We start from the raw sequence: 144,179 nt of genomic DNA, 5'->3' as shown, positions 1-144,179 counted from the left end.
CCAGTCGATAGCTTAATTTTGATTGATTAATGCTGTAAACAAACGATGACGTAGGCCGGTACAATTTTCGCCCCCGGTACAATTTTAACGTGACAGCGCCTGTCTTGTCTTTCTAGTACTCGTCCATTCTAAAACACTACAATCTTTTGAGAAGCAAATGGTTGCAGCCTCTATAGGCTTACTGTGGCACTGATGTTAGTACTGTATGCATGCAATACTACTACTCATAGTAATAATCGGAGAGGGTTGAGAAACAGTGGGTTGACAATCCATTCTAGCTTGGTACCTCATTTTGAAAATCCCCAAAAAAGAAACTACACATAGGACTGTTCTTTCAATTTTTAATACATTGCTTTGGAGGTTTTCAATCTAACATCCCACTGGTTTGATTTTACCTAAGAGAAAAATGTTTATTTTTTAAAGCATCCACAGCAGCCATAATAATGAGATTATGAGACAATGAGAATGAAGCGGCAACAGTGTGGCTGTGTGTGCAGAGTGAGAGAGATGGCTTCAATGGATGACCAGGGATTGGTGGTGGCGTTACCCAGGAAGGGCGGCTGTAGTTAACTGCAAGCAACAGAACATGAATAGTGAAGTGGAGGAAGGAGTCGAAATGAGACTTCATTAACAGATTCATGTACAGCTCCGATTTATATAGAGATAAGCTTCTTACACAACTTGCCTACAGCATAAGCAAGTAACAGAAACAGTCTGGGAAGATTATTTTTTCATTATTTAAATTAAGCTTCAGTGATCTAAAGCAACACAACGTATTGTAACATTCACAATCACATTCATTGTATCATTCAACACACGCCTGCTTGAGATCAAGAGGCAGAGTTTTAAGAATCAGAAAGAAGAAAAAGAAAGACCTGCACACATTCTTGCAGCTCCCACAAATCCTAACATTTCAATCACTTAGGATCTTCCTTAAAATCACAGAGCGAATGAGATCCTGATGGAAATGTTGTGAAATTAAGATTTGTGGGAGGTTTTTAGAATGTGTGCAGGTCTTTCTTTTGTTTCCCTCTGATTCGTTTTTCTTTACCAGGCAAGCACCTGGGTGTGTGCATCTTGCACTTAACTGTATGGATGGATTAGGCAGAAACACGATGATTGGAAGGCCAAATTGAATTAGCCCGTAAAGCGTCCATCTATCTAGAGCACATTACATGTACATTTTCACCTTTGTACATTTTCACTTACGGTGAGTGTTGTCCTCAAGCGGCCATCAGGGTCATGTTGACCGTCATGGTTCAAAGACGAGGCACCTGGTTAGAAAGACGAGAACAACATGCACTGATCCCTGAGCACTGGTGGTCTAATTTAAAATACTCATTCATTGCACAGACACTTACCATTGACTGTCTTGGTCCAAAAATCCTGTTTGTTGGACCTGTCGTCATTTTTTTTGTTCTCACATGGTCACCTCCGACATCCTCACCAAAATTTCTATTTTGCACAGCTAGTTGTGTATATTTTCTGGGTCAAAAGGTTACCTGACATGGCTCCTCTACCTTTAGAAGTGCTACTATCACAGCATAGACTGTCCGAGTGTCAGCTTCTAAAACAAGAAAATGAAGGTGATTAGATTAGACATAGAATAACAAATATTTAAGAAGGTTTAATAGTATATATATATAATATATATATATATATATATAATAATATATATGTATATATTAGAGCTGTCAAGCGATTAAAATAAAAATTTTAACGCCGTTAAAATTGGTTTGCGTTAACGCCGTTAATAACGCGTTTAACTGACAGCTCTAGTATATATATATAAATGGAGGAGAGGTGCTTACTTTGCTGCTTAATTGTGTTGCATCACAGATGAGCCAGAGAGGAGTGATGAGGGAAGGACAGGAGAGGGCACATTAGGAAGTCCAGACACAGGTCCGAAGCAGGTGAAAGACATCAACTTCCCATCGACCTATTTTGGACTCCAGAAGAGGTCGTTCCAAAAGATCTGGTACGAATCATTCAACTGGCTTGAATATTCTGCAGCCAAAAATGCTGCCCTCTGTTTTTGCTGTCGGGTGTTCAGCAAACCGGAGAAGAGGGCAAATAAAGATGGCCTGGCCACCACTGGCTATTGTAATTGGAAGAGGGCTCTTGATTCTTTTAGGGAACATGAGAAGACGGCTCTTCACAAGGCTTCCATGATGGCCTGGATAGGTTACAAGGCAACCAAGGTCCATGGGGATGTTACCGAGCAAATACTTGCTGCTAGTGCAGCGGAGATCACAGAAAGAAGACTGTATCTCCATCGCGTTGTTTCTGTGATGCTCTTCTTGGCCAAGCAAGGCATTGCATTCAGGGGGCACTGCGAGGGTGAGGGCAGCTCCAACCAAGGAAACTTCCTTGAATGCGTTCAGCTGTTGTCCAAATTTGATCCCTTCCTGCAACAGTATAATGCTCCTGCTAATGCCACCTATCTTTCACCTTCCTCCCAAAATGACTTCATTAAGTGTTCCTCGTCACTGCTCACATCAAGGATAAGGGATGAGGTGAGGGAAGCTAAAATGTTTTCCATCATGGCTGATGAGGCCAAGGATGGAAACACTGAGCAGCTTGCTGTTTGTGTCCGTTACGTCTTTCAGGAACGCATAAGGGAGCGATTCCTTTGTTTGAGAAGACTGGGAGGGTATGACGCGGAGAGCATAACAAATGCCCTTGAGGAGGTCCTGGGATCACATGGCATCGACGGTCTCAAAGTTGTTGCCCAGTCATATGATGGCGCAGCGGTGATGAGCGGGTCAGTGCGAGGCGTGCAAACTCGTTTCCGTGAAAAACACCCTGAGGCCATCTACGTGCACTGCTATGCACATGAGCTGAACTTGGTGCTCTGTCATACTTGCAAGGCTATTCCTGAAGCAAGCTTTTTTTTTGACATGCTGGAAAGCCTGTATTCCTGTTTCAGCACCTCGATCAAAAGCCATGATCAGTTGGTGGCTGTGCAGAAAGAGCTGAACATTGAGCGGCGTGAACTGGTCCAGATATCCTCAACGCGATGGTCATGCCAGGTCAACTCAATAAATGCCCTTTTGAGGAATTTCCCTGCAGTAATTACTAGTCTGCAGATGCTGAATACACCAATAGCAGTGGGGCTTCTCTCTAAATTGTCCAAAAGGACAACAGTATATTTACTGGTGGTTTTCCAAAGGCTTTTGGGTATCACAGAGGGTTTCCACAGGTTCCTGCAGGGGACATCCATTGACCTCGCAAGGGCAGTCCAATTCAAGAGTGCCATCCACGACACCTTGGTCAGTCAAAGAACTGAACAGGTGGCTGAGGAACTCTATGAGGTCACAAAGCAGCTCTGCTCTGATCACAACCTTCCCGAGCCCTCTCCTGCTCCAAGGAGAAAGCAGAGGAGAATGGATGATTTTGTTGTGGAGGCGTCTACTGGGTCGGGCTCTGACCTGCTTAACGACTCGGAGTGTCTGAAGCAGGGGCTTTTCTTCCCGTGCATTGATCGGATGATCAATGAACTGGGCCACCGGTTTTCCACTGTTGCGGGAGAGCTAATGGATGGAATCCAGGCATGCCACCCAGCCTCCAAATCCTTCCTCTGTCTGCAGTCACTGGAGAAACTGGCTACACACTACCACATACAGCTGGTCCCAGAAGAGGTCTTGGTGGCAAAGAGCTTCCTGAGCAGGAAGGATCCAGATTCCATCCCGGACACCCTCAGTGTCTTCAAGCTCCTGGACTCTATGATGTTCCCGTCACTGAGGGCCATCTTGCAGGTGGCACTGACTATCCCTGTCAGCAGTTGCAGCTGTGAGCGGTCCTTTAGTGCTCTACGCCGACTTCATACGTGGCTTAGGTCCACTATGGGCCAGGAGAGGCTCAACGAATTGGCAGTACTGTCAATAGAAAGAGAGTTGGTTGGAGTTATCACTGAGGATGAGGTCATTGACGAATTTGCAAGGCTCAAATCAAGACGGCACACACTGATTCTCCCCCCTACAGCAAAATAGTGGTAAAATGAAATGTTATTTGTTTGTTAAGTTGTAGGGGCAATGATAAAGCAGTTTGTTAATGCTACACTTTTGTATACATTCTTTTTATATATTACGTTCGCATTTCCTAATGCTCCACTAGCTCGTTCTTTTTTCTTACACTGCAATGGTTCAATAAACTGTTCTTCATCATCTTCAATGTAATGTTTAAATGCAAATTAGAGAACCGTTTCTGCTAAGCACTTTGCCATCAATGTGCAAGTTTTAAATAAATGCATATGGAGTTGGCAATCCCATGGTGCCTGTTTTTACTTTCTGGTGACTATTCCACAGTTACAACTACAAGTCTAGTAGCACATGTCTTTACAAAACATTTCAGATGTAAAATGAAGGAATACAGGTCACACAGCTACCAATTCAATATTCAATCCACACATTTAAATAGATGGAATATGTACATTTAGCCTTTCTTCATTTGGTAGCTTTGAATCCGAATACTCACACTTGACTGCTATAAAGTATGCATTTTGTAGTACGCCACAAATATAGCGCGTCCGAATGCGTGCTACCGCCACAGTAAACAACGGGGTTCACTACGCTATCCCACAATGCAACCGGAGTCTGGTAACGAACGAAGAAGAGATGGCTGACCCGACACCACCAGAAAGACGTCGTAGAAAGCGGCGAAAAAAAGACATTAAAAAGAGTAAAATAGTAAAGCAAGTAATTAGGTAAAAAGAGACATTTTTAATTTAATAGCAACGATTACAAGACGGAAAACAGGTAACTTATCAAGGTAATTTTGCCGGCATCTGAGGGGAGATACGTCATCTCCAAACATCCGGTGGAGTTTCGGCGATCTTCGGAAGCGTTCTACGCATAGCTGTAGTACCGTCAAGTAGTAGAAATGCTATCACCATTCTCTGGTTTCACGCGAGTGTTTACCTTCTGGTTACAGGTCGCACGATAGCGCATATGCAAGCGAGTGTTTACTTCCTGGTTGCAGGTCGCGCGATAGCACCTATGCAAGCGAGTGTTTACTTCCTGGTTACAGGTCGCACGATAGCACATATCATCTCATGCGATCTTAAACAGAACATGACGTGAACAGTTTAGGAATGCATATTCCGTGAAAACATTAGAACTCTGAAATGCTGAATAAATATAAAGCATGTTTTTATCTGTAACATAAACGTAAACCTACACTGACAACAAGTAATAACTTAAAAATGAAACATAAAAGCAGATTACTACTTACTTGCCGTTGCCTGGCTGGGGGAGAAAGGTCAGTCGGAGCAGCGATGGCTTCTTGACATCGGGTAGGTGCAGGCATGCAGGCTATATAGGCTATTCTAATGTCTCGTTTTTACTGCTGGCGCTCGGCATAGGCGACCTATGTGTTGGGGGTGCCCTTAATTAATTAATTAAATAATTAATTAATTAATTAATTAAGATACCGTAGCAGGTAGCACGCAGGAGTCAGGACGGTGCTCCCCCCCGGGCTAAAGCCCCGGATGTTTACAATTGCTAACGACGCGCCTGACTTGAGACTTGACTTAGACTTGGGACAGATGACTCGAAATGACTTTTCTAAAGTTAGATTATAGGTTGGATATGTGATTTGCGATACGCCAGCAGATTTTGAAAAGACGCAACTCAAATGGTCCTACCCCCTCTCCTTCAACGCTGACTCTGACTCCACCCATTCCAAGTACATGGATGCGCAATCACACAAGAGCGCGAACACAGATGCGCGAGAGTGGGCCAGGGCAGGCTAGCTAGGTTGGAGTTTAGGGTTGTATTCTAGCGCTAGGTCCAAATGTGGATTAGCTAGTAAACTAGCTCCAGTAGCTACCGCAGGATAACAACAAACAGAAGCTTGCTCTGGGTCACAAGCTTTGAGTACGTGCACGTGCACGAAGAGGTCACGCGCGGGGGGAGGGGAAGTGCAGTACGACCGTTTGATTGACGTACTTACTGTCCAATGCCACTCGGTGTTTCTGAAAATCATTGGCTGGAGTTTTTCGAGCCCTGCCCGTTCCACAGATGATTAACTTGTTTAATTTTCATGTCAGTAGGCTACTTCTAACTCAGTGGTTTTAAGTGTCTTTTTGTTCAAGGTGGAGGTACGAGTTTATAGCAGTCCCTGCATCAAGTGCACCTGTTGAACGTGTGTTCAGCCATGGAGTTGTATCTAGGCAACAAACGGAGAGGACGCTGGCGCTGTCTGTTCGCCGCTTTTCCAAGAAATCTTTGGGCCAATTTTGGCCAATTTTACTTAAAAAGTGATTTTTTGTTGACATATTATCTCTACTTGGTTCCCTGCAAACTACATCAGCGACGAAAAGCAAGCTTATGGACTGTCTTTAGTTGTTCCAGTGTTATTGTGAAGAGCCGTGTAGCTCACTTGTTATTTTGGTTTCCCTAGTAACGGCTAAAAACAACGGCTAAAAACAAGTAGCCGATGTGACATTTTCCTGGTCACTGCTGGCGTTTTTTTTTCCGGCGATCCTGGTGAGGAATATGCCCTGGTCAACCTGCTAAGCTGTCTCTACTGTCTCGTGGATTTTCTGCACTGCCTCCCAGCTCTTCCCCAGATGCGTCGGGTCCGTACCTAGCTGCTAACAGGCAAACATCACTCAACATCAGGTTCGATGTTGACGTACTTCGCCCCACAGCTGCTGAAGTACAACAATCGCTCCATCCCACCCTGTATTTCCACCATTAAGCAGCTAGGACTATTGCGTAGACCTCGATATATCCACAGAGGCTCAGGGAGAAACTTTATTTATGGTCAGCCTGCCGGCTTCATCACATCCATTAGGTCCGCTGAGACGGCTGAGGGCAAAAGACGTAACATCGCGAGATCCCCGCACTCCCGGCTGGATAGATTTCATGGAGTGGATTCCAACCTGCGCGGAGTGGATTTTAAGGCTCTGCGACCTGTACAGAGAATAACTCCACAGTCACTGGTTAAATTTGAACTTTTCAACACTCAATCCTTGAATAATAAATCCAGCTTGATTGAAGAGCATCTCAGGGAAAAAGGACTTGACTTCATGTGTCTAACAGAAACCTGGCACCAGCCAGAGGTTTACTCTGCCCTAAACGAAGCCTGTCCCCCAGGCTACAGTTACTTGGAGGCAGCCCGCAGAACTGGACGCGGTGGTGGCCTAGCTGTCATCCACAAACAGGACCTGGAGTTGTCCCCCATGGTGCTGCCTACAACTTCCTCCTTTGAATGTCTTGCATTCACATTCAAGCCCCCCCATCCCATGACTGTTCTACTCATATACAGGCCCCCTAAACCCAACTCTGCTTTCATCCCGGAAATGTCTGATCTCCTCACAACACTCTGTACTACCTCTGCCAATACCATCATTCTGGGTGATTTAAATATTCATGTTGACACCCCCTCATGCCAGCCCGCTGCTGATTTTCTTCAGCTGCTAGACTCCCTCAACCTACAACAACATGTTGATGCCCCCACACACTCCAGAGGACACACAATTGACCTGGTCATCTCAAACTCCGCCCCCATCAGCAACCTACAGGTCTATGATCTTGGCGTCTCGGATCACAGAGTTGTGTCAATGGAGCTCCCTTTTCCTTCCTCCCACACCAAACCAAAGCGGCAGATCCACTTCAGGAATATGAAAAATATCAACATGGATGCCCTGGCCCTGGACCTTCAACATCTCTCCTCTGGCTCAACTGACTCCCTCTCTGTTGCTGACTCAGTGGACTTATACAACCAGTCCCTGAGCAGTCTCCTGGATCTCCACGCCCCCTTAACATCGAGGTCAGTCTCCTTCTCACGCTCCGCACCCTGGTACACCAGTGAACTACGTACAATGAAGGCTGCTGGGCGTGTCCTTGAGCGGCGACTCAAGGCCTCTGGTCTGACCGTTCACAAACAGGCATACAGGGAACACAGGAGGGCATATGCTGAAGCCCTGAATAATGCACGGTCCAGGTTCTATTCCGCAATAATCAACAATAGCCCTGGTAACTCCAAACAGCTCTTTTCAACTGTCCATCACCTTCTCAAACCCCCTTTACCATCCCAATCTGATGTCACCACGGAGAGGTGCAACATGCACATCAACTTTTTTAAACAAAAAGTGAATAACATCCGCTCACACCTCTCCATCACTACTGCCCTGCCCCTTCAAACTGCTGACCCACCGATTGACTCTGTCCAGACCCTCTGCTCCTTCTCCAGCATCACAAAGGAAGAGGTGGAGGACGTCATCAGGAAAATGAAGCCATCCACCTGTGCACTAGACCCCTTCCCTACAGCTCTGCTGAAGGCCAACATCTCTGCTGTCTCTCCACTCATCACCAATATCATTAACCACTCCCTCCTGGCCGGCCATATCCCATCTGCATTAAAAACTGCTGTCATCAGACCAACATTAAAAAAAACCTACCCTTGATCCAGAAGTCCTCTCCAACTACAGGCCCATCTCAAATCTCCCATTTCTGTCAAAAGTTCTGGAAAAAACAGTTGCAGCACAACTCCAGGATCACCTCATACAACATCACTTGTTTGAAAAATTCCAGTCTGGTTTCCGCTATGGCCACAGTACAGAAACAGCCTTGGTCAGGGTCACAAATGACCTCCTGATGGCAGCAGACACCGGCTCCCCATCTCTCCTCATCCTCCTGGACTTAACAGCTGCTTTTGATACGGTTGACCACAATATTCTCCTTCACCGCCTGCAATACACCATTGGACTATCAGGAAATGTAAAGAACTGGTTCACCTCGTACCTCACTGACAGAACTGAGCACGTTGCCCTGGGCAAAGCAAAATCACACACCAACAACGTCACCTGCGGTGTCCCCCAGGGCTCGGTGTTGGGCCCCACACTGTTCTCACTGTACATGCTCCCCCTGGGTAGTGTCATTAGCAGGCATGGCTTGTCTTACCACTGCTATGCTGATGATACACAGCTCTACATCAGGACAACCCCCACTTCTTCTGCCCCTCTGCCAACATCCACACTGACCACCTGCCTGGAGGAGATAGAGGCGTGGATGAAGCTCAACTTCCTACAACTTAACAGCCATAAAACGGAAGCCATCCTTGTTGGCACGCCACATCAGCTCCGCTCCCCCACCATCACCAATATCACCTTCTCTGGCAAAAACGTCCCCCTTTCCACATCCGTCACCAACCTCGGTGTTAAAATGGACCCACAACTTAATTTTGACACCCACATCAAACACCTCTGTAAGACAGCTTTATACCACCTCAGGAACATCGCCAAACTCCGCCAATCACTCACCCTGGCTGATGCAGAGAAGCTCGTCCATGCCTTTGTCTCCTCCAGGTTGGACTACTGCAATGCACTCCTCATTGGGATCCCTGGCAAGAGCATCCAGAGGCTCCAATACATTCAAAACAGTGCTGCCAGGGTCCTGATGAGGGTGCGCAAGCATGACCACATCACCCCCATCCTGAAATCACTGCACTGGCTCCCTGTCTCACTCAGAATTGAGTACAAGGTCTCCCTCCTCACCCACCAGTGCCTTCACGGACTTGCCCCCCTCTACCTTCAGGAACTCCTCACCCCCCCGACAAACTCACGTACACTCCGTTCAGGATCCACTCACACCCTCCAAACCCGACATACGAAGCTGTGCACCATGGGTGATCGGGCCTTTTCTGCTGCTGCCCCTAGACTATGGAACGCCCTCCCTGACCACCTGAGGGCTCCACAGACTACAGCTCTTTTTAAACGGAACCTCAAAACCCATCTCTTTAAAAGAGCATTCAGCTAAACTTTCTTTGAGGTTCCCCCTTTTTTAATAGTTTTTTGGTATTTTTTTCTCTGAAGCACTTTGAGATTCTTGAATATAAAGTGCAGTATAAATAAAATTTATTATTATTATTATTATTATTATGGTGGGGTGATAATGTGACCGCATCATTCAGAACTCAGTGACAAAGTACTGTCAAATTATTTTTTTTGCAAATGCAATGCATTGTAAGTCGATGTTTGTTGCGAGGCAGCAAGATTGCTACCATCTTTCAGGCTTGTGTATTACCATTTCCCCTTCCTACAGTATGTGTATGTGATATTACTTTTGAAATATTCTTTTTTTTCATGTCTGATGCCATGTGTTGCAAATAATATTCTACAACATGTAGGGAGATTGAGTGATTGACTTGAACTGTCGTATACAGCTACCTAGAGGTTATATTTGATTCTGTTCATAGGTTGGAGGTAATGATCATAAAAAACGTTTTCAAACCATGCACATAATGGTTTTGGAATGTTTTGAATAGTTTGAGTTATTGTTATTGTTAAGACATTGTTATTGTTAATGTTGAAATAAAACTCAACTTATGAACCACTCTCTTTACCGATTTTTAAATGTGGAAACTGGGTTAGATCATCAGATTTTTGTATGACTTGACTTGCTTGACCTGAGCAATGACTTGACTTGTGACTTGCTTGATTCTCACCACAGTGACTTGGGACTTGCTTGAGACTTGAAGGTTATGACTTGAGACTTGCTTGTGACTTGCACATGAATGACTTACCCCCACCTCTGGTAATTAGCTGTCGAAATTGAAGGCCTTAATCAATAATGAGCAGCTATTGATTTGCTTCCCGATAAAAAATTGTGACAAATGACATGTTATTTAGCATCTACACGTTGAGCTGAGTCCAATGACACCAAGCATGACACTCTAGCTAATGGTAACATGTATTTTACATGGTACACCTAGGTCTAGGACATGATCTCGGTGTAGCAAGAGGGCGAGCTTGATCTCATTGGACTCAGCTTAACGTGTAGATGCTAATTAACATGTAATTTGTCAAAAATCTCCATCGGGAAGCAAATCTATAGCTGGTCATTATTGATAAAGGCCTCCAAAATCGACAGCTAATTACTACCCCGAAACATATTCAAATATGATCATGTGTGGTGGCACTGTTGCAATCGTCTCGAAACGTAGATGTCAAAGGACACCTTGTTTGCCCTGTTGCACGACCGGGAAGATATTTTCATACTTCTAATGGATTGATTCATATTTTAAGGTTCTCGGAGTGAGACTTTAAGCGGCTGCAGCAGAAGTGTTGAGACGAAAGATGATATCAAGACATTAATAGAATATTCCCATTCACATTATGATTCTTCGTCATAACATCCGACCAAACATCCTTTACATTCACCGAGCGAAGATTATGAAAGTCCAGGCCCCCCCTTCCTGCACTCGGGGTCCGACCGGGCCAAGTTTCGGTGCGGGGGTCCCAGTTAGGCCCTAGAATATGGTATTCAAATTTCAGGGCGGTAGGACCTTCCTATCTCAAAAACTGTTTTTCCACCACATTCTGAACCATTAGGTCTCGCAGGCAACACTTCTGAAGGGGCTTTGTCCAAATGACAGTCCATTTGGGAAAACTTTTTTTCTCTATGGGCTAGAACTACAAATCTTGGATATGTCGTTCTCGGGGCCCCGGGAAATGTGTGTAAACATTTTAGCATCCCTAGCTATCTCGAAAAGGCCGGAAAAGGGGCGTGACCTCCAACAGTACAGTCAATGTACATAAGACAGAGGTTAGTTTCTAGGCCCCATTTTTTGCGGGATGGAGGTGTACATTTGTGGCTTAATGTGTGTAGACACAGCTGGCCTGTGGCCACGTCTTTGAAGTCTGGGGTCAAAAGGTCAAAAGGAGCCGGCACCACGCCGCTTATGAGATGACAAAAAGTGAATCTGTATTTCTCTCATAACATTTTGTCATTATTGAAGAGAGGCCTGATTCTCAGATATGCATGTTGGACTGTTAGGGTATAGGTCTGGGAAGAACTTCAGGCCAAAATCTTGCAAGCGAGCCGCTGGGTGCAGGTGCAACGAGATGGAGCTGAGTCATTTCCTGTAGGGCTGGAGCCACAGGTTGAAGCGTATGCGTCCTTTGAAACCCCCTTTGATATATAAGAGACCCCAAGGTACAGTTTACTTAAATGTTCTCGCCTCAGTCACCTATTGCATCACTTCCTTTAGGGCTTCGGCCTCCTAATTGATCATTGTAGTATAATTGAATGCCCTCTTTCATATTATATGATACTTCCACCACTGGGACGTGGCAACAACTCTCCAAATCCATATGGGGAGGGGGGGGGATGCTTTTGGACAGTAGCAACCCTGTCTCGTCAAAATTACGTTCCCAGAAAACTATTCGGCATTCTCAATTACGTTTGTCATAAAACGTATTTTGTCCGCGATTACGTTTTATTGAACGTATTGCAAATACGTTCGTCCTCAGCCTATTTTTTGCCATTTATTAACCTCTATGATTATGTTTGGTTGAAACGTATCCCAGATAGGTTAAATGTCAACGTATAGCACATTATTGTCATTAAGGCATATCTCCCTTTCAGAGAACGTTTCATTTAACGTATTTTGTCTGAAAAACGTATCTTGGCTGTGGATACGTGTTATTGAACGTATCGCAAATACGTTCGTTGTCAACCTATTTTTTGCCATTAATTTACCTCTAGGATTATGTTTGGTTGAAACGTATCCCAAATATGTTAAATATCAATGTATAGCACATTATTGTCATTATGGCATATTTCCCTTTCACCGCCGGAAGTCGGGAAGGCCCATGCAAGTGAACGGAGCGTTCCACGGCATTGAGAAGAGCCGTTTAGTAAATAAATAAATAAATAGATTTATTTATTTATTTATTTATTATACGGAGACCACCAGACTTCCTTGAGGTAACAAGAATGGTCGATTAAATTCAAGATGGGAGAATGGCGATAGGGTGGCGTACGGTCCATGGCCTTGCGTCTGAATTTCATTCATAGAATTACCGAGTTGATGGTCAATGGTCAGATACAGATCTTGTTATAACGATAATTTAATAAAAGCTATGGTCAACTTATAATATTTTAACTAAAATAATTATATATAGAGAGAGAGAGAGAGAGAGAGAGAGAGAGAGAGAGAGAATGTATATTTTAATATTTAATGAATTAAATAAAATAAAGGCTTTAAAGGCACCCAGTGCAACTTTATGTAAACATTCAATGAAAAATAAACATTCAATTTCTAGTCTTTTTTACACGTAGTAAGTTTCAATAACTCCATACCATTACATATCGACATTCAAGGAGCAAAGATGAGACGTCGTTGTGTGGTGAGAACTGATAGAAAATCGTAAACAACAACAATCGCCGGTGGGGAGAAGCCATTTTTCCATTGACTGGAAGCCTGCTTTATTTATTGTAGGTTACAAAAAATAAAGAAAATGGCGGCATTGTTGTTGTTATCAATTTTGTATCAGTTCTCACCACACAACGACGTCTCATCTTTGCTGCTTAAATGTCGGTATGTAATGGTATGGAGTTATTGAAACTTACTACGTGTAAAAAAGACTAGAAATTGAATGTTTATTTTTAAGCCTCGAAAGTTGCACTGGGTGCCTTTAAACATGTGACATGCCTACGTTTTTTTGCCACGTGACAAAAAACGCGTCACGTGACTCTTACGTTCGCTAAGGTTGTTCTGCTCGCAACCCTTTCTCATCAAAATTACGTTCCCAGAGAACTATTCGGCATTCTCAATTACGTTTGTCTAAAAAAAGTATTTTGTCCGTGATTACGTTTTATTGAACATATTGTAATGACCTCGCCGGTGACATAACGATGTCGAGTCATTAGTAATTGAAGGAACTTTTAATGAACCAAAACCAGGTCACTGAAACCCGTAACCAATGGCAGAAATCCCACCCAAAACAAACCCTGGTTACCCCGGCAACCCCCAACACGGTCTCACTCATGTGCAGGCCCCCACCCTTGTGTTCTTCCAAGGCCCTCCCCCAGCTGACCTAATGATTCGCCCCCACATTGATTGACAAGAAGAACATTACAATACATGCACACAGAACAACTGGCATAACGGACAACGAAATACAATGCAACACATAACACACAAACTATTTAACTGTCCCAGGGTCGCTACAATATCGTAAATACGAATTCGTTCTCAGCCTATTTTTGCCATTTATTTACCGTGTTACTATGGCAGAATAAAGAATAAATTCATGCATTATCAATCAACTTGAACATGTGTTTTTACGGTTTTTACAGTATAGAGTGGTGGAGAGGGATGACGTATGATGGCAAACCCGGAAGTGAGCGTCGCCCTCGTTTCCCTTGACAAAAAGCCAACGGGTTTTCCATTGGATTTTTGATTATTGCAGAAAAATCCTCAACTCCTCAAAAACGGAAAATAAATAAATAAATAAAAATAACCGTGCTCCAAAGAACGAAGTGTAAACCATGCATTCTGAATGGGAGTGTTTCTCAGATTTTTCCATGCTACACAACAAAATGTAAACCCATGCAAATAAAGACTTCATGGTCATAATAATTTAAATATCATTAAGCTACTACTGAGTGTGTAGGGAAGTATTCTATTTTTTTCAACGGGGCTGAATCCAGTCACTTGACCGTCATGGTTGCTATGGTGGTTGCTATCGACCACCCCCACTAATAGCCTACTCGTGGCTCTAAAAACCACGCGGCAAAGGAGCTGCCGTCAATTGGGTTGTTTTGGTCGTAAACTAGAGTCCGATGGTTGAAAAATAGACAGATATTCCAAGGTATCCTTAAAAGGCAGCTTGGATGTGTTTATTTTCTGCAGTTTAGACTTCTATAACTAATTTTTGAAAGCAAAACACCAAGCTCATTGATTTAACGAGGGAGGGTTATTTGAAACAATTTATTAAATAAATATTTGTGAGAGGTCATTCCTTCTCCTGATTTGACTTCCTATTTATGTCTAGGGTAAACCCCTACTGTCCACAAGCATCCCCCCCCTCCCCATATGGATTTGGAGAATTGTTGCCACGTCCCAGTGGTGGAGGTATCGTATATATATGAAAGAGGGCATTCAATTATAGCCTACTACAATGATCGATTAGGAGGCCGAAGCCATAAAGGAAGTGATGCAATAGGTGACTGAGTCGACAACATTTAAGTGAGCTGTATAGGGTCTCTTATATATCAAAGGGGGTCTCAAAGGACGCATACACTTCAACCTGTGGCTCCAGCACTACAGGAAATGACTCGGCAAGTGCTCCATCTCGTTGCAACTCACCCAGCGGCTCGCTTGCAAGATTTTGGCCTGAAGTTCTTCCCAGACCTAGACCCTAGCCATCCAACATGCATATCTGAGAATCAGGCCTCTCTTTAATAATGACAAAAAGTTATGAGAGAAACACACATTAACTTTTTGTTATCTCATAAGCGGCGTGGTGCCGGCTCCTTTTGACCTTTTGACCCCCGACTTCAAAAACGTGGCCACAGGCCAGCTGTGTCTACACACCTTTAGCCACAAATGTACACCTCCATCCCACAAAAAATGGGGACTAGAAACTAACCTCTGTCTTATGTACATTTACTGTACTGTTGGAGGTCACGCCCCTTTGCCGACCTTTTCGAGAGGGATGCTAAAATGTTTACACACATTTCCCGGGGCCCCGTGAACGACATATCCGAGATTTGGAGTTCTAGCCCTTAGAGAAAAAAAGTTAGTGTAGCCTGCAAGACCTAATGGTTCAGAATGTGGTGGAAAATCAGAAGTGTAGCCTGCAAGACCTAATGGTTCAGAATGTGGTGGAAAAACAGTTTTTGAGATAGGAAGGTCCTACCGCCCTGAAATTTTAATACCTTATTCTAGGGCCTTACTGGGACCTCCGCACCGAAACTTGGCCCGGTCGGACCCCGAGGGCAGGAAGGGGGGGCCCTTCCTGCCCGAAACTTGGCCCGGTCAGACCCCGAGGGCAGGCCCCCCCTTCCTGCCCTCGGGGTCCGACCGGGCCAAGTTTCGGTGCGGAGGTCCCAGTAAGGCCCTAGAATAAGGTATTAAAATGTCAGGGCGGTAGGACCTTCCTATCTCAAAAACTGTTTTTCCACCACTTTCTGAACCATTAGGTCTTGCAGGCTACACTTCTGAGGGGCTTTGTCCAAATGACACTCCATTTGGGAAAACTTTTTTTCTCTAAGGGCTAGAACTCCAAATCTCGGATATGTCGTTCACGGGGCCCCGGGAAATGTGTGTAAACATTTTAGCATCCCTAGCTATCTCGAAAAGGTCGGCAAAGGGGCGTGACCTCCAACAGTACAGTAAATGTACATAAGACAGAGGTTAGTTTCTAGTCCCCATTCTTTGTGGGATGGAGGTGTACATTTGTGGCTAAAGGTGTGTAGACACAGCTGGCCTGTGGCCACGTTTTTGAAGTCGGGGGTCAAAAGGTCAAAAGGAGCCGGCACCACGCCGCTTATGAGATAACAAAAAGTTAATGTGTGTTTCTCTCATAACTTTTTGTCATTATTAAAGAGAGGCCTGATTCTCAGATATGCATGTTGGATGGCTAGGGTGTAGGTCTGGGAAGAACTTCAGGCCAAAATCTTGCAAGCGAGCCGTTGGGTGAGTTGCAACGAGATGGAGCCCTTGCTGAGTCATTTCCTGTAGTGCTGGAGCCACAGGTTGAAGCATATTGAGACCCCCTTTGATATATAAGAGACCCTATACAGCTTACTTAAATGTTGTCGACTCAGTCACCTATTGCATCACTTCCTTTAGGGCTTCGGCCTCCTAATCAATCATTGTAGTAGGCTATAATTGAATGCCCTCTTTCATATATATATGATACCTCCACCACTGGGACGTGGCAACAATTCTCCAAATCCATATGGGGAGGGGGGGGATGCTTGTGGACAGTAGGGGTTTACCCTAGACATGAATAGGAAGTCAAATCAGGAGAAGGAATGACCTCTCACAAATATTTATTTAATAAATTGTTTCAAATAACCCTCCCTCGTTAAATCAATGAGCTTGGTGTTTTGCTTTAAAAAATGAGTTATAGAAGTCTAAACTGCAGAAAATAAACACATCCAAGCTGCCTTTTACGGATACCTTGGAATATCTGTCTATTTTTCAACCATCGGACTCTAGTTCACGACAAAAACAACCCAATTGACGGCAGCTCCTTTGCCGCGTGGTTCTGTGTGCATGTATTGTAATGTTCTTCTTGTCAATCAATGTGGGGGCGAATCATTAGGTCAGCTGGGGGAGGGCCTTGGAAGAACACAAGGGTGGGGGCCTGCACATGAGTGAGACCGTGTTGGGGGTTGCCGGGGTAACCAGGGTTTGTTTTGGGTGGGATTTCTGCCATTGGTTACGGGTTTCAGTGACCTGGTTTTGGTTCATTAAAAGTTCCTTCAATTACTAATGACTCGACATCGTTATGTCACCGGCGAGGTCATTACAATATGTTCAATAAAACGTAATCACGGACAAAATACTTTTTTTAGACAAACGTAATTGAGAATGCCGAATAGTTCTCTGGGAACGTAATTTTGATGAGAAAGGGTTGCGAGCAGAACAACCTTAGCGAACGTAAGAGTCACGTGACGCGTTTTTTGTCACGTGGCAAAAAAACGTAGGCATGTCACATGTTTAAAGCCTTTATTTTATTTAATTCATTAAATATTAAAATATACATTCTCTCTCTCTCTCTCTCTCTCTCTCTCTCTCTCTCTCTCTCTCTCTCTCTCTCTCTCTCTCTCTCTCTCTCTCTCTCTCTCTCTCTCTCTCTCTCTCTCTCTCTCTCTCTCTCTCTCTCTCTCTCTCTCTCTCTCTCTCTCTCTCTCTCTCTCTCTCTCTCTCTATATAATTATTTTAGTTAAAATATTATAAGTTGACCATAGCTTTTATTCAATTATCGTTATAACAAGATCTGTATCTGACCATTGACCATCAGCTCGGTAATTCTACGAATGAAATTCAGACGCAAGGCCATGGACCGTACGCCACCCTATCGCCATTCTCCCATCTTGAATTTAATCGACCATTCTTGTTACCTCGAGGAAGTCTGGTGGTCTCCGTATAATAAATAAATAAATAAATCTATTTATTTATTTATTTACTAAACGGCTCTTCTCAATGCCGTGGAACGCTCCGTTCACTTGCATGGGCCTTCCCGACTTCCGGCGGTGAATTATCTTTTCCTTCCGGGCTTAAAGTTGTTTTAAAGTTGTTAAATTAAATATCGTTACACGGTTACGTAAAATAGCATAATCAGCAAAGAAAAAGGTTTTATAGCCATGATTTAAACGGCATGCGAGCTGCTGTTTTCAGCGTCCATAGCAACCATAGCAACCATGTTTTTCTGTCGAGAGCTAAAATATTCTTCGTCATAATTATCAAACCCAAATACTAAAATATCCTATTGTCCGCCTCCGCCATTTCACGGAAAAATATCCTATTACCTCTCGTTTTGGATAAATTCCAATGGGTCGTAATCTGTGGCGGAACAAACCACCTACTTGGTCGTATTTTCCGAGAGGACAGGCTGATACTGGACATTGATTGGTTTGTAGGTGGGCGTGAGTCTGACGTCACCGTTCACCGGTATAGCCTTCATGAATGAATGAAGAAACATGTGAACATAATTTCCTGCAGCTCAGTTCAGGCAGCCGCCCAGACAACGCACACTTCCCGCTTTGACCACAGCTATAGCCCTAGATAAAGAAATCAACAAAGCAACCCCCGCTCCTAGTTACCCCGTCAGCATCTATAATTTCTCCTCTTGTGACATGTTGATATAACGTTGGACTATTAACATTACAATCAAACGTACGCTTCCCCGAGAGGTAGGCCTATGCCTATATACTGACAATAATGTGTTATCGAAATTTAACGTAGCCTATTAAGGATACGTTTCAATTAAATGTAGCCTATGTAATCCAAGAGGTAGCTTAAATAAAAACAACAAAAATGTTGAGAACGAACCTATTTGCAATATGTTCAATAAGACGTAATCAGGGACAAAATTACGTTAAATGAAACGTTTCCCGAAAGGGAAATATGCCTTCATGACAATAATGTGCTATACATTGACATTTAACATATTTGGGATACGTTTCAACCAGTGTTAATTTCGTTAACGAAAAATATGACGAAAAATGTTCGTCAACAACCTTTTTTCCGTGACTAAGACGAGACGTTGACGAGCTAAAAATAGATCTGTGATAATAAAAACGATGACGAAATGTCATTTTGTTTTCGTTGACGAGACGAGACAGGACGAAAACGTTATTGGTGTGCAATTTGGACATTCAAAATGCATGATATTTTCCAATCAGTACACTCCCGTAAGGTTCTTATGCAACTGTTCACTCCTCCAGTAAATAGGACGGACCTTAGCTACGACTTGGCAACGGGAGGTATGGTCCACTCAGCTATGAGCTAACGTTATGCATTGTACATGATTCGAAATTCTTCCCAGCTTTTATTCCACAGATACTAGGGTCTATAGCATATAACCGTTGTCTGATTACAGTTTAATTCATTTTTCACAATTTACCGGCTCTCGTTTTGAAGAAAATCACCGCGCCATTCGTTTAAATGGGAATCGCCACGGTCTATACTTCAACATAAGGTGGACTTTGACATTCGTCCCAGCCTTTATACCCAAGATACTATAGGGTTTATAGCATATAACCGCGTTTTCTGATTACAGTTTAATGCATTTTTCACAATTTACCAGCTATCGTTTTGAAGGCTGAACAGACAAGAGTACTAAAGTGTGACGTCACGTTTCGAGAGCAACAGATTTTCGGTTCTACACAAACCAAATTAAAAAGGGGAAATCCTATGCCACACAAACCTTTTATAGAAAAGGAACAATCTTTTTGCGAATTGATTTGTGAGTTTGCTTTACCAATGATGTAAGTAATATTGAGAATAGATTGTCTTCATATTAAAAAAAAAACTAAACTAAACTAACGTTTGCAAACTTTTCCTTTTAATACCCCAGGGGAATACATGAACGCCTCGACATTTTTCGATTGGTAGTGATTTTCACCTCTTGAAATTGATTTATTTTAATTTTGAAAGAAACAACACACGGAAGCAATGGAGAACGCCATCTCTCGTTCGGTTGTTTAGAACTGAAAATCCGGTTGCCAGGACAACGTAACGTTTTCACTTTAGTACTCTATTTGAGTGGAACAACTTAGCATATAGCCATATTGCCTATATAGGGTTAGCCTAATTGAACTAGTTTAAAAAGAGAAAACATTTTGACTAAAAGTAATGACTAAAAGTTGACTAAAATGTAAGGACTTTTCGTCGACTAAAACTAGACTAAAACTACAAAGGAAAACAATGAATAAAATGTGACTAAATATACTAAGCATTTTCGTCAAAAGACTAAGACTAAGACTAAATCTAAAATAGCTGACAAAATTAACACTGGTTTCAACCAAACATAATCCTAGAGGTAAATTAATGGCAAAAAATAGGTTGACAACGAACATATTTGCGATACGTTCAATAACACGTATCCACAGCCAAGATACGTTTTTCAGACAAAATACGTTAAATGAAACGTTCTCTGAAAGGGAGATATGCCTTAATGACAATAATGTGCTATACGTTGACATTTAACCTATCTGGGATACGTTTCAACCAAACATAATCATAGAGGTTAATAAATGGCAAAAAATAGGCTGAGGACGAACGTATTTGCAATACGTTCAATAAAACGTAATCGCGGACAAAATACGTTTTATGACAAACGTAATTGAGAATGCCGAATAGTTTTCTGGGAACGTAATTTTGACGAGACAGGGTTGTACTGTGGGTGTACACTAGACATAAATAGGAAGCAAACTCAGGCGAAGGAATGACCTCTCACAAATATTTATTGAATAAATTGTTTCAAATAACCCTGCCTCGTTAAATCAATGAACTTGGTGTTTTGCTTTCAAAAATAGGTTATAGAAGATGTCTAAACTGCAGAAAATAAAAACATCCAAGCTGCCTTTTAAGGATACCTCGGAATATCTGTCTATTTTTTAACCATCGGACCCCAGTTTACGACAAAAACAACACAATTTACGGCAGCTCATTTGCCGCGTGGTTTTTAGAGCCATGCAAGGATTAGAGGGGGCGGTCGATAGCAACCACCATAGCAACCATGACGGTCAAGTGACTGGATGCAGCCCCGTTGAAAAAAATAGAATACCACCCAACACACTCAGGAGATTAATGATATTTAAATTATTATGACCATGAAGTCTTTATTTGCATGGGTTTACATTTCGTTCTGTGTAGCATGGAAAAATCGGAGAAACACTCCCATTCAGAATGCATTGGTTTACATTTCGTTCTTTGGAAAACGGTTCTTTAGTAATAATATTTGAGGGAATATTATTTTGTTGTTGTTTTAGCTGCGAAATGCACCGTGTGTGTGTGTGTGTGTGTGTGTGTGTGTGTGTGTGTGTGTGTGTGTGTGTGTGTGTGTGTGTGTGTGTGTGTGTGTGTGTGTGTGTGTGTGTGTGTGTGTGTGTGTGTGTGTGTGTGTGTGTGTGTGTCTGTGCGTGCGTGTGCGTGTGTGTGCTTGTGTGTGTGTGTGCGTGCGTGCGTGTGTGTGTATAACACGCTATTTTATGTTGAAATGCGACGTAATCCAGTGTTCACGAAACGTACACTGTCAACGTATGCTTTTGGCGACTGGGTTGGCTCTCAGATATACGTGTTTCTAACAAGATGATATCATTAAAAGTTACATAAAGTAACAGTTTAATAACACAAACGCAGGAAGCACGTGAGCTGCTAGTTTAGCGAAACCTGACGTCGTTGAAACATGCGAGCGAGCCGATCAAATCCTAATAACTATAAAACTAAAGATCAGACACAATCACTGACTGAAGATTATGCAAGTAAAAAGTATATTTCTCGCTAGAAATGTTATTAGAAACACGTTTAACGGTGAATCGGTCCTAAAATATTGCATTTCCCATTCAGATAATAAAGATTAATAAAGATCATACACATTCACTGACTGAAGATTATGTAAGGAAAATGTACATTTCTCGCTAGAAATGTCATTAGAAACGCGTTTAATGGTGTATCTGTCCTAAAATATTGCATTTCCCATTCAGATAATAAAGATTAATATAAGCTACGCCATGTTCCGGAGCCGCGGGGGATTCTGGGAATTGGGGTCGTCAGTTGACAAATGGGGCTTTTGTTAACTTGTTTTGTTGTTAGGATTAAGTGGGGTTGATGGGTTCGGGATGTTATGTGGTTGTGTGTTGTTCTATTAACATTGTTCGTGTGTTCATTGTTGTCGACACCGTCACCGAGAGTGACGTGACCATCGTTTCGTGCAGCTGTTCCGTGTTGAAGTCTCGTTCAATAAAAAACAATTCTCGTTGTCGAGCGTTCAATAAAAACCAACTCTCGTTGTCGAGCGTGTCCCCCCCCCCCCCCCTACAATCGTGTCGTCCCCCCCCCCCCTCAACAAACGCGTCTCCCCCCCCCACTCCCCGGTCAACAACAGTCTACCTCCCCCCCCCCCCCCCCTAAACAATCGTGTCCACAATTTGCCGCGAAAGCCGTGAAACCCAAACCCCGAAACCCGCCTCCACAGCGGCACGCGTGGATACTGTAGGTATAACACGCTATTTTTTACGTTGAAATGCAACGTATCCAGTGTTCATGGAAACGTACACCGCCAACGTTTTTTCTTGGCGACTGGGTTGCCTCACATGACCCCGCTCCAGCTGATGCCTCCGGTGGAGGCCCATTTTCAGCTTGCAGGTAGTGCCTAGCCCTTGGATCAAGGGCCCTTGGACCTAACCCTGTGATCAAAGGTCTTATAAAAGACCTAATGAATGAAAAGGTTCTCCCACAACCTTGCTCACAACATTGAAAGTATGTCGCAGAGCTATTGATGTGATGAACGGCACGTAAATGAACAAATAGCTGCATGTCCAGCAATACAACGTTTGCATTTGAAGCAAGTAAGTGTCATCCTGCCTGTATAGCCTGTCCACACAGCAGGACTATATGTAACTTGGAAATTGGGTTCGTTCTAACTGCTCTTTATCTAATAATACTCACAAATTCTCTGAAGCACTTCAGGAACTTGAGCCTGTGCCCAATCCTGGGAATTAGAGCCTGAATCGCCGCCTCGTCTAAAAGTGAGAAACTATCCTGGTCTATCGCCTCATCTGTAAGACAAAACATTCACAAGGACAAAGAAGGTGAAATACTGTTTTTCTCTTTCAGGTCAGTATCACCTACGGCCAGCTCTTGGTTGGTTTGAACGTCCTCTGCCCTGTAATTTACTACAGATAAATAACTGTTTATTGACACTATGTTCCTGTTCAATAAATACATGTTCATTTAATACACTGTTGTGTTCTTCTTCATATGCCATTTTTACATTAGTTAAAATTAATTTACCTCTAAATCTGTCTATGAGCTCTCCCAGCTGCCATGCTTCAAGTTTTTCTGTAACAAAACTATCCATTCAGGAACCGGTAAAAAGCCTGCAAGATCCCCAAACAATGACATGGAAATGTATAGTGTCCACTGAGTTTCCATTAATACAATATACAGGTTTATATATTGTGCCTGGCATGGAGGAAGATGAGACGTGTCTAAAATGATGGTTAATCACATATAGAATTTTAACAGTGTAAACAATCCGTGCATGGTTCGTTCTTTGAATATTCCAATTTAAAACCAAATCTGAAAAAACAATTAACAGTCGTTTTTAGTTTTTTCTGATTTGGTTTTGAAGCAGAAAAAGGGCAAAAGGAATATACAAATAAACTGCATTTTATTTGTGTTTGTGTGTTTTGTGTGTTGGTTTTTTAAACCCGAAACTGAAAAACAAAAATAGATACATTTATAGTTATAGGCTTCACCAGAAGGCAGAACGTAGCGAAGAAAAAAGAGCCAACCACCTAAACCAGCAATAGACTGTCTAATTATATTTAGCCTTAGTTATGGCCGCACTTGAACCTTATGGTGATTTTATTCGTGAACTATTTGACACTGGAAAGACACTAGACGCGATCAGTACCGCTCTAAAGCAATCTGGTGCCCCGAAGTGCTCTGTTATGACGGTGAGGAGGTTCTGTGTGGAACAAAACCTTCGAAGAAGAAATCTAGTTTCCGATTTAGTTTCAGATCGTCCACTCGCAGACACGCCGGCTCCCACGCTGGCCATTGTAGAATGCGTGAGACTCGATGGAACGTTTCAAACGTGATATTAGATTTTTTTTTTAAACCAAGTGCCCTTTTCCGGGCATTCATTGCGGTTTTTTTATCTAAATATCACGCAAACAAAACAAGCAACTGGATTATTCTGTTTTCCCGTTTTGATTTAGAAAACAGAAAAATGCAGTTTATTTGTTTATTCATTTTGCCCTTTTTCAATTTCAAAAACCAAATCAGAAAAAAACAAAAAACGACTGTTAATTGTTTTTTCAGATTTTTTTTTTAAATCGGAATATTCAAAGAACGAACCATACACGGATTATCCTACCTCCCTTATTCTATCACTTTACTGACACACACAATGTGTGGCAGTAAAGTGACAGGATCATTCCATAGACAAAAATCTTTCCATATAACTAATTTAATTTAGGGGGATAGTCATTGCACATCTGTAACCAATCTCATTATAGCCTAGTTATATCCTAGTTTTGCATATTTATACATTGTATCCTATTTTCATATTTAATGTGGCATCTGTATTTTTATGTAGGCTACAGCATCTGTATTTTAAATGTAGTTTATATCTTCTTTTTACATTTTACCTTTTGCTGAGGTGGTCGCTGTATTAGCCTACTGTATAGCTGTCTGTATTTGTGTAAGATTTATTTGTATTGTGTAACCTGCTGGATTATGAAAGTTAGTTTGGGGTAAATAAAGTGTCTATCTGTCTGTCTGTCTGTCTGTCTGTCTGTCTGTCTGTCTGTCTGTCTGTCTGGGGGGAAATGCCGTGAAAAATGTACGCACGGTGCGTTCAGGATTAGGGCTGATATAGCATATGTCGGCCTAGGCCTAATCAATCTTGTTTTAACATTTGAAGCATTCATATTAGTCTATTCTTTTCGAAGGCTACTCTGCTGTTAGCCTTGATGGGGAGATATTTTTTTGCTGCCATGCACAAATAGTTGAATCCAACAACATTCCTGAGCCCATTTAAGCACAGTGTCAGTAGACAGTTACAAGCCTCTGAACGTTGTTAAAGCAGTGCACGCGCGTTCATGTTAAGAGGAGTTTTGGGAAAAACTGACATTTTTTACGAAGGTTCGAAAGAATGATGGGCTCCCCAGTTCATCAGTGTCTCTCTCTATGGATCCCTCCCACTCCTTTCCACTGTGTATTTATATCGATTGAACAAGAGAGGATGTAATGATAACTCCACGAAAATAAAGGCTCCATGTCTATAATAATTTAAATATAATTAACTTATAAAGCGTGTAACAAGACAACGAGATGATCTGGCTGGCTGAATAAAAAGGCACTGAATTTGGAACTTATAACACAGGAGGTCTGGCTTTCGGACTAAAAAGCGTTGCGATCATAAAAGCGTGACCATCTGACAAAAGCACAAATCTGACAATAAATAGATTCGATCCGACTACCTCTTGCCTACAGAGAAAGCGTCTCGATTGGGCCACGGTGACCACACTATTGTAGCTGCATTTACTAATATATATATCTATATATCGCTACAACTAACAACAAATGAGAGGAGAATTCCTCAAAGCAGATCTGTGCTGAACTGATTTGGTCTGCTTGTCTTGTTCAGAGATCGGGCGCTTTTTTACATTTTACGGCGTTTTTTATGGCGTAATGAAGGTGATAGGCTACGTGACTGAATGAGGTCGTTTTCTGTCGGGGTCGGCTTGCCATAAGGGGCGAGTTTTGACGGGGCCATCACCGAGGCCGAAGCGCACCGGTGCGCTTCAAAACCTCTATGGAGAAAATGGGATTTTACTTCCTAAACCCCACTGTTGCGCTCTATTTAGAGTTAAGGAAGTGCAGGGGGTTAGGGCGTGGCCAAAGCTGTTTATAGCCCCGTCCCGTGTGAAGACTTTCTACATTTGTCTTTCATTCCTCCGCCTGCCGGGACACTCAGGTCTCACCGCACCGCCAAGAGAACACCCAGTCAGCCACAGACCGCGCACCAGTCAGCCACCAGTCAGCCCAGCAGCTCTCAGCAACGTAGGAAGTCCGCCTCCTCCTACCACCGTACCTACTCCGGGAAGAAGCTCGACTTCAACCTGTCGGACGCCATGAACCAGGACCTCCCGGAGACGCGCGCCGAAGAGCAGGCGCAGCTGCAGGAACTCAACAACCGCTTCTTCAACTTCATCAAAAATGTGTGCTCCCATGAGCAGCAGAACATGGAGCTCCGCAAGGAGGTGGATCGCCTGAAGGGCTGCGAGGGCACCAGCCGCGTGGCCGAGAGGTTCAAGGAGGAGATGAGGAAGCTCCGTCAGCAGATGGAGGACGTCAACACCCAGCGCTCCAACGTGGAGGTGGAGAGGATCAACCTCGCCGAAGCCCTCCAGAAGCTCGAGCTGAGGTATGGGACCGGGGGGAGGGAGGATGGAGGGAGGATGGGTGGACGGGTGGAGGCGGGATAGATGGGTGGAGGGACGGTAGATGGACGGGTGGAGGGATGGAAGGGTGAAGGGATTATGGATGGATGGTTGGAGTAGTGGTACCGGTCGAAGGGATGGTAGATGCGTGGATGAAATAGGTGATCTGTTTGAATTCGATAGAGACAATACAGTTCAAATTCAACTCAAGTGACATTATAACTGCTTGCCTTTTAAACATATTACATAGGCTACATTACATACATAACTATATTTGATATTTGATACTTTTCAAGTGTTTGGCAGAAATTCGATGTGGGGCATATTCTGACCACGCTTTGAAAGGCCATAGTGGAGTGTGCCAGAGAGACGCATCCATAAAAAGCTCTGAATAGACGACGTCTGACAGGCAGAGGACCAGTATGTGTCAGGGAAACAACACAGGATAAAAAAAAAGTGGATTCTAAAACATTGTTGAGGAAGGTCTGTTGGGTGCTGGGTCTGGGTCGATTTGGCCCAAAAATAGAATCTCAGATTGTTTCAAACCAATCCCGATTATCGATTTATTTATTTATTTTTCTTAAAGGTCCCATGACATGCTGCTTTTTCGGTGCTTTTATATTGTTTTCGGTTGTCCCCTAATACTGCATCAGAAATCTCTTTCCCCAAATTCAGCCTTGGTGCAGAATTACAGCCACAACGAGCCAGTCGCACAATGAGCTTTCCACAAACGTGCCGTTTCTGTGTCTGTAGCTTTAATTGGAGGAGGCAGGTGGAGGGTGGGGGTGTGGAACCTGAGCAGCTTGCGGCCTTGGTACCATGCACTAATGTTTACAGTGGATGTATCGCAATGGCACGGATTCATAATATCATCCGGAGGCGCACACAGCTTTTGGCCGTGTTCTGTAAGAAATTCTAGAATACTACGGGAGCTCCGGCAGGAATCCTGGAGCTCTATATCTAAATAATATAATATAATATAATATAATATATAGATATCTATATAATGTAATTTATAAAATCATGGCCAAAAGATGTGCACCTCCGGATGATATTATGAATCTTAAACGACTGCGTCGGGTTTTCCAACGTCTCTGGTTCTTCCACTTCCGCATCAATCTCAAGTTCCCCCAATTCATTCTCCACCATGGCCGAGATAACCCCCACTACGAGTCTTTACTTGTTGTGGAAGTACAAGAGACGTCGGAGAACCTGAACATCACTTTTTCAGTGCATGCTGCTATGTTGATATTTTACTTTTCTGAAGAAGAGGGGGCTTGTTACTTTGAACTATGAGACCTTATGGCGCATTTCCACTGCAGGGTGCGGAACGGATCGGATCGCAAAGGTGCGGGTCGGATCGCGTTTCCACCGCCAAAAGTGGGCGTGACCCGGACTTTGCCGTACCCGTTCCGACCCCATTCTAGGGACTCCTCCGTTGCGGTACCCAAAACGAGACCAGACGCCTGAAAGGGTACCCTGGAATTCTAGCTACAACCCCCCTCCGTTGATTGGTCGACAGAATCGTCACTTCCGGGTGACGCGGGGATAAAAACAAACAAACAGTAGCCTCGAGGTATTATTCTTTACAATTAACATGTCGCGTAAAAAGCTTGCTTGGGCGAACAAGGAGGTGGAGACGTTCGTCTGCATTCTTGCGGAGGAAGACGTTGTTTACGATGTTTACGTAGCTGCCGCGGCGATTGACATCCGGCCTACCACCAAGGGTACTGTCGGCAGTGGAAACGCGACCTCGGAACTGAGCTGGGCTATACTGCCCCCTCCCTACCGCCCCTTTGCGATCCGATCCGTTCCGCACCCTGCAGTGGAAACGCGGCAATAGAGAAGGGGAAGTGGTGGTGCTAACTTTCAGATTAAAATCGATTTTCATTTTTAAACATTGTCCTAAACAATAAATTCGGGTTACGATAAAAAAAATGATTAATGGCCCAGCTCTGAATGAACGGCTCAAAGTGACTCAGTGTGTCAATTACTGAAGTTTGTCGGGTGGGAATCATTTGGAAGACAGAAACAAGGAGAAATTTTATTTCACTCGATTGTAAATAGGGCTACAACAACGAATCGATAAACTGTTTACAGCCAGCCGCCGACAGGTTGGTTCATGGTTCATGCACGCCCACAGCGAGCTTTAGTGTGAGCGACCACAGCTTGTATTTTGGTCATATCTTAACACTGGACTGTAGGCCTATATAAAAGTGTTGTACCTTCACTGTCTTCGGGTTAAAAAAACTCCTTCAACTCAGTATCCGTCTAGTCCAAGTCCAACTGAAAACTGTCAGCTGCTGCTGCTGCTGCAGACGGTGTGCAGACGGGCTCGGAGTCGGCACCGCGTGCGTTAACACTCTTTCAAAGCAGCGGTAGGAATCACTCAACTAGAGCTGAAACCATTCATCGATTGATTCGAATAATTCGATTACAAAAAATGATCGATGAATTTTTCTTGCCTCGATTCATCGTTTATTTAATTTTACAGCTGAGGTCACAGTTTTCCGCACGGACCATTTTTAGTGTGACACAACCGTCGCATACGCCACCCACAGAACATGATAGAATGGACACCGGATTCCAAAATAGCGCCTATTCATTCCTATGTAAACTGCTCAGTGGCGCAGGGCAACACAAGGAGTGATATGCTTCTGCATCATGGGTCTATGTCTACGCCCTATTTCATGACGTACCGGATGCAGAAATATAGAACGCATGCGTGCCCATCCCCCCACTCCGGTCCAACAACAATATAAAATGATACCGTAATGCACCTGTTCTTTGTCTTTGGATCTTTTGAATAAATGGATCAATACATGATGAATCACAATGATCACAAGCAGAGGAGATGAACCAGTCCAAAAATCGGACAGGTTTACGGAGCACTGAACTAGGCCCTCTCGGATGCCATTTGTTTCACTACGACTCCTTTCAGCTGCACACCCCTCTTCCCCAGCGAGATAATGAAACGCTTGAGGTGGCGTTTTGAAAAAAAAAAAACTTACATTTTTTTAGGACATGGCATGAAGGTAATTATGAGCCTTTGATTGATATCCAGACATTTTTTGCGGAGACACATTCCTGTTCCCCACTAGTATTGGAGTGAACGGAGATATCTACTTCTGGGTCCCATGATTTGAGGGACCCGTCCACAGCCCGCTTAAACACTGGTGGATTGCGGAAGTATGCAGTGTTCCTGGGGGCTTGCCACAGAACGGACAGACGCGGCATGTTTTGACTTGTTTAGGGGCTAACATTAGCACTTGCTAAAATGGAAGACATGAGCGAAAATAGTGAGGAGAGCCAAACGGGCAGGAGAAAGCGACAGCGAATGTCCAAGGTTTGGGATCATTTCACGTTGAACATTAATGAGAAGACTGTGGTGTGTCCCCACTGCAAGACCGAGCTGGCGTACCACAGCAGCACGACTTCCATGCTGCGGCATCTCAACAGAAAACACCCATTCTACTCGGCAGACTAATAAGTACAGACTAATAAACAATGGGAAAGTAACTAAATTGGTACTTTTGGTAGAAAATATGGTTTGCTACTCCATGCATTTTTGAAATAAAAATTTTTGATTTTTCAAAAAAAAGGAAACAAATTGGTTGTTCATTATTAATTGACATGTGTTATTTTCTCATGTTTATTTATAATTACTTTTCAATTAAGCAATGTATGTTTTATCCGATTACTCGATTAATCGATGGAATAATCGGTAGAATAATCGATTACTAAAATATTCGATAGCTGCAGCCCTACACTCAACCGGACGGTGTAGAAAGTCCCGTCAGTTAAAAATAGTAATCATGTTTTTAAATCCATGTTAAAATCGGCAGGATATAGAGCTAGTTAGCTTAAAAAAAAAATCGCAAACAGTCGGCTCAGTAATATGATTGATGTGTTCAAATGCAACACAAAAAAACGATCTGTCATCTGAGAGAAATTAGGATGATTTAATTTATTTTTAACCGTTAGTATTTACCGGTTAAAGATCTTATCGGTTAACCATGGACATCCCTTATACTGTATATTTTTTGAATGTATATCATACATTGTATGTTTTTTTTGTGCTATCCCATTTAGGCCTTTGTTTTTTATTTTTTTTCTTATCAGTTAATATTACTTTTAATAGTTCCGGGACGTTGGAGCAATAACCTGGTGTTTTTACACTTCAGCCTGCACTGTGAATTCGAAGTACTGTTCAGTTTTTGAATAAAGATGCGGCAATTACAATTACAAATTCTTAGTTGCAGCCCTAATTGTAAATAGAAAGAAAGAAAGAGAATGAACAACGTGAAAGCAGAGAAGGAAATAAGCAAGCAGATGTGATTCTCCTCTTCATGCTCCCTTCACAACTCTTTCCATCTGCAGTGTTGGTCTAGAGAACCGAAATGAGTTTCACTGCTGTATTTCACTAGACTGGATACACCCAGCCGGTTCTGCCGGCGATTTGAATTCGTCCTGCAGAAGGGTCTGGAGAAGAGCAACACATTTCTTTCTGCTTCCGATACGTTTTTTTAGGGAGCCAATCACCAACCTGTCTTCCCCCCTGGCGTGCTATTGGCTGGTTTATCACAATGACAACAGGGAAGCGACGGCAAGCAGCAAATTGCCTACAGAGTCAGTTGAACTAGGCCCGTTGATCACGCTTCTTGCGCTGGAGAAAAAACAGCCTCTCAAGACCAACATGCAATCTACGAATGATCTTGGCCTGGCAATTGCCAGGCTACTATTTCACCAGATGTGGAGTCTATGTATCTTTTGTTTTGTATTGATATCAACTTCTCTATTCCCATACTGTGCTATAGGTCAATACCTATTGATTGATACAAATAAAGATCTCTCTCTCTCTCTCTCTCTCTCTCTCTCTCTCTCTCTCTCTCTCTCCCCTCTCCCCTCTCCCCTCTCCCCTCCCCCCCCCCCCCCCCCCCCCCCCCCCCCCCCCAGGCTCGAAAAGGAGGTCGAGCAGAAGGAGATGGCTGAGAAAAACCTGTCTGCCTTCAGAGGGGTAGGTTCTGCTCCAGTCTGTCTCTGTTCCCTTGTTTTACTACATTGTTTACTCACATCATTTTGTTCTATAATCCATTTTTCTTCGTAATATTTTCATCAAACACTGTCAATGTCAGTTTCCCCATTTCAGATCTCATAAAAACTTCTTTATATCCAAGGATAACTAAGGGGCCACTCACACTAGGGCCACGGCCCGTGCCCGAGCTTATTTGCATACTAAAGTCTAGAACGTTTGGCTAGTGTGACCACGCCATCCGTATTCCAGCACGGAACAGCACCTTGGCCACGGCACACTTGGGAGAGGTGTGCCGTGGCCAAAGTACAGATGCTAATGAGATGACGCGCGCGGATACGCAACGTGAGCTGGATGACATAGTCCCTTCTTTCTTTATAGGTCCATGCCCTTCTTCCCCACAACAATCATTTTAAACAATGGCGGCAAGCGGTTCACGAGTGGGTTTACGTTGGTGCGATAGTGAAGTCGAGTGTTTACATGAAATTTGGGCCAACGACAGCATTCACGTTGTTGTTCTCCATTGTTGTTATGGCGACGAGGACGCTTGGTGATGACGTGTTTATCGTATTACGACGTGATGACGTATGTATGAAGGAGCAATTGTGCCCAGGCCACGGCCTTTGGGAGCAGTGTGACCACGGGCCAGCGGGGGGAGTGGGGAGGGAGGGAATCGTGCTGAATCTTCCTGCAGCACGGAACAGGCAAACGGCCCTAGTGTGAGTGGCCCCTAAATCATTTAGTCCGATTGTAGACAACTCCCTTGTAAATGTTACTTAGAATGTTTTCATTGAATGTCATTTATATACTATAATTAGGGCTGTCCAACGATAAAAAAATTGAATCGCGATTGATCGCATAGTATTGGTGCATTTACTCACGATTAATCGCACTTTTAAAATTCTATTTTAATCCACTCCAATTTAAGTAAAATGAGATTATCAAATGGAATGAAACATTATCATTCAAACCAAATGTACTTAATAAGCAATAACTAGACCAAGTGATCTTGAGGGAGTTTTTTTGACCCACTCAGTGTGGGTTGAATATGAAACTTGGAACACCACAGATTTGGTAAAATTGTAAACAGGCAGTTAATTAGCACAATTGCAAACCAACAGTAACTACAAGTCTAGTTCAATTCAAATAAGTAGCACCACAGATTTGGGAATTGTAAACAGGCTGTCACTTATTGCAATTGCAATCAGGCAGTCACTTACTGCAAGTGTAATTGAATGTAAAGTAAGTTGAACTAAAAACAAAAAGGAATTCTGATATGAATGTTGACATGTGTGGGCAAAACCTTTTAAAATCACAGTGAAAAAAAAAGTGTGTGTGTGTGTGTGTGTGTGTGTGTGTGTGTGTGTGTGTGTGTGTGTGTGTGTGTGTGTGTGTGTGTAGGATGTGATCAGGCTGGACCTGGAGAGACGCATCAAAAGGCAGCAGGCGGAGATCATCTTCCTGAAGAAGATCCACGAAGATGTATATCTGTCTGTCTGTCTGTCTGTCTGTCCCTACTGACTGCTCTGGCTGTTTGTCTGTCTATCCTTCACTCTCTACTGACTGCTATATGTATGTCTGTCCGTCTGTCTGTTTGTCTACTCTTTCCGTCCGTCCTGTTAGTCCGTCTGACAGGCAGCCAAACTATCATCAAATAGCTATCACAATGTAACAGTTAAAATGTATCACATATAACCTAAGGATTATCATCAGAGAACAGTGGGGCAGTGAGCAATACTGTTGGGTATGGGATTTGCGAAACGCCAGCAGATTTTGAAAAAACACAACTCAAATGGTCCTACCCCCTCTCCTTCAACGCCGACTCTGACTCCACCCATTCCAAGTTCATGGACGCGCAATCATGCACGAGCGCGAACGCAGATGCGCGAGAGCGAGCCAGGCTAGCTAGGTTGGAGTTTAGGGTTGTCTTCTAGTGCTAGGTCCAAATGTCAGAGAATACAAGGAGGCCATGTCAGGGAATACAAGGAGGCCCTCTCTAAGGCAAGGATACTCTACTACTCCAAGCTTATCAATAACCAACAAAACCACCCCAAAAACCTTTTCTCAACCATCAACCGTCTCTTGCGCCCCCCTGACGCTCCCCAACCCTCTGACGCACTGGACCTGTGCTCCCGGTTCCTGGAGTTCTTCCACAACAAAGTGGAGACCATTCACAACCACCTCCTCCAACACTCTCCGTCACCGTCTCACACTGACCTTCATCTTGGTGCCGACACCCTGCAGTGTGGTCTCTCCGCCTTTGCAACACTGGACGCTAACCAAGTGCACGACTTAGTGTCCCGAGCTAAGTCCTCCTCCTGCAAGCTGGACCCCATGCCCACCTTCCTGGTGAAAACCTGCCTACCTGTTATCTGCCCCTTCATAACTGCCATCATCAACTGCTCCCTTGGTTCTGGTGTGGTGCCCGCAGGCTTTAAAACTGCAGCAGTCATTCCCACCCTGAAAAAGCCCGGTCTGGACCCTGACGACCCCAACAACTACCGCCCGATCTCCAACCTTCCTTTCCTAAGCAAAATCCTGGAAAGAGCAGTGGCTGCCCAGCTCCCAACACCACATGGCCCACCATGAGCTCTTTGAACCCCTTCAGTCTGGCTTCAGAATTCACCATAGCACCGAAACTGCCCTCATTAAAATCACCAACGACCTCCTCACTGCCGCCGACAATGGCCTCATCTCCATTCTTATCCTCCTCGATCTCTCAGCAGCCTTTGACACAGTATCCCATTCCATCCTCCTCACCCGTCTTGCGGAGCTCATTGGTCTCAGTGGCTCAGCCCTCTCCTGGTTTCAGTCCTACCTCGCCAACCGCCAACAATACGTCACCTTGGACGATGCCACCTCCACCACGGCACCAGTCAACCATGGTGTTCCCCAGGGATCGGTGCTCGGCCCTTTATATCAACAACACCAGCCTCATATCAACAACACCACAAAATCTGCATTCTTCCATCTGAGAAACATCGCAAGACTCCGACCCTCACTCTCAGACTCAGTCACTGAAACACTCATCCACTGCTTCATCTCCACCCGTCTGGACTATTGTAATTCCATCCTCACAGGTCTCCCCTCCAAAACCTTGGACCGACTGCAATATGTTCAGAACTCAGCTGCCAGGGTTTTAACTGGCACTAAGCCCTGGCAGCACATCACCCCCATCCTGATGCAGCTCCACTGGTTACCTGTTAAGTCCCGGATCAAGTTTAAAATCCTCCTACTCACCTACAAGTCCCTGCATGCTCTGGCCCCCCGTTACCTCTCTGACCTCCTCCATCCCTACACCCCCCTGCGGTCCCTCAGGTCCTCTGCTAAGGACCAGCTGGAAACCCCCCGCACCAGACTCAAGACCTTTGGGGACAGGCCCTTCTGCGCCTCTGCCCCCACTCTGTGGAATCTGCTCCCCCTCCATATCCGCTGTGCCACTTCAGTGGAGTCATTCAAAAAGCTCCTGAAGGCACACCTCTTCTTAGAGGCCTATGGCCTTTAACCTGCCCCCCCCCCCTGTGTACACCTCTTGTTAAGCGACCTTGGGTACCTTGAAAGGCGCTATATAAATTGAATTTATTATTATTATTATTATTATTATTATTAAATGTGGATTAGCTAGTTAGCTATCTCCAGTAGCTACCGCAGGATAACAACAAACAGAAGCTTGCTCTGGGTCACAAGCTTTGAGTACGTGGGGGAGGGGGAGTGCAGTACGACCGTTTGATTGACGTACTTACTGTCCAATGCCACTCGGTGGTTCTGGAAATCATTGGCTGGAGTTTTTCGAGCCCTGCCCGTTCCACAGTTGATTGACTTGTTTAATTTTCATGTCAGTACTTCTAACTCAGTGGCTGTAAGTGGGATATGATAAGGATTTCAAGTAATTTTGCAAAAATGGCCAAAAAAGAGAATTCCATACCCAACCTTTAAATTTCCTTCTCTTGCTATTGCTGTGAAGAAACACACAATGGACCCATCTCTGTAAACATGCGATGGTGATTGATTTTTTTCACTCACCAGAATGGATGCCGGGAATTATAGATCAGAATAGTGTTGAGGCATTCCCTATACACAGCCATGCAATATAAAAATGTAATATAACGTTATATACAAAGGTTCGTGACACATCAAAAGAATAACATAATATTCATAGACGATGCCATGCGTCAAGCTGAACATGAATAATTGCACATGTATAGGGGACCCTTGAGGATTAATTGGTGAATAATTACAAAAAGACCTCCAGCCAGGGTTGCCAGATTGGGCGGGAAATCCAGCCCAATCTGGCAACACTGCCTCATGCCTCCTTCCTTCCTTCCTTCCCCCTGTAACCTCTGTGTGTTGGTCCTGCAGGAGATCCACGATCTGCAGAACCAGATACAGAACACCCAGTACGTCCAGGTGGACAGGTCCGAGCCCGACCTCTCCTCCGCCCTCAGGGACCTCAGACAACAAATGCAGTCCTACACCCTCGAGATTGGCTCCCTCAAGAAAACCGTCAGTACCCCGTCATTACCTTCTCTCCTCCTCACACATTTGATCTCATTCTTTCTCCCATTTAGTCTCTCTTTCTCTTTCATTAGGGGTCCGAGCAGCGAAACTGCTTGGTCCCCTATTTTTTCTGTAGGGTTAGGGTTAGGGTCATGATTTTTTACAATAGCGCCACATTTAGGTGCAGTACCACCAAATTTGGGTTTATGGGTAGTAGGGGTTACTTCCAACCAAGTTTTTTTTCCCCCTCAAATTCTGTAAAAGTCATACTGCAGCCAATACCGTAAGTCAAACTCTTGACATTTTCAGGTATGGTTACCAATAACCCCCACTACCCATAAACCCAAATTTGGTGGTACTGCACCCAAAGGTGGTGCTATTGTAAACAAATCATGAATTAGGCTTATTTCTCCTCACCAGATTGACCTGGACTCAAAATTCTTTCATAATATTAATCTCTAGAATCAGATGCATCTATAAAACCCTGGCTCTTACGCCCTAAAAATGTTTACCTTTTCCACAATTTCATATTAAAGATTAAAAGATTCACAGGCTACAAAAATCATCAAAAAAATTACCAAAATCGCCACATAAAATCTTTAGACCAAGCCTCACAAAAATCAAACAGAATTTGTTTTATTTAGTTCCATTCGAGAAATATTGGCCAATAAATTTGGAGCAGTTAGCCCATTTTTCTTATATGACCATTTTGTTAATGTATAAAAAATATCATACAACTATTATTAGGGGGATATGAATACCCCCCACTACCCATAAACCCAAATTGTGGTACTACACCCAAAGGTGGCGCTATTTAAAAAATATATGAACTAGCCTTATTTCTCCTTACTAGATTGACCTGGACTCAAAATTCTTCATCATATTAATCTGTAAAATCAGATGCATCTTTTTCACCCTAGTCTTCTGCTCTAAAAATGTTTACTTTTCCCACAATTTCATAGAAAAGCCAAACGTATACAGTCTCAACCCATTTAGCCTATATGACCATTTTGTAATTTCCCCAGAATTTCAAAGATCTTTCAGGTATATGGTTTGAAGAAAGCCCTTAAATCACTTGAGAAATGTGTTTTCTGGATGTTGTGTGCTTATCAATAGACATTTTGACCATGTGAATGAGGCTGCAGTTCGGGTTTATAAGTGGAGCAACTTTCCTTAAATCTAACAATTATGTTCTATTTATATATCTTCCATTAGTGTGTTCATGACTTTTAATTTTGCTCGGACCCCGTTAATCACCGCTTGGGGTTATATTTCTTAATATCTTCGCTTCCTTCTAACTTTCTTATCATCTTCCTTTCACTCCTTATTTGTATATTTTATTTTTTCTCTTAAGATTTCATTTATTTTCAAGGGCCTTCCTGTCTGTCTGTCTGTCTGTCTGTCTGTCTGTCTGTCTGTCTGTCTGTCTGTCTGTCTGTCTGTCTGTCTGTCTGTCTGTCTGTCTGCCTGCCTGCCTGCCTGCCTATCCATCTGCCTATCTGCCCCCAGAACAAGAGCCTGTCGTGCCAAATAAGGGACATGGAGGACAGCAAGGACCATAAGGTCTCAGGCTTCGAGGAAACCATCGCCCGTCTGGAGGAGGACATCAGCAAGGGGAAGGTCTGCTCCTCTCTCCCCTCACCCAGACCAGTGATGGACTCGTTCATTCGTTTTACACTTAGTCCTTTCAGTGGACACCTTTTCACCTTTTACAAGTGGGGCTGAGAATGTTTGAAAGCAAATCATACGCAATTGGGTGAAACACAAATCACCTGAAAGTTCTGCAAGAAAAATTAAGAAAATTAAGAAAGATGTAGTACTGCAGTATAGGACTGTAGAACTGTGGTACTGGGTTACTAATAGTACTGCAGTTCAGTAGTACTGTTATACTGCAGTAGTACTGTAGTATTGTGGTATTGTAGCACTGTAGTACTGCAGTAGGACTGTAGTATTGTGGTAGGGCAGTAGGCAAATCATCCACAATGTGGTGAAACAAGGAAATCCTTTAAAATTTATGAAATTAAATGAAAAATTAAGAAGGTTCACAAAACAAGGACATGAGAGTGCAATAGAGCGTACCTCAGCTTTAAGGCCCTTGGTGTTTATTGGTTCATTGTCACATCTGGGTTGTGTTGTGACCAGGATGAGATGGCCTCCCTTCAGAAGGTGCACAATGACCTGCTCACCAACAAGACAAAGCTGGACATGGAGATCACTATGTACCGCAGTCTGCTGGAGCAAGGGGAGCAAAGGTACAGTGAGCCTTAAGTTGCTCCACTAATGCTGAACATACGCAGGGTTCATGCTATAATGGACATAGTACATACACAAGTACAAAGATCTCCTGTGTTCCTTCATCCTCATAGAGTCTCCGCCGAAGAGCCCCACCCCGAAGGTAAGACACTCCGCCTCTTCACTCATATAGTTGTTCTAATTAATTAAAATGACTCATATTGGCATACCATTATGACCTAGCCATACCGCAGCGACCGGGGTTCAATTGTCCTTGGCTGCATGTCTTCCCCTCTCTCCCTTACCTTCCTGCCATACTCTTCAATAAAAAGGATAAAACCTTCAAAAATACATCTAAAAAGAAAAATGTCTCGTATTGTGAAATACTGCATAGAAGGGTGACATAATAGCTAACAATATTTGTATCTATCTTTATGTAAGCACTCGCTCAATGACCTATGCATTATAACGTTGTGTGACATGCTCTTCTGCAGTAGCACATTATGTCCAGCAGGGGGATACGTAAAACATAGTGGCGGTGAATCATAAAACATACTTCAAATATCTTAAAACATCATACATTATAAATATCAATTTTTTTATTGAATAGCTCTGGATAATCTGCCGTTACCTGGTTACTCTTCCTCCTCAACTTGCGGGGAACAACGGGTCTATCGCGATGTAGCAGCGTCGTGCTAGCTAGTGCTAACAGCCCCGATCCCCGGTGTAAACAATGTGACCATGGAGACCGTCACTACACAAACGCTGTCCAGACAAGACCTAATAGACTGCAGAAAAGATGACCAAATAAATTGCATACACAGTTAGATCCATTGTTGTAGATCTGACAGATAAAAAAACTAACATAAAACAAACAATAATCCGAGGTCTAACATACAATCATTCGATGCCTCAGATGGTAGTTCGCCCTGCGTCTCTCTAAGAGCTATAGCAGCCTATAAAACTATAGTATTGGTTAACCAGATGGTAAACTATTGACAAACCTGTTAGGCTTTCAGTAGAAAAGGATCCAATTGCAGACAGAAGGCTTGTTTTCAAAAACTTTCTCTGAGTTTATTCCCAGCAAGGCACAGGTAACATACAGGCACGATCCGACAGAGACTGAGGCTACGTTTACACAATGACGGTCTGACCAGAAGACGCAAAAGTGGCGTTGCGTCTTCACTTTTTATTCCGCGTTTAGACAAGCGTTTTCGGGAGGAAATCTGCGTGCATACGGTGACGCAAAAGTGTGTGGAATTCGATTGGGTATGCATGCCAGGCGGCTAGGTGGTGCTGTGATACACTATCACACAACACCGCCATGTCTGAGCGCATGCGTAGAATCTTCCTTCTTCTCTTATCCGTGCCGCAAAAACCAAAAAGATCCTTCTCTTTTCAGTAACACTATCTGTACATATCCTGTACATTTCGTGGAAAGACTCCTGTACGCTTGTTGGAGCTGCCAGAGCAGCTTGAAGGTCCGACACATGGAAATAATTTGACATGTTTGTTTATTTCCTTGTACTGGCACGGGACTCTCTAAATCGACGCCACTTCGACCTGGGCGGGACTTTACGTCCTACGTCACTCGCTATGGGTGTGCATGTGTGTGTGCGCGTAGCCGTTTGTCTCAGGGATCAGTGCACAAAGTCCCTTGCACTACAGGATTACGAGCGTCAGTGTCGTACGCGATGGAGGGTGGGTGACATTCCTACAGTCTGTGATGATAGGCTATATTTCTACAAATTACTTACTATTACTAGCGACTAACATGACGAAACAACACAAACTAAGCTAACATTAGACTATAGCCATACCAGATAACGCCATACCAGCTAACCCTTACTATTTCTATTAAACTCTGAACCATTTTGCAACAGGCAACTGTGTGTTGGTGTGTCTTATTGCTTCCCACGTCTGCGTCTGCATCTTTCCCACTCCTGGCTAATAGTTTCAGCTTTTGTACTGTATATCAGAAATGATCACCCTGTACCACACTGCTGACTTGTTGATGTTTTGTGAGCACTCATGCATTTCTCTCGGTATCTTAAGTTTCCTACTGGAGTCATCAAAACTTTGGACTTTGTTATTGTAAGAAATATTGTGTTGCAAAAACACTTTGTGTCTTACCCTTACTGTTACCCTAACCTTAACCCCAGTAACATTTCTTCATCATAAACTAGAAGTTACGCAAAATGACACACAAACATCCAGTCCAATATGAAAGAAAAAAGCTAGCTTCATTAAGGAATCAAACCCCTTATGCCCGCGTTAATGAGTTGTTCTCTGACCACTAACCCATCAGGTCTTAGTACATGCGATTCAAGAGTTAACCACTTGACAATCTTTATACTTCGGTTGCCTAGAAATTGTAAAGACAGTGATGTGTGTACATTGTGCGAGTATCCGTCACTCGCGATGTGTGTGCAGTCCAAAATGAAAGAAAAAACCTTGCATCACTAGGGAATCGAACCCCCAATCATCAGTTGGTCGTTGGTAACTGTAAACAAAGAGATCGCATTTTGCTAACTAACAAACGGGTTTATGCGTTCACTGAACAAAGATTATGGAAATAAAAGACCACTTTTCCATCAGAAAAATCATCAGAACCGTTATTACCAACCCATAGACACTAAAAGCCAAAACCTTTCTCACATGCACACCCATCGCGATTGACGGCTACGCGCACACATGCACACCCATAGCGAGTGACGTAGGACGTAAAGTCCCGCCCAGGTCGAAGTGGCATCGATTTAGAGAGTCCCGTACTGGCACATGTATGTGACGTAAACGCGTGCGCGATGTGAGCAGATCTGAGCAGTGTTTTGCGTCTTGGCAGTGTAGACGGAAACGCTACGGCGGAGCGTATTCAACTTTTCCACTCTGGAGGGTGGTTTCAGATTTATGCGTTTTCTATGGCGACACATTAGTGCCATAATTCACTAATGTGATAAAAGATGCATTCGGGCGTATTATATTATTCCACACGCGTAGATATTAACTGCGAGCGCGCAAATGATCTCTGCGCGCGCGCAAATTACCTCTGCGCGCGCAAAACAGCCTCTCGCGCGCGCAAAACAGCCTCTCGCGCGCGCAAATTACCTCAGCGCGCGCAAAACAGCCTCTCGCGCGTAACAGCCTCTCGCGAAAGATGTTTTTTACGCTCGCTCGAATTTAATTTTGGCATTATGGGGGAGGGAACCAAGGCAGGGCGGGCTTTCCTATGATTGGCCGTTTCTGAAGCGCGATATTTGATTGACAGCCCTCCTCAGCCCTCCTCTCATTCAATTCTGAATTGTTCAGTAAATGGCTGAAACGATAGTTACGTATTGTAACTCCAGATTCTATGAGTATAGGCGCAGCCTTTTAAGTGTCGGCCTCATTGTTCTTTAAATAGCTGAAGAAAAGCTGTTTATTGGGAGCAGAACGTCCGCCGGCGCCCGACTCATCTCATTTCTCATCTCATTTTCGTCCGCTTATCCGGGGTCGGGTCGCGGGGGGAGCAGCTCAAGCAGGGGGCCCCAGACTTCCCTTTCCTGGGCCACATTGACCAGCTCTGACGGGGGGATCCCGAGGCGTTCCCAGGCCAGTGTTGAGATATAATCTCTCCACCTAGTCCTGGGTCTTCCCCGAGGTCTCCTCCCCACTGGACGTGCCTGAAACACCTCCCAAGGAAGGCGCCCGACTAGCCTATATCTGCGAAATGCGGACGTCGTTGAGGCACGCCGCACGCGGACGTAATTGAGGCCCACGCTGTTGGTGGTCGGGGATTACACATTTTTCAGTGCTACGGCTCACGCCTAGGGATAACCCAATAGCAATAGCCTTAAAAGGCTGCGCTTATACTCATAGAATCTAGAGTTACAATACGTAACTATCGTTTCAGCCATTTACTGTACAATTCAGAATTGAATGAGAGGAAGGCTGAGGAGGGCTGTCAATCAAATATCGCGTTTCAGAAACGGCCAATCATAGGAAAGCCCGCCCTGCCTTGGTTCCCTCCCCCATAGTGCCAAAATTAAATTCGAGCGACCGTAAAAACATCTTTCGCGAGAGGCTGTTACGCGCGAGAGGCTTTTTTGCACGCGCTGAGGTAATTTGCGCGAGCGAGAGGCTGTTTGCGCGCGCAGAGATCATTTGCGCGCTCGCAGTTAATATCTACGCGTGTGGAATAATATAATACGCCCGAATGCATCTTTTATCACATTAGTGAATTATGGCACTAATGTGTCGCCATAGTTTTCATGCCCTAAAAACGCCATCACCGTCTAAACGAAAGGCACTTCCGATAAAATATTTCGTCGTTTTCACCCGCAAGCGTCCTCGTGTAAATGGGGCCTGAATGGGCACGCTGAGCTTAAGTAGCCACAAACCAATCAAAACACATTAGCAACAGGTGTGTTCACATACAGGCAGCAATTCAAAGTAAAGAAACAGACAGAAAGTAGCAGGGTGGAGTCAAAAGTACATTGCAATCCAAAACAAACAGAAAAGCACATGACACCACCAACTGACCTACAAAATGTAAATAAAAAAACACAGTTTGCTGAAAAAACAGGAACTTAAATATCAGGATCCCTTACAAAACCTCCTCAGGATGTCCTCGTACTAAGCTGTGCCATATCAGTTGGAGCCCTGGAGTTGTTGGCCCATACCAACAAAGGGCAGTAAGAGAAACCAAATGTGAAAATAGAATTTTCCCATTACAGAATCACCCCAAAATTCCACCGAACCTGGAAAGCCTGGCCAAAAGTGCTGGGACCCGAGCAGTGAACAAAGCGATTGAGGTTTGTCACTTGCCAAATGTGGAAACTGTAGCTAATCTCAATTGTAAATATTATCATGTTTAATACTAATACTTCTTTCTCATTACCCCACATATTACAACAATAAGTCTTCCTATAGGTCCAGACAAACACTCATGTCACTCAACACATTTATGGAGCAAATCCAAAATAACCAAAGCTCCTAACATCGCCACGCTACCACCAATTTGCAGACAGGCTAGGCCTGCAGTCATGACAAACACAAAGTACAAAACTTTGTTGAAGGTTATATTAGTAAAAAAAATCGGGTAACACTTTATAATAAGGTGCCATAATAAATAGCAAACTAGTCACTACCTAACCCTTTGTTTTGGCACAGGTTGATAGTTTTTTTTCATCATTAATTAAATATTAGTTATTTGATTACAATCTGTATGTTAATGTTTTAACAAATAGAAAACAATATATTAACTATATTGTATTAATATTTGTTACCAGTTAATTAAATGTATTTTTGGCACTAATTAACAGTTATTTCTTACATCATTTAAATGTTAAATGTTTATTTACAAACTATATGTTAATATAAAAGTTAATGACATGTTATTTAAATAATTGTTATTAAACTGTGCCTCTGCCTATCCAAATATGAACCACTCCTCATAGGACCATTACAATAAAGTTGGTTAAGCTTAATTCATTTATTAGTAATATAAAGCTATCAGCGTGGGGCCCCTTATAATAAAGGTGGTTAAGCTTAATCAATATATTAGTATTATATAACTATCAGTATGGGAGACCCTTATAATAAAGTTGGAACAGTAATTATTAACTATTTACAAATATTTCTTAGAACATTTATTAACGATAGCAAATATTTTACAGTGGGTCTCTCACACTGGAAATAAATGATCTCAGCACACACTGAATGAAAATACTATTTAGAAAGTCAAAGTCCTTTTCCTCCCCTGGGACGACAGGCGTCGTCTGTACAGAAGGGGGATAATGTAACGGTGCGGCTGCCCGTTAGCACATGCAGTTGATTGAAAAAGGACTGACACCACGATTCACAATAACCCTTTTATTGGCACACACAAACATAGCATTCCAACACTTAAACAACACACAAACATAAAGTACAACATTACGAGAAAGCCGGTCATGGGACACAATACAAACATCTCACGAACAAGGACAAGACATTAAAAATACTCACGTTGCGGTTGCGCAGGCTTCCAGGTTCCAGAGGATGGGGGAGGACCAGACGTGAAGTCCGGAAGAATATTTGTGTGGTGTGGGTGTGACGTCAGACGGGCAGGGATCAAGTGTGTGGGATGAGAGGGGTGTTTGGGATACTTAGGGAATATATAAGGTGTCAGAGAAGTTACGTATAAGGATGCTTATTAGACCAACGTGTTTTGAGTAATGTGTTAATTAGGTGTGGTGATATTTAAATCAAAGATTTGTAGTTGTATTCTTAATTGAATTGCAGGTGTTATGGGTCAGGGAAGGTTGGGAAGGTTATTTTTTAAAATGTATCCAGTTACAGAATACAGAATACATGCCCAAAAATGTAATATGTAACGTGTAGATCATTTGGTTAAATGATTATAGTTTGTTCATTATGAGCAACCGGAGCCACCGTATTGTGTGGCCTCATCCAATCAGAATGCCCGGCGGGCTAGTTCCCCTTTACTTCCTGTTTGTATCGTTTTTTTATTGAATGCTTGGATTAAATGCAGTCGTTTAAACTCGGTGTGATCCTTGACTCATACGAACCAGTAGGAACGCTCTGCATAACGTATTCCGTTTCATCACTCATTCTGAGTATTGTATTCCGAATACTTGGATTACTTCCACATTAAATTGCATTTTATAAGTGTAGGAATGCGGCATCAAATCCTGCTTAGTAAACAGGCCTATTCTGGTGTGTTCTTCTGTTCCAACTGGCTGAATGTGTTAGGCCCAGCCCAAGTCTCCCTGAAAGTGCACTATATTATATAATTGGCTGTAGAGGAACAAAGACTATAAGGAAGGCATTCATAAGCAAAATAATAGAAAGAGTTCAGATTCAAATTATTGTACATACAATTAAATGTAGTATGGTTTATCTAGTTTGGTTCTAACCAGAGATTAAACAAGCACTCAACTGAAGTATAAAAAAAATGCAATAATGTATTTGGGCTGTGCAGAGGTAGACGGGACAGCAGAACCTGATGCTGTGTCACTGGGTGTGGTACTGAAATAGTGCATCTGAAGAGAGAAGAGAAGTATATGTGACGACTGCATGTTACATTTTAATAAAAAAACCGATGCTTAGTGTGCTATACATGAGACTAATATAGACTAATAATGAAAATGTGATGAGATTCATTCAACCTTATTGTCATTGCAATGCAATTCAGTCTAACCACAGTGGGAGAACAGCAACCACCTAAAAGGGGGAGACACCATGGCAATAGGAGGGAGATAGAGTTGTGGTGTCAGGAGAATTATGGTGAACCAGGAGCGGCTGAACATCAACACGGCCACGGAGGAAGAGCTCATGACCCTGCCCGGGGTCAACCGCCCCGTGGCACGGAGCATCGTGGAGTACCGGGACTGCATCGGGGGCTTCAAGAAGGTGGAGGACCTAGCGCTGGTGAGTGGGATAGGCGCCACCAAACTGGAGATTATTAAAGTGGAGATCTGCGTGTCGAGTAGGACCAGTTCGTCGCAGCACTCCCCGTCCTCCCTGCGGAGAGACCCGGAGCATATGTCCTCCTGCAGCGGCATGAACATCAACACCGCCACCCCGCCGCAGCTCATGAGCATCCGCGGCATCACGGAGAAAATCGCCCGGAACATTGTCGCCTGTCGGACCCAACACGGTCCGTTCAAGAGCATCGAGGACCTGGTTCGGGTCGGTCACATAAACTGCTCCCTACTGGACAAGATCCGTTTCCAGGTGTTTGTGGAGCGCTCAAGAACTCCGTCCACCAATACCAACGGCGGGCTGACCTACACGGGTCGGTCCCATCCGAGCCCAACCTCGTTCAGCCTCCGGAGCGACGACCTCGACCTCCCGCCGGGAGGACCCACGCAGATGGTGTCCCTGCGGCCCCGCGTGGCACCGGCCCGCGGGACGGCCGGGCCGCGGTGCGCCTGGCCACCTGGGACCTTCAGCGCTGCTCCAGTGAAAAGGCCAACAACCCTGGCGTCAAAGAGGTCGTGTGTATGCCCCTACTGGAGAACGAGTGAGTACAACTAACGTGAGGGTTTGCAGGCTCGAAAGCCTGCTCCATCCTTTCTCCGATCGGGGAAACTGTGAAATCGGAGATGGTCGGACAGGAGGTCGGAGTTGGAACAACCCCCACAGATACAAAACCTCATCTCGTCGATTAGAAAAACCCAAAAACCACAGGGGGGGCGGAATACAAGACCCCTCACCGCGGTAACTACTCACAACTACGCATAGAGCTGAGGCAGCAACAGCGACCGCGTCTACCAATTCCTACGTAATATGACGCGTTTGACGTATCACATAAAAAAACAACGGTTTTTGAAGCCTTGCTCAAAATAGTCACTTTAAAACTGGATTTTTGCCGATATACTTTTTTAAACTGATAAAATCCTGCATTTTAATTTCAAAGAGCAATTTTCAGAGAATGTTATGTATAAATATTTTTAAAAACATTAACTTCCAATACGCACTTTAAGTTTCCAAACGTCCCTGATGAATTTAAGGTGGAGTAACATTAACACACGTCGACACAGCTATTTATTGATTATTAAACAATGTTGCTATCGTCCGAAGTAAGCTAGCAAGCTATCACTCTGCTCCAACAACGGTAACTACGATGCATTAAACTATTCATTTCATGCACTACATCACATTGACATTACTGTACCTCTATCTTTTTCACGTTTTTCCTCCTCTTCTTTCCTTCTTTTCCTTCCCTGGGCGCCGGTTGGCTTCAGTCTTTTGGACATAATTCCGATACAGTGTCATTAATCTTTTTCTTCGTCTTGGGGTCACGGTCCGGTCAGATTCAGGCAGCTGGCCTCTTGACCCCGCCCCCCACACAGAGGGCAGGTACAGAGCAACGAGCCAGGCAGGCACCCAGAAAAAAGGCTTCTCCATTATTTAATAGTTTTTGCTATGACTTTATGTTGCTGTGGGCTTAAATAATATTTCGAAATAATAGTAGTAATGGCACTGGTAATTTTATTTTTTAATATATATATATTTATATATATATACTTTTTTTTTTTTTTTCTCCCCCCGTTTTCGGCACCCCCCGCGGATGAAGGCGCCCCTAGCACTTGCCTATACTGCCTATGCCCAGGGCCGGCTCTGCATGTGCACAATTCATTGCGATAATAGGCAACACCTTAAAAGGGAATTCCGGTGTAAAATGGATTTGGGATATGTTTTGTATGATGACGAGTTGAAACGTTCGTTTTGGAGCACAAAAAACGCATATAGACGCTTTCTTCAGTTGGCTGTTTTTAGCCGATTATATCAAAACGCTATAAACTTGGAAAAATGGGGGCAGTGGTTATGGTAAAAACTAAATCGCTATTTTAAAACATTTAAAAGGCTAGAAGTAGCCCGACACTTCTTTGGTAGTACAATAAGGGTCTTAACATATAAAACTAGGCATTGAGAACTTTTGTGTACAGATTGTTTATTTAAAAGTACATTTTATACACACAATACCATCAGTAGATCACCCGTCGATGCCATTTTGTTTTTAAGACTCGATAAGTAGATGGGCGAACACAGAGCTTGTGTGTTGCTGACGGATGTCACAATCTCTGTGTTCGTCAATGGCGAACACAGAGGGCGACGCTCACTTCCGGGTTGGCCAACATACGTCATCCCTCCACCACTCTATACTGTAAAAACACATGTTCAAGTTGAATGATAATGCATGAATTTATTCTTTATTCTGCCATAGTATTTATTTAAGGGGCGGCATACAAGTCTTTTGGCCATGGTGGATCCAGATCTGGAGCATTTCACCACCTGTTGTTGTTTTAGCAGCGAAATGCAGTGTGTGTGTGTGTGTGTGTGTGTGTGTGTGTGTGTGTGTGTGTGTGTGTGTGTGTGTGTGTGTGTGTGTGTGTGTGTGTGTGTGTGTGTGTGTGTGTGTGTGTGTGTGTGTGTGTGTGTGTGTGTGTGTGTGAGATAGAGAGAGAGAGAGAGAGAGAGAGATTTTCTCGCACAAAGCACGGGAACCCGTTCCCGCAGTCAAAGCACGGGAACTTGTCTTGATCCCGCAGTCCAAGCACGAGAACCATGCTCCCCTATTCCGTCATTTTGAAAATGATGCCTTTCTAGCAGTTATATTTACCTAGATTTGTCTCACGTTCTTAATGTATAGAGGTACCAGAATCAGTTGAAACATTCTTTTGTAACATTTTCCATTTGAGATATAGCCATTCTAAGCCCCCGGCCGCCATTTTGGACGCAATTATGAAAATGAAGCCTTTCTGGGAGGTATATTTTCCTAGATTGTTAGTATGTTCATAAGCATATTTGCAGGTACCAGAATCAAGTGAAAAATCATTTGAATAATCTTTTTCTATTGAGATATATAGCCATTTTAAGCTTGGCCGGCCACCATTTTGGACGCCATCTTGAAAATGAAGCCATTCCGGAAGGTGTATTTTCCTCGATATTTAGTATGTTCGTAAGCATATCCAGAGGTACCAGAATCAGTTGAAAATTCCTTTGCAACATTTTTTCAATTTGAGATATCGCCATTTCGGCCGCCATCTTGGAAATGAGGGCTTTCTGGGAGGTATATTTTGGTATACTTTTAGTATGCTATTCAGTACACCAAATACTACTAGAATCCATTGAAAAACTTTTTGTATCAATTTTTTATGGGGTTAAGCCCTTTTTTTTCATAGATTGACTCACCTATGAGTAGAAGTGGCCGTCTTGAAGCGGTCAGTAGCAGAGGGGCCCGGCGGGGCAGGAATGGAACAATAGCTTAGCTAATGAGATGGCACCCTCCGAGGGATTCTGTTTGCTGCTGTAGCAGATTAGTAGCGAGTATTAGTATGAGACATTACCGCCTTCTGATTGTGTGTCTGTAGTCGCTGAACTGAGAATGTCAACAGAGATAAAACACAAGCTCAAGTGTGTGTGTGTGTGTGTGTGTGTGTGTGTGTGTGTGTGTGTGTGTGTGTGTGTGTGTGTGTGTGTGTGTGTGTGTGTGTGTGTGTGTGTGTGTGTGTGTGTGTGTGTGTGTGATGGAGTTTGCATAGCCCTTTTTCACAAATGACACTAAAGGCTTCCCTGGCCGATGTTCTGGGGAGACCAGAAGCTCACTTAACAAATAAACACACTAAGCTTATATCAATAGCAGAGTAAGTATTATGTTTGAAAAGGTTCCCAAATTAAAAATGTCTATTTAAATATTCAGAATGCCATATTAAAGGACAAATATGTTTCTAGGCCTACATTTACTACATCATGAAATCACCATAGTAGGTCATCAGAGATGAAGGAAGCATGGCCGAACACTGGGTTCTCCAACAACACAGCCAATATGTTCTCCTTGGAGATTTGTAGTTCGAAAGGTTTTTTGGGGTTTTGGCCTGTGTGTTGATTTACTATTCTGTGATAGTGTGTGTGTGTGTGTGTGTGTGTGTGTGTGTGTGTGTGTGTGTGTGTGTGTGTGTGTGTGTGTGTGTGTGTGTGTGTGTGTGTGTGTGTGTGTGTGTGTGTGTGTTAGGGATGGGCAAAATGATTATTTTCCGGGAACTAGTTATTTCAGTTCAGTTCACTATAACGATTCGTTTATTTGATTCGTTCGTTTTGATTCGTTCGTTACGTCAGATTACATCTTAAAAAAAATAAAAAATAAAACAAAAAAAATGTTTTTTGTTTTTGTTTTTTTTTAATTGGTCGTGGGTCTGGATAGGACCGTCAATACCGCAGTCCGCCGTTTGGAGATGCCTGCTATTTAGTATGTAGAACGTCCCACCAATATTTATACCACTTGCTTACTCTCTATATTTCATTCATGGTTTTACATTTATAATTTTATTTTACTTTACATTTAATTCTTCATTGTTCAGGCATTACAGAACTTGCATGGTCATAAATAAAAAATACGAACTGCAGTTTAATTTCTTTGTTTGTTCTTAAATTGACGTAGAATGGAGCAAAGACTCCTGGGATTGGGAAATGCGTTTATCCAATAAACAGATGGAGGTCAAGTCTATTTTCGAAAAAATGTAGGGGGATATATAAGTCGAATGGTATGACCCAAGATACGTCAGACAGAGAAAGCGCGCATATTCGACGGTACCGCCTTGTCATTGGTTTACCCAGGTGCCATTCCAACACCATTGCTACCTCTCATTGGCTGAATCTTTGAGAAAGTTGTAGACTCAATCAATGGAAGTCGCGGGGAGACGGAGCTCTGTTCGTTTGTATATTTTATTTACGTGACCATATGTTTGGTTTGTTAAAAAAAAAAAAAGAATCAAAGAACCAGTTCTTCTTGTTTTGGGGAACCAATTCTTGTCGTTCACGTTCGGGATTCGTTCGTTGTAACGAATCAGTCGCGACCGACACATCCCTAGTGTGTGTATATGTTTGCGTACATGCCTGTGCGTGTCATATCCTCTTTTTCTTTTGCGCAAAAATATCTGGCAACCCAGGGATGCCAGATCTATGTGAAAAGAAATTAACAAATTAAAAGAAATTTGCACAAAACCAAAGCCATGGAAGCATTCAACCCAACTTCATCAACTGAAATCGTGCTAGATTCTACACGACCTAAAAAGCCTGACCTAAAAAGCTCCATGACCAGCACCGTGCTAAAACACACGTTAATCTTGGAGATGCGTTTGAAAGATGGAAAACGCTTAGAGCCCAGAAGGATTACAAGACGGATGCCACAACTGGTTCATAATTTGCAAATAATAAGTAAATTGCAAATTAATACATTTCAAAATCAATCACAATCAATGAACACGTGTTCATTATCCTCAACCTGGCAAACCGCATGAGCGCCAGGGCAGGAGGAGGCGGAGACAACTCTCCTCAATATACTGCATTTGGACTGCAGAACCCATCTCAAACACTCTGTTTCAAGGTACATTTGTACCTTTAACATAAACCGTTCACTAATATTTAATTATTTAAAAAAATATATGTCTTCAGTGCAACCATCTTCAATATTGGCGTACGCAGTTTGAGATACCATAGGTAGGAGTGGTCCAAACGTACCTTCACCTCCTACTTTGTTTGTTTCAGCATTCAAATGGACAAGAGAAACAACTAACCAATCAGGGGACATGAGGAGACTTTAGGGACAAATGAGAAGGTTCTGGTTGTCTGGCCGGGGTGTTGTTGGAGGGCAGTATAACAGCCAATCAACAAGGAGTTTGGAAGAGTCCTAGCAGTTTGCTCTTTTATGACTGGTCTATTTTTCATTCCATGTTAGAAGCTGTTCTGACCGTCTGCGTGGAGGCTAATTTGGTTTATTGGTTCTGATTAATTAAAGGAAATTCTCAATATATAGTTTACTCCAAACTGCCCAGCCTAGCTTTAAAGGTGCAATGTGTAATTAAACATTTATTTAATACATCCATAAATTAACTACAATTAGCAACAGAATGTGAAGAAATAACAACTAGGACCATTTGTCATGACTTCTTTGTATTGTGTTGCAGATATATTAACTGAAGTTGGCAGCTAGTGCCGCTAGCAGTAGCCCATACCTTCTTTATATACCGTGTATATAGAAAACTTTTTCCTTCTTTATGTACGATCATGTATCTCAGGAGGTCCCCACATAGGCGTCGATTACGGGGGGGACGGGGGGGGACATGTCCCCCCCACTATTTGAAATACGAATTTTGTCCCCACCACTTTTAAAAATGTGCAAACCAATTGCGACTGAAAAAATCCCCACATACTCAACCGAATTCGTCGAGTCTAAAATCATGCGATAGGCGCGCACGAAGACATCATTTATTAGATAGACCTACCTAATAAACCGTTGGAACACACACGACCGGAACCCATAGCAACGCCGGTAAACAAACCCAGACTCCCGAGAAGCCCAATCCCTATGAGCTCCCCGCGCTACGGCCATCCGGAGGCGCACAGAGCTTTTTGCCATGATGTTATATATACAATTATATTATATGATATACTATTATATATAGAGCTCCGAGAGTCGCAAACGGCAACAATCACTTTCTCCTCCATGCTGCAGTTCACCCCGGACTGCACTGCACTGAGTTTGACGGTTGAACGCTGATTGGCTGTTACGTTACACATGTCACTCAGTGGCCACGCTGTTGAACGCTGATTGGCTGTCATCACGCGAAATTCGTGTCAAAGTTCAAATATTTCAACTCGAGCGAATTTGTCGCGCCACAAATCCTCGTGAACGCGCTCGCCTGTGCACGGCGAAAGTGTGGCGCGACAAATCAAAACAAATCCAAAAAATTCGCCCGATACGCGTCTATACGTTCACTTTGTATGGGATCTTGTTGCCCCGTCGCGTTTGGTGTGAACGCACTGGAGAAGTTTCAAGATAAACAGCCAAAATTGACATTTTTATTCAGAAAATAGCCGGTCCTTTTGCTTCCTGTAAAAAGCATGTTTGTGACACGATATGGATACATAATTTAGCCTGCATGTGGAGGGCCACATAAGGTAAGAAATTGGTTTACGTAAACTTTGCTGCTGGTTCTGTTTGCTCGTGATGACCTGGCCAAAGGTTACCCACGGTCCTAAGCAATTGTGATCTGATTCTGGTTGGGGCTCCAGCTAGTATGCATTGTATAGATTGCAGCTAGTAGCAGCTACACACGGTGCGATTGCTATGCCAATGTGGTTATAGTTGTTTTGTCTGATTGAGATATGTGACGACTTGGAGCCTGGTAGGCCTATCCTGACATAAATATGTTCTCGCATAACCTGTGTGATTATCCTAAACTGTAGGGGATTTTATCTGCGGGCAATTTGCTAATGATGTTGCAATGAGTGAAGTCTACATTGGTCCTTCGCAAGTGTTTACTGGTGGTCAGGATTTGGCAGATGCAATTCTCCTCTGGGCGCTTGTTTTTTTTATTTTTTTTAATGCAGCATAACATATGCTACCAGCAGCCCTTGCTCGTCTTCAAAAGGCTGAAGCTCAGTACCTCGTTTCATTTCGTACCCCCTTTACAGTCTGGCATTGTTTGTCTGGTAAACTTTGTTGATGTCAAGATAAGTGTTAAATTGCCAACACTGTTCTTTGTCCTGTGTGTATTAGTATTACATATCCCGAGCCAATACCATGGTGTTTCCAACGCAGTTTTGCAAAACAAGCCAAAACACAAACTGTGTTTTCAACTTATTGTTCGAATAGGATTTTCAACACCTGACTATACACTGTAGAGCATATTGTAATGCAGCGTTGAATGGATGAATAGCTTACATAAGGGTACCCAGCACTTTTCAAACCACACTCAAGCTTATGGTTATTGTCCCCACCACTTCTAAAAACAAACTGACGCCCTTGGGTCCCCATCTCTGCAGCGTCCAGACTGCCCTCAGTCCAACATGTGAGGAGCAAATGGAAGCATTCCAACCTTTTGTCAATCATTACCCCTTTAGACCCACAATGATGGTCGATAGGGTCCAGGTTGAGAAATCCAGCGGTTTTCCTTCAATGCTGTAAACATTGGCTCTGTAGTGAAAAGCATATGAAGGTATCTAATTGCATAAGGTACCTGACAGTGTTAATGTTTACCAAATTAGCTGTTTGTTGATACGCGGTTCAGACCAGTTAGAATACAATAGGGGTGGACACCAAAACCTTCTGGTAATATGCTGCCACCTTAGTGTTAGTGTGGAGGACTAATTCATACTAATCTTTTCACCTTTAATAAATAAGTGTCAAATGACAAAATATAAAATATCAGAGACAGACAAGGGGAGATCATTTGGAATCACAATGTTTATTATATCCAGGTCCATATAAATACATGCTCAACAATAATCATAATAATAACAACAATAGGCTCTCCTTTTGAACAATCCAATTGGCTTATCCTGTTGTTCTACCCAGAATCCACCTCACCAAATGTTTATTTCACACCTGCATCAGCCTTAAGTGATTGGTTTACAGTAGTCTTACTGTAATGAATTATATAAAAAAGGTTTACCATGTGCACTCCCTTAGAAAATAACTTAACAGGAAAAACACATGAAACAAACATAATTACAATAAGAAAAAGAAAAAGACAATAAGCAGAACATATATATGTACATTGTTTTATATTTACAGCGGTTTATACACAGCAGTGTTTCCTACATTCATCCAACAGTGGTGAGACACAGACACATAATTATAATACAAATAATTATAATTCAAAAATGAGTTATCCATTGGTCCCTTTCAAGTTATTTCTCACTCTATCCCAGCGTTCAAACCAAAGACTATTGAGGCCCAAAGGCTCCGCATTTAGTGAGCACTTCTAGTCTGTCTAGTTCCAATATTATTGTGTCTGTGTGTGTGTGTTTGTTGTCTGACGAAAGGGTTTTTGAGAAGTCAGGTGACCCATTGTTTTCTACTTGTCATGTGACTTCTCCCTTTTTCTGAACCAGTGTTTCCGCTATCAAAACAGTTGTGGCTCCTTGTCTGCTTGAAAATAACTCAAGAAAAGTCAAGCGTTTATTATAAACGCTTGACTTTTCTTGAGTTATTTTCTGCTACAAGCATGGTGCAGTTGAGATCTGAAGAAGAAAAACGTTAGCAAGCAGACAAGGAGCCACAACTGTTTTGATAGCGGAAACACTGGTTCAGAAAAAGGGAGAAGTCACATGACAAGTAGAAAACAATGGGTCACCTGACTTCTCAAAAACCCTTTCGTCAGACAACAAACACACACACACAGACACACACAGACCAGAGAGAGGGGCAAGTGAGACAGGAGAGGAGCGTGCTGGGGAGGGGAGGCGACAAGGGAGGAGAGGAAACAAGGAATGAGGAGAGGAGAGAAGAGTAAAGTCTGCTCAGTTTAAGTTCAGCATACATTTGCATGGTAGGATCACTGAGAGGTTGTCAAATGACTCCAATGTACCCATACGTTTACGGCCCACACTCAAACATGGCCACATTACATCCCATCGTTGCATCATCATTAAATCGGAGTGTGTTTGCGTTTTGCACACGTTAGAACCATGAAACAACACAGTAACATTTCTATTTTGTGTGTCCAGCATTGTAAGTATTCAAGTATCCAACATTGTATCGAAAATGATTCACATAGAAAGAACAACCAAAAGGACAAACACACAACATTTTCATGCAAAACAACCGTTTAACAAAGTCATCCCAGGACACACCCAGCTGTCCACATAATACAGAGGTCTGCTGCTTCATGTGCTAGGACAGGGTAGTGGACCTACCTTCACTAGGTCTTCTGCTCCATAAAGGCAGCAGACCCTTAATGAGAATAAGGTAGACAGCTGGTTGGCCCTCGGGTGACGCCCCTGTGGACGGGTTCATCGTACGAACAGTGAAGGCAGGATGGGTTCTGGGTCTGGAGAACCCCAGCCTCCTGTACTGGCAGGATGGGTTCTGGGTCTGGAGAACACCAGCCTCCTGTACTGGCAGCTGCAGTACGAACAAGTGTCCTTATGTGAGTGAATCTACCTCTCTCCGAGTGAGCGTCGCCATCAAACACTGGCCCCCAGGAGCCTCCAGGAGCCCCCAGGCCCCCGCTCAGCGTGCAAAGCCCCAGTACATCCGACAGCCACGTGCACTCTATGCACATGCATACTTTGTTTAGGATTATTTAGCCTGACTTGGGTATGGGATTCAGTACATTGCATTTCATATTTCACAGTTTATTATACACCATTTATTTGTCTTCTCATTCGCAGTACTTTTTAAAAGTACGCTTTGCACATGGACTTGAACCCATGAAATGGATGCATTGTGAATGCATCGTGTGGTGGTAGGTGAGAGGGGAGCTCCACTGAACCGATGTCAGCTTTTACTGTATCTCTGGACCTCACAGTGTGACCATGAAACATATCTGGGAGCAGCACACTGAGGGGAGAGCTGACCGACACAATCAGATACGTTGCACACAGACACACGCCAAAACGCACAGGCACAAACATTCACGTACAGGGAGAGAGAGTCATGGCAGAGAGAGAGGAAGTTGATATGAGAGTGAGGAAGATAGGTAGAGACTGAGGGCAAGAGAGCTTTACAGTGACACACAGGGAAACACACACACACACACACATGCAGAATACAGACGGTAGGAAATATTAGAGGGTGCCGTTTACAAAGGCAGACGAGGTGTCCCCGTTTATCCATTAAAACATCTGTTCCAGATGACTGTTTAGACAGAGTCCAACATTTCACATGGTCAGCAAATAAGACCACAGAAACAACAAATCATTAACATAAACATTTCCTAGATATTCCCTGCATTCAGTAGACTCTCTAAAACCCTCCTCCTCCCTGTTTTATGGTACAGTCCGGTGTTTTGCCTGGGGGCAGTCCATGTGTCTACACTCAAAGACCATTTGAAATGTCACTTACTATTCCCTTCATGGTGCGAACATATAGCAACCACCATAGAAGGGAGGCCACCAGATACAGCAGAGTGTATCTGAGAGTGATTAAAAGTGTAAATAAATGATGAATTCTTTAAACCCCTCTTGTTATTTGGGTCAAGACAGAATCCCTTTTTCTCCAGCAGACAATATATGAGGGACATTTTCATGTGAAACTTTAACCGATATAAAGCACAACAACTTGGAACAGAAATAAACAAACAGGGCCCGATTTGAAATGTGTTTTCTATGGACGCATCACTGACGGACCAGGTGGATTGAAAAAGACTGAGGAAAGACAAGTTATCTGGGATCAAAACAACGGAAACATAGACAGCACATCGATGTAGATCAATATAGCTCAGGAGAGCCTGGGATCATCTCCCCTGAACACAAACACGCACATACACACTCACGCACACACACACGCACGCACGCACGCACGCACGCACGCACGCACGCACGCACGCACGCACGCACGCACGCACGCACGCACGCACACACACACACACACACACACACACACACACACACACACACAGGAGGACGTGACACACACCTGATTTTACATGGGAGACAGTGGAAGAAGACAAAAACAGCTGTTTTGTCAAACCCCTTTTTTGCGCAGGCAGCGTTTTACAGTTGTAGCACACCTTCGTCTGAGCACGTTAACGGCTTTGTCATGAGGGATGAACCTCGATCAAGAGAGTCTGTAGAAATTCTACAATTAATTATCTTCTGAAGAGGCTTTTTGTCAGGCCCATCTGTGAACTTTTAACGTCTAAACGTGCGGCGTTGGCTGAAAAAGGCTGAAAGTTGTGCTCGCACCTTGCCTACTTTTCTCTTCTACACATGACGATGAGGAGTATTACAAGTACCTATGAGTATTCACAAGCAAGGAAGTACTCCAGTACGGTACGTTGAGGAACCAAACTATACACACAGCTTTAGAAACAAACCGCTGTTCAACATATATAACAACCAAACCCCCGTCTGGAGTCAAAATGACAGCAGGTTCCGTTACTACTGTGGGAGACGGCTGTGGGTGTAACACCCACTTCGAACCCTAGTTACCATAGTAACATACTCCCGATGGTGACTCCCGGTATGTGTGAGGGAAAGTGTCTGATAGTGCCCTATCAGCCAATCCTTTGGTCAGGGGAAGTCAGGCCTCATCAAGGGAGGGGATCCAAACCCTACAGCCCCAGTATGATCAGCAGTCCTCCTCGTAGGGAATGGTTCTGGGCGTGTCCAGTGGGACTCAAGGTTAACACATTGCCACAGGGATGCTCTGATCCCCTCCGAATGACCCCACCCGCGCCACGCCGTCCCCTGTGTGATCCCCCAGTGGAGCAGACCTCAGCATGACCTGGGCCCAGAGCAGGAGACCACGCCCCTAATACCACACACCGCCTTTGGCCTTAACCGTCCAGTCCGGATCTCCGCCCTGTGGTGGGTGTGCATGTCTGTGATGTGATGTACGGGTGTATCTTTGGGTGTAATGTGTGTGTAGGTGTGTGTGTGTGTGTGTGTGTGTGTGTGTGTGTGTGTGTGTGTGTGTGTGTGTGTGTGTGTGTGTGTGTGTGTGTGTGTGTGAGTGTGTGTGTGTGAGCGAGGCGGCTGTCAGACGCATACTGGGGGCCCGCTAGGGGCCGTGAGGGGCACCTGGGAGCCACAGTCGTAGTCGAGCTCCGCCATGCGGGAGCGGCTGATCCTGGTGTGGGAGTAGGCCCGTCTATCCGTCTGTCTGTCCCTGAAGCTCCGGATATAGCTCTGTAAACACACACACACACACAAACAGACACACACACAATCACACACACATTTAAAAACACATACAAAATCCCATACTGATGAGGGTGTGAAACTATCAAAATCTCATACAAGAATATAATGCTGTGTTCATCTGAACAGAACAAATATCAGCAATATCAGAACAATAAACATTTCCTCAGCATACCACAGGTCCTTTGTGTTTGGAAATGAAGAATCAAGTCAATTTAATCCATATATATATATATATATATAAATGTATAGTACTGCCATTATGATTATCTGTTTAGAGTATTTCTTCTGGTAGGTTGCTAAGCAACAGGAAGGAGACAGAAGTCTGGTTTGAATAATATGAGGTCATGAGACGTACAAGGTTGAAATTCTCTCGGATTGGTATTCCTTCTCTGCTGTTTCTTTCTCCAGCTTTAAATTCAAACAACACCTCCGCCCGAGAGGAAGGTGTGAAGCTGTGTGCCTCCACTGCTGGAGCATTAACACCGCCAGGAAGAAGATCACACAGAACAGAGTTCTGAAGAACGCAACATCAGATTCTCCAACGTTGCCGTCCCTTAGCAACAGCGCTACAAACAGAACCGAGCTACCTTCATGTGGACCACCGGGTGTTTTCTTGCGTGTTCCTTCCCCGCACATTCAAGTGACGGCATGTTTAATGCTGGGTCAGGGACACGGAGCAACCCAGCGGTTAAACGAAAGAGTCTAAGCAACAGAATGTTATGTTAAAGCTGAGGTGCATAGAACTTAGTGGCCTCTAGTTGTGAGGCTGCAGACGGCAACCCACTAACTAACCCTCCGCTACCCCTTCACCCTCCCGTGTGACGTAGAAGGAGCTACAGTGGCTATACCGGCCTGTCAGGGGCCAGGAGCTAGCTCCAAAATGATGTCATCGTCACCGTGGTGAAGTTAGTTTGTTGGTGGATATTCGACAGATGTTCGACAGATATTTGGATATTCATTTCCTATGGAAAATTGTTTTTTTCTCAAGGGACCCAGACACCCCAGACCAATGCAGAACTGTCCTGCTAGGTGGTACTAACAAGACACACCTCACTAAAAATAAATATTTTGCACCTCCCATTTTATTTACATTTTTTAAAAATCCCATTCATTTCCTATGGAAAACGGCTTTTTGCTCAAAAAGCTTCCGAGTTATGGGACCCAGACACCCCAGACCAATGCAGAACTGTCCTGCTATTTGGGACTAACAAGACACACCTCACTAAAAATGCATATTTTGCACCTCCCCTTTTTTTCAAATATTTTAAGAATCCCATTGATTTCCTATGGAAAAAGGCTTTTTGCTCAATTGCTTCCGAGGTATGGGACCCAGATACCCCAGACCAATGCAGACCTGTCATGCTTCGTGGTACTAACAAGACACCCCTCACTAAAAATAAATATTTTGCACCTCCAATTTTATTTACATTTTTTTAAATTCACATTAATTTCCTATGGAAAAAGGCTTTTTTGCTCAATAGCTTCTGAGTTATGGAAACCAGACTCCCCAGACCAATGCAGACCTGTCCTGCTATGTGGTACTACCAAGGCACACCTCACAAAAAATCATATTTTGCACCTCCCTTTTTTTTCAAATATTTTAAGAATCCCATTTATTTCATATTGAAAAAGGCTTTTTGCTCAATTGCTTCTGAGGTATGGGACCCAGATACCCCAGACCAATGCAGACCTGTCATGCTTCGTGGTAATAACAAGACACCCCTAACTAAAAATAAATATTTTGCACCTCCCATTTTATTTAAATTTTTTAAAAATCCCATTAATTTCCTATGGAAAATGGCTTTTTGCTCAATATATTCTGAGTAATGGGACCCAAACACCCCAGACCAATGCAGACCTGTCATGCTATGTGGTACTACCAAGGCACACCTCACAAAAAATCATATTTTGCACCCCCCTTTTTTTTTTCAAATATTTTAAGAATCCCATTTATTTCCTATGGAAAATGGCTTTTTGCTCAAAAGCTTCCGAGATATGGGACCCAGATACCCCAGACCAATGCAGAACTTTTCTGCTATGATATACTAATCTAATGCCGCTTTTCCACTGCATGGTACCAGCTCGACTTGACTCGACTCAGCTCGCATTTTTGGCGTTTCCACCGCGAAAACATGGTATCTGGTACCTGAAGTGGTTGCTTTTTTTAGTACCGCCTCGCTCTAGGTTCCAAGCGAGCTGAGCCGTTGCTAAAAGGTGACGTCGGCAGACGGCCGGCCACTGATTGGCCAGAGAGTGTGACGAAGTCACGAGAGCGACATGGCAACCATGCTGGTAACAGCCATAGCAGCGGCGCAGCCAACATATTCCACTTCTTCAACTTCTTCAACATGCCAGCTAATAATACGAACACGAATACCATCGCATCGATGTCCTCCATTGTTGTTATGTGGGTTCTGTCCATGTGTGGGTTGCGTAGGTGTTGTTTGCGTCGCGTACAAAAATACGTCACGGCCCTTTCGCACAGCCGACCCCGCCCACGTCCAGGAGGTACTATTTGCCGTGGAAAACGACCCGTGCTGCTACCGTGTCGAGTCGAGTCGTGTCGAGTCGAGTCGAGTCGAGCTACATGTGCGGTGGAAAAGCGGCATAACACACCTTAATATATGATTTCCCACTTCAATTGTATTCATTTTTTATAGAGAAATGCAGAGCCTTTCTGGTATATGTGTATTTTTTGGTTAATTTATTAATTAATTGTACTCTTTTGCACCTACTATTTCATACACAATATTTAAATAACACCCTTCTTCCAGATATATGAAAACAGATCTTCCCGCAGATCTTCTTGAGTTTACAGATGAAACACCAATCAGTTATAAAAATCATCACATTTATTAAGCGTGATTCATTCGGCTGCACGGTATGATCCCAATGGAGAATGATTGAACACTTGATTGTGGCAATCTGTTATACATAATGAATTGGGCAACTATACGTATTACATGTTTTTAACTCTCGTAGAAAGAACTTGAAAGTGTTCTGTGTCAACCCTTTTGGCAGAGTGGACTATAGAAAAGGTCTAGTTGATCCGATGCTGTCATGTGTCATAAGTCAATTTACCTCGGGCAGGCTCCTCTGGGTTACTGGTGGGTGCTGGGGTGCTTTCACAATTGTCTCATGGCACTTCTAGTTATAATTGGTAGAGTCGTAAGGTGTAGGCCTAGGCTAAATCTCCCAGCTTTCTTGCGGCATTGCACGGAGGCACGCCCCCTTTTGGTTTGCACTACTCGGTCTACTCTCAGAACAACGAGAGGGAATGTTGATATTATGACCAAAAGGGTACCGGCCCTGCCGTACCATATGGCCGGGCGTAACATACAACTTGATTGCGGCGTAACTGTCCTTGTCTTCCTTTCTTCAAAGCTCAACTAAACACCTTTCTGTTTAATGATCACTTCTCCTCGACTCCAAACACATAGCTCTATCTTTCCTCCTAGGATCCTTTTGTTTAGTTTTTTCTCTTTTTTTGCATTGTTTTTGTTTGTTTGTGGTTGTATTTTCATTTCTACTATGTGAAGTGACCTTAGGTTTAAGAAGGGAGCTATATAAATGTAAATTATTATTATTATAATCACTATTATTATTATTTACCTGTTGTGAACCAAATTGCCCTGTAAGGACCTTTCAATTCAATTCAATTCACCTGGAGGGTCAGGTAACGCAAAAGAACCAATTAACATAAGGCATTACTCTGTGCATGGTAGTAAAGTAAAGTAATGAACTAACTTCCCCAACGCTGGTGACATACCAGTTAAACCTAAGTGTCCTTCCAAGTGACAAAGTCATGCACATGAATAAATCATTAATTATTTTTTCAATTCAACAGATCCAGTGTGATAAATGTGACCGGTGGTTCCATAACCTTTGCTTAAACATGGACAACAAGAAGTTAGAGGAAGTCAAGAAAAGGCAATGGCTTTGTGTTTTATGCCAATGACAAGGTTGAGGAAAATTGTGCCTCGTCCAATGCCAGGTTTGTTTCGAAATGTGATTTAAAAAAAAAAAAAACCTTAAAAGTTGTGTTTACATCAGAAAATGTGGAATGCATGAATGGGGGGGGGAGGAGGAGAGACACACACACATTTCCATTTCATCTATTCGAGGGGTTTTCAAAGTGTGAGAGAGTGAGCCCCCCCTCAGAGAAGAAATTTCAGCTGAGCCCCCCCCCCCCCCTGGATTACTTTCTTCTGTGACCGCAGTTCATTTAGCTTCCTATCAAAAAACTCCCGGGGCTTGGTCACCAGACTTGGGTGCTTGGTCTCAATATGACGCCGGAGTCGACATGGTCTCATACCGTCATTAGCTAGCACCTCTTTGCAAACCACACACTTTGGCAGCGGAGCATCTTCAGATCCAGTCCATGAAAATCCCAAGTTTAAATATTCATGGTCATACTTTTTTCTTTTTTTGCTTGCCCCAGACTCTGTCTCCTTACTCACTGTAGCTTTAGATACTAAAAACCGATCCATTTTGCTAAAGTTAGCCAGCAATATTATTTTCTAGGGCTGTCCCCGACTCTGAATTTTCTGAGTCGAATCAGATCTGCCTTTTCAGTCCAGAGATTCGACTATTCGGCGGGGTTTGTTTACCGGCGTTGCTATGGTGACCTAAATTATTATAAGCAACTGAAAACGATGCCGGTTTGAAACTAAAACTGTGATTCTGAAAAAAGTATAAATGCTATCAAAATTCCGTTTGGATAGTATTGAAGATACAAGTGTGTAGATTTGTTTAATGGTTTGAACGATGGTAAACGGTTGAAAAAGGAATGAGTTTCGATGTCTAGAAGTAGGTGTATCAGAATGGCCAGGCGTCTTCAATGAAAACAGCTGAAAACGAAGCGGTATGAAACTAAAACTGTGATTCTGAAGAAATGTTACATTATATCGAAATTCTGTTTAGATATTATTGAAGATACAAGTGTGTAGATTTGTTAAATGGTTTGCATGAAGATAAACGGTTGAAAATTGATGTTACTTCTACAGTTGAAGTACGACTGATGATTTGAATCATCGACTTTCAAGAAAAAGGGAGGGGCAAAATACGATTTTTTTGGTGAGGTGTGTCTTGTTAGTACCACAAAGCAGGACAGGTCTGCATTGGTCTGGGGTGGCTGGGTCCCATATCTCGGAAGCTATTGAGCAAAAAGCCGTTTTCCATAGGAAATTAATAGGATTCTTAAAATATATAAGAAAAAGGGAGGGGCAAAATATGTTTTTTTTAGCGAGGTGTGACTTTTTAGTACCACATAGCAGGACAGGTCTGCATTGGTCTGGGGTGTCTGGTTCCCATAACTCGGAAGGTATTGAGCAAAAAGCCATTTTCCATAAGAAATTAATGGGATTTTAAAATATTTGGAGAAAAAAAAGGAAGGTACAAAATATGGATTTTTAGTGAGGTGTGTGTTGTTAGTACCACATAGCAGGACAGGTCTGCATTGGTCTGGGGTGTCGGGGGCCCATAAGTCAGAAGCTATTGAGCAAAAAGCCTTTTTCCATGTATGAATGGGATTCCATGTATGAATGGGATTCTTAAAATATCTGCATTGGTATGGGGCGTCTGGGAACTCCATACCAATGGGGAGTTGTGTCTTGTTAGTACCACATAGCAGGACAGGTCTGCATTGGTCTGGGGTGTCTGGGTCCCTAACTCGGAAGCTATTGAGCAAAAAGCTATCTTCCATAGGAAATGAATTCCGAATATCTGTCGAATATCTATTGAATATCCAACCACAAACTAACTTCACCACGGTGTCATCGTCTATGACACGACATTTGTAGTGAGGTTCCTTGATAGATTTACAGATTGTATTTGTTTATTTAGTCTGTAAAACTATAGATCAAATACAGTTATAGGTCATGAGATAGCAATGTGGATTCAGACTTTAAAACACAAACTCTCTAGAGAAATGAACACAAACAATTCTTATTTCCATCACAGAGCCCTCTGCTAGGGGCCATCACAGAGCCCTCTGCTAGGGGCCCTCACAGAGCCCTCTGCTAGGGGCCCTCACAGAGCCCTCTGCTAGGGGCCCTCACAGAGCCCTCTGCTTGGGGCCCTCAAAGAGCCCTCTGCCGGGTCTGAGTGGACTGCTGCCGTGCTGTTCTGTGGGTCTGGTACCCACTTGGGCGGCCATGAGAACCATATAACAGTTGATTTGTGCAGAAGCCCCCGGGAACGGTCGGGGGAAGGGGTCCTTACCGGTGACAGCACGTCCCCGTCGAAGCGCCGCACGGGGTTGGTCTTGCGGTGGTACCCGGGCTCGGTCTGGGGCGGGGGGGCCTTGGTGGAGTGGGAGCCCTGGGTCTGGTGGTGGGGGTGGGAAGCTGACGGGTGGTGGTACTGCTGGTGGCTGCCACTGCTGCTGCTGCCACCGCCTCCGCCGCTGCTGCTGTGGTGGTGGTGGTGGTGGTGGTGGTGCAGGGACTGGCTCTTCTGGCCCGCCTTGAGGCTGGGCTTCTGGCCCTGCTTCTTCTTCTTCTTCTTGCTCTCCTTCTCCTTCTTCACGCGCTCCTCCCGCTGGTGGATACGCATCAACTGCACCCGGCGCTGCTGCCTGCTCAGGACCACTAGGGACAGAGAGAGAGAGAGAGAGAGAGAGAGAGCGTGAGCGAGAGTGAGACCGAGAGAGAGAGAGAGAGAGAGAGAGAGAGAGAGAGAGAGAGAGAGAGAGAGAGAGAGAGAGAGAGAGAGAGAGCGTGAGCGAGAGTGAGACCGAGAGAGAGAGAGAGAGAGACAAAGAGAGAGTGAGACGGAGAGAGTGAGAGAGAGAGCAAGAGAGCGAGAGAGTGGGATGGAGAGAGAGAGAGAGAGAGAGAGAAAGAGATAGAGAAAGAGTAAGAGGGATAGGGAGAGGGAGAGAGGGAGCGACAGAGACGGAGAGAAAGAGCAAGAGAGAGAGGGAGGGAGAGAGAGAGATTTTGGGTTTCACTTTTGTCACACTTCATTGCACTAGTGGCTGTGCTCAAGTGCATTTACAATGTGTTATTTATTCATGTCCCATTTAGAGAGTGAGAAGGAACAGCCCTCACCACCCAGAGAACCACAACTGCCAGTTTGTTAATACATTCGTGTGTTGGGGAGTAATTAGGCCGAATGGTGGTGGAGGAAATCTGCGTCTCTACATGAAAATGCGACGGTTAGTTGAGATTTACTCTTACTTTATTATTTCATGTAATTTTGTTGCTTTGGTAATTTCATGAGCAGCCATGCAATCATAGCCAATACAAGAACTCAGATGCTTTGCGAAACAAATTGTAAATACCACAGTATCGTAGTTAAATCCAAACACATTCACAAATGAAAGAATAAGGTTGGCAGGTTTTTGAGTGAATAGTCACATCAATTAACTCAGAGAATTAATATTTGTGTCCCACCAACACCAGGAAACACACCAACCGCCAAGCTGTTTCTACACCATCCAGAAATCCAGAGCAATGCACTGCACAGGTAATAGGTGAAGGGCAGAAATGCAACCGGTTCGAATGAAGTGTAAAAATTATAAAAGATAAAATTATTATGCCAGAGAATAATAGAGATCAGAGTTAATTAGTGGAGATAAAATACTTTTGCTTGTTTGAAAAATAGCTTGAAAGAGTGGGAGCCCTGGAAAGGAGAAGGCATCAAAGATGCCCGGAGCACAGAGTACAAAAATATTATATTAATGTATAATAAAATAATAATAATATTAAAAGATTGTGAAAAAATCGACATATTGATATCACAAAGAAAAGAGAAAAATGAGTGGGATGGAACACAAGATTAAACAGCCCAAAGGGCCTTAATCAGACAAAGAAAAAAAAAGAGAAAATAACCAAACAATGGTATTGTTTGAGTAGAGAGTTCATGACAATTACGAAACATCATATGGCATATTAGCTGTGTGTCTGTGTGTGTCTGTGGCCCAGCTCCACTTTGCAGCGTGCAGTGAAAGCCAAGGACTTCTCTCTTCAAACGCTGCAGCATTAGAGGAGAATGGTTTACTCATTCTGGTTGTCTGGTGTGTGTGTCTGTGTGAAGTTGATGGGAGGGGGGGAGGCTCTTTGTAAAAAAGGGGGGCTGGTGGGTTGGTAATGAAGCACCATCTGGCATCACCCCTGCCCCCCCCTTTAACCTCCCCTCCCTTCCACTCCTTATTTAACCCCTACTACTGTACTAACATAGAAGGCATTGTGTGTGTGTGTGTGTGTGTGTGTGTGTGTGTGTGTGTGTGTGTGTGTGTGTGTGTGTGTGTGTGTGTGTGCGTGCGTGCGTGCGTGCGTGCGTGCGTGCGTGCGTGCGTGCGTGCGTGCGTGCGTGCGTGCGTGCGTGCGTGTGTCGTAGTTTATATGTGTGTTTGTGTGTGTGTGTGCATGTGTGTGTTTGTGTGTGTTTGTCTGTGTGTTTCCGCGTGCGTCGGCGCTCCCTGAGTAAACCGACTGGGTGTGTCATGTATTGAACAGCCTCATTGGACAGCTTTGGTAAAATTCAATATTAGTTGGATGATTCTGTTCTATTGGGTTGATTAGTAATGATGATTTGGTATGATATGGTTACATTGTGATGTTATTAGTGATACTGCAGAATGTCACTGCGGGCCCTATCTTGCATCCAGCACAATTTACTTTCTTCACCGACGCATGTATCTTTGCTAGTTTGCACCTGGTACAAAGCCGATTTTCCCCCGCAGCAAACCTTCGCCACTAAACTTGCGCCATGAGAGGCGTGTCGGCGAAAAGCAGAGGCGTGTTCCGGCACAAATGATACATGGTGCTATCTTACAGTTCGATAAAGCAGTTGCGCAACTGACCGACAAATAACTGGTCTAAGTGCACTAGCGGATAGTGCAGTTGGTGTTGCTATTTTGACGTACCATGGCAGGTCGGAACTGCAATTTTTTTTCCATAGGGGCTGCATGAATGAACACTGTAGTAGGCTAGGCTATGCCATGCGTTGAAATAATAATATTAACTATGATGAACTTGAACGAAGTAGGCCATATCCCAGCCTTCCAAAACAAAATCTCGTTTGAGGGTAAATGATAACATTGGTTAAATTATTTGGGAAAGAACAGCTGATACAGCGGTAATAAGTTGTATTTAAATCAATGCATCTGCAAACACCGCAGCCACATCAAACACATATTTTCTTGACACAGACATCGGTTACAAGCCCATAACTTTTAGGCTTGATTAGTATTTGATCGTGAGAAAACATAATTTTACCGCAAGTGAGTCTTAAAAATAATGAATGAATGCAGGTGCGCATGTGTGCATCCATCTGTTTAAACACATGCAAACTAATCATGTAACGCATAATACAGTCCATGGCAATGTACTTTAACGGGGGGACACATGCATATTAGGAACACAAGTCGATAACGATAATGTATACAATACTGGTAAGAAATGATGTGTGTTAATGTATTGCTGCATATCACTAAATAGACCCACAGTTGCGGCCAAAGGACCGCATATCATATGTGTGTGAAGTTTTTTTTGCCGCAATTTACATGACGACTCAGTATTTCGGAAGTTGTAGAAGAAAACACTATTCCATGTGTGAATTAAGGCATATTATTTGGCCATAAACAGCCATTTGAAGTTTGAAATTCATGTGGTCATGCATCTGTCTCATCTGAGATTTAGGGGATGGGAGATGGCACTCTCATTGGTTTATTGCACGTTACGCCCAAACCACACCTATGGGTAATTAGGCTAGTTCAGGGCAACCCTTTTTAGATTTGCGTCGGGCGCAAGAGTAATTTATCCGCCGGTATAATAGCAACACGCGGCTGAGCCCCGCCCACAAAGCTACTTCTGTTGTGCGCTTCTCACTTGCATTTCAGACTGTTAAAATAGGGCCCTCATTTGTGTGTGAGTGTGTGTGTGTGTGTGTGTGTGCCCCTCCCCCAGCAGCAGCTGTCTCATCCTCCCTAATGCCCACTCTCCCACCTCTAGATCAGCCTCTGCTCGGTTTAATGTCCTGGTCGTTAGTTTGCGGCTAACTACAAGGTATTAAAGACATCTGTCTTCAAAGTGGGGGCCAGACTTCTACACACACTGTGCAACAAACACACTCCGACACCCCCACGCCAACACGCACATACACACACACGCGCGCATGCATGCACGCACAAATACTCACACATACACAAACATTTACTCATTGTGTTCTTGGCTGTCTGCTGTCTCTTGTTAGTTATGCTTGCGACTCACTCGCTGTGTGTGTTTACTCTACAAAGTTAAGAAAACACTCCGACTGTGTGACCAATTAAAGAATAAGAGGTAACCCTTTCTTTTACAGTCCCCTAATTACTAGGTATTTATCCGGTACATACATGGTAAATCATAGTGTATTACTGGGTAACTACCACTGGTAATAAGAAGGTAAATACAGAGGTAGTTACCCAGCAAATACATGATAAATCATAGTGTATTACTGGGTAATTACCACTGGTAATAATAAGGTAAATACAGAGGAATTATCCGGTAAATTATAGTGTATTACTGTGTAATTACCACTGGTAATAAGAAGGTAAATACAGAGGAATTACAGCTGAAGTACTAGGTAAAACCTCCACTATTACCCATCAACTCAACTCAGTAGCGTGTAGTTGTAACTGTTTTAGGTTGGTAATAACTTCGATATTGTGTACTTCCTAGGAAATTAGGCAACCAATTCTTATAAACACCTATTATCCAAGGTTTATGTTGTTAACAGCCCAAGTTTAATGATGTACTATCTAGAAATTAGCATAGTGCTTTCCAATAAAATACTTTTTCTTAGTTATTATTCGTAGCTGCACCCATTTAGAAAGGGTTTATTCGATTTACCACTATGGAATTACTTACCTAGTAACAACCTCTGCAGGAACAGTTTTCCTCTAGTGTTATACATCTTCTTAAATACTGGGTACAAAGCCGTTTGTTTCCATGGTATTACCAGGTTCTTACCATATAATTTATAATAGATACATTCCATTATCCATGCAGTCAAGACAAACTTGTACCATGTACGTTCTGCGACGTTACCAAGTAAAACACACCAATTTACCCAGTAATTAAGCTGAAACTGTACTGTAAAAGGAAGCCTCGTTTGTTTCCATGGTATTACCAGGTTCTTACCATATAATTTGTAATACATTATTCCCTTTTCCATGCAGTCAACACAAACTTGTACCATGTATGTTCTGCGACGTTACCAAGTAAAACACGACAATTTACCCAGTAAGTAAGCTGAAACTGTACTGTAAAAGGAAGCCTAGTTTGTTTCCATGGTATTACCAGGCTCTTACCATATAAGTTGTAACTGGTCATTCCCTTTTCCATGTAATCAACACAAACCATATATGTTCTGCAGCATCGTTCACCAGTATTTAAGCACTTTAATTGTCGTTATAAAACCCCAAACCACTGTTGATGAAAGGCATATTAAAATTAAACAAAATCAAAGGCTTATCTTTCAAACAATGCATATCTCACAAACAGGCACTGAACACTGAAGAAATCGGACAAAAAAAAGAGCCGTCCACATCAACTCAATTTAAATGTTACTGATGGTGTTTTCATAAAACACATGACATTGTTATGGCAAGTGACCACAAGGAAGACTGCTTCAACCTCTTCAATTCGAATAAGTGGTGAATGCCATGCAGCAATCTGCCTATGGGAGCATCTTTGTGGTCATTCGCAAACCAATGAGTCCACTCGATGAATGAGAGATGACTCTTTAGTGTCTTCTCTGTGAGGTATCCCTGCAGTCTCCACATCTGGGATTTGAAGGCTGACCAAGACCTGACCAGGTACCTCCAAATCTCCCCTTCCATACTGTAATAAAGAATCAGAAGACAAGAAAATAAACATTAGGAATGTCAATTATTGAACATTTCTAGAACATGTAGAACTCAAAGATTATTTTGTTTATTAGTTAAAAAAGGATGCTGGTCCTCTGGCCATTGTGTTTGGTCATATTGAAAAGAGAAAAAGGCATAACCATAAATACAGTTAATCGGACGGGGGTGGACAGGCTGTTAGCTCCGGTTAGCACTTTAGCATCGAGCTAGCGGAGCTTCTGTCATTCAAATAACTCGGACATGTTGTTTAAAACCTATAACACCCAATTTATTAAAATATCCGGATTTAATCAGGCTCTCTCCCATAAGTACAGTTAATAGGACGGGAAGAGACAGGCTCTGTTAGCCCCGGTTAGCGCGATGCTAAGGAGCAGCTCTACCGGAGCATGCCACCTCAACAGGTGCAAGTTAGCCTCCGGTTTGATATTCGCCGGATATTCGGTTTACCACCCAATCGGATTCATCAACATAAGTGCAATACATTACGGGCTTATGGTGCGTTTTAATATCCATCCGTCTCGGAGGTCCGAGGACGTTGCCTAGCGACACGCAGAAACACGCCCCTTTTCCTCGGGCGATCTCGCCATCTCGGTTAAACTCAGTGGTGACCGAGCGAAATTCCGAGACAGAATTCAAGATGGCTGCGCCCATTGTGACTTGAGGTATGAACTGTTTTCATTGTGCTTGGACCACTTTGGTGGTTTAAATGGTAATTTCAATCACTCGTATTACTGCAATACCTTACTGCGTCCGTATCTCTGCCTATGTACACAAATATATTGTATTTGTGTACAGCACTTTGGTCAACTACTGTTGTTTTAAATGTACTATATAAATAAACTTGACTTGACTTGACTATGGCCTATAGCCTACTTATATTGGATCGCCTGGTCCTCTGCCAATGCTACCGCGACAACAGCTTTCCGGGTGGCGTCCATGTTTTCCTCCAACGACCGAGCGAAATAATAAAACGCTTGAAGTGTGGGCGTGGCATCAGATCCGAGATCCGAGTCGGTTCGCAGAGAATACTCGAACACACCATTAGTATGTTGAGGACGGTTTAGGACGGCGTATCGCGAAAATCAAAAACACATGTTGTCGCCATCGATGTCTGTGCAACAACGTCATTTACGTTCTGGCTGCTACCTGTTTTAGGGACCGTCAACAAGTTACACTCACCGACTGGTGGCAGAGACGTTACCATGGAATTGTTTCTGGAAATAAATCATGTAAAATAACATAAAAATCACTAAAAAATGCATTGTAGTAGTAGTTGCCAATGGTGGGCTGCTACTTACTGCAGGTAACTTTGCTAATATATTGCATTATTGTTAAACGGGATGCAATTAATAATTTCAAATATAGTTTAGTCGATTTTTGTCGAATATTAAACTATTAACTGCATTATGATTAACTATATTGCAATATATTTGTGAAATTAATTTCCTGAAACAATTCCATGGTAACGTCTCTGCCACCAGTCGGTGAGTGTAATTTGCTGACGGTCCCTAAAACAGGTAGCAGCGAGAACGTAAATGACGTTGTTGCACAGACATCGATGGTGCCAACATGTGTTTGTGATTTTTCGCGATACGGTGTCCTAAACCGTCCTCAACATACTAAGCCCGTAATGTATTGCACTTATGTTGATGAATTCGATGCGTGGTAAACCGAATATCTGGCGAATATCAAACCGGAGGCTAACTTGCACCTGTTGAGGTGGCATGCTCCGGTAGAGCTGCTCTTTAGCATCGCGCTAACCGGGGCTAACAGAGCCTGTCTCTTCCCGTCCTATTAACTGTACTTATGGGAGAGAGCCCGATTAAATCCAGATATTTTAATAAATTGGGTGTTATAGGTTTTAAACATGTCCGAGTTATTTGAATGACAGAAGCTCCGCTAGCTCGATGCTAAAGGGCTAACCGGAGCTAACAGCCTGTCCCCTCCCGTCCTATTAACTGTATTTATGGCTATGCCTTTTTCTCTTTTCAATATGACCAAACACAATGGCCAGAGGACCAGCACCCTTTTTTAACTGATAAACAAAATAATCTTTGAGTTCTACATGTTCTAGAAATGTTCATTAATTGACAGTCCTAATGTTTATTTTCTTGTCTTCTGATTCTTTATTACAGTATGGAAGGGGAGATTTGGAGGTACCTGGTCAGGTCTTGGTCAGCCTTCAAATCCCAGATGTGGAGACTGCAGGGATACCTCACAGAGAAGACATTAAAGAGCTATCTCTCATTCATCGAGTGGACTCATTGGTTTGCGAATGACCACAAAGATGCTCCCATAGGCAGATTGCTGCATGGCATTCACCACTTATTCAAATTGAAGAGGTTGAAGCAGTCTTCCTTGTGGTCACTTGCCATAACACTGTCATGTGTTTTATGAAAGCACCATCAGTAACATTCAAATTGACGGCTCTTTTTTTTGTCCGATTTCTTCAGTGTTCAGTGCCTGTTTGTGAGATATGCATTGTTTGAAAGATAAGCCTTTGATTTTGTTTAATTTTAATATGCCTTTCATCAACAGTGGTTTGGGGTTTTATAACAACAATTAAAGTGCTTAACTACTGGTGAACGATGTTGCAGAACATATATGGTTTGTGTTGATTGCATGGAAAAGGGAATAACCAATTACAACTTATATGGTAAGAGCCTGGTAATACCATGGAAACAAACAAGGCTTCCTTTTACAGTACAGTTTCAGCTTACTTACTGGGTAAATTGGTGTGTTTTACTTGGTAACGTCGCAGAACGTACATGGTTCAAGTTTGTGTTGACTGCATGGAAAAGGGAATGTATTACAAATTATATGGTAAGAACCTGGTAATACCATGGAAACAAACAAGGCTTCCTTTTACAGTACAGTTTCAGCTTAATTACTGAGTAAATTGTCGTGTTTTACTTGGTAACGTCGCAGAACGTACATGGTACAAGTTTGTGTTGACTGCATGGACAATTGAATGTATCTTTTATAAATTATATGGTAAGAACCTGGTAATACCATGGAAACAAACGAGTTTTCCTTTTACAGTACAGTTTCAGCTTACTTACTGGGTAAATTGTCGTGTTTTACTTGGTAACGTTGCAGAACGTACTTGGTACAAGTTTGTGTTGACTGCATGGACAATGAAATGTATTATAAATTACATGGTAAGAACCTGGTAATACCATGGAAACAAACAAGGCTTCCTTTTACAGTACAGTTTCAGCTTACTTACTGGGTAAATTGTCGTGTTTTACTTGGTAACGTTGCAGAACGTACATGGTACATGTTTGTGTTGACTGCATGGATAATGGAATGTGTCTATTATAAATTATATGGTAAGAACCTGGTAATACCATGGAAACAAACGGCTTCGTACCCAGTATTTAAGAAGATGTACCATGACACTAGAGGAAAACTGTTCCTGCAGAGGTTGTTACCAGGTAAGTAATTCCATAGTGGTAAATCGAATAAACCCTTTCTAAATGGGTGTAGCTATGAATAATAACTAAGAAAAAGTATTTTATTGGAAAGCACTATGCTAATTTCTAGATAGTACATCATTAAATTTGGGCTGTTACCAACATAAACCTTAGATAATAGGTGTTTATAAGAATTGGTTGCCTAATTTCCTAGGAAGTACACAATATCGGAGTTATTACCAACCTAAAACAGTTACAACTACACGCTACTTGGTTTAGTTGATGGGTAATAGTGGAGGTTTTACTTAGTACTTCAGCTGTAATTCCTCTGTATTTACCTTCTTATTACCAGTGGTAATTACACAGTAATACACTATAATTTACCGGATAATTCCTCTGTATTTACCTTCTTATTACCAGTGGTAATTACCCAGTAATACACTATGATTTACCATGTATTTACCGGGTAACTACCTCTGTATTTACCTTCTTATTACCAGTGGCAATTACCCAGTAATAAACTATGATTTACCATGTATGTACCGGTTAAATATCTAGTAATTAGGGGACTGTAAAAGGAAGGGTTACCGAATAAGAACCCATACATCAATGTGTACATTAAAAAATTAGCTGAATCTATTTTTATGACTCCTTGTTTTGTTTTCCACCAATTAATTTATTTAGAAGTTGGACGTTTCATTTTAAGTCTTTCCTCTCCTATTAGTTGCTGAAAATGTGCATAGACTGCATTCTGCTCCACTTTAGTGTCACAGTTGTTAGGAGATCTTAGACTGGAGATACAGAAGCAGAGGAAGGCATTATACCTGCAGGATCACCTTAAACTGTGAGTATGCATGTTGTTTTAGACGGATGTGTGTGTTTCTCTAGGTGTCCTGGTACAGGAATACATGTGTGTTCGGTGGTCTGTTGAGGCTCACTCAAGGCTCTCCCAGTCAAAACGGTCCACAACCTTCTCTTCAACCACCTTTATAATATGACATGATTCATAGTTGTGGTTTGTAGTAGTATCTCAAACAACATAGACTTATGGATGTATGAGCATGGCCATTCCCATTTCAATATCAACCCTTTTGACACTGTGTGGGCTCAGTGTGATTACCACAGCAGGGGGTCTAGAGTTTGAAGCCACTGCTAGTAACTAACACTGCTCCATCTGGTTCTTTTTCTTTACCCAATTCCAAAAGGGGAAGTCTGTATTTCTTGGTCAGAAGCCTTTTTAATGAAAGGCATTAATGGGCTCAACAGCCGATATAGCATGATGGGCATGCATTACGCTAATACAGAGTCTCATGAGCGAGGGCTCACTTAGGAACAGATGGGATTCAGCAGGTTGACGCATCAGTGAGGAACAGTTCCTGTACGCATGAGCTAAATCAGGCAGGAGACTGGGACGAGTAAGATCAGACCAAAATAAGATCAGAGTAGAAGAATATGCTCTTGCATGAAACCAATTGTGGAACACAGACTCAAAGATGTAATGGCATGGAGTGACAAACCCACACGCAGGCAGAAACACACACACACACACACACACACACACACACACACACACACACACACACACACACACACACACACACAAACAATTAGAAACACACACAAACACACACAGTGTGTCCCATAAAACTTAATGACTGAATCATCCACTGACTATGTAGCTTTAAGTGCTTCTCCTGCCTAGCTACATTAACAAACCAATCTGCATGCAGGGATGTGAACCAACCAATTAGGAAGCGGTTATGGATTACTGGTCTTAAAATTACAGTCAATATCCCAAATAAAATACCCATACAGAACAATAAGCCAGAGGTATCTAGATCCATCCCATTCTGAGCTCAAGGTGTCTGAGGAATCGGTGAATTGACGTCTACACTAAGTAGCAATTTTGTTGCTAAATTAGATTGAACATTTATAGTCAGTCAGTGTCCCTCTTCAGATAACACACAAACAGACACACACACACACACACACACACACACACACCCACACACACACACACACACACACACACACATACATACACACGCACACACACACACGCACACAAACAAAGTCAGGACCTCAATAGCTCACTACAGCAGTGTCCGTCTCCTTCCCGGTTTTATCTTTGCCTCTGCATCAATCCCCTTGACAGCAGTTCAGCAGTGTGAATCAAGCAGGCAGCCAATAGGAGACCGCCCTGTCAGTTCCGCTCTCATCCGCCCAGAGTTTCCACTTCTCCTAAATTAATTTCTGATTCAAAGACTTCAGCTGAGCTCGGATATTTAATGTTCTGAGGGCAATCCGTGTCAGCGGTTGTCTGTTAATACGCAAACAGAAAGCTGCATACCTTCCCGCAGCTGAGCAATTTCAAGCCAATTAAAAAAAAATTAGTATCAAAATTATACTCTAGATCACATGACGAGGTTTTGCAACAGCACCTTTTTATTTCCTTTGTTGCCTGCTGATTTGTCGCCGCACATCACATGAATCGTCATGACAACCCCGTGACCATCGTCACTATAAGATACGCCACACACCGCTCCTCTCAATCAGGGACACAGTCCATAATCAATCATATTTTCCATGGTTGATTGTTGATTGATTGAGGCTTTCAACAATTGTTATGAATGCACACTTGTCCGGCGTGACCTATCAGAGTTAGCAAAAATAAGTGTCACTTACGCTCTGTGTGGGAGTATCCCTCGGCGGTGACTTTCCATTGGATGAGCACACCCAGGAGGGCCAGCACAGGCCACACCCCCAGGATGACCCAGGTGAACCAACACACGGGCCTCTTTGGCGCCACCTGTAGTGGAAAATGTGTTATAAGAATCCTGCCCCCTTTTCCAACAGTGAGGACACTTGTTTATGAAAGTCTTTGATAGTTGATTATCTATCCTACTGATCGTTGAGGCATTTCTCCTTCTTAAAATAAAGCATAAATAAAATAAAAACAAGGAAATATCTACAAAATAATCCATTGATGTTAAAATGAAAAGCACACATTTTATAGACACGAAAATCTAGGGCAGACCATAAAATTAGATGTACATGATTAACACTTCATTCAATACATTCATTCATACAATCAAAGACTGACCTGATCATTGATTGCTTTGGTAATGATCTATTGGATTTAAAAAACGCAGTTTTCTTTTTGTGATGGTGTTACAGTTAGCGAGTTAACGATAGCAAGTCGTATCTTGCTTTCATAACAGCAATTACTTCAATAAAAAGTGTTAACTCTTTTGTTACTTGAAAATGCATACGATTGCACTGCTTTTCTTTCTACTGTTACTTTAGCTACAATTTCAGAGGCTTTTGAACAAGTGCACTTCCTCAGAAAGAATATTGTTTTCATTATGTAAGAAAGTTGTAATCATTATGTTTGTGTGCGTGCATGTGTTTTTTCATGTGTGTGTGTGTGTGTGTGTGTGTGTGTGTGTGTGTGTGTGTGTGTGTGTGTGTGTGTGTGTGTGTGTGTATGTGTGTATGTGTATGTGTGTGTTTGTATGTGTGTGTGTGTTTGGGTATGTGTTTGTGTTTAAATGTATGTGTGCGTGTATGCGCTTGTGTGTGAGTGTGTATGCGTGTGCGTGTATGTGTGCGTCTGTATGTGTGTGCGCATGTGTGTATGTATGTGTGCGTGCGTGCGTCAGCCTTACCTTGAGCCTTTCGTAGATGTAGTAAACCAGGGCGAACAGCTCGATGAAGTAGTCCACGGTGACGGTGATGACGGCCGCCCCGAAGGTAGCGGTGGACAGCGTGACGAAGCAGCGCTGCCACTGCAGGGTCAGCACGGCAAACAGGGTCCCGGAGCCCAGCAGGACTCCCAGGGGCACCCACACCGTCTGGGGGTGGTAGAACTCCTCCATCACCTGGAGGGGCAGAGCCACAGGGGGAGGGGGAGGGGGAGTGGGAGTGGGGTGGAGGTGGAGGTGGGAGAGTGGAGGAGGTGGGAGAGGGGGGATATGGGAGATGGGGAGGAGGGGGGAGAGGGGTGGAGTTGGGAGAGGGGAGGAGGTGGGAGGGGGGTGAGGTGGGAGAGGGGAGGAGGTGGGAGAGGGGTGAGTTGGGAGAGGGGTGGAGATGGGAGAGGGGAGGATGGGAGCGAGGGGAGGAAATGGGAGAGGGGAGGTGGTGGGTAAAGAAGGCTGGAGAACACTGAAACCCCGCATATTCTTTCGAACTATTGAGTCCCTTAGCAGCCAAATTGAGTGATTCATTAGCACAGCACCAACCACAACCACAACAAATCAACAACCTCATCCACTATCTGAACCAATCAACCACCATCAGTCAAGGACCTGGACCAATCAACCGGCGGCCGGGGAGGACTCACCACCAGGGAAACCACGCCCATCAGTAGCCCCAGCAGTAGGCCCACCATGAACAGCCCCACGCTGCGCACCAGCATGGTGACCAGGCCGCACAGCGTGCCGATGCCCAGGCCGATGCCCACCGAGGCCTCCACGCTCAGCTGAGTGTCCATCACACGCTCCTTGTAGCACAGCATGAAGATCACCACCGAGCCAAACATCAGTCCCGTCAGGAACATCACCGCCTTGAAGCAGCGGTAGCCTGCAGGGACACAGGGGACATTTTCATTTGCTGCATTTAGCAGACGCTTTTATCCAAAGCGACTTACATAAGTACATTTGTCATTAGAAGGAGAAACGACAATATATCGCTGTAGGTAATAGGTAAAGTTCATAGAAGATGTTCATAGAACCAAGTGCCAGGCACTTACAATTGCTAGTATTCCCCGTAGACAGCTAGGATAAGATGCTACACAACTAAGTACTGTAACTAAGTAAGACACACAATAAGTGTTTACATTAAATGCCAGGACGTACAACGTACAATACACAGGACACAGGGGACACAGGAGACACAGGGGACACAGGAAACACAGGGGACACAGGGAGACATAGGGGACATTGGGAGACACAGGAGACACAGGGGACACAGGGGACAAGGGGACACAGGAGACAGGAGACACAGGAAACACAGGAGACACAGGGGACACTGGAGACACAGGGGACACAGCGGACACAGGAGACACAGGAGAGAAAGGGGACAAGGGGATACAGGACAGGCAGCGTTAGCATTCGTGATGTTGTGCTGACATGAAGCTCAGTCAGGAGTTCATCAGATGGTTTTAGGTCATAAAGGAGCAGGCAGGGGATCGAGGCGTCAAGCTCAAGGATTCTACTGGGAGACTGCGGACATTGAAGTGTGAACAGTGAACCTTTTTAATTGGGAAGTAAACAAAGTTACTCATGTGTCTTTTGTCCTGCTGCTGTGGTCATTCACATCACATTTACGACTCTCCATCATTTGTATTGGGTATTTATCTATATGTAATGCTGATGATTCTACTGAAACTATATGAGACTGTGGAAATTGCAATTAAGTGAAGAACACAACTTCGCACGTTGAGCACACAGCCGTGTGACTCGTTTATTTTGTCAAAGAGAATAACCGGAAATCAAAGCGTGCTGAAGGTAAACAAATCCCGCATGGGCTCTGACGTCATGAGACGCTCGTAATCCTTCAAAGGGACCGCGATCCCTGAACCACTAAGACAGTAAATGACATGCAGTAAACGACAACACAATTGAAAGAACAACACATAACAAAATACTGTAGGTGAATTATGTTACACTCACTACACACGTCCCCCCAGAATTCACCATCAGAACAAAACAAGAACAAAACAGTCATCGACGGGGCGGGCGTATTAACCGGCCACAACGGCTGCGTCGTACAGGGGGTCGAGGAGCCATGGTTGCGGCAGGCGTCCCGCCATGACACGGGTATGGGGCATGGAGTGTGGGAGTTCTGGTAGGGAGGGGAGCAGGGGGCAGGCCCGGCAGGGGCAGAGCTGGAGGTCGTCCGCGCCGCGGGGGCTGAGCCAAGTCAATGGGCCTGGCCAGGTCCAAGTGAGCTGGCTTGAGGCGGTCAATGGAAAGTCGCTCCGGCCTGCCGCCCATGTCCACCACAAAATGTTTGTCCCCCGTCTCCAAAACCCGGAACGGGCCCTCGTAGGGCGGGCGTAGCGGTCCCCTGTGGGTGTCGTGCCGAATGAAAACGTAGGCAGCCGTGCGAAGCCCAGCGGGGATGTGCGACTGAGGGAGGCCGTGACGGGAAGTGGGGACAGGTGCGAAAAGCCTCGCATTGTCCAGTAGCGTGGACCGCTGGAGGGTGGCAGACCAAGGAACGTTGGTGCCAGGGACGAAATCCCCTGGAACCCGCAGCGGCTGGCCATAAACAAGCTCTGCGGAGGAGGACTGTAGGTCTTCCTTTGGTGCAGTCCTGATGCCAAGCAGTACCCACGGGAGCTTGTCGACCCAGTTGCTGTCTTTGAGGCTGGCACGAAGAGCAGCCTTCATCGACCTATGAAATCGCTCACAGAGTCCGTTAGCCTGTGGGTGATATGCGGTAGTGTGGTGGAGTTTCACCCCGAGGCTCTGTGCGACAGCGCTCCACAGCTCAGACGTAAACTGCGCGCCCGGTCGGAGGATATGTCGGAAGGAGTGCCGAAACGGGCAACCCAGGTGCTGATAAATGCCCGTGACATTTCGACAGATGCTAGCGACGTCAGTGGCACAGCCTCAGGCCAACGGGTGGTCCTGTCAACCATGGTCAACAGGTAGGTGAAACCGTGAGAGGAGGGCAGAGGGCCGACCAGATCCACGTTGACATGGTCAAAACGTCTCTCCGGCACTGGGAACAACTCCAACGGGGCTTTAGTGTGGCGGTGCACTTTGGCCCGCTGGCACTCCAGACAGGTGTTAGCCCAGTCCCTAACGTCCTTCTTGAGGCCGTGCCAAACAAACCTAGCGGCCACCAATCTCTGTGACGCTTTCGAACCTGGGTGGGAGAGACCATGGATGGCATCAAAAACTTGTCGTCTCCACACCGTGGGAATGATTGGACGAGGACTGCCTGTGGAGACGTCACACAGGAGCGTGGTGCCGGCATCGCCAAAAACCACATCCTCTATTTTCAGCCCTGTAGTCGAGGTCCTTGTGTAGTCGAGTTGCACGTCTGTGTCTGTGGTCTGGTCCGCGGTTGTAATCCAAACCAAGATGGACCGCTCCTACCACAGCCCGTGAAGGGCAGTCCGCCACCTGGTTGTCCTTACCGGCAACGTGCTGTAAATCCGTGGTGAACTCGGAAATGTAGGACAGATGACGTTGCTGGCGGGCGGACCACGGCTCAGCCACCTTGGCCATGGCGAAAGTCAGCGGCTTGTGGTCGACAAAAGCGGTGAAGTGCCGACCTTCCAACAGGGAACGAAAGTGTCTGATGGCGAGGTAGAGACCAAGCAGCTCCCGGTCGAAAGTGCTGTACTTCTGCTCATTGGGACGCAACTGACGGCTGAAGAAGGCAAGTGGCTGCCAGGCCCCGCCCACCCACTGCTCGTAGACGGCACCGACAGCGTAGTCTGAGGCGTCCGAGGTGATGGCGATGGAGGCCGTGGGAGAAGGATGTGCCAGCATGGTGGCGTTCGCCAGGGCCGCCTTAGTGGCAACAAAAGCCTTGTCCCTGCTCTCAGTCCAGTCCACAGCGTGCTTGGGCTTACCTTGCAAGGCCTCATGCAAGGGTTGCATGAGCTGGGCGGCTCGAGGGATGAAACGGTGGTAAAAATTCACCATGCCGAGGAACTCCTGCAGGGACTTGACAGTGAGCGGGCGTGGGAACTGCGCGACCGCCTCCACCTTTGATGGGAGAGGGGCTGCACCGTCCCTAGTGACTCTGTGTCCCAGGAAATCGATGACGGAGAGACCAAACTGGCACTTGGCAGGGTTGACAATTAGCCCATGTTGGCTGAGCCGCTCAAAAAGTGTCCGGAGGTGCGCCAGGTGCTGAGATTTGGACGCGCTCGCCACTAGGATGTCATCCAAGTACACAAAAATAAAAGGCAGCTCCCGCAAAACAGAGTCCATGAGGCGTTGAAAAGATTGAGCTGCGTTTTTGAGGCCAAACGGCATCCGCAGGAACTCAAACAGACCAAACGGTGTGATCACTGCTGTTTTGGGAACGTCCAGTGGGTGTACAGGCACCTGATGATATCCCCGGACAAGGTCCACCTTGGAAAAAATCACCATACCAGCCAGGTGTGCTGAAAAATCCTGAATATTCGGCACTGGGTACCGGTCAGGCGTCGTTGCCTCATTTAGCCGCCGGTAGTCGCCACACGGGCGCCAGCCGCCGCCGGGTTTGGGGACGATGTGGAGGGGTGAGGCCCACGGGCTGTCGGACCGGCGGACTATACCCAGGCGCTCCATGTTTGCAAACTCAGCCTTTGCAACGGCAAGCTTGGTCGGGTCGAGGCGCCGAGCACGGGCATAGACGGGTGGACCAGTAGTGGCGAGATGGTGATCCACACCATGCTTCACAGCAGACGCAGAGAAAGTAGGCTGAGTGAGGGCTGGGAAACCGGCAAGCAGACGGTGGAAGTCATCTGAGGCGGGGAGCATGCTAGACAGTCGTATGGAGTCAGCCCCGCTGAGCGTGCACGCATATGAACAAAACGTGACGGCGTCCATCAAACGGCGGTTCTTGACATCCACCAACAGTCCATGCGCACAAAAAAAATCAGCGCAGAGGAGGGGAACGGAGACCTTTGCTGTAACTAAATCCCAGCCAAACCGGTGGCCTCCAAAACACAACTCAATGTACCTTGTTCCATAGGTACGGATGGGGCTACCATTAGCAGCTTCCATAGGGGGGCCGTGGCTGTCGGTCACCATGTCCAAGCAGGAAGCAGGCAGGACGCTCCTCTGTGCTCCCGTGTCGCACAGGAACCGCCGTCCGGAGATGCTGTCGCGGATGAAAAGCAGCCTGCCAGCACGGCCGACGCTCATGGCCACTACCGAGCGCCGGCCCTGGCATTTCCCAACCCGCCGTAACTGCATGGAGGAAGGCATTTAAGAGCCTTCGGTCCAAACTTTGCATGATAGAAACACATGCCGGAAGATCTCTGCGGGCCTGAAGACTGCTGGGGGTCAGAAGACTGCTGCCGACGAGAAGTGGTGGCAGCGACGAGCGTGGAGTCGTCCAGTGTCATAGGAGCAATGTGCGCGGGAAAAAACGCGGCCACACAGTGCCCTTGACCCGCCAGGAAAAATGTATCAGCTTCTTCAGCCAGCCTCCGACAGTCAGTGATCATGGTGTTGGCTAAAGCCGCCCTCACTTGGGAAGGCAGTTGACGCAGGAAAGAAGAAAATCGGGTTCATGCTCACCCATGAGATCCAGCATACGGTCCATGAGCTCAGACGGTTTGCTGTCACCGAGCCCTTGAAGTGAGAAAAGCCTGCTGGCTCTCTCGGTGTCCGACAGTTCAAAGGTCTTTAACAGGTGGGCTTTGAATGCCGCATACTTCTCCCTTGCAGGAGGATTTTTAAGGAGGCTCACCACTCTGGATGCTGTTGAATATCCGAGAGCTGACACAACGTAGTAGTACCTCGTCGTATCCGCGGTGATCTCCCGCAACGCGAACTGCGCTTCGGTCTGGGCGAACCATGCCGACGCCGACGATTCCCAGAATTCGGGGAGCTTAAGACTAACAGCGTTCGCGGCCATGGTCGTGTTGTGTCCCTGGATACGTCCAGCAGACTAAAGTCGGGGTCACTAGTGTGGAAATTGCAATTAAGTGAAGAACACAACTTCGCACGTTGAGCACACAGCCGTGTGACTCGTTTATTTTGTCAAAGAGAATAATCGGAAATCAAAGCGTGCTGAAGGTAAACAAATCCCGCATGGGCTCTGACGTCATGAGACGCTCGTAATCCTTCAAAGGGACCGCGATCCCTGAACCACTAAGACAGTAAATGACACATAACAAAATACTGTAGGTGAATTATGTTACACTCACTACAAGACCCTTTTAAGAGTAGCTCCAAGTAGATGGTATTGAACCGTCTTTGGACAATACTCTAAATACATACTAAATATGGGTACTTGCTATAAGTGTAACCCATAGAGGAGGCTAAAGGAGCCTCCTCTACAGGTGGCGCCAAATCTTTGGCGCCACCTGTAATGGAAAATGTGAATCCTGCCCCCTTTTCCAACAGTGAGGACACTTGTTTATGAAAGTCTTTGATAGTTGATTATCTATCCTACTGATCGTTGAGGCATTTCTCCTTCTTAAAATAAAGCATAAATAAAATAAAAACAAGGAAATATCTACAAAATAATCCATTGATGTTAAAATGAAAAGCACACATTTTATAGACACGAAAATCTAGGGCAGACCATAAAATGAGATGTACATGATTAACACTTCATTCATTCATACAATCAAAGACTGACCTGATCATTGATTGCTTTGGTAATGATCTATTGGATATACAAGTAGATGGTATTGAACCGGTCTTTGGACAATACTCTAAATATATACTAAATATGGGTACTTGTTATAAGTGTAACCCATAGAGGAGGCTAAAGGAGGCTATCAATGAGCCCCAATCCTTTGACTGCAGAAGTGTGGGGTGGTTGAACCAGTAAGGTAAAGGTGGCAGGACTCTGTGCTAAGAACCAACCAGATAGGATTTAATCAAACAGGCCAAGAAGCCAGGTTTACGTCTCCAAATCCCATCGCCTTTACCCATCTCCCCCTCCCTCCTCTCTCTCTCTCTCTCTCTCTCTCTCTCTCTCTCTCTCTCTCTCTCTCTCTCTCTCTCTCTCTCTCTCTGTCTCTCTCTCTGTCTCTGTCTCTCTCCCCTCGTGCAAACGCATTGTTTCTTTGATTTTATCCGTCTCGCTGGGGAAGTAAACAACAGCGGAAATTATGTATTGGCCACGAGATTACTGATTCAAAATGGGCTGGTCAATGTGTTGTTTACAGACAGCAAAAGCCACTAGGATTGCAGCCATTTCAGCCATTTGTTGTTTGTTTTTGCCAAAGGGCCGAGGTGGTGAATGAAACAACTTGAACTTGAAACAACTGTGCCTTGATTTCGAGATAACAATTATTTTTTTTAAACATTTACTTATTATGGACTTTGCTAATTCAACAAACAGAGAACAATACAAAACCGCACAATACATTAAGGCACATATAATGAAAAAAAATAAATAATAATAATAATAATAATTAAGGGAGACTTGCAATAAGACATAGTAGGTATAGCACAGAAAATAACATTTTCTCTCATCGGTAGACGACAGAACCCAGAAAAGATGGGAAAACAGGATATTGCTGTAAGGGAGAGATATTGAATGAGGACGTTAAAAATACCTTTTCCTTTGCAGCAGTAGGTATTTTTCTATATATATCTGAAACATGTTCAACCCTTGGACCCTGGACAGTACTCCATTGTACATTGAGCATGACTCTCTCTTGAGCAGTGCAAAAGACCTTTGTGAAGGACATCCTTGTTTCATACAATAGGGCTGGACACCAGAACCTTCTGGTAATATGCTGCCGGCCTGTATTGTGGAGGATCCTTTCCAGTTCGCCAGTTCACACACACACACACACACACACACACACACACACACACACACACACACACACACACACACACACACACACACACACACACACACACACACACACACACACCTGCCTTTTGTTGGTTGATCCGTCAATGTAGTCCAGTCTTGGTGGGAAGGCCATTTTCTCTGTGTGTGTACAGATATTTTTAAATTTATATTTAATATGTTTGTTTCAGACGGCCCATTATTCAGAAACAAAATGTGTAATTAAGGATCACTTTGGCTACCCTGCTGTTGCGACTTTCATCGAGCGTGAGTAAACCAACCATTAAAACTGAAACTGTAAAAGAGCCATAACACTTCACAGTGGAATATATAGGCACCTACTGAATTTCCATATATAACAAAAAGTCTATTAATAAACATCTCAAAGTTTGCTAATAAACCAGAAGGGGTTTGGTTTGAATCCCTCAGAATTTTTCAAAAACTAAGGTTGACCAAAAAACACTATCAAACATAAATCATTTTGTTTGGGGGGATGATTGGCTATTCTGTTTATAACCTCCCTCTCATTAGCCGCGTTTACATGGACACATCTGATCCGAATAGAAGTGGAAGAACAGCTCAATCGGAATAGAAATGGATCATATATACGCCTCAATCGGAATTCAATTCTCTGACCAGAATAGAATTCTATGTGGAATAGAAGAGGTAGTGTAGTCCGCTATAATCGACATGTGTACACATATTCCGATTAGTTTGGGGTGGCTGCGGCTACTTTTTAACTTAGTACAGCTGCAGTTCATATCAATTGGTCGACTCCCTCGGTACTTTTATGCACACGAACTTGACCACGGTCAAGGAAAGTGGATTTTTCGCCTGATTTACATCTTTCTTAGCACTCCGCAATCAGTCCGGTAACTTATCAACCCCAGCGTGCCCGATTGCTAAGCGACGTCAACGTCTTTGGCAGACTATTTCTCTGCTGATCAACACTACGAATGGTAATTGTAAAAAGACACACCATGTGAAGGATTCTTTCGTTTTGGCAAGGAGCCGTGTAATAAGCGGGGTAATGTAAACAACATTGCCGGTCGTTATTGAAAATAATACCCTTCAGGGCGAAGCAAGACACCTCTGCTTTGCGTCGTGGTACGGTTCGCCCTGTCGATAATGACCGGCGTTCTGTACAAAATTATCCCTTACATATATCATATAAGTCCAGACCAACATAACGGTTGTGCGCGAGAGACATACGGATCGAATTTTTGTAAATGCTATTCATACAGTATGTTCGGATTGCATGATAGGAATAGATCTATTCCGATTAGAAATCTAATCAGATCATAAGCGTCCATGTAAACGCAGCTAATATCTCTTCGGGGTAAGGTGGACCATACATAGACGATTTACATCTCGATTTAGACAAACCGCCCAAATCCTGTAATTAACATAATTTGTTAGGTCAATTACAGATTTCTGTTGTCCATCACTAAATAAATTCATTGTGACTAAATGATGAACCGGTGCATTGTTATCAAGGTGAATTAGCCCTCTGCCTTTGCTTTATCCTCTTGTTCAAATGTAAGATCCATATTGTGTGTGCACTCGCCGAGTCATTTAAAAACAATTAAATAACATTCCATGAACAAGCGTTCCCACCAGCAGCCAGCGAGATGCCTGCTGACATCTGTCTGTTGCGGAGTTAGTACAAATAAACTATGTATGACAACTTAGAAGCAGCAGCAGCAGCAGCAGAGTCCAGAAGCGAGCAAAACGCGAGGGACTTAGGGGATCAATGAACGATCAACAAGTCTGGTTTGTAGGTCAATTTTGTGCTACTTCATATCATACCTGCTCCCATGGTGGGGCTGCAGATGCTGTAGTTACAGAGCTAGACTCTGTGACCTGCTGCACACGCTGTGGTTAAAGAGCTAGACTCTGAAACCTGCTGCAGACGCTGCGGTTAAAGAGCTCTGAGCTCATTTCTCAGAGCTCTGAGCTCTGAGAAATGGTGCAGACGCTGTAGTTACAGAGCTAGACTCTGAGGCCTGCTCTCATGGTGGGGCTGCAGATGCAGTGGTTAAAGAGCTGGTCTGAGACCTGCTCAGCCATGTCCCACCAGGTTCAGTCCACCAGCAGCAGAGCCGGCCTCCTCTGAACCGTCTATGAAGGCAGAAGGCCTTCTGCTTTCTGGTGCAGATTTATCTATTTTATTTTTATTTTGAGCAAAGAAATGGAGAGGGAGGGTGACGGATACAGAGATATGAGAAGAGATGCTGAGGTAGACATCGAAGATTTGATTGTGTGGAAAATTAAAAAAACATTGAAACCATTTCATTTTTGGTTTCACGTTTCCTGTGCAACCTCTAGTGGCTGCAATCAAATATGTTCAAAAGTCTGATTTAATCATGTCAAATTCATAGAGTGAAGAAGGAACAGCCCTCCTTACCAAGAAAACCACCACTGCCAGGTTGTTACATTTTTTTCTCAGTCGCTTTGGTCGATTTCTCAGATCAGAATTGAACTACCTGTTCAATCTTCACATCATTGTGTCACTTGTGCACATCAAAAAAGCAGTGTAGGATCAATAGGTCTAATTAGTGAAGCTTCAGCTTGACGCTCCGTTTTCCCTTCGACGCATACCTCATCCAATTTCAACAAAAATAATCCACTGGACCACGACGTGAAGTTTAAAAGGTTTACTTGTCAAACGCAAAATACTAAAATCATTTTCCACAATGAGGTTATGATTAGAGGTGAGAGATAGAAACTGTGTGGCTCCACGCTTGTTATCCTGACAGATTGTCACCGGTAGTTAACACAATTAAGTTCCTCTCACACTTAAAGTAACTAAATGTGCGCATCCACCAAAAATACTGCAAGTGAATTACAAAATACAATTCTATATATTCGAAATGAACGCAATTAACTATAATATTATTTCACTTATGAAAATCCAAACGTCATCATAAAATATGAAGTTAAATAAAGCAAATAGGCATTTAGGCTCCTACAAGCAGTTTCTCATTTCTTTGAACAAGTTTAAAAAATGCTTTGGTACATTCATGCAAATGATTATGTTACGTACAATTCTCTGCTCTTTCCTACATTATCAGTTGCTTATGTCATGTTGATCAAAATGCATTGTAATGGGTCTCTATTGAATGGTCTCACCCCCACAATATTTAGGCATTAGGTCATTGCATAAGTCTTTACATGCAAAATGGTTGAACAAGTTATCATAATGTGTCAGGCATATTTCTATTTCTATTTCCTTTCCATTAGACATTTTTTCTAAATCTGTCCTGAATTGGTAAATTGCTACCAGGTGAATCTTGACTTCCTCTAAAGAAGGGAAATGTGTGAAGTGTTAGATCAACCGACGATCAACCAGTATACTGAAATAGCTCAAAGGTGCATCTCATGAACCATGAACTGGCAAGTATATACAGTATATTGCTGGAGCACAACACAATGTTACATTGTCTGACAATGGAAGGACAAGGAATTGGACGGGATCAACAGCCAGAGAGAAGAAGAAGAGGAAGAGGAGTGAGGCTGCGTGAGAATGAGAATTTGTGGCCCAACAGACAGGAACGTCAGAAGGTGTAGAAAGACTGCACTGTAATTGTCTTGCAAATGTTGAAGATGATTCGAGAAATGTACCAAAACGACTGAGAAAAACTGTAATGCAGCCAAGTTGTTTGGAGGATGAACTAGGCCCAAAAGTTGTTGAGGAAATCTGTGTTTAAATTGACGTTTTTAACAAAGAGGTCCAGGTTTGACATGTAAAGCTGTGCGTTTGAATGTTTGGATCATTTGTACGTTGTGTTTTTTTGTATACACGTCTTTACTTCGTACTGACTGCAGACTTTCTACCTTCATGTTTCCAGCGACCGACAGTAGAGGGTTGCCGGTTAAACACTCCCCCATGCAGAAGTGTTAAGATGTCCTTGAGCAAGCGTACGCATCCCCATTACTCCAAAACCGGTTGGCCGTTGCCTGTGTGTATGTGTGTGTGTGTGTGTGTGTGTGTGTGTGTGTGTGTGTGTGTGTGTGTGTGTGTGTGTGTGTGTGTGTGTGTGTGTGTGTGTGCATGTGTCTGTGCACACCACGGCTGTGTGGGTGTAAATGAAAGCTCACCATGGACTCGGGAGATCTGAGTGGTCCTAGAGGGACGGAGGAGTGCTCCATAAGTGGTCCAATAAACCACATGATCATAATTAAAGAGATATGAGAGCAGAGGAGGAGGAGGAGAAGGAGGAGGAGGAGGAGGAGGAGGAGGAGGAGGAGGAGGAGGACAGGGAAGGAGTAGGAAAACTCCACAGCTACCACACTGTTGCTGACCCCCGTCACTCACCGAAGAAGCAGTAGATGACGCCGAAGAGGCAGCACATGGAGCACACCACCGACGGCACAATCTGGTAGCGCCGCTCGATCTCCTGCTCGCACCTCAGCCCCGCCTCCGCCTCCCCCAGCAGGCCGGGGGGGTCCAGCTTGAAGGGCAACAGCTGGCTGGTCAGTGTCATGGTGGGTGAGGGGGGGGACGGTGACGTCACAGAGAGATTTGGTGTCTGGTCGAGACGGGCTGGTCCGGATCAGGGGGACGGGACCACTGAGACGGGACCGCCTGGAAGAGAAGAGTGGAGGAGAGAGGTAGAGGGAGAGAGGGGGAGAGAGAGAGAGAGAGAGAGAGAGAGAGAGAGAGAGAGAGAGAGAGAGAGAGAGAGAGAGAAGTGATTATTGATCGCTCACTCATAGAAGTCATTGTGAGCCATAACTGCTGACCGGGCCTTTGGTGAGGGCTGGGTGTGTGATCAGGGGAGAAAACATAAGCTGCCAACAGCGATTTTTAGAGTGCATCATAAAAACCAAAGCATGAGGTGTACAGTTACCCGTAAACAGGAACAACTGGGTTCTGTGGAGAGCTCTGGGTCGGCCGGTCTAATGATGCAAAGAAGAACATCATGTTGGTGCAACTATTGAGTCAATAAAACTTAAGAAGACTGTTCCCGTAGGATTCTCTTCAATATAGTATTGTATATTAGTATAGTATAGTAAAGTGATAGTGCAGTATAGTATTAAAGGTTTACTTTGGAGGAGTCAGGGACTGAAAGAACCTGACCAGTGTAAATTAAACTTTTCCCATTCTGTGAGTCATGTGGGGACAGCAGCGTCCTGAGACCGTGTCTGTTACGCTTTGGATTCAAACCTGGAATCATCAAATCCTGCCACTATAGAAATACATGGGTTAAAACCATCAGTAGAAACCTCTTGCTACTCGCAAATGAGAGAAGAATATCTCTAAAACACTGGAACACTGCGATGCTAACCACTCGCACGCTCGGCTGTTGTATTGTCGAACTTCGGGATGCGAGGTTAGGATTAGCACTACGACATAATGACTTTTATCAACAATTAACCTCATGCTGAGGGAAAACAGCATGAGTTTATGAGGAGCTCTGAAATTCATTCACCGACGGTGCAAAGAGTCAAACCCAGCAGAATTAGTAGGAGGCTAAAGGGTTTGAGCCGTTTCTCCTACTTATGAATTATGCAGCACATTGTGGACTAGCGAGCTGTTTGTTCCTCAAGTCTCAGCGCAGTTGCAATGATGTGAAACTAAGACCTATGAATAGAACTATGACCTCAATGGCCAAAGCCACAGCTCCCCCCACATCTGCTGTGTTTATTTAGATTAAGGGATGCGATGTGGGTCAGTGGGTACGTGTTTCAGGGGTCACATCAAAGAAGGGGCCCTAATGGTTTTTAACGAGGCTGATAACATTTTATATTAATATCAATGGACTTCAGTCATTCTTATTCATCGTGCTGTAGTTTAACGTGGTCCTTAATCGGGCCTTAGCCTGTGGCTGACGTCAAACCTTTTATTTCATACGTTTTCCCTGTGGAGCGTGTGGGAGAGCCATTGCCCAGGGTGTAACCTTTGCAGTGGAACCACTTGAAGTAGTTTAAACACAGGGAGATGATTGGAACTGTCATTCACTCCTATTTGGTTTGAATGAAGTTCGCATCCAATTTGCATTTGCAACTCTCTTCTATTCTACTATGAAACATAAATATATTATGGGATGACGAAGGGCAGAGCGAAACACAGGCACGAGTCAATCACTGCTCTGTGATGCAACACATGAATCCACTATACACACACATACACACACACACACACACACACACACGCACACACACACACACACACACGCACACACACACACACACACACACACGCACACACACACGTTCTGTCTGAATCTGCTTGTTGGGTCTGCATATTAAAACAAATCAGCATTTTAACGGGTCAAACAATGCACGAGCATCTGCAAGAGAGGACAGAAATATTCTCAATATACTATTCCTTAAAGGAGCATTTCACCGGTGGAGGCATGAATATGTATTGAAATTGGGTCCTATATGTAGTCGAATAATAAAATACAATTCTAATTTGGTGCCGTCTTGACCGAGAAAAGGCAGAAAGTGACTTTTTGGCGCTTTCTGCCGACAACAACTCCCACCATGCACCACGATGCACAGCTTCGCTGACCACTTCCGCTGATCTAGATCTCCGCCTATCGGACACCTCGCTGTTCCATCTACCAAGCTGATACCGCAAGACTGCTTGAAAATCATTTCACACAACATTTCTAGTGAAGAGTATTAGTTGGTGAAAACGATCCGATTTCTTTTTATGCGGTTCAGGGATATCTCCGTAAAGACGGAGTCATTTCGAAACCGCATCGAGCTGTAGAAACGCTGTAGTAACTATTGAAGGCGCTGGTTCTCCACAGAAAAAAGTGGAGCACATCAAGCCTGCGCGCTGTATACAAACATTCAGTCACGAGGAGATTCAACCTTTTAAATTGAGCAGAAATACTTTTTATTGTACAGTTAGTAATTACATTTATCAAGGGGCTTTATTTAAAGCTACAAAAAGAATACAAATAAAATAATAAATAAAAAATTCAACGCAACTCTGAAATCCCCCAGCTGGTGGGGGGCTAATGCCATCAAGCGTTTCAGACGTTGACACGAATCCTAATTGCTAACACAAAACCGCATAGGTCCGGATGGATTTGAAACCACCTCCGAGGGTGGTTTCAGAAATGTGCGGTTTCGGGCACCGGATTCGCCGGCTCTGTCTGGACGGTCGGCCGAACGGACAAGACTTATGCGGTTTTAACCAAAAACTCTGCTTCGTGTGGACGGGGCCTTCGAAGGCGAACACACGTTCACCAAGACGGGGAGACGGCGCCGGGCGACTTACGCCACTATCTGCCAATGGATCGTGGATGCCTGGGCTGATATATCAGTCTCAAATGTGGTCCAAGCTTTCACGAAGACAGGAATAATCACTGAACTGCCAGGCAACAGCAGCAACACTGACTCGGATAATGACGAGAGGGAGCCGGGCATGTTGGATGCCGTACTCGCCCAACTGTTCAATTCGGACAATGAAGAAGAATTCGAGGGATTCGTGGACGGGGAATGAACTGAAAAAGTGAGCTTTACGTGTTATACGTAACTGAACAATGTTGAATTTTTTTTTATTTTTTTTTTATTTTTTTTTCTTTATTTCAAGGATAGCCCCTTGAGATGTATCATCTCATTTTCGAGGGGGTCCTTACAATAATGACAAATAATACAATGAAAGTAAAAAGTAAGTTATAAACATAAATTCAAACACATAAGCACTTTTATGTTATGCACTAATGTTTGAATTAGCGGTATCAGACTGTGTTTCTTTTACGTGTTTACAACTGAACAAGGCTGGGAGATATTGTTAATATGCACATTAACGTTTGAACATCGTTACCATGGGAGTGAACAGAGTTGTCAGAACGCTTAATAAAGTTTGACTTTATCTGACTGTTTTGTTGACATTCCCTTTAGCACAGCTCCATCTAGTCGATGCATAACGCAACCCCAGTCAAACGTTTGACTGTAGTATCTTCTATTCTATGCGCCTTATAATCCGGTGCGCCCTATAGGCCTATATGAAAACAGTTCTAAAATAGGCCATTCATTGAAGGTGCGCCTTATAATCCGGTGCGCCTTATAGTGCGGAAAATACGGTAGTCCTCGTCTGTATTTCTTTCGAAATGGTGAACTTTTGCATGGTGCCATCTTCTATGTCAGATCCAGTACCCTCCGCCGTTGTACTTCAGTTTTATCAACAGCCTATGTTAGCTTAGCTTCATACGCTGTGGATGTTAGTTTCTGCTGGTGAAGTCCCACCCACTGGCACTGCTCTAATAGGTCTGTAGCGTCAGTGGGTCCCACCCCCTATAGAGGGGTGGGACTAGTGGTTGTAGTCTTACGAGAATCCTCCCCTCTTACACTTCCTATTTACTTCTATGCAAAAATCGTCATATTGCGTCATCTAAAACAGGAAGTGTTGGAGATTGATACGGATCTCTCCAGTCTCTTCAGAAAATAAGGGAATGATGCACGACCATTAAAAATTATGAGTGGGTTTCTAACGATACAAATGGAAATGGGTGAAGTTTCCCTTTAATACCCATTCTTATTCAGCATTCTCACAATACATTACCATTACAGTTCAAAAATCACTCGGGAAAAATAATGGAGTTGATCCAGTTAAAAAGAGGGGTTTCCATGCACCCAGTAGATGACCGAATAATTAGAATGCTTTATTGCAAAAGATTACAATTGACGATAGTTTTGTAAATGAGGGTAGCATAGAGGTAAATGCCCAACAGTCTAAGCTTTCATTAGAGTGGTAATATTCGGCTTTAGAGAAATAGTTCAGTCAGTGAGGAATATAATTATACGGTGTTGGTAGCATTCAGCAAAAACATCTATTCTATTCCTTTAGATCATTTCATTGGCTCATCAATTCCTCATCATATTATGGAATTGGGTCTTCACCTTCAATTTGTTCACCTCATGTTATCTTTTTCAGGCAACTGCACCTGTCATATGGCCACACACCCACACCCGTATCCACACCCACATGTGCACGCGCGCATGAACACACAACCACACACACACACAGACACACACAAACACAGATCCAAGACAGACGCAGATGATTGCATAGGGGAGTTAAGCTCTTGTTGCTCTTTATTGACTTGATTGCTGACCCAGCTAATTCAGTGCAATGCACTGTACAGTACACATACACACACACACACACACACACACACACACACACACACACACACACACACACACACACACACACACACACAGCCTATACCAAGAAACAACTGGTGCAGCAAGACTGAAATTAAGTTTTTCTGCTGGAGGGGCTTTACATCTGAGGATTAAGGAACAAACTGCACTTTGTGTTGAACACCCCCCCCCCCCCCCCCCCCACAACCACTTTGATGCTGACCTTTTCTCTTCATTCTGGAAATGCTCACTTCAAAATGAATCCAAACCAATGTGGCCTAATTTCTCCATTGTGTTACCCATTGGCCCTGACTGGCTGACTGATCTTTCATTCACGTTGATGAATCAACACATTACAAAGATCTCCTAACAAAATAGACCAACAGGAATAACCACTACAGAGACATCCTTTATGTGTAAGTGTCCCTCCCATCCCTTCGCTCTAAACTGGTGCTGCTAATGCAGCATTAGAAGCACCAGGATGGGTTAAGATGCTGTGTGGTGATAGAGGAGATGCTGATGACGCTGACCCTGGGAGGATGGGGCTTAGCCTCCAAGCGGGGTCGCGGTCTTCTGGAAGCAGAGGACGAAGAGCTCGGTGGAGGACAGCAGGCGTTGGAAGAGAAGGATATTTATGGTCCAGCTCTGACATCAGACTTCATGGTGATGATGTGCTGGGTGTTGACACACAGCAATCCTATAGGAGGGAAGGCCCTGTCCCCTGACTGCCTACAGAGCGTGGTGGGCCGGATGGGGATCATTCAATCAGCTTCTCACTGCTGGATGAGGAAACATGAGCTTTATTCATCCCAGACAGAACATCGGAACAAGTGTGGGTGAGCAGGGTATTTGGACGAGCTATTTGTAAGAGCCGGAATACAGCCAGGAAGAATTGACACAAATAGAGAGGGAGGCTGCTGCGGCTGCAGCTGAACAGGCCTTGCCTGTTGCCGAGGACGGGGAGCCGGAGCGCGCCGGAGTGAACTGGTGGTGTAAGGGCGCTTTATGGTTCCACGTTCACGCAACGCAAGGGGGTTACAGACCCCTTACGTCCTTGCGGACCCTCCTTGCGTCCACCGCAAGGCCGGACGTGCGCTTCCCAAAAATCGTAACCTTCCGTCAAGGCGAAGCAGCAGCAAAGGCTGTGATTGGTCCGCTTACTAAAACCCGACGCAGAACCACAAACGTTCACGACTGCATCGAAGCGTCTGCGTGGTCATTGCGTTGCATGAGAGTAGAACCATAAAGAGCCCTTAACTGTTTGCTCTGTTTGCCTATGGACACTAACCCAGAGTCCCTCTGCTGCAGCGAATTTCAGCGATGCCAGTTTCTTCTAGAAGAAAAGGCTGAATCTGGCGAGGACGGGCCCATGTGTGCAACCACTCACCTGGGCTTTACGCCTCATCTGAATAGTTGGGTATTGGATACATATTTCTGGACCGAGAAAGTGAACTGGAAATGCCAGTCAAAGTCCGCCGGGAGAAACAGACATCTGAGCATAGAGTAAGTGTTGTTATTTTTTACTAACACATTGTCTACAATAGTTTTGAGCATTGGCGTCAGTTTGGTTTGAAATGTGCTGGGGACAGAGACGCATTCGGAAGTGCATTTTTAGAAGTGCATTTTTAGAAGTGCTGGGTACAATGAGGATGCACTCCTTTTTCTCTCTTTAGTGCCGGTAATGAAAGGTTCTGAAAGACGGCATAACCATGTAGCTAATTACTAAGGAATAAAATGTATACAAAATCTGTCTGGCACGTTTTATGAAGAAAACGTTTTCAAAAAGCATCGGACACATGACCCACTATGTTCTGCTCCGTGTATCCAATGTTGACAACGTGACATGATATGGCTAAGCTAACAACATAAACAAGAGGAGCTAGGAAAGGAATTGAACTGCGTGTTTTAGTTCAGAAGGGCCAAAGGTGTGGCTACACACAGCACTACAAAAGTCGTCAAGATTGAAAAAGAAAAAAATATTTGTTGCACAGCTGAACGCTGTATCACATCAGGAGCTGGCTGTTCTCAATTCACAACACGCATTCCATCAAAACTAGCCTACATCAGGCATTCTGACCAAAACTCATGAACTCCCCCCCTCAATTATTCCAGAATTCAAGAATGACCAAAAGTCACTTTGTGTCAACAAGAGACTGACTCCACCGACTATCAATCGCAAGTTAAAACAGCCGACCACTTGAGGGCGCCTCCACCTCACTAGAATGAGGCAGGGGGTGAAAAGCCTTAAGCACAATATCTCTAGACTGGAAAGAACTATTAATGTTCTTAGGGAGGAACGCAGGATTAGGTCTGAGCAGCGCAAAGGAGCTGTACTCGTTAAGCAACAAGCAGCTCGAGCTGACAGACAGAGCGGTCAGCTCACAGACCCGCTTGGCAGAAACCAAAGCCAATAAGAGCGCCGTTTTAAAGGACAGGGCATCCAAAGGGGACTGAGACAGAGGCTCGAAAGGGTCCCTGGACAACCCGCGCAACACGGTGGGGAGATCCCAGCGTGGTGTAAGCACGCGCGAAACAGGCCTAACCCATCTAGCACCACGCAAGAACCTCTTAACCAGTGGATGGCTGAAGATCGGTCCACCATCACAGCCCGCATGGCCAGCCGAAACAGCTGCCGCATAGACCTTGATAGTGGAAAAAGCCAAATCCTTCTCCAATAAATGCTGTAGAAACGCAAGCACGCTTACCACCTCGCAATGGGATGGGACAGCGTGGTTCCTGTCACACCAATCAGAGAAAGCGCACCACTTCGCCGCATAGAGGGAAGAAGTAGAAGGTGCACGAGCAACCTGGATAGTGTTGATAACTGCTTCAGGCAAACCTTTGCCCTGCAGGATCAACCTCTCAGGAGCCAGACCAACAGCCGTCCCGATACATCGGGCGGGTGGTGCACCGTCCGGTCTGAACGGTACCGGCCACTGCGCCGTCCGTGAGAGCGCCGCCAGCTCTGGCAACCAAAGACTGAGCGGTTCTCCGGAGCCACTATAATCAGGGACAGTCTCTCCTGTCTGACCCGTTCCAGAAGAGGAAGGATCAGCCGGAGCGGAGGAAACGCCTACAACAGAACCCGCGGCCAAGGTGTGTGCGCCAACGCATCCCCCCCAACAGGGGAAGATCCCGAGGTTTGAGAGAGAACCACCACTTGCAGTGTGTGTTCTCCCTGCACACGAACAGGTCCACCTGAGTCGTCCCGAACCTCTGCCAGATCAGTCTGACAATATCGGGATGTAACTGCCACCTGCGCGGTGGCGACCGCCGCGAGACATGAGGTCCGCCCCGAAGTTCTGGGCGCCTGCGATATGCAGGGCTCTCAGACTGAGGAGATACTGATGAGCCCAAAGCCAGAGCTCGACCGCCTTTTGGTGGAGAGCAGAGGAGCGTACTCCCTCCTGTTTGTTTATGTACGCCGCCGCCGACACACTGTCTGTCCTGATCAGAACGTGGCGGCCACGTACCAGGTGAAAGAAATGCAAAAGCACTTTCCTCACAGAGACGAGTTCCAGCACATTTATGTGGACTGTAGGGGGCATGCGCCACTTCGCCTCCCACCGAGTGAGAGAGGCACGTTCCTCCCCAACCCGTCAACGAGAAGACCACTACGTAGGACATCACTCTGCCCAGGGGAACACCCCTCAGAGAGGCAATATTCCAGGTCTGGTGACCCCGAACGGGGTAGGAGGAGCCACGGGGGGCATCCCATGAAAGGGAGGAGGCTCAGCGAGCGTGGTAGACGTCACAGAGCTAGTCGCTGTACAAACAGCGAGCTGTCTAGATGCCGCGCTCGTGTCCGCTGAACAGGCAGCGAGCCGTCTAGCCGTAGCACTCGTGCCCGCGCGTTGTCCGCTGGCTGTAACCACAGCACGCAGACCCGTCTTCTCACCTTCCAAAGAATGTAGAAGGGAGGTAGAGGGAATAATGTGGGAAACTAGGAAACTAGTACAAGCGTCCGTATCCACGGGCTCGTGTAATGAGTCTCCAGTCCGCCCACGAAGCTCAAAGGGACGCCGCTTCTTAGAAGCAGGTGAACCAGAGGTTATGTAAACACGCCGTCCGGCCGCCACCCTGCAGCCATCTGGCTGAGGGGGGGAAAGAGGTAATCTAAAGGAATATCGCTCTTTAGGGAGTATGTACTGCCGTTCGGTTGAACTGTCTTTTTTTTCTTTATTGGGGTAAGAAAAAGTGGGAGCAAGCTTGCGGAACTTCTGACCCCGCGGTGCTGCTCTCCCCAGCTGCGGCGGCGGCTGCTGTTGCTGTTGCTGCTGCTGCTGCTGCTGCTGCTGCGACTGCTGCTGCGGCATCGGGGTTGGCGGTGGACGCTGGAACTGGCCTGGACCCCGCTTCCTCCCGGCCTGCTGGTGGGAGGAGCCCGTGAGAATCGCCCCGAACCGGGAACGATTCTCACGGACGGACTGCTAGTGAGCGAGCACCTCCGAGAACCGGGGCCCAAATAGTCCATCCGGAACTAATGGGCCCTGGACGAGCCTGGCCCGCTCTCGTTCCGGAACCGCAGTGTGAGAGAGCCATATGGCCCTCTGGATCATGGTGGCCCACGCAATATGCCGGCCGGCCGAAACGGCTATCGGCTGGCATCCGGCGCCCGGACAGAGAAGCGCTGGTAGGGAAGGCTCCAGGCGAGGGATCCCCCACGCCTGAGTATCAGCCCACCCTTCCACGTTGGTGAAGTCAGTGGCCCTCATCGGGGCCTTCAGAGTAGAGGGGTCCCCACCCACAGCGGTGAAAAGGTTCTGAACCGCTGGGAACAGGGGGCACTGGGTAGCCCGCCGGGAGGAAGACCGGGTGCGAAAACACTCGCCCTGCATGTCATCCGACATGGGGGCGAGAGACGTCGTCGAAGGAGGTGACGTCGTCAACCTCGTCGGCGTCCTGGGCTTCCGGAACTCCGGCCCTGAAGATGTCGATGGCCTCAGCGAGGTCCACCGACTGGGAGAAAAAGAGGTGCCTGGAGAGGAGCCCGAGGCACCTAAAACACGCCAGGTGCCCGTCACCTGGCGGGACAGGAGGCGCACTGAGGCCCTGAAAAGGGCCCCCTGGCTCTTATAGGAGCGCTCTCCAGTGGCCCTGAAAAGGGCCGTTGGTCCGTAGCCTCGCCCACGCCGCTGCCACTAGTCATTGAAGTCTTCAAATTCTTCTTTTTCCGTTAGATCAGTACAAGTGCTGAGAGAAAAGGGAGGATGGGCGGCGGTTTGCGCCGCTTTATATACACGGTACCGTGGGAAATGTGGGCGGTGCCCACGTTGATTGGTGCATAGTTGAACATTTTCAGTGCGCGCGATCACAGGCATGGGACAAGCCTATAAGGCGAAGCCTAGACGGCGTAGCCTACATGAAATAGAACATTCGCGAACATTCGCGCTCATTCATTGAGCGTCACAAGACGAAATAACATTAAACAGATAACACTTATTTTACAAATGACATTTATTAAGGCCAATTTCCACTGGAATCGGCACGGAAGCGGCACAGCAGCGAATCGCTCGCCGAAAATAATAGAAACCATTCAAGTGAACGTAGGCTATTCCACTGGATACGGCACCGGCACGGCACGGAACCGTCCCCAAACCGGCACTTGTCTCTTCTATTTCTGAAAGTTGCCGGTTCGCTGCCGTGTCTCAGAACACGACTACAGCCAATCAGTTTGCCTTTGCGCATGAATATTCATGAGCTCACATCGATCCCTATGCAATTCACAGGGTATTTATATATTATACAGTCTATCTATGGTATGGTATCAATAGCTAATCAGTGGCAAAGAAGAAATGAAAGTCTGCGTCGATGCCTCGCAAGTCCAGTGGACGTTGCCATGACATCTAGAAATCATAGGTCTACCGTATTTAATGGGTTATGTCATGTGTATGGTTGATTATAAGGTAGGCCTATGTATATATATATATTATAATGTATATTATAATATATATGGTTTCAATATAACTCGTGAATAATATTGTATGAATACTTATTATAATTATTCACGTCTTGAGCCATCTGTCGGAACGTGTCCGTGCCGCTTCCAGTGGGGATTGCAGTACGGAACACAGCCGCTTCGCTGCCGTGGCGCTTCCGTGCCGATTCCGGTGGAAATTGGCCTTTAGCGTTAAAAACTAACACAAGCTAGCTAAACTATGATACACTTTAAACACTCTAAATTCAATACAATAAAAATATAAAATAAAAACAAGTGTTATCTGGTTTATGTTATTTCGTCTTTGGCAACATGAGCGCGAATGTTTTTTAAAACCTGCCTGGCAACGGACAATCGCGTCGAACGATGACAAATGTTTTGAACACGGATTATGTAGGCGGTACAATTTTGGTGTGACAGTGCCCTATTTACTGGATCACCCCACCACTAACTTTTACAAAGCCTGTGCTCATACCTTAGATAGCGTATTTTACATGGCAGAAACAAAACTGGACTTTTCCTTGAAAGTGACATGATCTTTTGACACAGCATAGTGTCTGTCTATCATATATATTTTGTAACATATTGATACTCGATTTTGATGATACAATCCTCATCTTTAATAGGTCTGTTTCTTCAGTGGCAGCTGCCTCTTATAGTCCCTCAGTAGTGGAGACATGGTGTACATTTCACAAACAAGCTGCTGCTATCTGCCTCTCCGTCTTTACACGGTGTACATTTCACTAGCTGATGGATACACAGCAGCCCGACACTCTCTCAGAGAGGCTGTATGAATTGCTGTGTTGTTGAAGTGGAGAGTGTCCGACAACAATCCTCCCCTGGGCCGTGTCTCAGACCACGGTGACCGGATGTAGATGTTACAGAATGCCTGCATTATAGCTCTCAAATGGCATGTCATCCAATTATGGTCTGTTTATATATATATATATATATATATATATATATATATATATACATATATATATATATATATATGTATATGTATATACCATAAGATTATAAGATTTAAGACCTTTTTTTACTCAAGCCATTTATAAAATATAAAATATGTATGTATGTTTGTATGTGTGTATGTAAGTATGTATATATGTTTGCATGTACATATGAATGTACAATATGTATGCACTGTATGTGTGTATTTGGGTATGAGTGTGTGTGTGTGTGTGTGTGTGTGTGTGTGTGTGTGTGTGTGTGTGTGTGTGTGTGTGTGTGTGTGTGTGTGTATGCATGAATGTCTGTGTGTCTGAAAATGTATGCTTCATTCTACATGTATGTACGTACGTAAGTCTGTGTGTGAGTGTATGATTGTGTGTGTGTATGTTTGTACAGTACGTACATAGGTACATCTGTGTGTGAGTGTGTGTGTATGTTTGTATGTATGTTCATCTGTGTGTGCTTGTGGGTGTGTGTATGTTTGTATGTACGTTCGTCTGTGTGTGCGTGCGTATGTTTCGTATTTGCGTACAATGATAAAATCCTAAATCACATGACAAACACAATACAAAGGCCTTCCTCACACACAAGCTGTCAGGTAAACTCATTGGTAAGCTGTCCATTCAACATTCATCTCTTTTGGGGCCATCTGATTTGGTTCCTTCTACCTCGATTTGCGTTGCCTGTCCCTCTCTCTCTCTATCTCTCTCTCTCTCTCTCTGTCTCTCTCTGTCTCTCCCCTAAAGCACTCTGTAGTCTGTTTGGCTGGCTTCTGCGTGCGTTCTTTAAAGAAAAGGTTAATGTCAGTTCAACAGATCCCAGCGCACCAACATTGGCAAGGTAATAAATATAAAGTAATCTCAGTTTCCACAGCCCCTGGGGGGGGGGGGGCTTGTTTTGTTTACAAGCCTCTTCCTAAAAGAGACAGTGTTTATGCATTCCCCTCTCTGTTCATGAAACAACATACTGTTTTGATGAAAGACTTCCAATACAACTCCACTGCATAACATAGTTGTGTGTGCACGCTGGAGCCTTGCTTGGCGTCTTTCTGTTGTACATGTGATCCAGCAGGGGGGGAGGGAGAGCCACACATGCTCTTCCTCCTATGTTCCAAGCGTGACCAGGGGGGCCCTAGTGTGTTCTGCTCTGCAGGGTGATTGATTGGGTCAATAAAGCGAGGCTGGCTCCCTATAGTCACCACCAATCATACAGAGCAGGGCTAGGTCCGCCCATGCCTTCCTGTTCCCCATCTGCATCCCTGTAATGACACAGGAACATATGCAGGCCGCCGTGAACCAAACAGAGCAGAATAGAGTGCTGCGGATTCACTGCTGTGTGGAGCTCAGGTCGTAATGGGAACAGTGGAACGGGAACGAGTATTATAAGGGGGTAGTTCCCTGTACCCTTATTGATGATGCATTGATTCAGCCACTGAAGGCCCTGATCGTCACATGATCTGTGAGAACAATTTAAAAGACAAATTGGGTGATGTACAGGACCTGGGAGGGCCGTGAAGTAATGATCGAAAAACAAGTGTGGTAGCAGTTTCACTGTGGATTCGTTTTTGTGTGCTTGTCCACGTTTTGCGTGTGTTCACGTCTGCATGGATGCGTGCAAGTGTGTATGGTTCTGTGTGTGTGTGTTTGCATGTGTCTGTGTGTGTGCGTGTGTGTGTCTGTGCGTGTGAGTGTGTGTGTGTCTGTGTGTCAGCATTAATATTTCAGAGGACCCCCCCGCTGGCGCGTGGCACTAGCCCACTGGTCTCCTGAAGGCCTGCGATGAAGCCCGTTACAAGTCCGAGTCATACTAGGACACACACACAGCACGCACATATGCACATGCACACACACACACACACACACACACACACACACACACACACACACACACACACACACACACACACACACACACACACACACACACCTGCCAACACAAACAGTGTTGTGCTCAAATGCCCAGCACTCAGATTGTCTCAGCAGGTCAGAAAATGAAAATTGTGAATGAGTTCTCTTCCATTAAAGTGTGATTACAGGGACAAACAGGGAGAAATTAGGCCTTCTATGATAAACAATGATTTGTCTGATCAGATTTGTTAAAAATGCAATCTGCCCGGAGACATGAAGGTTGCTTCTATTTCTCAACATTGTCTCTCCATCTGGTCACTCTATGTCTTTCAGTGTCTCAATTTCTGTCTTCCATCATCTCTCTCTCTTTCAGGTTTTTGTGTCTTTTTTTCAATGCCTATATCTGTTTCAGCTTCTCTTTCTGCCTATCTTTATCTTTCATCATCTCTTTCTCACCCAGTCTGCCCTTCTCTCGTTTTCAGGACCTTGTATTCTCAAGGTTTCTAATTCATTGTCTCTCTTGCATTTTCTCTCTTTCAATGTCTGACTTGTCAATGTTCTCCCTCAGTCCCTCTATATCTTTCTCTTTCAGGATTTGCAGTCTTTCGGTGCCTGCCTCTCTCGCTCAGCCCCTCTCTCCTTTCTTTCTCGCCCCATGTTTTCTGCAGGGCACAGCTTGATGTATCTCTCAGTATCTCTCCAAACCAGAGCCCAGCTCCATACCAGCAACCCAAGTCAGAGAAACCTTTCTATATTCTGTCCTTAAAACAGGGTTTAACAAGTTTACTGACTCTATTTGTACCACTTTCAACTGCAATGCTCATGATGCATCTAACTCACTTACAAAACTGAAATTACATTATTTATTTTCATGATTTTTAGACAGACTATTACTACTATGAATGACGAACATTTTCTGCTCATCGTTCCTTCTAAACCCTGTTAGGGGAAAATGTATTCTTGTATTCTTAACAATCTAACAATTATTTTGTTGAAAGTATGGTGAATAATTGGGAACTAAAAACTGCAATAATATGTCGGCGAATAGGGTGTAGTAATAATGCATCGTCTTTGAATCGTTGAGTGATTCAAGTGTGTTAAGTGTATTGTATCGGGTTTCATTGTCTAACGAATAACCATGATTATGGTGATAATATAATTTCAATATCTCCTGAGCCTTTAGGAGAGTAAAGGAATTATGGGGTTAGCATGAGGTTGGAGATGATGGAATCAGGGTAGGCAGAGGGTTGTGCCAGGATAGAGTATCAGGGAGAAGATATTTTCCCAATAACCACAGACGAGCAGACTAAGGTGAAAAGGCTTAATACTCATTTCTGCCTTAACTAACCTTTTCACCCTGCACAGCAAACATTGATTCAGTGAGTCGCTATACAATGGGGACACAATTTAGTTTTATTTTCTTTATTTTTCAGTGGGCCATAAGCATCCCGTTCTCACTTCAAATTAGGGCTTTGCGGCCTGAGTGACGAGGTGGTTGTTTTTAATTTGCCCCTCTGTCTGTCTGACTTCCATGTCTCCATCTGTGGGCCTGCATTGCATCAATGCAGTGCACTAACACAGAGAATAGAGAGAGAGAGAGAGAGAGAGAGAGAGAGAGAGAGAGAGAGAGAGAGAGAGAGAGAGAGAGAGAGAGAGAGAGAGAGAGAGAGAGAGAGAGAGAGTGAGAGGAGAGCGTGAGAGGAGGGAGAAGAGAGAGCGAGAGAGGTCCAACAAACTTCAACAATCAGACTTTTAAGTGACTCTTTGACAGTCACTTAATCTTGCGTGGTCCAGTTTGAACACAGAATGGGAATATGCACGTGTGATAGTGTGTAGTAGGGATGGGCAAAATGATTATTTTCCGGGAACTAGTTCTTTCAATTCAGTTCACTATAACGATTCGTTCGTTTGATTCGTTCTTTTTGATTCGTTCTTTTTGATTAGTTCGTTACGTCAGATTACGTCATTTTTCAGGGAATTTCACAGGTGTCTGCCCCCCTCCCCGCGAGACGTCCCTGAGCATAATTTCAGCGATTTCTATAATCTACCCCGCGTGAAAATCGACAAGATATACTATATTTTACAACCTAACGTCCCACCAATATTTATACCACTTGCTTACTCTCTATATTTCATTCATGGTTTTATATTTTTTTTACTTTACATTTAATTCTTTATTATTCAGGCATCACAGAACTTTCATGGTCATAAATAAAAAATACGAACTGCAGTTTAACATCTTTGTTTGTTCTTGAATTGACGTAGAATGGAGCAAAGACTCCTGGGATTGGGAAATGCGTTTATCCAATAAACAGATGGAGGTCAAGTCTATTTTCGGAAATGTAGGGGGATATATGAGTGGCCCCACGTCGAATGGTATGACCCAAGATACGTCAGACAGAGAAAGCGCGCAAATTCGACAGTACCGCCTTGTCATTTGTTTACCCAGGTGCCATGGCAACACCATTGCTACCTCTCATTGGCTGAATTTTTGAGAACGTTGTAGACTCAATCGATATAAGGTCGCGGGGAGACGAAGCTCTGTTCATTTGTATATTTTATTTACGTGAGCATATTTTTGTTTTATGTTAAAAAAAAAGAATCAAAGAACCAGTTCTTCTTATTTTGGGGAACCAGTTCTTGTGGTTCACGTTCGGGATTCGTTCGTTGTGAACGACTCGGTCGCGACCGACTCATCCCTAGTGTGTAGCTGTGTGCGTGTGTGCGAGCATGCGTGCATGCTCATGTGTAATGTTTTATGACTGGCGATATGTCGCTGGCAGTCCTTACTCACAAGATGACTGTGAGGTTGTATAGTCCATCTGTCAGTGGCTGATGGCCAATGTGTCTATGGGTTATTTTGGTGTCATTTATTTGAGACAAAAATGATGCAGTCACGAGACAAGAAAGCAAATATGCTCTTGTCGTTCATGGATCTTAGAGGTGAGAGGAATATAAGTAATTTTAACATTTGTGGCTCCATAAGTTAAGCTGTGGTTACTTCATGAGCTGTATAACCTTGAAGAGAGAGAGAGAGAGAGGGAGAGAGAGAGAGAGAGAGAGAGAGAGAGAGAGAGAGAGAGAGAGAGAGAGAGAGAGAGAGAGAGAGAGAGAGAGAGAGAGAGAGAGAGAGAGAGAGAGAGAGAGAGAGAGAGAGAGAGCATAATTAGCAGTATTGATTATAATTGTGACCGAACAATATGGTTCCTTTCCTCTCTGGTCCTAGTCGCTCATATCAATCCGTTTGTGCCAGGTTTCACTCACAGCCATAGGGGTTTTAAATGTTCTCTTCCCTGCTTGCATTCCCATCCATCCCCTGACACACACACACACACACACACACACACACACACACACACACACACACACACACACACACACACACACACACACACACACACACACACACACACACACACACACACACCCCTTAATTTAGATGCAGATCGTTGCTCTCATTCAGCTGCTCCTAGTTCTTCTGTCTCCAGCGCTATTGATGCATTGGTCACTGTCTCCTGTTGCACTTCTGGGTGTGGATGGGTGGGTGGATGGATGGATGGATGGATAGATGGAGAGACAGATAGATGGATGGTAAGGGGAAGGCTGTCATCACTCCACACTCACGCGCCAGGCTGCTGCACCCCAGGTGAACTCTAACTATCTGTCAGGCAGATGCTGTAAAGGCACAAACCAATGCACTCTCACTTCTACACACACACACACACACACACACACACACACACACACACACACACACACACACACACACACACACACACACACACACACACACACACACACACACACACACACAAATGCACATACACAGACACACACCAATCCTTACACAACAACCAAAATAGTACTGTCATAACCGAGCAGTGATGACAAGTGCTGTCTCAAAAAAAACAGTGGCTTATTGACTTATCAAACGATTGGCACTCCTTACATCGCTCGGCAAGTGTGTGTGTGTATCAGTGGTTGCTGATGGTTTTTAAAGTGAGGGAGGAAGGCCTGCGCGCTTGGTTGCCATTGGCCTGCTTGCAATGTTGGTGTATGGTGGTATAATAATGTGAGGCTCAAGTGGTTTCGGGGTGTTTTGGTGTTTGGTGTTCTGCTACAAAATAGCAGGGAGGGATAGTTACGTGAATATAATTTATACAAAGCCACCAGTGGCATCACTGTAATTTGAAAGCTGGTGGGCAGCATGTCTTTGAAATGGACTGTAAGGGCAGAAGGGAAGGATGCAAAGCCCATTAGTCAAATCAGGCCTACTCTTGATTTGTAAAAGTAAATAAAAAAATCTGGGCCTATCATTTGGCAAATTTTTGGCCTCAATGACTGAAGTTTTTGGTTGTTATTTAGCTATGTTTATTTTCAGTTACAATTGTTTTAAGAAAAGACTCAAGATCAAAAGTGATGCCATTTAAAATGCATCATGCTCTGAATCATTCACCCTTTCCACACCCTTTCCACAATACCAAACAGAACGGCCAGAGTAAAAAACTAGTAAAAGAACAAGAACATTATTTCAAACAACCTGATCTATAAGCATGGTGCCTAGCAAGGAAAGTCGGATAGCAGCACCAACGTCATCTTGACACTTGTCGTGGCGTTTGGTTGCCTTATCAAGATTTTTCACATCAGTGAAACCATGAACAGCCCACGTTGGAGATTTACCATGATTCAAGAGCAAACCTTGGCCAGCAATACAGTCGATTGCTAGTAATGATACCAGTAAGCCATGTAAGCTAGTACCTAGCAAACTATGTAGCACTCACAACACTGACGTTGCCATTACTTTTGGTGATCTCGTTTTTGGGAAGTGGTAGAATCTCGCTATCGTTCAGATAATTTCACCTGCTTTGCGTCTCTTGGTGATAATTGATAATTATCCATGATAATTTTTCCAGCCTAACGTGATTAAAAGTAGCCAAATTGGGTGGGAAATCTGCCCAATCTGGCAACACTGCTCACCAGCCACGGATCCTGCTTATTGGATAACAGCGCAGCGCGAATAGATTTTTGCATGAATCAGACCCCTTAAGGTCACACCCACTCAGAGGAGGACTTTTCTCCTCTCTCCCATTGAAACCCATGTTACTCACCGGCCGCCAGTACTTTCGGGGAAATGAATGGGAGTCAATTGAGGCTGAGGGAGGTACGTCCTCCCTGAAGTAATTGTCAATAAGCGATAGGGGGTGCTAAGGTCCCTTTACCCAGGGAAACGAACATTATATATTCAAAGGCATTAAAGTATTCAAGGGCATTAATTCATTACAGTAGTCTGGGCAGTCTACATTTTTTATTCTCAACATTGTTAAGGAGGATCTTCCTCCCTCTCTTCAAAAGAGAAGCCTCCACTGGTGTGTATGTTTGTGACTGTGTGTGTGTTGATCCCTCATTAAGCTGTACAGTGGCCTGAACGTGAGGTGGTAAAGAGGCTTTGATCAAATGACAAATCTCTCTCTCTCTCTCTCTCTCTCTCTCTCTCTCTCTCTCTCTCTCTCTCTCTCTCTCTCTCTCTCTCTCTCTCTCTCTCTCTCTCTCTCTCTCTCTCTCTCTCTCTCTCTCTCTCTCTCTGACGGAGTTGGTCGTGTTGAGAGCAGTGTGTGATCAGTTCGGCTTTTTGCCAATTCTGATGTTCTTTTTGGTTTCTTCTTTTTCTAAACAAGTAGCTGTATAAAACCAAGTGTAATGTTGTTTTAAAAAAGGTGATTTTGACCAGTTTCGCGTATTGCCAGAAGCAGTTTTGCTGCAAACAAACAATTCACCGGGGGTGGGATGGCCACGCCAGGTGATCCCACCAAGCCCCGACTCACTCCCAGGCATGGCTGTAGGTGCGTGCCAGGCGCCTCGGTATCGGTGGAGGATGTTTTATTGGCGATGTGTGAAGTAGTTGGCGGTGCAAAGAACATCAGATCTGCCTCCCGCATGAATAAAGCCATTGTGGTTTTCTTAGGCCCAGTTCAGTTGGACAGGCTTAGAGTCTCACTCCCGACCAGTCTCAGTGCTGCAGCAAGCAGGGTGGTAGCTGGAATACAAGAACGTGTGGTTTTCCCTGATCTTCGGATATCTCCTAACCTAAGTGTGCATCTAGAGGAAAGGGACACCTGCTGACCTTTAATGGTCTTACTGGTTTAGTTTTTTTCTCAGTTGACCGAAAGTCACTCTATCACATATGCAGCAAATCCCTGTTTTTCAAGCAGCTGGCCGGTCGTCCAGACACCAAGTGGCGGCAACATGGAAAGGTTCCACCAAACCTCTCTCCCTCATGGCGGTTGCTGTACAAGCCTCCCATCTCCAAAAGAGTGGGGGACTTGCAGTGGTGCGTCCTTCACTTGGCCATCCCCACTAATCGTTTTGTCTCAAGGCTCAACCCTGACGTCATGCCAACCTACCCTTTCTGCCCAGCCCCAGACACGGTTTTTCATTTTTTTACTGAATGCTCCAGAATGTTACCTTTGTTTTCTCTTCTGCAGACATTGTTGGGAACTTGGGTTTCTGTTTAATCAGAATTTGTTAGTATTTTCAGTGTGGTACAGTAAGGAGAGAAAAGGAAAATGTACACTGGCAAATTTCCTTCTCGGCAAGGCAAAGCTAGCCATCTATAAAACCCACAAGACTTAGAATGAGGAGGGCAATGGGAAGGATTTAGAGGGGGTGTTTAAAGTGACGGTCAGGACCAGGGTCGCAGCTGATTTTGCATACTATAAAATGACTAAACTAAAATTAGTTTTTGTGTTTCTACCAGCGGTGGTGCATTGGTGGTGTCATGTGCTTAGTGGACTCCACTGATGGAATCTCTTTCCAGTTTTAAGACAATGTTTCTTTATTATTATTATTTTTTTAAAAGCGCTGTGGTAGCTATTTTTTCAACTTAAAAAGCCCCGCAAATTGTAATTGAAATTAACTGGCACCGGTGGAAAACATACTATGTAGCGCTGACCTGCCGTATTCACTCACTGCTGCGAGAGGGGAGGGGAGGGGAGGGGCTCGAAACCTGCCGGTCTGCTCGCACGGCGAAATGACATCACACCCCGCTGCACCATTTCCGGGTCACAGCTGTGGTACATGAGCTGTGTTCGAAATCGTTCCCTATTCACTCACTCACTATTCCCTATAGTGTTCATGATATAGTGCACTACATAGGGAACGAACAAACGAGAATTCGGACACTACGCTGAACATTTCTAAACGTCATTTGCGTCAGTAAATGCGCCGGGTATTTGTGTGACGCAGACAGATGCGCCCAGATCATGTAAACAAACCGGGCACTCTCGAGGAAAGCTGGAGGTTGTATTGATGTTGAATGTTACATTTCCTTGAACAAGGTTTTTCTTATTAATTTTGAATGTTTAATTTTCTTGTTAAATCCCAAATAAATTGTTGATATTTCTAAACGAAAGCCGGAGACTCCATCATTAAATGTATTCGTTTTCGCCACTTGCGGTTATTGAGCTTCTTCTTCTCCTCCGGAAAAACACGATCGCATTGCATTGTGGTATATGGGAGTAATGGCGCGTTTCCACTGCAGGGTGCGGAACGGATCGGATCGCAAAGGTGCGGGTCGGATCGCGTTTCCACCGCCAAAAGTGGGCGTGACCCGGACTTTGCCGTACCCGTTCCGGCCCCATTCTCGGGACTCCTCCGTTGCGGTACCCAAAACGAGACCAGACGCCTGAAAGGGTCCCGTGAAATTCTAGCTACACCCCCCCTCCGTTGATTGGTCGACAGAATCGTCACTTCCGGGTGACGCGGGGATAAAAACAAACAAACAGTAGCCTCGAGGTATTATTCTTTACAATTAACATGTCGCGTAAAAAGCTTGCTTGGGCGAACAAGGAGGTGGAGACGTTCGTCTGCATTCTTGGGGAGGAAGACGTTGTTTACGATGTTTACGTAGCTGCCGCGGCGATCGACATCCGGCCTACCACCAAGGGTACTGTCTGCAGTGGAAACGCGACCTCAGAACTGAGCTGGGCTTTACCTCCCCCTCCCTACCGCACCTTTGCGATCCGATCCGTTCCGCACCCTGCAGTGGAAACGCGGCATAAGACGTAGGGAACATCATATGTACACTCACATTTTGGGTATTTTAAGTGCACTATATAGGGCATGAAATTAACCAGTGAGAATTCGAACAACACTACAAAATAGCGAGCACCCTATATAGTGCACTATATCCGTGATAGGGAACGATTTCGAACACAGCTACGAGCTGTGTGTCATCATGACAGCGCCGCCGGCGCCGACGCATCGAAACTTAAATCAGCGGAGGCTCACGGCTCACGCTGGTCCAAGGGGGAGACCATCGTATTCGTTTTTAAGAAAAAAATCGAAAAATAAAAACGCGATTTTTTTCAAAGTGATAAATTATTATAAATAATTAATATTATACAATTATTATAAAGTTGCCCCCCCCCCGATAGTATCGACTATCGGCGATCGCTAGGCGGCGCTATCGGACGATGGAAGCTTGTAGACGATTGCCCAACCCTAAGACGGTGCGTACAGGTGCGTGTGTGTACTGTGGATGGCTCGTGGGGGAGGGATCAGCGGCTACTTGCCTCCAATAAACTATCAATCCAGTCATTGTTTGCCACGTTTCCAAATGTTAACCCATGTTAGATTTCACACTTGCATTCAACACACACACACACACACACACACACACACACACACACAGTATCGACGCTTGGCCCGTATTCATTTCCATTAGCCACGTAAATCTATTCTCCCCTCTCTCTCTCCATTTACTGGCCCTTCCCGGCACCCTCTGCCCTAGACCTGTCTACAGTCATTATGGGGTTGAATCTGGGCTCTCTGGGTCAGCCGCAGAACCGGAACATCCCATCATACACCAGCATTGTCCCCCTGAGCTTCATGCATTCCCAACATAAACCAAATGTTCAGGAAGGATTAAAATATATTGACATGTCAACATCCAGGTGATTCTTGATGGACACACACACCCTTGAAGTGGATTTTCTTAGCAGTTCTTGGAAATAATGGGAATCAAATTGAAAGGAAGTGAAAGATAAACCAATTACACAGTGGATGTTTGAAGACCTTCCAGACCATGTGTGTGTGTTGCAAAACAATGGTTAATGTAGTAGATAAACGATGATGGTGATCCATTATTAGGGTGGAAAACCTAATAATGGATCAGTCTGTGAAAAGAGGCTCAATGGCGGAAAGAGCCCTCCGTACCTCTCCATGAATCAGTGGATGATTAATGCTATAAGAGCAACGCTATGAAGTCATAAGTATACTGAGTAATAGCTAGAGACCACACTGAGTTATATCATCCAGTGTCACTCGATGGATGCGGTTTACCTCTAGAGGTGACATTTTAACTTTAATGGACACCCGCCCTAAAGCGCAACATCACAGCTTCAGATGGCGGGTAGTTCATCACAAAGCGTTGGGAAGTGCAAAGGATGCTCATTAGAAAGCTCCCCGTCCAAAGCATATGAGGCAGGCCAACGATGAGAACCAGCAGAAGCCACCGCTACAAAGCGCCAGAAGCGTCTGTGTGTACATAGGTGTAGATATCGGTGCTTATGTGCATGTGTGCGAGTGGCATGGCAGTGCGTGCTAGGTGCTGGTGGGATGGACTGCAATGAAGTGGATTAATGGGATTAGGATTGACTTTCTCCAATGCGCTCCTAATCTCTATCTTGCTCCCTCTCCGTCTCATCCCCCCTCCTCTCTTTCTCTCCTTCTCCATCTCAACACCTCCTTTTATCAGTCATTCTCACTACATCTCAATCCCTCCTCCTTTCTCTCTTCTTTTCCCTCTCAATCCCTCCTCTTTCTCCCTCCATCCTTATCAATCGCTCTGCCTCTCCCTCTCTATCTCTCTCTAGGTCTCTTTCTCTCTCTCCCTTCTTCTCCGTCTCAATCCCTCCTCTCTCTCTCCTTATCAATCCCTATGCCTCACCCACTCGCTCTTTAGGTCTCAATGTCTCTCTCTATTTGTTCTTCTCAATCACTCATTTTCTCTTTGACTCAACCTTTATGTCACCTTTCTCCCTCCTTCCCTTTCTTTCAACCCCCAGGGTCATATACACACACACACACACACACACACACACACACACACACACACACACACACACACACACACACACACACACACACACACACACACACACACACACACACACACACACACACACACACACACACACACACACTCTCACACACACACACACACACACACACACACACACACACACACACCGAACCTGTCTCTTTCATGCAGCTCGTTTCTTTCACCCCACCTGTTACCCGAGAGCACAACAAAAATACTTGTCAGGTGGTTAGGCTTACTGCCTGATTGTTACTTATTTATATTATATTAAATATGATGTTCAATGTTTATAGATACAATTTGACATACAACATGGCCAGCTGTGTTGTATGACAGTAGGACAGTAGCTCAGGAGGTAGAGCAGGTTAACTGGTAACCGGAAGGATGCTAGTTTGATCCCTGGCTCCTCCTAGAGCGTAGAGTTGTCCCTGAGCGAGACGCCTCACCCTGGCTGCTCCTGACGAGCTGGCTGTTGCCCTGCGTGGTTGACTCCACCGTTGGTGTGTGAATGAATGGTTGTAAGTCGCTTTGGAGAAAAGGGTAAGCAAAACCCACTAAATGTAAATGTATGCATAAATGAAAATTCCCAATTTGTGTGTATATAATATGTATCAGGTGTGTGTTTCCACAAGCTACCCAATAGGGCCTGTCAGATACAATTAATTTTTTGGTACTAAAGGCAAACTGAGGTCCAAGGAGTGGCCTGAAAAATAAATAACCTCCAAGGAGGCTATTTAGATAGAACGGGTTCCAACTGGTGACTTTCTCCGGACCCAAAACTTCTGCTCAGCTGAACTTTCGGGCCTGTTTCCTTGCATTACACTTAAAAGTTATAATCCTTTAAAATCATCTAAGGGTGAATTATACTTCAGCTTTTGGTAGTACTATCATGTTATTTTCTGATTTAGCTTCAAGCTTGACTCAAATGATAATACTTTTAATGATTACAACCTGAACAAGTAAGTGAGACAAAAACGTCTCTCAGATCTTTTGACATCCTAACGAACCACATCCTCTCCACTAATCCGCTGTAGTCAATGTTTCTGATGACATTCACATGAGGAACTAAATAAAAAAAAAGAATTGCGGTGGCCCCGTGTCCGATATGAGGGGTCAAGCTCTGACTTCATGGCATAAGGGCCGTCCGCCTGGCCCCCGGGGGCCGACATAATCACTGAGCTTGTGTTTCAGAGCTCATAACAGCGCTCCCCAGGCGAATTCCAGACAGGAAGAACCGCTTTTACAAACTGAAGCCAGTGGGCGGTGGCCAATGCCAGGCCTTGCCACCATCAAGTTGGCATTTCACAAAGACAGTGCTGTCCCGTTTTGGACGTCTGGACCAGACGGCATGTAGGAGGGGGGCTGGTGAACGTTTCAGCTGTTCCCGGACACAGCATTAGTGGTTTATCCTCATGTCTCAACGGTGAAAGCTGGGAGGGGTCTCCCTCCCTCTCTTTGTCCGCTATTATCAACCTTGAAGCCGCGAAAAATAACAGAGAATCTCGGCGTTCAGTCAAAGGTTGTTTCTGATTGGCTCAATCAGTAGACACTTAATGAGCCAATCGGGGAGAGTGATTCCCCCTCTGTTACCAGAGCGGGGCCCTTCAAGGGCAAGGCTACTTTGGACCCCGACCCCGTCCTCCTCCTGACTCCTGGAGACCGTCGAGGGCCCCCCGACGAGGGGGACGAGACAGGGGGCTCATTAGCATACGGCCATGTACAGACTCTAGCTGCGCACAGCGAGGGGCTGGTTGCAATAACAAGCAACACAGCGCTTCAGATCACACGCGCACACAATCTCGCGCAAACACACTCACAAAAACACACACACACACACACTCACACGCTCGCAGAACAAACCAAAGCCACTTGTCTACAGTGTCTCTTGGCAGAATCACTTAGGCTTAACTATCTGTCACGCACATTGGCACAAACACACACACGTCCCACACACTTTAGGATCAGGGTCTTTAAATCTGGCATGACCCAATGTTTGCAGAACTGTCCCTGTCCTGCCCTTTCCAAAGATGGAGCATATGGTGTGTGTTTTTGAACAGCATGAGGAGAAAACGAGACATGTCCATGACATCTCCGCTAGAAACCAAGGAAGGAGCATGGCTTTGTAAACACTTTCTCTAACATTCCCCCGCTCTGCTCCTCGATGATTTCACACCTTACACCCCCGAAAATAAACACTATGCAGTCCACGTCTCTAGAATAGCAAGTGAACTGTCTCACAGAAAACAGGCATCTTAACCACAGATCGTCTCTTAGGATGCTGTGGCGAACATTTACAACAAAGCGTTTCAACTAAATGAGTACAGCCAAATGATGAACAAGCTTGCTTCCATTCATTGTCTGAGAGCTCTGACAAATGACTAATTATAGGCTAGAGACGCTCATGCTTTCACAGAAATGAAATCTGGACGCCAACGCAGAGAGAGGGAGAGAAATGAGGGGAATGCCTTGTCGCTCTTGTGAATCCTAAATCAGTTGATTCGTTTTGCTTAATGATGTAGGCCTATGTGCTTATAACAATAGCGATAGAGAGATAGATAGTTAGATAGAAAGAGAAGGAAAAAGAGAGAGTGGGAGAGAAACAATGTTCAAAACACTATGCTCCGTTTCTGCCTACAAACGCCCACGTGACTTCCATTTAGAGATGGAGCGAACCATTGGGTTCTTCTGTGTTTACACGCTGTCGTGCATGCACACATCACACGTAAAGCTTTCTCTCACTCTGAACGATTCAGTCTCCCATCAGGACAATAGGCCAGGCTATATGAAACATGGACACTTGCGCATTTGAATGCTTCTTATTGTGTGACGCGACGAGAGCGCATCGTCCGTTTGAACAACATTGGGTTGTGAGACCTAACCGATCTCACTGCACTCCCCAAAAGCGGAGATTTTAAACCAAAAAAACAGGCATACATTGGTCTGAGTGTTTCAACTGGCAGATCTGTCTGTGTGTTGATGCTGAGGCTGCCTTACGGCTGGAGGGACCCAGAACCTAAAGCTCCTGACCAGTGGTTGGCTGCGAACAAAGAAAACTCTGAACGTAACCGTTACTCACCTCCCAAACTTATCATGGACGTTTTAGTGGTTTCTCGGTTGTCTCGCTCTCAGAATACATCCGTTTTGAGCAGATTGTTATTCACCTCCTCCACGCTGTGAGGAGGAACCTTCCCGGTCCATCGCTCCCGAACCGAGAGCGACCTGATGAAAGTCCTCAGTGTGAACCAAACCCAGTGCGAATCACTTGATCGCTCCCCTCGGCTCCGTCCGCTCAGCTCCCCGTGTTCCGGCTTCAGTCAACACACAACACACACACACACACACACACACACACACACACACACACACCCACACACACACACACGATGTCTGCTCTCCAGGATATTTTATTCTTCCATGTGTGTGTCTCTACGGTCGGACCACCGCTCACGTCCTCCTCAGGACCGCTCGCTTTCTTTGTGTGGTTCTCTCCCCCCCTCTCTCCACTCCTCTGCTCCCTCGCTGCCTGCTCGGTAACGGGCTAAACCATTCCTGCACAGCAAGAGGGGGGGTTGCACGTGATACCCAGGAAGAATGGGCTCGGTGACTCGTGGCCAAATGTTGTTATTGTCTGCGGAGGAGGGGGATGGAGGGGGAGAGAGGGGGAGATGGAGAGAGGAGGAGGGGGATGGAGAGAGGGGCAGGGGTGAAGAGGGGAGGGGGATGGAGAGAGGAGGGGGATGAAGAGAGGAGTCGAATACAAAAGGCGGGCTATATATTTGGATTATGTCCCGGGCGACGATAGGGATACATATGACATAAAGATGTCGCCAACATACGCCACCATATCGTCCAGGCCTTTGTTCGTTTCAAAGACATGTTAGTTATCTATTGTTCTGTTTAAGTCCCTTCCGAACGGCCTTATCTAAGTCCCGAGTCAGCACCATGGAGAGCACCCCTCCACCCTCCTGACCCGCGTGGTCCTACCTGTCCAGACCGCTTCAGGGCCTAGTCAAAACGACCTAATCGATCTGTCGCTCGCACTTATTTTCATCATTGTTAAAAATCCCCCATAATAAAAAAAAAGCTACCATGGGCCCTACCAGGGAACATCTAGAGTCAGGTGCAAAATCAAGTAATGTATGGGAAACAAAAGAACCAAAGCATTGTATTCGGTTGTGTGAACATTATATCCATTAGAATAACAAGGAGCTCTACCTTGACTCCTGCCACCCTGAAAGCCTTTTTATGGTCCCACGTTCCCGCAACGCAATGACCACGCAGACGCTTCGACGCAGTCCTGAACGTTTATGGTTCTGCGTCGGGTTTTACTAAGCGGACCAATCACAGCCCATGATGCTGCTGCGTCGCCTCGACGGAAGGTTACGATTTTTGGTAGTCCGGCCCTTGCGGTGGACGCAAGGAGGGTCCGCAAGGACGTAAGGGGTCCGTAACCCCCTTGCGTTGCGTGAACGTGGAACCATAAAGAGCCCTTAAACCACCGCAGGAACGCAACAAAACATCTGTTGTTAGGAGGGCCCATTCCGCCATCTGCTGGACATAAAATATACTGCCGGATACATGTTCCCTTTACTCCTAATATTTAGAAATGTAACATTGCGTATATAATCCATGGCGCCATGTGCATATCCTATATAAAGGAGTACACGACGTAGCTCTTGGTTGTGCAGCTCATTAGTGACAGGAGCGCAGGGTGCCTGTCCCTTTAAGAACACCTAAGAGCGCATCCTCCCCCCTGCTGACTCCATCACACAGCATTCTCCTCTCAGAAGGCCTGTCCGTACAGGGCCACACATCATACAATCACAAGTCAACCGCAATCGCCGCTATCGCCTGTTTGAGCGTGGACCCATCCCCGGTCGAGGCAGTGGGCGCAACATAATTGTTATTCACATATCTCTAAATCTGATCCTAAAGGCTGTTCCGCGCTCCAAGATGGCTGAGCTGAATTTGGGGAAGGGGCTGACTGCGGGGAAGGTGGCCAGCAATGTGCAAAAAAAACTGACCAGGGCCCAGGAAAAGGTAAGATCGCGTTTTAGTCCATTTTTATCCATTCAGGAGATGTGATCCTGCAGATCATCCCATCACGGCTGTGTCTTAATCCCATTGCGCCAATGTCGCATCCCTGGGCGAGTGTCGCATCACGACACTCGTCCGTTAAGCCAGTCGTTAGTCCGCGATAGACTGGCTTCCACCCCTAAAAATAGTAGTTATAACAGAAGTGCATTGAATAAGAACTGCATACACGTCAATGTCATCTTAAGGACATTATGCAGCTTAAACACCACGTTGATGGACTCATCGATTGGGGATGTAGCCTACACGGTCCCGTTGTCATTTACCGCAAAGTGGAAACGGAATAATGGAACCAAGACTGCGTCAGACGCAGTGTAGTTATTAAAGCCAATCAGATCAAATATACAATTACACAAATATAATATTCCTGTGTAGCCAGGTTGATGGTAAATACAGGGCCTGTTCGATGCCTTATTATTAGAGATGTCATGGTGCACGCTTGCTGACAGGGGGTGCTGTTGGTTCTTGTGGAATGGACATCCATTCTCCTCGATATAATAGCCTTCATAATGATTGACTGCTCATAAAGGATGTGAGATAAGGCAGGGGTAAGATATGGAATAAGGAATACACATGATTACCTTTGCAGATCAAACTTTTTCTACACACCAATTGAACTGTTGTGAACCCCTTTCCACCAGTTTTGAAACCCATATGTTTACCCTGGTCTTGTTCTACGTAGTTCAATACTCTGTGTCTGAACGTGTGTTAATTTGTTGTTGGATTTAGGTTCTTCAGAAACTGGGAAAAGCAGATGAGACCAAAGATGTGGCGTTCGAGGAGGGGGTTATCAATTTCAACAAACAATATGTAAGACTAAAGCCACTAAAATGAATCTCATGAGTTAATTGGTGTGCGTCCTCTTTCCTCCTGGTTTACACGCCCTCTTAACTACTTGCATTGACCGCTGCTAAGACCCCATGTGACCCCAGCTCTGCTCCCTAGCCTCCCCTGGTTCTGACACGGTGTAATGTGTGTTGTGATTCTAGACCGAAGGCAGCAAGCTGCAGAGAGACCTGAGGGCTTATCTGGAAGCAGTAAAAGGTAACACAAATCCTGACACCATTTCCTTTACATCACATTTCATATATACTGTTGCACATATATATATATACACACACACAAATGTCTCGGAATGTACATTTTAATTGATTAAGTACTTTTAAAACTTTTTTGGGTCCAAATGCCTCTTTGTGGATTTTCGTCATCATCGTAAATGTGCGTATTGTGTTTGTGTTTTATTTCAGCCATGCATGAGTCCTCCAGGAATCTCCAGTCCTGTCTGGCGGACATGTACGAGCCAGAGTGGGAGGGCAAGAATGACGTGGACTCCGTGGTGGAGGTCAGATCCCATTTACATTTCTTAGAGATACCTCTCTAATTTTCCTTGTAGTAAAACACCAAGCATTTGAATCACGAAACTACAGCAACTGACCTAACCCTACTATGAGCTTCTAATATATGATATTTGAGAGGTGGGTTTGTGTGTGTCTGTTTCTGCCTCTGTGTCTGTGTGCACAAACTTCTCTGTGTGGTTTTCTGTGTCTGTGTGTGTGTGTGCGTACGCCTGTGTGTGTGTGTGTGTGTGTGTGTGTGTGTGTGTGTGTGTGTGTGTGTGTGTGTGTGTGTGTGTGTGTGTGTGTGTGTGTGTGTGTGTGTTTGTGTGAGTGCATGTTTGTGTGTGTGTGTGTGTGTGTGTGTGTGTGTGTGTGCGTGCACGTCTGTGTGTGTGTGTGCGTGCGTGCACGTCTGTGTGTGTGTGTGTGTGTGTGTGTTTGTGTGTGTGTGTGTGTGTGTGTGTGTGTGTGTGTGTGTGTGTGTGTGTGTGTGTGTGTGTGTGTGTGTGTGTGTGTGTGTTTGCGTGTTTTCATGCTGTAGGACTGTGATGTGCTGTGGACTGACTATCACCAGAAGCTGGTTGACCATGCTCTGATCTCCATGGACACCTACCTGGGCCAGTTTCCTGATATTAAGGTCCAGCACACACCAATGTATTCACCGTTCAAACTTGTTCCCTGGCTTCTGCTCTTTGTTGTGATTGAACCTCACCGGTGGGGACTGGAACACAAGACACGCTCCAGACCAAAGCTCTGTGTGCGCTCTGTGTATATCATTGATGAGGGGGGGATATGTTTTATGGAAGATAGAGGTAGTACTGGTTGATAAGACTACAACTAGTACCTATGTACTGTAGACATATGCACACACATGCCACATGCACACATCTTTGTAACAAATATTTACATTTTTTAAATCACACAGGATCGACCAAATTGAAGGTCAGCTACACCTCCTCCACTCTCAGTCTGCTTACAGCCAGGGTTGGAGTAGAGAGTCTCTGGGTCTGCTCCGTCACACCACAACCAGCTCAGGGTCGGCTTCAACTGCTGCTGGTTTGCTTGGCAGCTTAGGAGGATGTAGGGCAGCGCTGATCTCCTCATTCAGTGTATGGATTGTTATAACGTCTTCCATCGCTTACCAGAGGCCAAAGCGATTGTCTTCAAAACGTACTCTTTTCTCAATGCTCAGCAGACAAGAGAAACCAGAGAGCTGGAGCTATAGGATTTCTGACACCTCGCGCACACCACCTGTGTCATCGGCCGTGTTGCGTCAGAGGACTTACGTTTCCAACATAGTGCTGGTCTGCCCGGCAATGCTGCGGACCGAAGCTGTTGCATTACATTTCGCAATTGCATAGACCTGGCCGGAAGCATCCAAATATCTAAGGTTGTGCTAGCTAGCTAGTCATTTTTCATTAAATAATAATATGAGATTGTGAATGCAGAATTTCGGCAATTTTTATTTGTAATAAGTTTCCCACAGTTTTAGGGTAAATAATTTAATTTTGGGGTAATAGAATAGGGTTACATGCCTGTATGTTAAAAAATACCTCTTATTATTCTCACACTGTTAATTTCTGCAAAAGCAGAAAATTTGGTATCTTTCAAAATAGTCTTTTTTTTTTATCATGTCGCTTTAAGGCCCCCCTCCTGAGTTGCCCAGTCTGCTATGATTGATTGAACGCTTTGTGCGTGCCTCGGCAAATTCACCCCCCTTGAAGTTGTGAACATTGCGGGTATTCCGGAGGTGCGACTAACGAGCTGTTTCACGCACTTATTGAGGGGCGTTCTCGGTGTGCTTGAATACTCCCTCTGGCTCGGACTTAGTTTTTTCTAGCTTAGTAGACGTAAAATATATATACATACATCATATAACAGTCTACAGAGAAGAGAAAAGTCGAAAAAGCATAATATCACCCCTTTAAGAAAATTTCCCACACCGTTGCGTATTATATATTAGCTACAATTTTATGTCCAATCATACAGTACGGTTTTATATCCGGTAAAACCTAGTGACAGCCTATTGTGTTGTCTCATGCCTGTGTTTGAATTTTGGAGGGAATAATACTAAAATGAGTAGACAAGATGGAACTTGGTATCACTTCTTTGAACATGAGAGCAAGCTGCTGGGCGTAGAGCGGCCGCCACCAGAGCGCAGGTCTGTGTGGGTCCGGCTGGGTCCGACCTTTCTGCCGCCTCAGAGCTCGGGCTGTTTGGAGAGCACTTCTTGTCCCGCTCGCTGCGTTCAAGTCGTGATGTAGGCGTCGTTCAAGTCAGGACATTTGTTGCGTTACATGTTTATGCAGAATAATGCAGTGTTGCAGGCGGTGTGGACGTAGCGTGGAGCGACACCCAAAGCCCACAGAGCGGGATTTCTCTTCATACTCGTGGCCTGTCCCCAAACAGGAACAGACATTGTCTTGACGGAGAAGTGCTGTATTTCTGCGCTCACTTTGCACAGGACTGGAAGCAGATTATAACATGTTGATAATTAGAAACCACTTCTTGTGGTTGGACTGATCAATGAATGACTCGTAATAGGATATGATAAGCCATTAAACACTCAGATATAAATAAACCTCTCTGTGTTCCTGAAACCAGGCGCGTATTGCTAAGAGGGACAGGAAACTGGTGGATTTCGACAGCGCCAGACACAACTACTCAGCCACACACAAGAACAAGAAAAAGGATGGCGGCATCAAAATCACCAAGGTAACGCGTGTGCTCAGAGCTCAGTGCCCTGCTCGCTGTTCATCATCAGGGCGCTGCCATTCTGCCAATTCCCAAAAATCAATCCCCCCCTTCAATTTTATTATTCATCGCAGTCATCATGGGTTTTGATGCAGCATAAACATCTGCCTCTATAAATCTGTTTGTTTTCCTCTCTCTCTCTCTCTCTCTCTCTCTCTCTCTCTCTCTCTCTCTCTCTCTCTCTCTCTCTCTCTCTCTCTCTCTCTCCGTCTCTCACCCCCCCTCTCTCTCTGTCTCTCCCCCATTTCCTCTCTCTGTCTCTCCCCCATTTCTTCTCTCTCTCTTAATCTCTTCCCCCCTCTCTCTGTCTCTGTTTCTCTTCACCCTCTCCCTGTCTCTTTCCCTGTCTCCCTCCCTCTCTCTCTCTCTCTCTCTGTATGTGTCTCTGTCTCTCTCTCTGTCTCTCTCTCTCTCTCCGTCTCTCACCCCCTCTGTCTCTCTGTCTCCCTCATCTCCTCTCTCTCTCTCCCCCCCTCTCTCTCCCATCTCTTCCCCCCCTCTCTCCCCTCTCTCTCTCTATCTCTCTTCCCCCCCCTCTACTCTCTCCCCCACTCTCTCTCCATCTTTTCCCCCCCTCTCTCTTTCTATGTCCCCCCCCCCTTTCTCTTTATCTCTCACTCACTCAGCCCTCCACCCTGTTGGAGAGAGCCACCCCAGGGTGGGCCCAGGGTATCCTGTCTGCTCACAACGTGGCCCAGAGCAGTCTTTCCAGAAGCCAGGTACTCCTGACTCTCCTCTTGGTGTTGCAGTGGTTGTGATTAGCAACAACAATCACGTCTTTCCTGTTAATAACACTTCACTATATTGGCTGTGGTTGAGACCACTGATCCAGAAGAGGATCTTTGCCTCATTCAGACTCTACCTGTATAGATAAATCAAAGTGAACAAATAGAAGATGTATACGCACGCACACAAACACACGCACACACACATACAGTAACACACACACACACACACAAACACATACACACACACACACACACACACACACACACACACACACACACACACACACACACACACACACACACACAAACACACATACACACACAGACACACATAACATACACACAGAGACACATGCACACGTATACTCACAGACACACACACACACACACACACACACACACACACACACACACACACACACACACACACATAGCACATATGCACACACACAGTCCTAACCTCAACATGGTTTGTGTTCCAGGCAGAGGAGGAGCTGGAGAGGGCGCAGAAAGTGTTTGAAGAGATTAATATAGACCTGCAGGAGGAACTTCCATCTCTCTGGAATAGGTGATTCAATTCATATACAGTACACACAGGCCAAATACAAAATCCCATACCCGTAACAATAGCCTTACGAGAATGCAATTAAACCGGATAAACCTCACATTTCAAATGTTTTCTTTATTGTTTCCCTCGAGCTTTACATCTGTTAAAAGCAGGTTCAAACTGCTTGGGCAGTAAAGCTCAAGTGTTGGTTTAATGCGCATAGACTGTGTAAAATACAGGTTAAACTGCCTTACTGTATGTATTACAGGTTAAACTGACTTAACATAGACTATAGATAATACAGGTTAAATTGACTTATTGTATATGTAACAGGTGAAACTGACTTAACATAGACTGTATATAATACAGGTTAAACTGACTTAACACAGACTGTATATAATACAGGTCAAACTGACTTACTGTATATAATACAGGTTCAACTGACATAACATCGACTGTATGTAATACAGGTTAAATTTACTTAACATAGACAATATATAAGAGGTAAAACTGACCTAAAATAGACAGTATTTAATATTTTCTCTCAAATCTCTGATCCATCTCTATCTCCCATCCCCCCCCCCCCCTCTCTCTCTCTCTCTCTCTCTCTCTCTCTCTCTCTCTCTCTCTCTCTCTCTCGCGCTCGCCCTCTCTCTCTCGCCCTCTCTCTATGTCACCTTCCGTCTCTTGCGCTCTAGTCGCGTGGGCTTTTACGTCAGCACCTTCCAGAGTCTGGCTGGCTTCGAGGAGAAGTTCCACAAGGAAATAGGCCGGGTGAGTCCCAAACACACAAGTACTGTTCTGCTCATCACCACAGTTTCCCATGATATGAGGGTACGTACACCACGTCTACAGAGCCCCATCACAGAGGGGTGGTCCATGGTATGAGGGTCCATACACAATGTTTAAAGACCCCTCTCACAGAGGGGGGTCCCAGGGCTATGCAGGTTTCCCTCTTCACGTCCATTCTGGGTCTGCTACGTTTATGGAACAGGACATGGGGAGTAGACCAAAATAGTGAAGACAGGTCAACAGACATGTGGATGGTTATATAGTTTGAGGTATGAATTTTTGACTTTAAGACATCATCATCGATTAATGGATGTTAGAAGATGTTAAGATAAGATAAGATAGTACTTTATTAATCGTATTCATTTGTCATGATGACATTGCATAACATATAACATCATCAAAAGACTTAAAGCAAGATGTAAGTGAGTCTAATCTCACAGTGTCATGGATCAAAGACCCATTCATGTCCCTCCTCCCCATCCTGACCTCTCCCCTCTGCCTCCCCAGCTGGATCAGGACCTGAACGACACGTTGGTTGCTCTGGAGGGATCAGACACCACAAGGTTAGTTAACTCTTTCTAAACCCCAGAGAAGCCTCCTTTGACAATATTGAAATTGAAGTCAATAATGTTTGCATTGCTGTATCTCTATTACAGTGGGCCTTCAGTACGGTTTACTGAAGATCAATAATGAGTCAAACATCTGAAGACCTAGATATGAAATCATGTGGATGTAACCAGGATATTCCCCTTTATGTACTAGTATATTATAAGATCTATATGTTTGTGTTGGCATATCAACCACCTGAATGGTGGTGGGAGATCACAAGGTGGTGAATTAACCTGAGCTCCTCACACAACCTTACAGAAAGACAGGTAAACGCAGCGCGCCCTCCACCAGCGGACCGTCCCGGAGGTAAACAGCCACGCCTGCTACGTCACCGTGGCGATACTGTCCAAACGTCTGTCTGTCCAACTGACCTGTCTGTCTGGCCGTCCGTATGTCAGTCACTCGACCCCTCAGAGGGCCTGGCCAAGATCTAGCGTTTATTTTGTCCTGACCCAAAGACAGTTAGCGAAGTCCGCTGACTATTGCACCTCAGAGACATGTTCTTTCTGAGATAAGATAAGATAAGAGTATATCAGAAATCATCGATGTGAGATAGGGGGAATGGTGATTCTGGAGGAATTACCAAATGTCAGTCAACAATTTGAAGTCGCAATAAAGTCTTGAATGGATTGAATCTAGAGACGGAGGATCCACTGGAGCTATTTCAGACCCACCAAAAAGTCCATGGCCATAAATAAATAATGCCTTATATCGTAAAAGCAGCCATACTGTTTGCTGTTAAAATATTAAGCTGGAGTCAGTGTAAACGGTGAACTGGGTCACTTGTTTACTGCTGTCGTAAAAATATATGATTACAACTGTGGGGTTGATCCCCAGTGTCTGCTGACAGCTCCCAGCTCAGAGACCTGGCTTCAGGACTAGTATTGGAAACATCCCCCAGATTGCACACATTGAGGCCTCTGCTGGCATGAGACGGAGCACTGGGATTATACAGAGGTTAAGGGTGGTGGACCGGGTCGGGGGTGACCTGCATGACAGAGCTTGCTTGGCCCCTGGTAGAGCATGCCCAATAATCTAGACACTTCATTTCAACCTTTTTCCTATTGAGTTGTGCTCTAACGTTCTGCCCCTTCCTGTCTGGGAAGAGCCTGGAGACAATAGACGCATCCACATCTCTGTCCATCTCACTTAATGGTTTGTATTGTGTATCTGTTCTCCCTCTGTCTCTCTTTCCTCTCTTTCTCTCCTTCTATCAGTGCCCCAGAACCATCTAATCACACTCTGAGGCCAGCAGGCCCACCCCCCATACCAAAGTCTCCATCCAAGGTAGCCACACACACACACACCTCACACACAACACACACACACTCACACACACACACCAACAAACACACACACCACACACACACACACACACACACACACACAAACACACACACACACACACACACACACACACACTTTTGTTTGTTTTTGTTAATGTATAGATTTCTGGATATCAAAAATCAGAGGAACTGTTTACAAAGGAAGAACATATAAGGAAGAACATATTTAGTGGCTCCATACCACAGGAGCTACAAAACATTATCCGTTACCGCGGCAACCACCATCACAACCACCATCAATCCCGGGAAGACCCCGAATCACCAGGCTCAAGCGAGCTAGCTGACCCCAGGATAGCGCGTCGGAGACGCCGACACAAGCGGGGCAAGAGGGGGGGGCTTCATGCTAGGCTAAAAGCCCGCGCTAGCCGACCACCGCTACCCAGCCTCCTGCTAGCTAACGTGCGGTCTCTGGAAAACAAGCTGGACGAGCTAAGGGCCAGGATTACAACTCATCGGGAAGTAAGAGAGTGTTGCGCTCTAATCTTCACCGAGACCTGGCTCTCAGACAAAGTCTCAGACTGCGCCTTTCAGCTACAGACTCACTCCGTACACCGAGCAGACCGGACTGCAGCCTCCGGTAAAGTCAAAGGGGGAGGAGTGTGTGTGTTTATCAACAACTCGTGGTGTGGAGATGTACGGACTGTGCATAAGCATTGTTCGCCAGATGTGGAGTTTTTACTGTTGAGATGCCGTCCCTACTATCTACCAAGGGAATTTACTGCTGTGTTTTTGGCTGCTATTTACATCCCCCCACGCGCCAACTCCACGGCAGCGCTCAGCGAACTCTATGACGTCATCAGCGCGCATGAGACAGCTCATCCTGATGCTGCGTTCATCGCCGCTGGCGACTTTAACCACTGCAACTTAAAGACTGTATCCCCCAAATTTTTCCAACATGTGAATATTCCCACCCGTGATAAGAACACACTGGATCATGTTTACAGCAGCATACGTGGTGCCTACAGGGCCGCACCCCGCCCCCACTTCGGGCACTCAGACCACATCTCTTTGTTCCTGTATCCTGCATACAGACAAAGGCTGAAACAGACAAACCTTGTGACTAAACAAGTCAAACTCTGGACACCAGACACTGGGAGCATCCTGCAGGACTGTTTTGCTCAGACAGACTGGGATGTGTTTAAAGCTGCAGCCACACTGGAGGACTCTTCTGTCAGCATACAGGACTATGCTGAGTATGTGACTGGGTATATTAGCACTTGTGTTGACAACATCGTGCCACCATACAAGTCAAGAGGTTTCCCAACCAGAAGCCCTGGATTAACAGTCAGGTACGCCACATGCTGCGTGCTCGCTCTATTGCATTTAAATCAGGCAATGAGACGGAGTACAAAGCTGCGAAGTATGCTCTGGAAAAAGCCATCAGAGCAGCCAAAAGGCAGTACAGAGTGAAGCTGGATGGCTTCTATTCCACTGCTGACTCCGGGCGGATGTGGCAAGGCCTGCAGCACATCACTGACTACAGGACCACCACCAGCACCATCAGCTCCACAGACAGCTTGCCGGATGAGCTCAACACCTTCTACACCCGCTTCGAGACCTCCAGCCCCACCACAGAGAGGAGGCCCTCACACACCAGGAGCACCCTCCCCCTCTCCCCCCCACCAACCGTCTCATCAGGACAGGTACACAGAGTCCTGAGGAACATCAACCCTTGCAAGGCAGCCGGACCAGATAACATCCCTGGGCGAGCTCTCAGAGCATGCGCCAACGAGCTGGCTGATGTTCTCACATCCATCTTCAACCTTTCCATCAGCCTTTGCACAGTTCCCTCCTGTTTCAAGACCACAACCATCATCCCTGTTCCAAAGAAGAGCCCACCAAGCTGCCTGAATGACTACAGACCAATAGCACTCACTCCAATCATTATGAAGTGCTTTGAGAGAGTGGTGCTGACCCACATTCAGAGCAGAATACCAGACACCCTGGACCCCCTGCAATATGCCTACCGGCCCAACAGGTCCACCTCTGATGCTGTCGCTGCTGTTCTCCACTATTCCCTCTCCCATCTGGAAAATAAAGACTCCTACATCAGGACGCTCTTTGTGGATTACAGCTCCGCCTTCAATACAGTCATCCCCCACAAACTCACAGACAAACTGTCTACATTAGGTCTGCACCCCACCATCTGTGACTGGCTCCAGGACTTTCTGACTGGCAGGCCCCAATCTGTCAGGATTGGAAATAGGACTTCAGCCAGCATCATCACAAACATTGGCACGCCACAGGGCTGCGTGCTCAGCCCAATCCTCTACACCCTGTTCACTCATGACTGTGTCGCCTCCCACATAGACAACACCATCCTGAAGTTTGCGGACGACACCGCAGTGATAGGATGCATCACGGGCGGGGACGAAGCGGCCTACAGGAGGGAGGTGGCCAGTCTGGTGTCATGGTGTGAGGACAATAACCTCACCCTCAACAAGGACAAGACCAAAGAGATGATAGTGGACTTGAGGAAGAAAAGGAGTCCTCATCGGCCACTGTTCATCGGGGAGCTTGAAGTAGAGAGGGTGAGCAGCTTCAAGTACCTCGGCGTCCACATCAGCAACGACCTCACTTGGATACTCAACACCACACAGCTGGTTAAGAAATCCCAACAGCGGCTGTACTTCCTGAGGAGGCTGAGGAAGTTTGGCATGTCGCCTGAGATCCTCAGAAACTTCTACAGCTGCATTGTTGAGAGCATCTTGACCGGCTGTATCACCGTCTGGTACGGCAGCACTTCCGCTTTGGACCGCAGACGACTGCAGAGAGTGGTAAAGACTGCAGAGAGGATCATCAGAACCCCACTGCCCTCTCTGCAGAGCATCTACCACTGCAGAGTCCACAGGAGAGCTGCCACCATACTCAAGGACCCCACCCACCCCCAGCATGGACTGTTTACACTTCTACCCTCAGGACGGAGGTATAGAAGTATGAAGTCCAAAACTTCAAGACTCAAGAACTCTTTCTTCCCCACTGCCCTCAGACTCCTTAACAACAGATAGGAGTCTGTTGTTAAGGAGTATTGTACCTCAGGACTGCCGCAGCTGTTTACATTTTGCTCACGCACTTTGGCTTTCTTGGATTTGCACCATTCTGTTTTATTTATTTATTTATTTATTTATTTTAACTTAAATGCATTATTTGTTCTATCTATCTTGTAAAAAAAATCTTGGCATTCAGTCTGTGGAAACAAAGGAAGAATTTCATTGCACAACTGAGAACGTCTCATTTATGCATATGACAATAAACACTTTGAATTTAATTGAATTTAATATAATGAGGATCCAATAAGCTGTCAGAAGTTGTCTTCCAGACTTCTTGCTAAGGGTTGCTATGGTCTCCCATAGCAACTCTTTGTTGTGATTGTGTGTCTGTAATTCACTTGCAATATCAGGGCTCAAGAATAACATTAGGTACTGGTGGATATCCGTAGAATATCCCAGTGATAAAATATAGATGTAAGGGCGATAGAAGTAAGAGAAAGCTTCACTTCAACACACGGTTAATGGCAGCCATCTTCAGAATGGCCAAATACGGGAGGAGCCAATTACCATTGGTTAGTTTTGGATATTCAAACATTACTCTAATATTCCAATAGCATTTTGAGAGATGCCCTCTAGTGTGAGGAAACGCAAGACTTTAACCCCCTCTGCGAGATCGTATGAGAAGGGTTTTGATAAAGTTATTTCAATGTTCAAACAAGTCCAAAAGTCCACAGAGCTCTACCTACTAGTACTAGCATGAGGTTTATTTAGCAATCATGAACAGGACAGGTAGTGATTTTTCTCCTTCATGGCGATTAGCCCCCCACAGTAGCGCTTCGGTGATTTATTACCGATAAACAGCACCAGTCCGGCTGTTACATTTATTCAAAACTTTGCACAATGTTCAAACCAGATATTTGCTTGCGATTATTTGAAGTGGGCCTTCTCTCATAATTTGGGAACCGTGTCCTGAAACCTTTAGGCTGCATGAAGCTCTGCTGTAACCAATTCTTATATATATATATATATATATATAAGAATATGCGGACAGGCCTATGTATCAAAAAGCTTGACCTACTTATAGTAGCAGGCTGCTATCCAGGCAATATAATCCAGTTCAGATATCTGTTCCTTTTCTGGAGATCAGCATCCTGAATAGTGCATGTGTTTCTTTCTCTGAATGCAGTTCTCATGCTGTGGTGAAATTACATTTAGAAAAACCCTTTGCACAATCTTCAAACCACCTTCTGGGTTATATGATCGTTTGAAGCCCCCCAATCGAGGCAAAGCCATGTGTCTATATTGGAACTTGAGCGGGTTGTGTTTCCAACAAGACCACTCACAGCGGCGCCGCCATACAGCCACGGTATAACCTCCAGCTGATGAAAACCTTGGCACCATCGCAGCGGCCTCCATACCACCCTATGTGTTAAACACAGAACCAGAGCTAAAGGGAAGCGACCTACAGGAGTGGTCCTCCCTGATGCGCCTCACTGACAGGCGAAGAACTCACACGCTTTACTTTGAAGCTCTGCAGTAACCCAGTCGACTCATTCCAAGAGTGGATTCCAACCCACTTACTTCCTCCAAACGTTCTTACTTGTGATTGCAACTTGCTATTTAGTTTGAGGCACTTTCCAATTACACATGTCTTATTGTTTTAATGTTCTGTTTCAGAAATTAAATCTACTAATATCTCCGTGACAACAGCCCTACTATAAAAATAATGCAGCGCCACTATTACATTCTGTGAGAGAGAAACGATACTACTGGCCCCAAAATGACCTCGCATCCACCCAACAAATGGTTGCCAATGCCAACATGCTGGTTCCAGTCCTGAGCTCTGGATGTACTTGTCTCCTCCCTACAGCTGAGACCGACAGTTCCTCCCCCCCCTAAGGTGACCCCCTGCAAGGACATGAAGACGGACAACATCATCAACCTTTTCGCCTCAGCCGCCGCGCCTGACATCAGCATCACCTCCCCCACCCAGGTCGGCTGGCCACTTGTTTCCTTAATTCTGTCCCCATTTTTCTCTTTAGGTCAGATCCTATAGCTAGTGTGTTCCTCTTCATCCCCGCGTTTTACACTCACCTTCGTTCTGTTCTGTGTTCGGTGTTTTGTCTTCCTACATCTATGCAATTCCTTTTTTGTGATTGTCTTCTTGTACTCTGTTCTGTTTTTTTGTATGGCATTTTCATCCAAAACCTTTCTTTCCTCCTGGCTTCCCTTCCCTTCTCTTTTCCTCTCTTCTCTTCTTATCTCTCTTCTTTGTTTGTGTCTAATCTTCCTCCTCTCCTCTCCTCCTCTCCTCTATGCTCCTATCCTCTCTGCTCCTTTCTTCCCCTTTTCTCTTCTCTTTTCTCCTCTCCTCTCCTCTCCTCTCCTCTCCTCTCCTCTCCTCTCCTCTCCTGAACAAACTTCCGCTCTCTTTGACTCAAATAGTTCCATCAATTAGATTTTTCCAGCCCCTATGTTTACCTGTGAGCCAATCCGTTGATGTGTCCCCTGTTGTTGTCAGTTTGACAGTCCCGCAGCATTGAACGACCTGTTGGACATGGACCTGGACTCTCTAAATGCGGCCCCCACCCAAGTCTCTACTACGGCCACAAAGGTGGAGGGTGTTTGGCATGAACGCAAATTTTCGAGACCCGACGCTTGGAAGAATTGCTTGTTTGCCACAGAATGTCCTTTTGTATTCAGGATACTCCTTCTTATTCATTCAGTATTGAGGAAGCCATTCACTGGCTGCTAGCTTGTTTGTTAAAACACATAGGTTGATTATCAACACCTTAGCGTACCCCACAATCTTTTTTTATAACTTAATTATTAGAGACACTTTTTATCTAAAGCAATTCAAAGCAATAGCATAGTTAATGTTTCTGTTATTCAGGAAATACAACTGGTTTCACTGTTTAACGTTCAACTGACCAAGTAGACGATACCAGAGGAGACCAGATCAGTCGTTCCTCATGGACTGGAGTCATTCTGGATACAGGGTGAATTCAGTGACTAGCGTGTAATGGTTTGCAGTGCTCCCCCCCTGCTTTTCCGCAGACCAGACTGTCAGCCAACAGCAGGTGAACCGTGGCATGACCAAGGATACTATGATGCTAGGCTAGCGCTTGGACTGACCCACTGTTGTGCTCGAGCGCAATGCGCAGGTGGATGGATAAGGCATGATCTACATACTAGACTAGTGGACCTCACCCCCTCGCTGCTCTGGGCTCTGCCTGTGGGGTCTGGCTGGGACGTCCAGTGCCTTTCAGTTTGGGTGGAAACAGTTCAGAGTGCCGTGTGGTTCATCCATAGGAAATTTTAAGCATACATTTGAAGCGTCTTGGGCTAAGCGAACCTAGCAATCATTCTGGCTATCCAGGCTGTACTGCATAACATATCCATAAACACGAATGTGAGTGCTGAAGGGACAGATACATACAAATATGAGATACATTAAATACTCATCATCTAAGTATTGAGAATGCTTTGCGTGATTTACCTTCTCACTTTCAGCTTTGGTAGCACCTAGATCAATAGCTTGTGCTGAATACTTAATGTATACCATAAGTAATATTAACGTAGTAGAATATTGAATATGTGAAACGTTAAGCTCAAAAACTTGAATTTAAGAAGAACTGAATACATAGATACACTGAATACATACATACACAATTTGAAAGTGTATTCTGCTTTGAGGTGTTTTATCTTTAGGCAACCTTGCACTCTTTATGATTTTAATATGCATTTCGTACAATTCATCTTAATGTCTACACAGCTGTGGCTTGCTCCTACAAATGATTGGGTGATGTTTGTTTGGTGATAGCATGGCCCTTAGAATTCGGTCATGGATTATCGAGTCCAATACTGTTTAAATTGCTAATGAAACTAATGAATTCAATGTCCCTTCCTCTGTTTTACACAGGATGCAAACTGGGATTCATGGGTAAGCTTCTTTGTTGTTGTCCCCCCTTCCTCCATCTTCATAGTCATCATCGTTTTGATGCTCATGCTCTAACTATCCCATGCTGTCTCTGTAGCCATTAAAGAATCTGTCCTACTGCCATATGAAAACACTGCAAATATTAACCCCACACGTCACATTGACTTCAAGTCCCATGATTCCATGCAGCAATCATCAATACAGCAGGACAGCGAGTTCTAAAATGGCGACAGGTGTGTTTGTTTGTGCATTGCCAAAAGTTGCCTGTTGGTCCCAACTCTGTTTGTGCGTGAAGCAATGTCTTTGTGGCGGTCCTTTGCTGGTGACAATAGCAAATGTTGTGCGTGAGGCAGGTCTTGTTTTGACGCACAAATATAAGTTGGGAGTTAGTTGCATTCCTTTTAAACTAAATTAAACTTCGGAAAACACATTGAATTATAGTATTATATTTGTATTGACATTGTTTTCTTTTCAAAATATGACCATGAATGATGTCATTCAAACAATTTATTTTGTTATATTCCTCCTCTGTATATGTACTGTATATGTAGACTTCACATGTCTATATGGATTCCATGTCTACAAACAAATGTTTGCAGACATATACTATACATACATATTACCAAAAAAAGTACCTGTGTTTTTATTATTTTAATTCTATTCACTTATTGTGAAAATCATGTCATCGCTGACAAATATGGAAGTGACTTGAACTCAAACGGGTGAACCTTTGGTTTTTCCTCAAGTCCCTGTACGTGAACATGTTCCACAAAGAACCTTATTTCTTTCTCATGGCCGCAACATGTTCCATGTGACACAAAGGAAACTGTTCTCAACAAGACTGTACTGAAGTTGCTCTTGACAGCTGTGTAGGTTGGGTTTTTCGGCGCTAGTGAGCATTCAATTAGGTTCTCTGATAAAGCCAAAATGGCCTGAAATGGATGTAATAGGCTGCTATGTCGTCCATACAGAGACAGCTCAGAAACGTCCTAAACTGAACTCACTGAACAAACTCACCCCAATAGCTTCTCAGCAACTTCACCTGTGAGGTTTTGTTGAGGTAGTCCATCAAGCCATCAATTAACCCGTCCTTTCCCATGTAAGATAGATGTGTCTATAACCATGATATGCGAGCTAGAGAACACCAATAGGCACCTCTACTTCTTACAAGGAACCCTCCTTCTTCTCCATCTGAATTAACATAACTGGGATACGCTCCATGCCTGCCAAGCAAACAGAGGAACCAGCATCTTTCTTCTGATGGAAAAGTCTTCCAGCTTATGCCTTTTTCCTTTTCTTACCTGAATTGCCTGGTTTTACTTTCATTTGAACCTTCTCTCTCCAATTCAACCCCCCCCCCCCTTGATATTCAACCTTTCAATAGTCTTATTGAAAGGTGTGTCAAAACGGGTGTCAAACAGTGTTGACAATTTATTTAAATCTTTCAACATAAACCCTAAACATCCACCTCTCTGAATTATGACCCGCCACCTCCCAACCCTCCTGATACCCTCCACCCCTCTCTTAATACTGACCCACCACCCAACCCTCCTGATACCCTCCACCCCCTCTCTGAATACTGACCCACCACCCAACCCTCCTGATACCCTCCACCCCCTGTCTTAATACTGACCCAACCCTCCTGATACCCTCCACCCCCTCTCTGATAACTGACCCACCACCCAACCCTCCTGATACCCTCCACCCCCTGTCTGAATACTGACCCACCACCCAACCCTCTTGATACCCTCCAACCCCTGTCTGAATACTGACCCACCACCCAACCCTCCGGATACCCCTTCCAGCCACAGCCCAACACCCCCCCTCCTCCACCGATCCAATCTTCCATCGAATCCTCAAACCTCACCTCACAATCAATCATCTTCTGACGCTAAACACACCCCTTCCCCCTCTCTGCCCCCTCTCTCCACTCCCTCTGAACCCCACTGTATATGCCTAACCTCTGAACACCCACCACCCCTTTTTGAATCCAAACCCCCTTTTGACCACCCCAGCGTGAGGAGGACAGTGGCTCCCAGGAGAAAGAGGAGCCCGTCCACTATGACCCGGTGGCCGCTGCCTCCGAGGGCTGGGGCGACGACGGCTCCAAGCCCGTTCGCATCGACCCAGTGGCCGCTGCCTCCGAGGGTTGGGGCGACGACGGCTCCAAGCCCGTCCGCATCGACCCAGTGGCTGCTGCCCAGGAGGGCTGGGGCGACGACGGCACCAGGCCTGTCCGTGTCGACCCAGTGGCCGCTGCCCAGGAGGGCTGGGGCGACGAGGGGAGTAACCACAAGGGCGACGTGGCGGTCTCCCCCCCTGGCGAGGAGGACGAAGCCCTGGCCTCTTCTCCTGAAGCTGCCCAGGATCTGAGCCCAGAGCATGAAGAGCCGACGGCCGAAGCCCCCTGTGGCAGTGAGGAAGGCCAGGTAACGCACGACCCGGTGCTTTGCATCTGGAAGATGCAAAAAGCAAAAGCGTGGACCCTGGAGGAGGTCCTCCAGTGGGGAGGTTGGAGCCGGTTTGGGATCTGTTGCTGGGGATAAGGATTCATCCTCTCCAGACCAGAGAACGTAGTGGTTGTATGGCATTGGTTGGGTGCTATGCACCGAGAAGAGAATTGTACCTTTGCATCCTTTTGACTTAGCAGTGGTTATACAGCGAGTGCTACTGAAACACAGGCAGGTAGCTCATGTGTGTCTCTGCTGTAGTGTGTGCTGCACAGCAACTGTGGTTTGAACCAAAGCTTCTGTTGGAGCCTAACTGTCCCTGATTTCACCACAGCTTCTTTGCATTTGTCGGAAGCTTTTCCTTTGGTCAGTGTGTCTCTATTGGCGTTGTTGGCGTTTTTGCCAACATCATTGCCTCTTACATCATTGGCTCCCTTGTACTCCCTTGCTGTCTTTAACGCTCTGTGTATATATCTGTCTCTCTTTCTATGCCTCTCGCTCACTCCCTCTCTTTCTCTGTCTCTCTTGCCTTCTCTCTCTCTGTGTCCGGGGAACTCTCTCCCTGGCTCCCTTTATGTCTCTCTCTCTCTCTCTCTCTCTCTCTCTCTCTCTCTCTCTCTCTCTCTCTCTCTCTCTCTCTCTCTCTCTCTCTCTCTCTCTCTCTCTCTCTGTGTCTCGGTGTCCCTCTCCCTGACTCTCTCTCCCCCTTTGTCCGGGTGTCTCTCTCCCTGACTCTCTCTCTCTCTGTGTCTGGTGTCCCTCTCCCTGACTCCCTCTCTCTGTCTCCCGGTGTCTCTCTCCCTGACCCTCTCTCTCTGTGCGGGTGTCCCTCTCCCTGACTCTGCTCCTTGTGTTGTCTCAGAGTGACTCCTCTGCAGCCCAGGAGCCAGCAGCTGTAGCAGTGGAGGAGCCGGCCGCTGAAGAGGTGACCCTTTAATAATTAACACGGAATTCATTACTCGTTATTAAGTTACACCTTCAGGGTGCTGGAGAGACACTGATATCCACCCACAACGTTTCAGTTGATCTTATTTCCAAACAACATAATTGGAAATAGTAATACAATTCTGTATTTCTGTTTGATTAAATTATAAATGTTGGGTTAATTTATTATTTGTTTTTTACCTTTTATAGACCAACAATTGAACAATGAATGTTGAAAATAAAAAGATGTGTAGGTGTTCATAATTATAGCTATCTCTAAGATCTCAAAATATAGTCATTCATATAAATGTCAGTTAATTGGCTGTCTATCGCCTAATGAAGAACACAACAGTGTTTGAGTCTGTGGCCCGCTGAGGAAAGCCCTTACATTAGCAGTATTATGGAGGTGTTACCCTAGAGTGTTATAAACTGGATTACTTTGAGACTTTCCCGCCATGCATTTGGCTTAAATGTAAATGTATGCCTCGATCTGTCTTTTATAAACTAATTCCAACAGATAATAGTCCTTCTAGTCCTTCATTAGAAGCCCCTCTTCTCATACCGTATAGAGTGTGATAATAAGTCCTCTATAACCCTGATCCTCAACCAGTGATAATATGAACCTCTATCAGCCTGGTCTTCATACAGTGATAATATGACCCTCTATCACCCTGGTCTTGTAGGCTCCTCAGACCCCGGTGGCGGCCCTAGAACCTGCCGAGGTGCTTTCAGAGTCCCAGGACCTGCCCCCGGGCTTCCTGTTCAAGGTAACCTCCCAACTGGTTTAGTGATACTGGGTTTACTGATACAGTGTTAATGATACCCCAGTGCCGATAACTAGTAACTCACACATACTCTCATGTGTTGTAGTGTGTGCATTTTGTGAATTTGCAATTCAATTTTGTTACTATCAAAAGTTTGATTTCGGTATTATTTAATTTGACCATGTAATGTAAATGAAAGAAACATTCAATGTGTCAATTGTGTATGTAATGTTTTGTATTGTACGTATTCTTTAGTAATGTGTACTTTAATTTAACATAAAGTAATGTGCAATGCACTGTATAAAGTAACATATTGTAGTTGGTAATGTACTGTATAATATGATGTTATTGTTACGGGGAAGTAGAGTGATTGGACCCAAATGCTCAACACACAGACACACTGACACAGGGAGGAAACTATAAGGATTTTACTTAGGGCAAAAAATATGTAAAAGCGGGAACGGGGCGAGGGGCTTGATGGCATGCGGGTTGTCAGACAGGCGAGGGTTCGGCTACAGGAGGGTAGTCAGACAGGCGTGTGGCGAGGGTGCGGCCACAGGTAGGTAGTCGGAGAGGTGAGGGTTCGGCGACAAGGCGTCGCCAGACTATACACAGGGAGAAGACAATTAGCGAGAGCGACAACACATTATGACCAAACAATCTAGACACGAGGAGGGGCCAGGGACAAAGTACTGACTGTAACGTGTGAAACAACCATCCATCGATGACTGTCTGGAGATCCGGGGTTGAAATACTGTGTCAGATGAGGATTGTTGGCAGGTGTGTAGTGTGAGGGAGATGAATGGATGATGTAGGGTGAGAGACACTGACCACCACTAGGCAGAGGTGGACGGCGTGACAGTCATGTGCACCGCGCTGTATTATGTGTTATGTGTGCTGTACTATATAATGTATTGTGACGTTTGCTGTGCTGTATAATGTAACATATTGTTAGTTATGGATGCTGTACTGTATAATGTAACGTATTGTGATGTTTGCTGTACTTTATAATGTAATGTATTGTGATGTTTGCTGTACTGTATAACGTAACAAATTGTGATGTGACCTCCCAGGTCCAGGTGATGCATGACTACGCTGCTAACGACTCTGATGAGCTGGAGATGAAGGCTGGAGATGTTGTGCTAGTGATCACCTTCACCACCCCAGATGAACAGGTAAACAAACCAACACCCACGCACACACACACACACACACGCACGCACGCACGCACGCATACACACACACACACACACGCACACACACACACACACACACAAACACACACCATAACAACCAGAACAACAATAACAGCCTTGCCCCTATATGTGATCCATGTGTGTGTATGTGTGTGTGTTTCAGGACGATGGCTGGTTGATGGGCATGAAGGAGGGCGATTGGCGTCAGAGCAGAGACAACGCCGCAAAAGGGGTGGGTGGTGGTTCTAAACACACTCATGCTGCAAGGTTCCCATTCAGTGCACACTAAAGTGAGTGTCGTTCCTCAGGTATTCCCGGAGAACTTCACTCAGAGGCTGTGAAGAACGACACAAGCTCCTCCACCACCGTCCTCCTTTGGTTCCTCCATCATTCCTCCCTCTCGTTCTTCCTGTCTACTTCCCTGATGTTTATCTGTTAGGACATCATAGGCCATACAAGCGGTTTGTGTCAGTCAGCCTTGGGTGAGATCCTTGTATTTCACCAGCTCTGGTACATGACAAACCTAGACCTTCCCTTGGTTTGAGTTGGTACTTCTTTTCATTTAAAAAAAGACGTTACTTGTCTGCTGAGGAAGGAAAGTCTTTATCGTGTGCTGTTCTCCAACACAAGGAGTACAATGATGTTTTATGTTTTGGACAGATACAGAACTAATGACTTCACAGACCGCTGCCCCTGACTGGGGCTCCGGCCTGTCCTGGAGAACACATTCCAGTTGACTGGTTACATACAATTTGAATTAAGATCCATCTCAGATAAGTCTGATTAATTTGTACAATATTACCAAATATTAACCAATAGCTTCCCAGCAATGTTGAAGCCTGAATACTTTCTTGACGGTCTGGCAAAATTGGTCTCTGCAATATACAATATCTATATACATATGTTTCCAATGGACGAAGATATCTTTTGAATGCGTCATCAATACAAGTCAATAGAAATGGAGTAAGTGAAGTTAAAACCACCAGCTGTACCAAGTCATCGCGATGTGTTTCCTCTGGTTAACCAATCACCAACCAGCATTACTAACATGCGGATAGTTAGAAAACAACATGTTACTGTAGCCTTGACGATGGGTATCAAAGTCTGCGATTAACCTGACACACACACACACACACACACACACACAAACATGCACGCAGACACATGCACACACACACCAACACAAACACGCGCGAGCGCACACACACACACACACACACACGAACACACACACTGTGTCCAATCAGATCGGATCAGATTGGCTGTGGATCTCAGCTACACCGTTTCTTCCTGTTTCTGCGATAGCGCACCACAGCTCTTAGTGCTGTTCCAGTGTGGTCCTCAAGCAGAGCAGTATAGGAAGCCACTGCTCATTGACCCCTTCCACTGCTAACACTCAAGGCCTGAGGCCACGGGACCTACTCATGTCAAGGGGGGGTCCTTTAGTCTGCGTAAAGGCCCAACCTACGAGAACTCTAACATTGACGTGAAGTGTGGTGGTCCACCCTCTCCCGAAGCGCTAACCCATGTGCTTCTTAAGAGGAAGGACATTCAAGGTCGTTCCTCCCTCATGACCTCGTATTTGTGCACATCTGTTAAGAGGTGATTATTACCCATAACCTGTTTGGATTCTTATCACTGTTGCGTTGCTGTTAACTTTCACCCATTTCAGATGTTACTGTGATCTGAGAATCAGAAATTCTTTATTGATCTCTGGGCCGATATTCTGTCACGTTACATGAACAGCCCTTTATTATCTTTATTAGATTATCTTGAATAACAGAACAAGAACCTCAAACCTGTTTCTGTCAATCAACAGTTCAGAGTTTCAAATTAGATTCCAAAGAAGCACCACGATCCAACCACTATAAATATCATTCAGACCAACAGTCAGAGATTGACATGAGGAAATCTAACCTAATATTTTAAAATGTTCTGATTCAAAATAAACATTATCATTTAGAAAAGAGATACATTGCACAGAATTCTATGACATTTGATTTGATTATATTCCATCAATCCTAGGTAGAAGAGCAGAGAGTTAGAAACCTAGCCAAGCTAACATCCTTATGGGAATTGGCTAATTGCAGCGTATTATGTTTGTAGGTCCAACAGTTATACCTTGCAACAAAAACTGAGCCAGTCCTTATTATTTTAATGAAATGTGCCGAAAAATTAGACCATTTTTTGGGGGGGGATCTTTGTATGCATAGCGTCCACATAACTATGTAATCCAGGTGATATTGAATATGCATCAGAGCAACTCTTTTTATTTTTGTATGCTGCCAAACTATAATGATATATACTATAGAGTCTAACAATGTCAATGGAATTGCCAACCAGACGTGTACTGGAGTGTTTTGTACCCCCTGTGTGGCTTGTTGCTAACAAGCCACCTAGGTAGTTAAAACTACAGTAGTCTCACACTTCTAACTCCTTCATCCAATCATGCGGGAGGATGAGTCTTACTCAGATGTCGTTTGAGTTGAAGGACGATGTGTGGTTATGTGCTTACTCTGCGGGCCGCGTGCTCAGGTGTGTGTGTGTTTGTTTTTGAGTGATGAGCAGGTACGTTGTGTTGAAGAGGAAATACATTATTTATCTATTTGGCGATGTTAATGCAGACCCTGATGGGGCTGGTCCATGTCCCAGGAGACTCTAAAGACCCAGGGTCTGGGTCCTCCTGGACTTGGTCTGGTCCCGGTCCAAAGGCCGGTCTCCATCTCAACGTGTTATTGTGCATTTGTTGTTGTGTGTAAATGTGTTAACCTTGCCAATCTGTCACCACAGATCTACATATTCTATAGAGACATTCATATCTTTGTGTGAGTTAGTGTGCGCATGCCGAGACCCCCGTGTTGTGTGATGACCCCCCCCCCCCCCCCCCCCCCGACACTCTGAGGTTAATACGTTGACAGCATTATGAATCCCCACCCCCCCTGTTAGTCCATCTAAGGGATCCCAAAGCTGGGGTCTTTCTGAATAAGGAAAAGGATGTGGCTTTGATTCTAATACCCTGATACCCCACACTGTCCTCACAATGCTGCCAATCTGTTGGACCCAACCTCTTGTTGATTACGACTGTGGAGACGGACAAAACTCGACAAGCAGATGTTTTCAGATTTATTTTTTATCTTTAAGTTTGAACCACTTGAGGTGTGCATTGTTTTCATATGATAGTTGCGATGATGGTCGTAAACTGGCCATCAGAGGAACCATGCTACACTTCTCTTTCCCTCAGATATTTAAAATGTAGAAACTTGACCTGGGTCTGCGACTGTCTGTGTCTTTGCTGAACTGTGGGAAAATACGACAGAATTTTCCTGTTCTTAACTGACCAATAATAATAATAAACATTACTTAGAATCTCTCAGTATGCTCTTTTATTCCACCAAACATTCCTAATGAAACTAGGTATCACAGGAGATAATCATTCAGAAAAGCAGTGTTTCTCAAAGCAACCAGCAGGGGGCGATGTCTAGGAATGAATTGGTAAATAGTGTACAATGAGAATCACTGGAGGAACGGGGTAAGTGTGGCTGTGTGCTGCTATCCAGGGTCCTGAAACCCAACAGCCCACCCCCCTCCGTCCAGAAGTTAGAACGGATCACTTTAACGGTCCAACTGTGACGTAAACCGACTCCACAATAAATTATTGTGGTTAAAGGTAGCTAAATCATTATGTGATAGATAGCCTTTCCAATACACACTAATTTCGAAAATATATTTTCTAAGTATGGAATAGTTTAGTTTTTAAAACGTAATATTTGAAAAGCTACAGTGTAGGGTCAATCTTAGGTAAACAATCAAACAGGGTTTGGTTTATTTTACATACAAACAACTTTATGTCTAAAATACAATCTATTTACAGAGGATTGTCCAAATAACAACATTTAAAACCTTTACTAAAAATATAACTTTAAATACTTCCAAACAATATAGCTCAATATACATATTTGACATGTTTTAGCTCACATAGTGCGAATACAGAGAGAGAAACAGATTCACCAGATACTTTGGATTTAAAAACAAAATCCCCCAAAACATGTCATTCTGAACAATTCTTTATCTCCAAACCTGTTTTTTAAGAGGATGTTTGGTAGTGAAACTGCGAATGATGTAGTGCTTATACAAAGGAATTCAGGCAGTACCGGCAATGCAGTTTCATTAATTCAATACTATTGAATATTCATGGTAACTACTCTGAGAGTCCTTATCTGTTGCCTAATACAGTAGCTCTTCAGATAGCTGAAGTGATGAGAAAATGAAATTGTAAATATATCTATATATTTGGCAATATGTCCACTCTTAACAAGTTAAATACCTGAATTAATGTTACATTGTTTATATTGCATAAATGATAGGAACAGATTTAAATAGATGACAGGTTTGTTAAAACTTAAATACAGTGAAAGACATGATTATATCTCTACATTACTTCACCACATGTTGAAATGTAAAGCGCAATATGTGTGTATTACCCTACATCTGACCTATATTAAGGACAGACAACAGGAACTTCCTTAAAGCACCCAACAGGCCCTTTTCACCTCGTGGCCATCTTGGCTCTGAATGCCAGCTGGGGGAGAGGAGCTTTGATAGGGCCAAGATGGCCGCTAGGTGAATAAACCAATAGCAGATAACAAAACGTAATGCACTTCTAGAGCTAGAGCACACTGGGAAATCAGGGGGTTACATACACTTTTATGCATCACATTATGCAAGCAAGATACATGTTATTGTAGCCTATCCTGAAGTATGACAGAGTTCGTACTTACAGTATGGCCGTACAATAAGTCCACATTCTGATCTAATGAATCCTGTAGTCCGAAGGGTTTACTGACGTCTCACTACCATTTTCTAAGTAAATTCAGATGCAGATCGTTAATGAGAAGATAGGGGGCTAGGCGTCTTACTCAAGGATGTCCAAAGGGAGAACTCAGACCCCAGGGTTCAAACTCAAAGAACTTTCGGGCTATGGACATTACAGGAGATGCCAATTAATGTCAAAATCAATCATCATTTTGGTCTCAGTTGATCGCTATCCTGGGTCTCCTCTCGGACCTCAATGTTGGATTACAGGTATGGCTCTATGCTGCCAACCGTTCCTCTGCCACCGTGCTGGGTGTGGTCTACAGAAGAGTTAATGATCAACATTGCTATTTGAGTATGAGTGAATGATTAAAGGGATTGTTTTTCTCCCCATTGTTTCTTTAGAGAAATACTTTGCCAACTTGTTCCTTAAAAAGTTACAGACGTTCACCTTGACTTAAGCACAATGACACCTCATGTATGCAGCAAATACAGTTCAGACGGATGTCTCAAATCAATCATAAATAATGGAAATACTTAGGAGCCTGTCAACAGCAGTGAAAAGCAACGGAAAGGATCGAAAACACACTCAAAGTGGAATACAAAATGAGAGTAAGGAATATATAGATCAAGTGACGCATCTATCCACAAGTTACACCGTCCGCCTATCCCTCGATTCCCCAGGGGTGGAAGTGTCCGGGGTCCAGCAGCAGTCTGCCCAGCCTCTGCAGGACCCAGGGGTACCAGTGCAGCCCGTCCGCTTGGGGCCCGGAGGCCCCCAGCAAGCGCTGGCTGAGTCTGAGCGGGGCCAGCGCCCAGTGGGCCAGGCGGGGCATGTCCACGGCCGCG

At 44.7% G+C, this 144,179-nt stretch overlaps 3 protein-coding genes and 2 long non-coding RNA genes across 8 annotated transcripts in view; 1 reads left to right on the top strand and 4 right to left on the bottom strand.

The window, feature by feature from the left end:
- Positions 1-58,032: 58,032 nt before the first annotated feature.
- On the bottom strand, positions 58,033-116,706 carry tmem198a (transmembrane protein 198a). The gene is made up of 7 exons (XM_060040698.1): positions 116,124-116,706; positions 89,417-89,686; positions 77,945-78,183; positions 77,268-77,480; positions 76,285-76,408; positions 64,552-64,919; positions 58,033-58,314 (listed from the first exon to the last, which is right to left on the bottom strand). Exons 2-7 carry the CDS (start codon positions 89,583-89,585, stop codon positions 58,165-58,167), a joined length of 1,263 nt encoding a protein of 420 aa, XP_059896681.1. The 5' UTR covers positions 89,586-89,686; positions 116,124-116,706; the 3' UTR covers positions 58,033-58,164.
- Positions 72,365-73,126, bottom strand: LOC132448872 (uncharacterized). Its single transcript, XR_009523448.1, has 2 exons — positions 72,467-73,126; positions 72,365-72,420 (listed from the first exon to the last, which is right to left on the bottom strand). It is a non-coding gene; the product is annotated as an uncharacterized LOC132448872 (long non-coding RNA).
- LOC132448976 (uncharacterized) lies at positions 91,425-92,583 on the bottom strand. The gene is made up of 2 exons (XR_009523473.1): positions 92,322-92,583; positions 91,425-91,484 (listed from the first exon to the last, which is right to left on the bottom strand). It is a non-coding gene; the product is annotated as an uncharacterized LOC132448976 (long non-coding RNA).
- A 1,104-nt stretch (positions 116,707-117,810) lies between the features above and the next one.
- Positions 117,811-139,758, top strand: LOC132449094 (myc box-dependent-interacting protein 1). Of its 4 annotated transcripts, XM_060040693.1 has the most exons (21): positions 117,811-118,087; positions 118,871-118,951; positions 119,131-119,185; positions 119,389-119,483; positions 120,020-120,115; positions 122,083-122,193; positions 122,859-122,951; positions 123,443-123,528; positions 124,206-124,281; positions 124,807-124,862; positions 125,167-125,214; positions 126,126-126,195; positions 131,115-131,237; positions 131,766-131,858; positions 133,167-133,187; positions 135,200-135,613; positions 136,497-136,559; positions 137,242-137,325; positions 138,396-138,497; positions 138,682-138,750; positions 138,827-139,758. In XM_060040693.1, exons 1-21 carry the CDS (start codon positions 118,001-118,003, stop codon positions 138,857-138,859), a joined length of 1,956 nt encoding a protein of 651 aa, XP_059896676.1. In that variant the 5' UTR covers positions 117,811-118,000; the 3' UTR covers positions 138,860-139,758. The 4 variants fall into 4 exon arrangements, with proteins under 4 accessions (XP_059896676.1, XP_059896677.1, XP_059896678.1 ...); XM_060040694.1 differs by lacking the exon at positions 125,167-125,214; XM_060040695.1 differs by lacking the exon at positions 131,766-131,858 and having other exon boundaries at positions 117,812-118,087.
- Positions 139,759-141,640: 1,882 nt separating this feature from the next.
- The window catches only part of LOC132449095 (indian hedgehog B protein-like), a 10,486-nt gene continuing 7,947 nt past the window's right edge, over positions 141,641-144,179 (bottom strand). Inside the window, exon 4 of the mRNA XM_060040697.1 lies at positions 141,641-144,179. This exon is cut by the window's right edge and continues 547 nt beyond it. Coding sequence (XP_059896680.1) covers positions 143,996-144,179 — 184 coding nt within the window. The 3' untranslated portion in view covers positions 141,641-143,995.

Source organism: Gadus macrocephalus, chromosome 20 (genome assembly GCF_031168955.1).
Source record: "Gadus macrocephalus chromosome 20, ASM3116895v1".
Classification (NCBI taxonomy): Eukaryota; Metazoa; Chordata; class Actinopteri; order Gadiformes; family Gadidae; genus Gadus; species Gadus macrocephalus.
This window is presented reverse-complemented; position numbering and strand designations above follow the sequence as displayed.

Bases quoted from the DNA above. Each gene is read 5' to 3' on its own strand.
- LOC132449094 (XM_060040693.1), top strand. From the start codon at position 118,001: ATGGCTGAGCTGAATTTGGGGAAGGGGCTGACTGCGGGGAAGGTGGCC. The intron at 137,326-138,395 runs GTAACCTCCCAA...GTGACCTCCCAG, and splicing joins CCCCGGGCTTCCTGTTCAAG to GTCCAGGTGATGCATGACTA. The intron at 138,751-138,826 runs GTGGGTGGTGGT...GTCGTTCCTCAG, and splicing joins GAGACAACGCCGCAAAAGGG to GTATTCCCGGAGAACTTCAC.
- tmem198a (XM_060040698.1), bottom strand. From the start codon at position 89,585: ATGACACTGACCAGCCAGCTGTTGCCCTTCAAGCTGGACCCCCCCGGC. The intron at 77,481-77,944 runs GTGAGTCCTCCC...CTGCCCCTCCAG, and splicing joins TGGGCGTGGTTTCCCTGGTG to GTGATGGAGGAGTTCTACCA. The intron at 58,315-64,551 runs GTAAGGACCCCT...GTGTGTTTACAG, and splicing joins ACGGGGACGTGCTGTCACCG to AGCTATATCCGGAGCTTCAG.